Here is a 144179-nt window from a genome sequence, read left to right as displayed (position 1 = left end):
CCTTTTCCCTTATGTGAGTTGATGTTTAGCTCAGAACATCCTATGTTCCTCAATTTTGTTCTGAAGTTTGCCATCTTGTATTTTAAACTTATTTTCCAGCCATAGTAATGGCCCAGAGATCCTTTTTCTTTGAGGCAAGGGAACTTTAGTACCAAAGCAGCAGCTACATCATCGAGATCTGCACTTGAAGGGTATGCCTTGTACTTTATTATTTCTTCAGCTAAAGCATCCAAAATGTCAGACTTCAGCTTGGTATTGGGGTTGAGAACAGTACCATCAGTGTGATAAGTAAGTTGAGCTCTTTGCAGTTGTATATCAGCGTCAAAACTATACTGTGGTATTGGGAAACTGTTATGCCATAGCTATCTTCTAACAGAGGACAGAGATTCTGGAGTCGAAGGTGCAGCTGAATGTGAGGAGGAAGTTATGTCTGTTTCCAAGGATGATATTGAAGATGTCTCAATTACTTCTGGCACAGATAGAGCAGAAGAGCTGCTTATAGATCAAGGCAGTTGAATAACCTTAAGTGTGGCTCTGCCCTGAATGTCTGTTGTTAAGCTGAGGTTAACAAAATCATTGAAATCAGGATCTTTGAACTGAAGTCAAAAATGTTAATTGACCCGAGTTGTGTTTGGATTTCTCTTTTAGAGCCCTTTCACACTGAAGCGTTTAAAAACGCGTTTTTGGGGCGCTAACGCCAATGATGGGGAACAATTTCTCACATCTAAAAATGAAGGAGAAATACAACGCTTCTTCCCGGGAACACAGCGCCAACATGGTGGAGCTACGAGGTCTCGCTCGGCAAGTCTTGCTCACACAAGTGCAGCCAGCATCTCCTACCCCTTCTGTGGCATCTGTTGAATTCTTGGAGACATCAGAGGATCTGCAATCCGGCACTTGTGATACCCCACATTGCCTGGGGATACCTCAAGGGAACGAGGACTTACAGGCACTTTTTCAAGCCCTCCCAACCACATCAGAGATAGAGGCGCTCATTCTCCAGCTGGAGGACACAAACCGTCAGGAGCTCCACACTGTCCAGCCTGAAGTGCAGTCCATCTCTGAACGCCTAACCACAGGGGAATCTTCCTTGTCAATATTGGAGCAGCAAGTGCCCAAACCTCACAAATAATCTGTGTGTATGACATCATCTTAATGGGTGAGTTTGGATGCTCATCAGCCAGTTATATGCCTCCTATACAACAATTGTTTTCTCTATTTCTGACTGATTCAACCTGCATATAAAATAGCTGCTTATTAACACCTGCTTATTATAATTGTTTAATAAAAATGCAGATGTTTTTAAAGTGTTTAATACTTGCCATCTATAGATAGGTGTAAGTTTGTTATAAAGTGCAACGGATATCACAATATTTACTTCTTCAGGAACGGATGAATTCCCTCCTCCCACCCCACATAATCAACAGAACGTAAAGCTGCATCCAGTGGCTTAAAAAAAGTATTCATACCCCTTTAAATTTGAATACAAATGCACGCCACACTTTTCAGATATTTATTTGTAAAAAATCTAGAAAACAATTTATCATTTTCCTTCCACGTCACAATTATGTGCCACTTTGTGTTGGTCTATCACACAATAAAATACATTTAAGTTTTTGTTTGTAACATGACAAAATGTGGAAAATTTCAAGGAGTGTGAATATTTTTTTTTCAAGGCACTGTACATCCTAAAACAATCCTGAAGGCAACAGTAACTGGGGAGCACATGATCAGATGTGCGGTAGCTCTGGGAATCACATCTGTTCCATCTCGGACATGCCCCCTTTAGAAATGTATTTCAACCACAATTAATATTAGTGGGATCCGTCCCATTATCTGTGTCATTAGCAGAGGGCATTTTATGACACAATGGAGCCACAGCACCCACTAAATAAAACAGAGCAGTGGACATTTTGTTTTGCTCCTCCAGCATATTATCAAAAGTTTGCTGTTGTTGCAACAAACCTGTTACAATATTTGCCAATGAGATTTTCAAGGTTGTCGTTGGATCTTGTCATTTGTGTAACAACAGCCTGCAGAAATGCCTCAATTGTTTTGGCGATCATTCACATCGTCACTCATTTTCAATATTCCTTGCTGAATCCAATCTATCTGCCAACATTTCTCTTCTTCTTCTACCTCTTGGAGCACAAATCTGACCAGAAGAAGAATTCTGGATTGGAGCACTTTCCACTATTGTTGGAAGTCTTGCCTCTTCATGATGTGCAAATTAGATTAATACAAAAAATGAATAATCTTAATTCTTAACACGAGTCAAAAAAGATAATTTTTTTTTTTTTGGTATTAGTTTTTACTTGGTGGTGAAAGTCCGTCCACTATTGTTGACTTGTGACATTTTCTGTCTCAACACCTATGAAAAGAAAAAAAAAAAGGTGATTTTTTCATACAATTTGGGTATTTGCTAAAGGAGGAGAGTGCAAAATCTGCCATAGCTCTGCATATACAACATTCTACTTGCGGGTTTTTTATCGAATCTTCTTTGAACAAGTTGAATTTAGAAGCTCATAGGATAACATGCACAGATGCACCAGCAATGTTTAACGCCTAGTACACACTAGCATTATTATTTTTCCATCAATGAAGCAGGCCTAATGTAAAAAAATGAAGATCTAGGAAGGAGATCCTGTACTAAAAATCTCCTCCGCTGAGCTATTGTGTTTTGACAGGGGGACGCCCCCCCGCCACAACACCCCTGTCAGCACTCTTAGCGATTGGCTGGGTGCACTGATCATATGCCAGCCTGATAAACCTTTTTCAGTCATGCCCCTTCAACAGAAACTGGCCGTTCAGCCGACTTCTGTACACAGGGGCCAAATATCGGCTGGTTTCTATTGAACCGGCCGATATAAATTCAGACCGTGTGTACGGGGCAAGAAAGGGGCAATTGGGAAAAAAACTGCTTTATATTTACCAGTACAAGATGGTCCTGGCTGAGGCTCCTCTTTCACTGGAGATTGAACAGTAACTTAAAAGATAAGAAGATATTATACACTTAACATCTTATGATACATGCTCATATTGAAACACATCAATAATTACACATGAAATAATTTTATGTTAATTGAAGCGTGTATTCTCTACTTACTACGTATATTTTCAAAGTCTATATCTATGACAACATTATACTCCAAGACAAATTGACTCTTGTCTAAAAATAAAATAAAATTGTTTTATATTTTTTGCCCATTATACAGAATATAAACTGTTCTGCTGTAATAATTTTGATATAAATTATAATAGTTTTATTTATTGGAAAATAATATTTAATCCACAATGCCACCTCAAGGCACCACTAATAATTGAGGCAAAGTAAATAAATAACAAATATGTCTAGTTTTTTAAAATTGCACACTCACGTGTAATGGCAACATACTACGGTATTTAAAAATCTCCATGGTCAACACTTTCAAAGCATTTACCAGCTAAAAAAAAGGTGAGTCATGTAGGAGGTCTGACAAAAAGATTAATTGCTCTTGTTCTGACTTTCACTTTGCTAATTCACTGAGAAGATCAACAAGTGGGCTTCCAGATTCTAATAAGACTCCCGCCGATAAGACAGTTGTGTGGATGAGGCCCTTGTCCTGCACAACATGGGGACAAGGTGCCCCAAAGCACCCACCCCCCCATGTTGAGGGCATGTGGCCTGGTATGGGTGGTCGCTTGTCCTCCCCGCTTTCCTTCCCAGATAAGGGTCTGTTATGGATTGGGGGGGGCCCGACTCAGTTTTTTAATCATTTTGGCGTTTTTTTCTTTATTTTTTTCAATAACCAGGTGCTGGCAATCGTAACTGCGAGTCATTTTAAATGGGATTTACCTTTTTTCTCTCTTTTTTTTTTTTTTTTTTGGAAATGTCAGTTTTGCTGCAGCATGTTCTATACATCCATATGAGCCACTTTACAGGCAGACTAAGGGGACCCAGGTGTATATAGTGTAGCGCTGATTGGGATAAGGATTTTTCAAATTACAAAAAATCAATATATCAAACCATTATTCCTAACCTATGTATTTCAAAAAACATTGAGAGTGAATTCCAATAGGCACCTATTACATATAAGATCTGAAGACAAGAAAAAAGTCCAACATAGATGGTGGTGCTCTACACCACGTGAAATAACAAACTGAAAAGAAGTGATAAAATAAATGGGTCCTCCGTGTGGAAGCAATACAGGCTTACCGGAACCGTTGGACTCAGAGAGACGTATGTCACCTGAGTCAATAACGCTTGTGTTGCCACCAGGCAATGAAGTGGGGTTTCACAGTGGAACGTTGTGGAATCCAGATGTTTGTTCCAGGACTCTCGACAAGCCTCTTTCGCATGTAACCCGGTCTCGTAGTGGCTATATGGATAATCAGCAAGAGTCCATTAAAGTCCTGTTTGGTACACCAAGGGTTAACTCCTGCGTGTTCCAGTACACTTTCAGCAGCTCCTCACAAAGACTGACGAGACCTCTAGAACGGTCAGATAAGAAACAGCAGAGGGTGAATCCAGCAAGTACACAATCCAGCAGTGGATCTTTTCACACAGTGCTGCTGTGTCTCTCTTTTCTACTCAAACAGGAGGAGCTTTTTGAGTAAGCGCAGTGTTTTTAGGGATTTTTTACTGTAGACTAAGGGGACCCCCAAGGCACTATATTTAAAAGAATTTTTAATTTTTATTGTTGCACGTTAAGCCTATTTAAAATCACTGCAGAAGAAAATAAGATTGTTTTTCAAATTTTTTTGCCCATTGATATATGTCCCCCAGGGCAGTACCCAGACCCCCATACCCCTTTTTATGGCTGTTCGGCTCACATAGACTTCAATGGGGTTTGCCATTCAGGTTAGAACATTTCCCCTGTTCGGGAATTCTGATGCAAACCGAACAGGGTGGTGTTTGGCCCATGTATACTAAATACCTCACACTATCTACTTTACTTTACAATAAGAGGTCATCTCTGGGGTGTATGTACTGTACTGGAATTTTAGGGCCTCAAGAATTGAGATTGGCCGTCAGCACATTCAAGTGATGTCATACTCACATGCTCTGTGCAATTGTTTGGTGCAGAGCAGCCCTAATTCTCCTTTTCTGTGGTCCCCTGCTGGCACTCCAGGCCCCTACTCTTCGGCGAGTGCCCCTTCCCTGAGGCCACCCATGCGGGCTCACTCCCGAGGCACCCAGTCTATTGACACAGACCAGGCGACTCGGCCACGCCCCCCCCAGCTCCCTCATTACAGCATTTGATTGACAGCAGTGGCAGCCAATTTGCACAATGAGGAAGGAGACAGTGGAGAGAGCCGCTGCTCTGGTGCACATCGCTGGATCAGGTCTGGCTCAGGTCAAAATAAAGGGAGATTTATGTGAAAAAACATTACAATAAAAAATTGGATGAATTACATGTGCATGAATGCACAATTGCCAATGAACGACTTCAGCCCCCCTTTTACCCCCCTTCTTGACCAGGCCATTTTATGCGATACGACACTGCGTTACTTTAACTGACAGTTGCACGGTCCTGTGACAATGTACACAAATAAAATTGATGTCTTTTTTTCACACATATATAGCTTACTTTTGGTGGTATTTGATCACCTCTGTGGTTATTATGTTTTGTGCTATAAATTAAAAATAATTTGAAAAAAAAAAAACTCCAATATTTTTTACTTTCTGCTATAATACATACCCACTAAAAACATTTGAAAAAAAATTGAATTTCTTCATCAGTTTCAGCCAATATTTATTCAGCCACATTTTTGTTGGAAAAAAAATCCCAATAAGCGTACATTGATTGGTTAGCCCAAAAGTTATAGCGTCTACTATGGGATAGATTTAGGGACCTTACATTAATATTTTTACTAGTAATGGCGGTGATCAATGAGATTTAGTGGGACTGCGACATTGTGGTGGACAGATCTGACACTAAGGCTGCATTCACACCTGAGCGTAGCGTTTTTGAGCGTTTCTTCCGACGGTTTGTCGCGTTTGTATACAGCGTTTTCCGGTGTTTTTGAGCTTTGGCTTTTTTTTTTTTTTTTAAATATATATTTATCTTTGTTTGCAGTATCCATACAATATCCACTAGGGGTCAGAGTGTGCCTTCATGTATTTGTGACATGCTAACATTATTATTTATTATTATTATTATTATTTCAGGTACTTATATAGCGCCGTCAATTTACGCAGCGCTTTACATATACATTGTACATTCACATCAGTCCCTACCCTCAAGGAGCTTACAATCTAAGGTCCCTAACTCACATTCATACATACTAGGGACAATTCAGACAGAATCCAATTAACCTACCAGCATGTCTTTTGGAGTGTGGGAGGAAACCCACGCAGGCACAGGGAGAACATGCAAACTCCAGGCAGGTAGTGTCGTGGTTGGGATTCGAACCAGCGACCCTTCTTACTGCTAGGCAAGAGTGCTACCCACTACACCACTGTGCCACCCTTATTACTATACTCATACTCCTATGCATTAGGTGCTTATACTTATATAAGAAGGAGGCAATAGACGTGCCATTCCAGTTCATCCTGGCCACATTCCTACACACATGCAATTTGTGTGTACACATATGTGGCCATCGTGAACTGTAATTGCACATCTATTGTCTGTTTTCTCATATGTATGATCTTGTAAGCAATGCATAGGAATATAAGCATAAGCTAGTACTGTTTTTCTGGTGCTAAGATTCTGTTATTTATAATGTACTAAATAACAATCATCCTATTATCTCCCTATGGTTGGTTATGTTTGCAGGGGTTTATCTTACCTTTATCATCCTTCACCCGGGCATTTAGGTCTGCCCAGTTTGTGAAAACTTGGCAGGCAATCTGGTTCCATGCCCTCCTCTTGCTCGCTCGCAGCTTGTAGCATGGATCTCTGGAATCATAGAGACAGGGGTGCTGCTTTACCATTCTGATAAAGCTCTCCTGATCTAAAAGACATACTGTCTCATCCACTTCACTCTATATTGCTGGCTTCCATGTCTTCTAACCAAAAAATGGTGATCTGTGCACTTCCTGTGTGTTTTATGTCATTTCCTTTATGTAAATTTATTTCACTTGAGCAGAATAAAATCACAAAACACCCGTAGAAACGCTCGTTGTCGCGCTAGACGCTTGAATCGAGTGCTTCCATTAGTTTCTATGGGAGTACAAACGCTCCAAAAACGCCCAAATATGCCCAATTCGAGCGACAAAAAAGGGTCCAGAACTTGTTTCAGCTTCAGGCGACTTAGAGTGGAGATGTGAACCATCTCCATAGAGAATAATGTATTTTTTCCCCTCAAGCGTTTTGTAGCTTGAGGCTTCAAGCTACAAAACGCTCAGGTGTGAATGGAGCCTTAGTGACACTTTTTGGGGACCAGTGACACCCATGAGTGCAAAAAAAAATGCAATGTCACTGTATAAATGACACTGGCAAAGCAGGGGTTAACAGGAGGGGCGATCAAATGTTTAAGTGTGTCCCTAGGGGGTGCTTGCTAACTGTGTGGGGGATGGTCTGACTGGAGAAACACAGAGCTCCGTGTTCCTGCTTAGCAGGAACACAAGATCTCCATGTTCTCCCCTGTCAGAACGGTGATCTGCCTTGTTTACATAGGCAGATTGGCGTTCTGCCTCTCTGGGAAACGATTTTGGGTGGCTGGCAGACATTATGTCCGCTGGCCTCGGTGATTGGCTCCTACTCTGTACATTCAGTGCGTGCACGCCCCACAGAGGCTACTGCACGGAGTGCCATACAGGTATGTCGCTTCATGCATCTGGGCCGCCTTGCCACAGTAAATGTGTGGAATGCGGTCCGAAAGAGTAGCACGTCCGTTAAAGTAGCACAGTCTTACATAGCAAAAAAAGGCCTAGTCAATAAGGGGTCAAACCCTTCTGCAGCTTAAGTGGTTAATACCTACCTTCATCGTGAAAGAACATTAGCGTCTCATCTCCCACTTATGGAGCCTCAACGTCGGTATCATGGTCATCTCCATTTGCTGGATCTCGTAACACTGTAAATAGAATTATAAAAGATAAATTCATTATTTTGTAAACTTTAGGAAAATGTAATTATATATATATATATATATATATATATATATATATATATATATATATATTTATATATATATATATATAAAAATTACATTACTATGGGCATCGGAGTCATGTCCTCCAAAGCACCCCTTCAGCTCCTTCTCATATGTTGTAAATATAACATCAGCAGGTGGTCCTCCTCCAGTACCTCTCTGGTATTTTAGTTAAATAGCACTTTTTTTTTTTTATATCTGCCCTTTTATGTCACAGATCCTTCTCTTGCATGTTCCTATGCTTCGGGCAATATCACCGCAAGCTTTCACCTCCTGAACAATACTGCACCATAAGGCATCTTTTCCCAATTGCTTACTACCCGTGAGACTGGTATGCAGTTCTGCGCAAATGTGAATTTTGAAACTCGTTTTTTTCCAACACCCTCCATGCTGCCAACACTCCTATCACAACCCTCAAATGAGTATAATTTTTACAGGAAACTAACTTGGTAAGCACTGTACCATTTTTAGAAGATAAAGGAGGGTTTGTTTGACATATATATATCCATATAGATAGATAGATAGATATTATATCTATCTAATATAGATTTTATATATATATATATATATATATATATATATAGATATAGATATAGATATAGATATATATAGATATTATATCTATCTAATATAGATATTATATCTATATAGATATATATCTTTTTTTTTTTTTTCTTTCAATCGCTGTTATTAAAGATTATATAATTCATGAATGTATTCATGAATTAAAGTAATTTTTTTTTTAATTTATTATTTATTTATTTATTTTTTATTAAACTCTAAAATATGGTTCTACCCATTGACTGTTCTATTACAGTTATACTGGGGTTTCCCAATTATAAAACATTTTATTTTAAGAAATCATTTTTATTATATTTTATTGCGATTCATTTCAGTCTTCCTCGAGGAGTCTTCGGAGTCTGCTCCCCAAAAATAGCAAACCCACAGCTATGCCAATTATAAAAAGAAATGGTTTCTTGACGTTGTTTGTAAATGCTGATGGATATATTTGCATAATGCAAACGCCATAAACGTCTATTGTTAGATAATGTATTCCATTTATCAGAGTGCAAAAAATAGTCAAGACGTAAAAATACAGGATGGTTTGAAACAAAACTATCAGGACCTGCAAACAAATATTTTGAGGTCTGTCCAAATCATGGGTTTGTTTGCTTTGCCTGTGTTTCTTTCTGGATGTTACTCTCGTTCTCTTAACCTTCTTTGTTTCCCCCTTGGAGGTCATGGGTCCCCGGGGTCTCAGACTGCGCTCCTCTTTATTGCTCCCGCTCATGTTCGCTCTCCGCCGACGCTCAACTATAAAACATTTTATTTTAATTTAACCCTTTCATGACTAAGCCTATTTTTGAAATTTGGTGTTTACAAGTTAAAATCCGTATTTTTTGCTAGAAAATTACTTAGAACCCCCAAACATTATATATATTTTTTTAGCAGAGAATCTAGAGAATAAAATGACGATTGTTGCAATATTTTTTATCACACGGTATTTGTGCAGCGGTGTTTTAAACGCAAATTTTTGGAAAAGTGACACTTTCATGAATTTTAAAAAATCCAAACAGTAAAGTTACCCCAATTTTTTTGTATAATGTGAAAGATGATGTTACGCCGAGTAAATAGATACCAAACATGTCACCCTTTATAATTGCACGCACTCGTGGAATGGCGACGAACTACGGTACCTTTGAATTTCCATAGGCGATGCTTTAAAAATTTTTTACGGTTACCAGGTTTGAGCTACAGAGGAGGTCTAGGGCTAGAATTATTGCTCTCGCTCTGACGATCGCGGCGATACCTCACATGTGTGGTTTGAACACCGTTTACATATGCGGGCGCGACTTCCGTATGCGTTTTCTTCGCTGCGCGAGCTCGCGGGGACAGGGGCACTTTAAAAATTTTTTTTTTTTTTATTTTATTTATTTTTGTACTTTATAAATTGTGTTTAAAATTTTTTTTTTTTTTTTTTACTTTTATTGCTGTCACAAGCAATGTAAACATCCCTTGTGACAGTAATATGTGGTGACAGGTACTCTTTATGGAGGGATGGGGGGTCTAAAAGACCCCCCATCCCTCCTTTACACTTCAAAGTATTCAGATCGCCGAAAACGGCGATTCTGAATACTGTGTACTTTTTTAAATTCGGCGCCATTGGCAGCCGAGTAAACGGGAAGTGACGTCATGACGTCGCTTCCGCATTTACAAGAAGAAGGCTGGAACGAAGCCGCTCGCAGCTTCGTTCCAGTCCGCCCCCAGCCGCCGAAGGCAGCGGAACGGACACCGGGCCTCCCGATCGCACGGGAGGCCCGGTAACAGCGGCGGGAGGCAGCGGGAGGGGGGGGGATGTCCCCTCCCGCTCCTCCGGTATAACAGCCGAGCGGCTTTTAGCCGCATCGGTTGTTATACTCGGGTAGCCGATCGCCCGCTGAAAACAACGGTACCGGGATGATGCCTGCAGCTGCGGGCATCATCCCGGTATAACCCCGGAAAGCCGAGGCCGCATATATGCGTTCGGTCGGCGGGAAGGGGTTAATAATTTTTTTTGTATACTTTATTTTATTTTTTTTGAAGGTTTGGATACCTTTTATTTTTTTTTAATAAAATAACATTTTTAATAAACTTTAACAAAAAATATATAAATATCGATAACCAAAAAAAAAAAAATTTAAAGAAAAAGGTTGCGCTCAGTTGGCTGGTCATCAGGTGGTGGCAAGCTCATCAGGTCCTCAAGATAGGTGAGGCATTTATGGAACCACCCCATCACCACCCTGATGTCCTGTCGAGTGGGGTACGTTACCACACCAATGTCCGGAGCTCTCTGTTCAGCCTCTCCCTCTTCCTCGGAACTTGAATAGAGAACTACAGGTGGGCTTCTTCGCCGGCCTTCAGCCTCATCCTCATCTTCCTTCTCCTCCTCCTCCTCCTCCTGGAGTGGCTGGCTCATGACTGGACTTGCAGAAGTTTCCTGTGGGGAGGCCAACTGTGGCTGCAGCTCTGCCCCCTCCATCTCCCCACCAGAAGCATCAGAGTGATTTGGCGAATCTGCCGCCTGCTCCTCGTCATCCTCCTGCTCTCTGTCCTCATTAACTATTTTTATAGGGTCTGCTGAGGGGGTGCCCCAGCAGGTAAACTTTTGAGGCAGGCAGCGGGGAAATGGTCAAAATGACCACCGGCTGTGGCAGCGACCCTCAGACTGACAGTGCGTAAAAAGTCCTCCCTCCACCTTTTCAGATCCGACCAACGCAGCACCGTTGGTCGGTGTTGAAATCTCTGCCCCAGCTGATGGCGGACATAACGGATTATTCCCCGCTTGGCACTGTTGGACCGCCTGCCATCATTTTTTTTTTTTTTTTTTAAGTATTTTACAAATGAGAATCATCTCAGCCTTAGAGAAGAGAGATCTAGGCATGGTGGTGTTAAAAAAAAAAAACATTTTATTTAAATTTTTTTTTTTGTTTACTTTATTTTTTTGAAGGTTTGCATACCTTTTTATTTTTTATTAATAAAATAACATTTTTAATAAACGTTAACAAAAAATATATAAATACCAATAACCAAAAAAAAAATTAAAGAAAAAGGTTGAGCTCCGTTGGCTGGTCATCAGGTGGTGGCAAGCCCATCAGGTCCTCAAGATAGGTTAGGCGTTTATGGAACCACCCCATCACCACCCTGATGTCCTGTTGAGTGCGGTACGTTGCCACACCAATGTCTGGAGCTCTCTGTTCAGCCTCCCCCTCTTCCTCAGGACTTGAATAGAGAACTACAGGTGGGCTTCTTCGTCGGCCCTCAGGTTCATCCTCATCTTCCTCCTCCTCCTGGAGTGGCTGGCTCATGGCTGGACTTGCAGAAGTTTCCTGTGGGGAGGCCAACTGTGGCTGCAGCTCTGCCCCTCCATCTCCCCACCAGAAGCATCAGAGTGATTTGGCGAATCTGCCTCCTGCTGGTCCTGCTCCTCCTGCTCTCTGTCCTCATTAACTATTTGTAGGGGCTGCTGAGGGGGTGCCCCAGCAGGTAAAATTTTGAGGCAGGCAGTCCCCCCTCCCCACGGGGAAATGGTCAAAATGACTACCGGTTGTCCGCAATCGGCTGTGGCAGTGACCCTCAGACTGACAGTGCGTAAAAAGTCCTCCCTCTGCCTTTTCAGATCCGACCAACACCTGCAGCACCATTGGTTCGTGTTGAAATCTCCTCCCCAGCCGGTGGTGGACATACCGGATTATTCCCCGCTCGGCACTGTTGGATCGCCTGCCATCATGTTTTTTTTTTAAAGTATTTTACAAATGAGAATCATCTCGGCCTTAGAGAAGAGAGATCTAGGCATGGTGGTGTTAAAAATTTTCCAGCAGGACTTTTGTATACTTTATTAAAATTATTTTTTACTGATTATAAATGTATTTTTCATTTATATGAATGGTGTATAGCTGCATTACATATGGGGGGATTCAATCATTTATTATACACCAGACACATGTATGATCTTTAAATATTGATAAAGAAGAAGAAGAATTCTTCAAAAAGGAAAAAAAGTTATTAATAAAATATAGCTTTATTTAGAACTTTTCACATAACATTAGCCAGTTAATGGCTAAATTAATACTACTAACCTCCACCACGTACATTTAAAAATAGACAATTGTCTTAGGTGGCCACCACAAACAAACATACAGGCCTCACAGAATTGGAATTGAGTTCAAATAAACAGAGCGCTCAATGGACACAAGTTCCCTCTGGGGATTAACAGCATATGTCTATACCGCTTTTTAAATAGTAACAGCTCAGGACGGGCTAGTGGATTCCTTCCACTGCAGGTAAGTGTAAGATCACTTTACATCACTTTACAGATAGATCAGACATCTCACCGCTTCCGTCATGCTGAGGCCGTCTTGTCCAGATCGTGTGTCCATGATAGATGGTACAGACATCTTGGTGCTACGGTTTGGGCTGCAAGGGATAAGGTAGACACTTCCTGCAATGGTTAGCATGTCCGGAAGATACACAAGTCCCGTACTTGCCATTTTGCTGCCGGGTTAAACTGCGAGATCTCGCAGTATTTGCAGGGTATCCAGCGGGAGACCGAGTGGCGTCTGGAGGCTCGTCTCGTGGGTGGACAGGCCGTGTCCTCACATCACAGAACATGATGGCGTCATGCTGATGCATTTCACTCATCACACGAGTTTCATCAGAGCATGCACGGACGTCTGCCCCACGTCTTTAAATATCATCCGAGTGATCCACTAATTGGAATCACCGGTGGTTTACACAGATGTCCTCCTCTAGTTTAGGCAGCCATACACATAGAAAAACAACAAATACAATGGGCGGGCGACCATGGAGTGCAAGCAAACCACAACAAATACAAAATCCAAAAATGATAGACTTAGAAAAATGGAAAATAAAAATAGAAAACACAGAAAACAATAATACATAACTAAAGAACAACAATAAACACACAGTATCTCCACTGAAGGATTAATCAGACCAAGCAGGATACCTGGGTTTTTATTAACTATTTACTAGGTATGGTCAGCTTATATATTTCCCTCTTAACGTTGGAGGAGCTGTCCCATCCCTAAATAAACATAACAGGACATAGGGAACACTAGTCACATATATCGCCACAAACTGACCAAAGTGGCCATTACATACAACCCAAACAGTACATATGCTGTCTTAGCATCCTTCTGGAGGGGGAGTGCGTCATTCCACCAGAGGAATAGGCATTGGTCACCATAATCCTGCTACTGCAGATATGTCAGTTAGTCCAGACAGCATATGTACGATCTCAGCATCACTCTGAGAGGGGCATGACCTTCCACCATAAATTGGGCATTGTTATTTGTTAGCAGTTCATTAGGGCCAACATATTATCTGTTTCCCTCTTAGTACTGGAGGAACTATCACATACCTGGTTGTATATAGCAGGGCATAGGGAACCTTAGCCACATAGATCATCGCAGGCTGCAGCATGTATACAGCATATGGATAACATGTATAAGTCCTGTCATTACTCTGAGAGGGGCATGGCCCTCCACCATAAGTTAGGAATTGTAATTTGTTAGCAGTTCATTAGGGCCATCAGCTTGTCTATTCCTCTCTTAGTATTGGAGGAATTGTCACATACCTGGTATATAGCAGGACATAGGAGGCCGTAGCCACATGTATTACCACAAGCTGGCCACTGTGGCCACTACATACAACCCTAGCAACATAGATACTGTCTTGTCCTTAGTCTTAACGGGGCATATCATACCAACAAAAATTAGGCATTGCTCACAGCAGGTATACATCAATTAGCCCAAAGGGCATACATACAGTTTTAGCATTAATCCAGGAGAGACACATCATTCCACCTTAGATTAAGCATTTGCTGACCATAGTACTGCTTCCACAGATATACATCAATTAGTCCGTTGCTTAGCTACAATTAGAAAATGAAATAACCCATCAGTGAGGGGAGAACAGACAGAAAACGGTAAAGAGCAAAAGTTATTATATAGTGATAGACAGAAACGACCCCATGAGAAGGGTAGGAGACTGCAGAGGAACTCAGGGTTCAAGGAATACAGATAAGTTACATTCAGTATTGAGCCCCAAGGGCTGCAGACTGTTCAAGTTGTAAATCCACATCTTTTCTTTCTGATAGAGAATTCTATCAAAGTCTCCTCTTCGTGGTGGTAAGTTACGTTTGTAGATTCCTTTGAAGATGAGACCCTTGGGTTCAGCATTGTGAAATTTGATAAAGTGGAGAGCAAGGGGACACTCATCGTTCTTTTTAAGGATACTTTGAATGTGTTCTCCAATTCTGACTTTTATGCCGCGTACACACGGTCGGACTTTTCGGCTACAAAAGTCCGACAGCCCGTCCGACAGACTTTCGACGGACTTTTGGCGGACTTGCGGCGGACTTTCTAACGAGCGGACTTGCCTACATACGATCACACAAAAGTCAGACGAATTGGTACGTGATGACGTACACCGGACTAAAATAAGGAAGTTGATAGCCAGTAGCTGCCCTAGCGTGGGTTTTTGTCCGTCGGACTAGCATACAGACGAGCGGATTTCTGGGTCCGGTGGAGTTACGACGTAAAGATTTGAAGCATGTTCCAAATCTAAAGTCCGTCAGATTTGCGACTGGAAAAGCCCGCTGAAAGTCCGGGGAAGCCTACACACAATCGGATTGTCCGGCGGATTTGGTCCGTCGGCGTCCGTCGGACTTTTGTAGCCGAAAAGTCCGACCGTGTGTACGCCCCATTAGTGTCCTCTTTGTTTTCCTGACATAGGCTTTGCCGCACGGGCAGGTCAACATGTAAACAACCTGCATAGTTGAAGTTGTTGATTTTAAACTTCTTTTTGCCATCAGAGCTGGCGAACACATCAGTCCTGTCCACAAATTTACAAACCTTACATCGACCACACGGGTGCATATCTCTCTACGTGTCTCATGTTCACCTTAGATACTTTCTGTATGTGTTATTCATACTATGGCACCTCGTACGTACGTCTGAAACTGCAATGCCAAAAAACATAGATAATAATTCTTTTTTTTTTTTTTTTTTTAATGGAACTTAGCTATAGGTAATTTCTTTGCAAGCCTGCACTTTGAATTTAAGATGGGGAAATCCACTGTGAGCTCCATTGTACATGAAACATGCAGATACACTTGGGATGTTTTAAAAGATATTGTGATGAAAAAACCCACGCAAGAAGAATGGGCCGATATTGCTAAGGTTTTTTCAGAGCGCTGCAATTTTCCTAATTGTGTCGGTGCAGTGGACGGCAAACATATTCAGATATTGCTGCCAGTTGCACAAAGTATTTCAATTATAAAAAAAAATTTCTCATTTGTCCTGCTGGTAGTGACTGATGCTAATGAATAATTTAGATATATTGACAGCGGCTCATACGGCAGCAGATGCTTCGGAACAACAATCTTGACCTTCCAATTAACCGCCCCCTTCCAGGAACAATTCAGCCACACTCAATGTTTTTACAGCCGCTGTTTTTGGCTTCAGATGTTTTTCTCTGCAACAAGTAAACTCCCTAACATGATATCCTATGTGTCCATGCGCACATAGGCTGTTATCAGCAGTTTTTGGCAGGGACGTTTTCTGGCTGGAAAAAAAACCCCAGAACTAGTGGGTTTTAAGAGGAGTTTTTCAGCTGTAAAAACGCTCTGTGATAAAATCTTAAAAAACGTGGCTATTCTGCGTTTTATCATGGTTTTCGAGCCATAAGCTTTTATGGGAGTATAGTTTTGCTAAAAAATGCTACAGCTAAAAAACACTACTGCAAAAAAAAATGCTGAAAAATACATTCTACAGCTAATGCTACTGGCTTTTTTATAAAGTCAAGTGTGCATGAGGCCTTCCCTATCTCTGAGCACCTATTAAGACCCTATGCCAATCGCAAACTCACCGTGGAAAAAGAGGGTATTTAACTACCGTTTTAGAAGGGCTAGACACGCTGTTGAGTGCGCATTCAGGATTTTTGCCGCACACCCCAATCAGCCTAAGCATGGACAATGCTATTTCTGCAGTAAAAGCCACATGTGTGCTGCATAATTTTGTTTGAGCTAGAGACGGCTACCTCTTTGAGGATTCTTTAATGCATGATTTAGAAGGGGCACAATGGAGCAAACGTTTGTGAAGATTTCACATAATACTTCATGTCAACAGCAGGTTAAGTCTCATGACAGCTCGAGGCAATTGAATAAAAAATATGCTCAACTTTGATAACATTTTTACATGCTCTGTTACTTGCAATACTTAATAGTAAATAAGGTCTAGTTCTCAAAGAACACATGCATTATGTATTTTACTTTCATTTGTCTTCAACATACCAACATCGTACATGACAGAGTATAACCCTAAACCGAACACCTATAAACCATCAGCCTAACCCATAACACTATTGGTATTATGGTTAGGAATTCAAAGTGGTAAGGTTAGTGATTTAAAGGGGGTAAGGGTTAGGGCTAGGAATTAGAAGAGGTAGGGTTCTGGATATACAGGGCTCAGGATTAGAAGACCGATGAGAGCTTTGATGGAAAATGCGACCGTGTGTATGCTCCATCGGACTTTTGCTGGCCGAATTCTAACCAGCAAAATATTGAGAGCATGTTCTTAATTTTTCGGTCAGAAAAAGATTCTATCCGAAAATGTGATCGTCTGTGGCACATCTGTGGCAATTCCAATGTGCAAAATTCCTACGCATGCTCGGAAACAATTCAACGCATGCTCGGTATTGAACTTCATTTTCTGGGATCGTCGTGGTGTTGTACATCACCGCGTTGTTGACGCTCGTAATTTCAGCTAACTTTTGCGTGACCGTGTGTATGCAAGGCAAACTTGAGCGGAATCCCGTCGGAAAAGCCATCATAACTTTTTTCGACGAGAAGTCTGATTGTGTGTACGCGGCATTAGAGTTAGGAATTTAAAGGGGTTAGGAATTAGATGAGGTAACCCTAATGTTTCTAAGCCTTAACCCAAACACCTCTAATCACTTGTGCAGACACCTCTAATCCCTCTATTAGCTAACCCTAACATCTCTAATCCCTTATCCAGACACCTCCAATCCCTCTGATACATAACCCCAACACCTCTAATCCCTCTATTAGTTAACCTTAAAGTGGTTGTAAACCCTTACACACCACTTTGTGCTACAGGTAAGCCTATAATAAGGCTTACCTGTAGCTACCCAGGATATCTCAACCTGCACGGTTTAGCAGATATCCCCTGTATTTGCATGTGCCGACGTCATCGGCACATGCACACTGACACAAACTGAAGCAATGGCACGCATTCCAGGTGGGTAAACTGTCCCAGTCATGAAACATGAGATGGACGATCTTATCCCAGCCTCTTTTTTTTTTTTGTGAACTAGGGCTCAAAGTGACATATGGCCTTCTTTGTATGATGACATAAAATCATCCAGTCTTGCAAATTGTCTTTGCTGAAGCCTGATGTGCTTCAAATCCCATTGACTTTTTTTTCCATGATTCCTTGCGCCCTTTTATCACAAGTAAAATTCTATAAGGTAAAAAAAAAAAAAAAAAAAAAAAAAAGTTAAATTAACATTTTTCTAATACAACAGGTTAAATTAAAAATATTATTATGGAGTGAAAAAATCACCAATCATCTGTCTATTAAGATTGTTATTTCTAATCTTGTACAGCTACAGGAAGTTTGATACACTATAACAAAATTAAAAAAAAAAGTAAATACAAATGTATTCTGTAACCTCCAATTCAAATACTCAAAAGACTTACGTTTTCCCTAACGTATGACAAGACAAATACATTTTAGATTAACTAAAATGTAGGGGTCAACATACAGTCATTGGTAAAAGATCAACCTATATTATACTGGCCATATAACTAGCATCTGCTGCTTCAAGAGCCCTATGTTCAATAATACGTGTCTGCTCAGATGATAATTCCATCCACAGGAATAATTCGACTTCTTTTCAACAACTGCTGGTGAAACAATGCACATGCAGGTAGTACTTATCCAGAAAAAGATTTCTAATGTATCAATAGAATTCACCAATATTTTTAACATCAGTAATATACAAACATTTACATGATAATACAGTTCCAACACTGCAGCCAGAAGTGGTCTTTTTTCTTTAACTGTTATTATATTATCCAGTTCAAAAAATGGGTCCTTCATTCAGACAGTTATGTAATGGTGCACAAATATGCACTCTGGGTATGCAATCATGCATGTGGAAATGTGATATACATAAACAATCTTGCACCACACTATATGGAAACATTTAGGCAAACCAGAAATGATCATACATACTGATGTACAACATGCTGTCAGGGCTATTCTCTATCCCTGCAATAGTCCATGAGTAATAAGGTAGCACCAATAAACACCCATCATCCCTCCCCTGTCCGAAGCATCACATTTGCACACCATCCAGTCACCTGCACATGGCACGTTACCCACAAAACAGCCATTTATACAGCGTGATCCACACAGCCACTCGTTGCTCTTAAAAATCTTCATGTTTATTGAAAGACCACAGTGTACAAATGCAGATAAAACCAGTTGATGCGTTTCAGCCTACATGGCCTTAGTCATAACTACATTAAAACAGAACTTTTGAAAATTAATAGTATCACTAATCACTAAGATTCAGGTATATGTAATTAAGCTTTGCAGAATTGATACAATAATATATAGAGATGTCAGAAACCATGAATCAGACAGAAGTACAGTTAAATCTCACATGTTTAATAATAATAATAAAAAAATAAAATAGAGTTAACGTAGTCAAAACATAGTTCAGGAAAATATAAACAGTTCAGGAAAACATAGTTCAGGAACCGGAATGAATAGTCAGACAAGCCAAAACGTCAGGGAGCCAGAGATGAGCGTAGTAGAACAGCAAGCAGGATCCGGAGCCAGAAAGAATGTCAGCCAAGCAAGTCTTTAACAGGAACACAGGAGAGCGTCTCTAGAGATGTGACCAAGGCGAAGGCAGAGATCTTCTGGGCTGGATGGCTTAAGTAGGCAGGACTGATGAGCAGGATATCATCAACAGGAGTCACTGCGGAGAGATAGGAGCTGACAAGTAGCCGACAGCTGAGCGGCCAGCTCAGAGAAAGAAGGGCTGAGCCCAGCCCTGACAGTACCCCCTCCTCAATGACCCCTCCCCCTCGGAGGACCACCAGGCTTGAGGGGAAAACGTCTATGGAAATCACAGAGGAGGACAGGGGCATGTACGTCTGATGATGACACCCAAGAGCGTTCCCCCGGACCGTACACATTACAATGCACCAGGTACTGTATGCGCCTACGGGAATCAACTGTGGACTGTACTTTATACTCCTCATGGTTCTCAACCTGTACAGGGTGAGGACGAGGCACCGAGGTGGTAAAGCGGTTGCAGACCAAAGGTTTTAATACGGAGACATGAAATACATTTGAGATACGCATATTAGAAGGAAGGTCTAATGCGTAAGCCACTGGGTTAATCCTGCGAAGAATACAGAAAGGCCCAATAAACTGAGGTGCGAACTTCAGAGAGGGAACACGAAGTCGGAGGTTGCGAGATGACAGCCAGACCCTGTCCCCAACCTGGTAGGAAGGCACAGGTAGGCGTCTGCGGTCAGCATGGAATCTGTACCTATCATTAGCATGTCGCAAAGCCTCCTGGACTTGTGCCCAAGTGGAACAGAGACCATGGAGATGCTCCTCTAACGCAGGAATACTCTGCGGAACAAATGAGTCAGGCAACATGGAAGGTTGGAAACCATAGTTCGCCATAAAGGGGAACAATCAGGAAGCAGAATTCAAGGCACTATTGTGAGCAAACTCCGCCCACAGTAAGAGGTCTGACCAGTTGTTATGGTCAAATATAGCAACGTAGGAATTGCTCCAAGGACTGATTGGCTCGTTCTGCTGCCCCATTAGACTGTGGGCGATACGCAGAGGAGAAAGCAAGCTGAATTCCCAACTGTGCACAAAGGCTCGCCAGAACAAGGACACAAACTGACTATCCCTGTCTGAGACAATCACATTGGGTAGCCCATGTAAGCGAAAGATCTCCCAAGCAAAAATGGAAGCCAGTTCCTTAGAAGTGGGCAACTTCTTAAGTGGAATACAATGAGACATTTTCGAGAACCAGTCAACCACCATAAGGATAACTGTGTTGCCCTTGGAGTTGGGTAACTCCACAATGAAATCCATAGAAGGGTGGCTCCATTCCCAAAACAAGACAATGTAATTGAAACTAGACAAGAAAAGAGTCCATCGCGCCCTTGTGGGAGAGAGGCGTCTAGCCTCAGACAAGAATGTGAGATTCTTATGGTCAGTAAGAATGAGAAGCGGCACAGTGGTACCTTCGAGGAGATGTCTCCATTCTTTCAGGGCTAAAATGATCGCTAACAGCTCTCTGTCACCAATCTCGTAATTGCACTCCACAGGTGACAATTTCTTGGAAAAGTAGCCACAAGGATGCATAGCGCTCTCAGAGGTAGGACGTTGAGACAGAAGGTGCCAACTCCAGTCTCAAAGCATCAACCTTAAGGATAAAAGGTAATGTAGGATCAGGATGTGCCAACACAGGAGCAGAAACAAAGGCAGCCTTGAGACTCTCAAAGCCCTTAATGGACTCCGGAGACCAACACTGTGAGTTACTGTCCTTTCTGGTCATATCAGTCAGGGGCTTGACCAGAGACGAGAAGTTACGAATAAACTTCTGATAATAGTTGGCAAAGCCAAGAAAACGCTGCAGAGGACGTAAGCCCACGGATCGGGGTCACTGTAGGACTGCTGAAAGTTTCTCTGGGTCCATCGAAAAACCAGCAGTGGAACTGATATAACCCAGGAATTTAACCTGTTCACGATGGAATTCACACTTCTCCAATTTACAGTAGAGATTGTTCTCTCTTAGTTTCTTAAGCACACAACAGACATCTGTGTGGTGGCTCTCCAGGGACTTGGAAAATACGAGGATATTGTCGAAATAAACCACTACACATAACAAATCTCGGAGGACATCGTTAATAAATTCCTGGAAAACTGCCAGGGCGTTACAAAGGCCAAAAAGCATTACGAGGTACTCATAATGGCCTGTTCTGGTATTAAACGCAGTTTTCCACTCGTCGCCCTCCGTAATCCTCACAAGGCCCCTATAATCAATACAAGGTCTCAGTTCACCACTCTTCTTCACAAAGAAGAAACCAGCACCAGCAGGAGATGAGATTTTGCAGATGAAACCTCGAGAAAGTGTGTCTGCAACATACTCCTGCATGGCCTTATCCTCCAAGACCGACAAAGGGTAAACCCGGCCACGAGGGGGTATGGCACAAGGTTGAAGGTCAATTGCGCAATGATACGAGGCAGACTACCGGCTTGACCTTTGTCAAAGACATCGCTAAAATCGCGGTACTCCTCCAGCAGGGAGGAGAGAGAAGTGGTGCACAGGACCTTGGCTATCTTCTGGAAGCATGTCTTAATGCATTGTGGCGACCAGGAGAGAACCTCAGCACGGAGCCAATCGAAGGAGGGGTTGTGTCTCTGTAACCAAGGATAACCAATAACCAGCGGAAACTTAGGTGAGAAAATAACTTGGAATTGGATTATCTCAAGGTGAAGAGCCCCTACGGCCATGGACAACAGAACAGTCTCATGAGTCACGTGGGCAGGCTGTAGAGGTCTCCTGTCAAGAGCCTCAATCAATGGCAAGGGGAGTGTCACGCAGTTACAGCGGAATCCCTAAAGGCTTTCTCTCCCTGCCCCCTGCCCTGGGTGAACAAGCCAGCCTTTCTATTCCCCTAAACCTGAATAAAGGAAAGATCGCCATGGTGACAATGCCTAAAGTGACGTGTTGCATTAGAAATGTGCCTGACATTAAGATTATTGGTGTCACTATAGTGTTTCCCTATACAGGTTCTTAGGGTGCATGTGGTACAAAGGTAGACTACAAAACTTGTACCACAGTTAATGTATTGTTTCATAGTAAATTCCTCTCCTGTTGCTGTGGAAACAAAAGTCTTACCTAACCTGCTCAAATGGTAGTATTTACAGGTTTTAACATTGCAGGGAAAATTCCCAGGATATGCCAGCCAGGTGGGTTGGCATTTGTTAGTATAGGAAAGGAGACTGGATGACAGAGAATTTCCTGATGTTGGTGCTCGTCTACTGGAGAAACGACAACCTGCTTGAATTATGTTATATAAAGTTTTATCAGTGTAAAGAATAGGAAGATTCTTTTTAATTATTTTAATTATTTAGTGTTTATTATTTTTTATTATTTATTTTGAATATGTCGTTACAAACGTGACAGGTGAACCTGTTCTCATTACCTATAAAATTATACATCTTGTTTTTGTGTTTTGGTGTAACAGATAGTTTGTCTCTATTTCCCTTTGCAGCTCTGTCCCGTCCCTGCTGGATGACAGAAGCGTAATATCCTCTTTTTCTAGTAATCTTTGAGAAATGACCTGACGTTACTGTTCAGTTGATCAATTGCGTCTCGCAGGATAAATTCTCCAGAAGGAATAGCATTGATGGTGTGGAATGGGTGACAACTAGTTGCAAAAAGCATAGTATTACCGAGCATGACTTTATACAGCGTACACCCCCATATTTCACAACAACATTTTCTCCATACCTGCAACATATACTTTCTTTGATCCAAACATTCACTATTTCATAACAAAAAATACAACTTTGAAAAGTCTTCACATCATTAACTTGTAGAGGATGCATAAATGTTTCTTCAACTGTTGAAAGGGCACGATGCTTGTGAGATTGGATGGTGTAGATGTGCCACATGTGATCAATGTGTTTGAAATAGCTTTTCTCATATGTGATGATCTGGATGCTGGTATTGGCAAGGGTGGTGTGACCAATCCTTTTTTTTTTTTTTTTTTAATCTTTGTATGTGTGATGCATGTGACAGATAGGAAACCAGTGCTGGTTAGGTTGATGTATTGCATGTGAAGGATAATGGATTGGTAAAACTATTATAAAATTGCATTGGTTTGCTATGTGTGTGTGTGTTCTGTGCATGACTATGGTATGTAACTTTAGTTGTTATTGTTGTGTGTTGGTGAATAACCCAAGGGTGCTGATGTGTGTGTCAGTGATACTGTGATGTGTGTTCGATAGCAAAATTACAATTAACAGAACAATTTATATATAAAAAACAATATATACACACACACAAACATAATATTTTACCTGTGTCTCCCTTTTAGCTATTGTTTTATACATTTCCCTAAATCAGTAGTATGGCTCTGTCCTGCCATGTCTTCCAATGTCTCCTTTAACAAAAAAAAATACAAATACATTCTGAATCATTTAATATGTTTTATTAAAGAATCAGTAAAAACGTAATAAAAAAATTCCACAATTAGATTATATAAATATATACTCCTTAAAATACAAATAGTGTAAATGTAAAAACCCCTTTTTAGGACCAGCCTTCATTGCAGTTAGCTGTCTGTCATGTGAATGTTACAACAAAGCTACAGTTTAAGTGCCTTTGACACACTATCTGCACCTCTTCCTCCTTATTCTACTCCTCTAACACCAGTTGGACAAATTCAGCAGTGATATCAAGTACAATATCTTTATTATTTTTACATTATAGCTATTTTTGATGGTTTAACATATATCATATAAATGATTAAACCTCAGACATTACCTTTCACAGAATATTAAATTATAATGTATGTTGTGACCCTCATCATAAGGCTTTGTACAATGTCAAAGATGTATAAGTTATTTATGAAAACTATAAATAGCAAAGAGCATTGAGTTTATGCTAAATGTGCAAAGGTAGCTGATGGTCCAATAGACAATAAAATGAGCTAGGCATCTTGGCAAACATCTTAGCAAACATAACTGAAATCAGCATAAATGTGTGATTTCAAGTTCAGCTCCATAACATGTTAATTTCTACCTATCCAGAGTTCCCAAAAGTGATGTCAAAATATAAAAACACTTAAGATGTTTGTTCCTGAATGTGTCATGAGTTGTCACCTTTCCCTTTGTGACATTTCCCTTTCACAAAGCAGCTCTGACAACATGTACCGACAATTACAAATCTGGCCATTTAGACAAGAACCGAAACTCCCACAAAAACTGTCATAAGTAGCTTGTAGGAAGTGGGCATCTTCTCTGAATGGAAAAGATCCGTTCACTCACAGATCTGACAAATAAAGTGATCTACCCATATAATAGGGCTGTTCAGTCAACCAAGCTAGCAAACCACAATTTAGGGTGCATTTTACCACAGTACTGGCCAACTTTGATTTGTTTTGAAGTGGAGAGGCGATAGAATAGCAAAACAACTTGGTTTTTAAACCAGTTAAAGTATTTTTGAGGTGTCGGCATCCTTTAACCACTTGCTTACAGGGCACTTAAACCCCCCCTCCTATCCAGACCAATTTTCAGCTTTCAGCGCTGACGCACTTTGAATGACAATTGCGCGGTCATACAACACTGTACCCAAATGAAATTTTTATCATTTTTTCACCACAAATAGAGCTTTCTTTCGGTGGTATTTGATCACCTCTGCGGTTTTTACTTTTTGTTAAAAAAATGTAAAAAACTGAATTTAAAAAAAAAAAAAGTTTTATTTTTTTATATTTTGTTATAAAAAATTTAAAACGGGTAATTTTTCTCCTTCATTGATGTACGCTGATGAGGCGGCAGTGATGGGCACTGATGAGGCGGCAGTGATGGGCACTGATGAGGCGGCAGTGATGGGCACTGATTGGCACTTCAGGTGGGCACTGTTAGGTGGCACTTGTGGGCACTGTTAGGTGGCACTGATGAGGCAGATGTGCCTCTTCCACTTGGGGACCGATGTCCCTGGCATCCGAGCCGGTGATCGGCTTTTTTTTCTACTCGCGTTGTCAGCGTGAGTAAAAAAAACGATTACCGATCCTTTGTTTACATCATGTGATCAGCTGTCATTGGCTGACAGCTGATCACATGGTAAGGGGCCGGGATCGGCCCCTTACACGGATCGGTGATCAGCTGAGTCTCAGTGACTCGGTGATCACAGCGCGCCCGGCGCGCGCAGGGAGCGTGCACAGGGGAGGCCGTCATATGACGGCCTCCCGGGAATGCAGGTCCGCGCTGTGGTCATCATCCGGCCATAGCGCGGATAGCAGGTGGTTAAAAATATTATACCCAAGTTTTTCTGATATAAAGACAAGAAGAGTGTTTTTACTAACTACCATATTTATCGGCGTATAACACGCACTTTTTTACCCTGAAAATAGAGGGTAAACTTTGCCTGTGTGTTATACGCCGATTTCCGTTGTTTTTTTTTTTTTTTTTTACCAACAGGGGGTGGGGATCGGGCGGGATCTAGCAACATATACTGATTATGAAACTAAAACGGAGTGAAGTTGATTGACAAAATCTTATTGAGATTGGTAAGTGAGTGTTTGAGGAGAGATTCGTCTGCTTTTTAGTAAAGCAATCTCACTGTAATTTATTAAAAATATTGCTGCTCACATACATTTTTAACCTCATACTTATGAGCTTGTAGGCCACACCCATTCCAGGTACAACTAAATAAACATACCCAACCAAAAGTTTGGCAAATAATAGCCGCGGCACTTCATTCCACAGCATCCCACTGGCTAGCTGCTGTTCCTGGATTTAAAGCGGCAGTACTCTTTTAATACAAGGAATACCATTAATATTAACAGTATTTACACTATAATGAATGGGGTGGCCACAATCCCAAGTAAGTGGGCTCATATTGTGCCCCCCTTTTCCATTATGTGTGTATGCCTCCAACCTCCACAATACTTGGAGGAAAGCAAGAACCGAAAAAATAGAAAAATCACCACACCATGTAAAGATAGCAAAAGTGATAACGAAAACAATTTCTGTTACAATAAAAAAAAAATCTGCGTTTTAAAATAGTATACAAATAACAAATATAGAAGTGAGTACAGCTTAAACTATATATATATTTATATATTCATGGAAAACACAGTATTAACATTTTTAAAAGAAAATGTAAAAACTAAATATTACTGTTTTTTGCACTTGGACATTGCATTCTTCAGGTGACTCAGACAACGATGCATTATGGGAATTTTAAAGTCACTTGAGTTGGCCTGTCCAGTAACAATATTAAAATACTTGCTCATTACTGAGTCCAGATTTCCACTGCAAAATGTGTAAGCAAGGGATTGCAGCAAAACAATTGATCCATCGCAGATGATCATTTTTGGTTTTGAAACAATTTTTTCCCCGTACATTCTTACATCTGTTCGAAAGGCATTAAGAAAGTATTGGACAGATACTGTAGTGTGATCACAGGTGACATATGTAGCAACAGGGAGAAATACCTATTTTGGATTTCGTACAAGTTCATAAACATAATATGGAGCCTTCTTTCCACTTCTCCTTTTAATTATTATACCTGTAGCATCAAGATATACAATGTCCTCTTTACATCTGGCATGGAAGATTTGTATGCTACATCTTAACCATAGCAATACACCCATTGTCAGCAGGAGGACTGGACTAAAACATTTGTGTTTTTTAATTTTTTCTTCTGCCATTTTTAACAGACTTAAAATCTCATTTGAATATGCTCTCTGTTCTTTCCTGTGCTCCCAAGAAAGATTCTTTAATATTAAAGGAGATAGAGCTTCATCTCGATTCCCTGATTCATACACATCATTCTCTATTGTCAAAAGATATTGCAGATTTTTTTGTCTCGGTAACTGTGACTGTAATGTTCTAGGAATGACCTGTCTTTGTTCTCCACAAATTGGTCTTGTACGCAGTTCCTGCCGACTGTGTCTTGCAACATAACCACAAAATTCAACTTTGGCTTGCAGTTGTTCCACTGTTGGAATTGTTACCTTAACGTCAATTGAGTAGTCACTAAATGTGCAATGACCTGCACAATTAAATAAAAATCCACGTTTTTGTTGAACCACTTTCCTTAACTTTGTGCCATGAAAATGCTAAATTACAAAAAGGATATAGTCCTTGAATTTCTCTTGATATGACATTTGTTCAATTCATTGTATTAAAATGATGTCCAGTTTGATTAGCCCTCCATTTTTTTCCACTCATGTGGGTCAACCTTAAAATAGTAGGGACTGTTTGTAATGGTGTTGGTGTACAGATTACATTTTTCATCCTTTTTAATTGTTACATGCTTCAAAGAAGGAAACGTGTCAGTTTCATCCATATCTTCTGTCAAATCCTATGAATTACAAAATTAGAGAATCATTTTGTCTGATCAGCAATGTTCATAGCTCAACAAATCCCAGAAAAGTATAGGTCACTCTGCAATTTATTACTTCCGGATCTTATCTTTTCAGCTAGTCTGCATATATCTATATACATACATCTATATACTGTACATACACCAATCTTTATTTTCCATAAAAAATATTGCATGGCTAATGACTGGTCTCCTAGGCTCCTAGTTTTGTCAACTACTGTCCAGTTAAATTCATATACTTTTTAGGGTACTATTTTCATTATCAAGTACACCACTAATTGGCTGAACATGTTTATACATTGAGAAGCTCCTACTAGTAAAAGTAATGTGCCATATTCATAGTGATAAACATTGAAATATTAACCACTTCAGCCCCGGAAGGATTTACCCCCTTAATGACCAAGCCATTTTGTTGTGATACGGCACTGCGTCGCTTTATCTGACAGTTGCATTGTCTTGCGACATTGTACCCAAAAAAAATTGATGTTCTTTTTTTCCCCCCCACAAATAGAGCTTTTGGTGGTATTTGATCACCTCTGCTGTTTTCATTTTCTGCGCTATAAACAAAAAAAGACCGTCAATTTTGAAAAAAAAAAACTTTTATTTTCTGCTATGAAACATACCCAATAAAAAAACGTAAAAAAATCTAATTTCTTCATTAATTTAAGCCAATATGTATTCTGCTACATCTTTTTGGTGAAAAAAAACCCCAGTAAGTGTATATTGATTTGTTTGTGCAAAAGTTATCATTTCTACAAAATAGGGGATAGATTTATGGCATTTTTATTATTATTATTTTTTTTTTACTAGTAATGGGTGGTGATTAGGACAGATCGGATACCTAACTGACATTTTTGACACTTCTTTGGGAACCAGTGACATTATTACAGTGATCAGTGCTAAAAATATGCATTGTACTAATGGCACTGGCAGGGAAGGGGTTAACAGGGGCGATCAAAGGGTTAAATGTGTTCCCTGGGTGTGTTTACCAACAGTATGGGGGATGGGCTGCCTGGGATAACACAGAGATCCGTCTTCCTGCATAGCAGAAATACAAGATCTCAGTGTAATCCGCTGTCAGAATGGAGGTCTGCCTTGTTTAATTTTGCAAATCCCCATGCTGTCTCTGCGGGGAACGATCACGGGCGGCCGGGGGACATAGAGTCCGCTGGACCCGCTGATTGGCTTCCCCCGCTGTTGCCCACAGAAGTTAGTGCATGAACCGCCGTACTGGTACGGCGATTCACGCAGCCGAGCCACCTTGCCAGTTATACTGCGGCTGGTCGGCAAGTGCTTAAAGTATTCAATCTAATGAGAGGGATTGTTAATTTGAATTCTGGCTACTGTTTAAATTACCTTCTTACAGTGCATTCTTATACTAAGATTTAAAAATGTTGACTTTAAATATAATAATAATTTTAAAACTGGATTGGATAGGACACCTTTTACAAAAATATTGAATTTCACTAAAAATTTGATAGAAAACAGTTCAAATCTATATCGACATTAATAGCCACAGGATTGAGTGTATTCATTCTAAAAATCCACTCAATTTCCTTCTTTGAAATCCTCTGAGTCATGTTTCCTCCTCTCCAAGGGGGTTCAATTTTATCTATATCAAAGAAAGTTGCTACACTTGGATCCTTATTGTGGTGCAATCTAAAATGGTTTGAAAGGCTGTGTTTGGGAAACCCTTTTCTGATATTAAGGTGTTCGTTGATTCTAATACTCAAAGACCTCGTGGTTCGCCCAATGTACTCTAAGCTGCATGGACATACCACAACGTATGTAACGAGTGTGGATTTACATGTGATAAACTTTTTTATGCTGAATTTCTCTACAAGGACTCTCGCGCGTTGTCACTGTAACCTGGCGTGGTACAGTGAAGAAATGTATACAATGTTGCACCGCCATACTCATTTCGAAGTAGCGGTCCGGCACGACCTCTTTAAGAGGAGGCACCAAGCTTAAGGCGAATAATGTATGAGGGCAGCGCTGTGCATCAATTTGGTGAGTGATCCCTGACACAATGTGAAGTTGCTTTTATGTATGATCTGGGTCTTCCACCTGTTCTGCTGCTTCGCTACCTGCGCCAAGTAGATCCTTGCCTTTTGCTGGAAGGTGTGGAAACGTCAGTCTCCTGATATTCATACTCAGGCTCATGTGCAGATGATAATTGCTCATTCTTTGTAATCTCCACAGATGATTCCTCTACTCCGTCTTCAACATCAACAAGGAGTAGTATGCACATCCTCCTCTTCCTTCCAACTTGCTATTAAAAAATAAAAAAAAATGTAAGATCCTCTCTCCAGTGCCCCCAGCTCAGTTGTGATTCTCCTCTATCCAGTGCCCCCAGCTCTGTTGTGAACCTCACCCATTCTCTCTCTCTCTCTCTCTCTCTCTCCAACGCAAGCAGCTGGCTAATGCTCCCTCTCTCCTGTGTGTACAGTGGGCTGATCCTCTCCCTCATTCATGTGTGTGCAGTGTGCTGATCCTCCCCCCTCTGCTGCAGTTTAACTCCAGTCCTCAAGGTGCCCCAACAGGCCATGTTTTCAGGATTTCCCTCAGGATGAAATGGCTGTGGTAATTACTGAAACTGATCAAATCACCTGTGCAAAATAATTGGAAAGCCTGAGAACATGACTTGTTGGGATGCCTTGAGGACTGAAGTTGAGAAACACTGCTTACTGTGTGTGCATTATTCTGATCCTCCCCCCCTCTACTGTTTGTGTGCAATGTGCTGATCCTCCCTCCCCCTTACTTCTGTGTGTGCAGTGTACTTGATCCTTTGACTGAACTTGCAATTAGGGCCCCTACCCTCAGCTAAACCTAGATGGGACCTCGATGTCTTCTAGCTGGCTTCTTCCCATCACTGAAATGAAAACAAAAATGTTCCTGTATTGCCACGGAGCTCTACCCTAAACCCTGCCCCCAGCCCCCGGCTGCATTCACACCTGAGCATATCGTTTTCAGGCACAAAGTTGGGCATTTTACATCGGTTTTTGCCGCAATTTTGTACATGTCTAAGGTCACCAATGTAAAAAGCAGAAAAATGCTGTAATTTGCCCAAAAAGAAGCTTGTGTACTTTTTTAAACTTAGGTGTTTTGCTTCAGGTGACAGCTCAGATGTGAACAGGTGCCATTTTAAATGAATTGGATTTTGCTTGTTGGGTGTTCAACTTTTGAGATGAGCGTTTTATGAGCTGAAAACGCTCAGGTGTACCCACTACAAAGCTCATTGCAGTCACTGCTGCGGCGGGGCAATGTCACTCATGTCAGCAGGATTGGTGCCACTACTTCCACATTAGCCCCTTGCCTTTCCCTTTTTGTAAACACAGAAACTGGCACAGGACATTGTCTTCTGCATTTACAAAACATGACGTTAGGGAGCGCAGGACTAGTGCAGGAGGTAGCGGTAAAAAGTTCTGCCACGTACCAGATGAAAAAAAAGTCACTGCGCCAAGAAGATGAGAGCTGCTGGAGATCCCAGCATGCCCCCACATACAGTGACTGCGCTGGGGGCTAATACTGGTCCTGACTAAACTTGCAATTTTAAGGGACAGATTTGTCAGGATATAGCTGTGATTCTGGAAGCCACAACCTAACAGCTGCATGAACTCAACCAATACAAAATAATGACAAGCAGACAGCAGCCTCATGCAGACTGAACATTTGCCCAGCTCCTCTGAATGCCTTTGCTCCAGCCGGAATAAAAAACAAGCCTAAGACCTGGTTCACACCTATGCATTTTTTTTAATGCGTTTTCAGTTTTGCAGAAACACACTACAATCCATTCAACATGGTTTCCTATGGATGTAGTTTACATCTGTGCATTTTATGGAAAGTGTCAGGGATTTTTTTTTCTCGTTTTTGGTTCCATAGACTTCAACGGATCAAAAACGTGTATTGAAAAACGCAAAATGCAACCTGCATAGGTGTGAATCAGGCCTTAAGATGTGTTTAGGTGCATCAAGTGTTTTTGCATTTGTTCATGGCATCCAGAATATACATTTTGGTGCATAAATTATAAATCTAGTGTGAAATTTTTCAGATAAAGAATAAAAATATATATGTGTAAAAAGCTGCCACACCCTATAAAAGTGGGTTGAACGAATGTGTAAATAATATTGGGCCATTATACAGTGTTACAATACCAAAACAAAAATTAGCTAGATTCCAAAATGTGTACACCAAAAAAATCAAAATAACAGTGAAATATAATTATGAACTGTCAATCAATTTCCAGGCTAATAAATCTTGGAACTTACAGAAGGTCTTATGTCCTGTAAAAAATCCTGTTTGGTTAGTTCATAATTGGTCAAGTATATTTTAGGCAACCACCAATCACCTGGAGCTCACTCAAAGAACATGTGCCAAAGCATATTGGAAACATGTAACCAAACAAGCAAGAGCTCATTGAAAAACACAAGTCATGGTTCTATCAGCATTAAAGTGATATATAACCACTTCAGCTCTGGAAGATTTTACCCCCTTCATGACCAGGCCATTTTTTGCTATTCGGCATTGCACTTTCTTAACTGGCAATTGCGCAGTCATGCAATGCCATACAGAGAAGCTGTCATTAATGTGCACAGAAACGGCCAGTTTATGAAGTGCCGATGTCAGCACTTCACTGATCTGTGCTAGAATTCACACTCCCCAATTCACCAGCCCAGAGCAGGTGAATCGGGGAGGGAAGAGAGAATTCACCTGAGAAATCAGGAGGAAATAGCAAGTTTATTGACTTCCTACTTCCACCTTGCTGCCAAGAGAGCTAGGAATTACATCTCAGAGATAAAAGAGAAGAGAATCAGCGCCAACCTAAGTGCAGTATTAAAACACAGCGTGGATCGGCTATTTTGTTTTTCACGGGTTCCAGTGACACTATGGGTGTGCACGCGTTCTTCTTCATCAGGAATTACATCTCCCCTGTGTTTCACCAACCCCCACATAAGCTGTACATTAGGTTAGACACAGTATATATATATATATATATAAATTATATTATATTTGTGTGTGTGTGTGTGTGTGTGTGTGTGTGTATGTATATATATATATATATATATATATATATATATATACACATACACACTATATATATGAAGCGCTGCCCGCAACCTAGATGGGGTAAGTGCAGGGCTGGTGACTGACCGACTGGGGGGGTGTCGCTGTGTGGATTGTTTGCCACCCTCCCAAAAAAAATGCTACCAGCTGCCACTGACAGTGTGTATGTGTGTGTGTATGTGTATATATATATATATATATATATATATATATATATATATATAAAATATATGTGCCCCCTGGGTCTGCTGGGAGCAGAAAGGTACCTCCAGTTACAGAGAGCGGGCTTACATTCACCCCAGGGCTGAGTCCATGGCTATAATGGGAAGTTTGAACAGAATATAGGCGCCAGTCACTTTAGGTACTTTTCAATGCTTTAATTAGAACTAGAGAAGGGTTGTAGGAAAGAGGTTGAGGGGAGGTTTCTGATACCTTTTTTTAGTAGATCACTTACAGACTCCTTGAATCAAAGGACAAAACAGCTTTTCTTCCAGCAGATCTTGAATACCTGGGTAGGTCTCTCACACAGAGCTAGCAACCAGTAAGATGTCTGGATAAGTCTCTCTCACAAACTTAGCAGCCAGGAGCTTGTTACCTTGATTGGATTGTAGAAAAGCTTGACAGTACCAGAACCTTTAAGCCGACCCGGCGGTACTGTAAGGGTAGTTAGATGTAGGTGCATCCTCCAAACGAGTTACCAGGCTCTTCTGAGAGACCAGCCTTCATTCTGGCTCTCTCCAGCAAGGGTCCTCCCCTGGATCTCCTCAGCTTGGCTCAGCTTCTTCCATTCAGGCAAGACAGCCTAAGGACCACCCAGGATCAGTAGGCCCCAGACAGGCTTCTGGGCCTACTTGCAGAGCTTGAAGCAACGTAACCTCAGGCCTGGAGGGCCACGAGGTGAGGACTGACTAAAAGCACATGACACTGCCCAATAAATACCCCTTCCCAGAATGCACAGCGGCCTGGAACCTCCTACTGGGCTGTTTCCGGAAAAAGAATATTCATTACAGTTCAACCTAGTTGTAATTCTCACACTGTCCTGTGGTACCAGTGACATCTACTGGCAACAGGGAAATGCACAACCCAGTCAAGTTTAGAACAAACCCAAATAAACTATGTACAATGTACAATCAATCTGAGCTGTTTACAACTCAGCCAAAAACTAAATTTACACTATAGCCCCAAATTTTAGGAACAGGGGGCGATAGATATATATATATCTATATATATATATATATCCTGTGTCACAGGGAGGTCCCCAGATGGCATTGCATCTGGTCCTTCTGTACCATCCCTGGGCCCCATCCGTTTAAACGGGGAAGCCAGTCACCTGCTTAACAGGAGGGCTCACTGTACTGCCTTATCAGCAGACCTGTGTATATGCACTGTATATCCAGACCTCCCCCTGGCCTGTCAGTTTCTCCAACTTTTTATCCCTCTGGCTGCGCTGCAGGGGGATCAGTTCTATTATCTGCCCCTCACCCCCCTGCTGTCTGGGCCTTCCTGTGTGCCTCTTTCCCCTGCAGCACTGCCGGCTTCCCTCCTCTCCCACCAGCAGCTTTTGAGGGCACACAGATGATTGTTTTTGGATGGATATATATATCACCCAGGCATGGGTGAGTAGCCACAAATGTACAGTGTTTGTGTTTTGGATTCTACACGTTCACCCACACGCCTGTCAAATGAGGACCTGTGGCTGTGTTTGAACAGCTGCTGCGTCCCCATAGTAATAATAATATAGACTGCCAGCACCCAGCTCCAGTCACATAAAGAAATCACTGGTTCACACTGTACAGACCACAGCATCCTTGTAAATGAGCCCCAAGACCTCCACACAGAGTTTTATTAACTTAATACAGTTTTAGATTTTAAAATTGTTTTATTTTGTCCACTAATAATGAGTTTAGTGTATTTAAATAAAATAATTTGATATTTTCATAAGGGGGGGGTGGACCCTGTCAGCTAGGCCTTACAGGACCTCATGATTTTGAACAGCAGCCCTGGTCACAGGAGTATAATTATTTGTGCTTCTGTGACCTGAATCAGCCAAGAGCAGGCTAACGTCTGTTAAGTCTCTGTAAGAATCCTGACACAAATGTCAGGATCCACCCAGATCCCTGCCGGCTCTTTCATGGCACTGCTGAGAGCCAGAGTAGGCAGCTCACTCCCACTCAATATCCCGTTGCTCCAGTGAGCGCTGGAGGGGACAGAGCAAAGTGAAGTGATTGGCAGTCACAGCTTTCTGTTCGGGAAGAGTGTGAACCGAGCGATCAACTGTCATACGATCACAAACTATTATGCATTAGAGCCATTGGGGGATTGATGCAACACCAGATCGATGCTTCAGCTGGAAAGTTGTCTTTTATTTATTTTTTTTTAAACTACAGCTCCTTTCATTTTTTTTTTATTCTATGTTATATTAATTTAACAGTACCAGATGTACTGCTGTACAAGTATAAAAAGATATGCACACACACAAATTATATATATATATATATATATATATATATATATATATATATATATATATATATATATATATGCATGATGTCAAAATGAGCCTATATAATTATTATTCTTAATTTCAGACCGCACTAATGGATATTGAGGAGACCATCCTATTACCAGCTGTGGCAGCAGCGGCTGTTCGCATCGCACAGAATAGGATCACAAATGTTAGGCTCAGACATCCTCATGTGTTCCAGAGACGCACAGTCCTGGATGAGCTGTCTGACAATGATGTCTAGGACATGTTTCGGCTGAACCGTCAGGGGGTCATGGAGGTTTACCACCTCATATCAGAAGAAATTGATCCCCTGACGAGGAGAACCCATACAATCCCTGCCATTGTCAGGTTATTGGCTGTCTTGAACTATTTATCTTCGGGTAACTTTCAGCTGTCATGTGCTCGCATCATTGGAATTAGTCATCCCAGTCATAAGTTATCAAGAGACATATGGATAGGTACATCCATTTCCCTAGAACCAATGAAGAGTGGCAAAAGGTTGGATTTTTCCGACAAGGAGGGATGCCAAATTGCCTGGGAGCCATAGACTGTAGTCCTATTCCGCTGATACCACAACATAATAGGGAGGAGCAATTCCGAAACAGGAAAAGCTACCACTCGTTAAATGTTGTAGTTGTAGACTCCCACCAACGCATGAGTATCAGATCTGGGTTTCCCGGAAGTTGCCATGACAGCCAAATCCTGCGGCAGTCAGCTCTCTTTGAACTATTTGAAAGAAGACAAATGCCAGAGGGCTGGTGGGTAAGCAAATTTACATTCCTTTATTATTTATGTTAATTCATTGTTAAATATTACTAATGATATTTTCGTTTGTTATTCTAGGAGACGCAGGATATGGATGTCAATCTTGGTTGCTGATGCCTCTGTCGAATCCTCAGACTGTGGCCGAGGTTAGATATAATAGTGCACATATCCATATCCGTTCAGTTACCGAGAGGACATTTGGAATGTGGAAATCGAAAACTGGTGGGTTTTTACAGCACTCTCCGGAACTGGTGTAAAATATCATTATTTTATGTGCAATTCTACACAATATTGCTCTTGCAAACAATTTAGACTTGCACATCAATGATGATCTGCCACCAGAAATACCGGCACTCCTGGCTGCCTCTGAAGATTCCTCAGACCTAGGGAATCATGTCCGTCAGAGACTTATTCAGAACCATTTCAGAGTAATTATGTAATAATTTAAATGTATATGTTGTTTTAATGTGCTCTGTTTTTTAATTATAATTTAATGTTATGTTTTCTAGGATCTACAAAGGACGACTAATTAGTTTAAATGTTTGTGATCCTATCCTGTTCAAGTGGACTCCCTGGCATTTTATATGTAAGTCTAATATTTTTCAATTATTTCTCTATTTCATTTTTTACTTGAGGATGTAGCAGGGGCAGGGCTTAGCCGCTCTGTGTGTGTCAATGGACACACAGAGCTGGCTCGGGAGCAAGCAACATGAGTGCCCCCATAGCAAGTGACTTGCTATAGGTGCACTCGGTGGGGGGAGGTGCCAGAAGTGCAAGTGGGGTACCACACAAGAGGAGCATCATGGCTGCTCTGTGCAAAATCACACAGAGCAGGTAAGTTTTACAGTATAGTAGTGCACTTTGCTCTGCACTCCTGTGACCCGCATTCACCTGACAACGGGCTATAGTCTGCTCTCGGTGAACATCACTGGCCGTTCCATACTTTGACAATATCCCGACTTCTATGTCAGAATCCACCAAGATATAGTAGCAACAGCTGGCCTATTCTCAGTAAGAGACTGAACCAGCTGCTCACGACCCATTCACTGCTTGGTGCTCTAGTGAGAGCTGGAGGGGCAGAGCAAAGAGCTGGTAACTGACAGTCACCACTCTCTGCTCACAGAAAGTGGTGGAAACTGTAAGATCAACAGTCTTCGATCACTCAGTTCTCAGTCTTAGAAGCAGGGGATAGATGCCTCATCGGACCGATGCTTCATCCACCAAGGTGATTATGATTCACTTTCTTTTTTTTTAATTGTAATGTTTTTTTAAATGTAGTCATGTACTGTTAAAAATGTAACAATTACATAATAGAATTTATGTTTGGGTTACAGAAAACCAGAAAAAAAATTAATCATTGAAAGAAAGTATGACCAAACCTTTTTGGTCATACTTCTTTTTTGGCTCACCTGAGCGCTATAATTTTGCTCTGATGTGTGATCCTGAATCACTTGCAAACAGGCTACATATTGATGTCAGGTCACGTCATAGACACTCTATAGCAGGTATGCCCAAAGTCCAACCCGCCAGCCAATTGCGGCCCCACATTCCGGTTTAATCGCCCCCCCCCCCCCTCCCCGGTAGTTTGGATATATATCTTTTGTGGCCCCAAGGGCCACAAAAGATATATACCGTATTTATCAGTGTTTATTCACATTACATACAGGAGAATTTCCTGTTTACTCCGTGGCATCTGTATTAGGAAGTCCCGTCTTCAGGGCTGCCATTGGATGACTGTTCTGTCTATCATAGGAGGCGGGACTTTGTATTAAAGAGGCCACTGAGTAAACAGGAGATTCTCCTGTATGTAATGTGTCAGCGCTCATCCCGCCCCCTCCCTGTCCCCTCTGAGGCTGCAGATGGACATCGATCAGGCTGCACTGATGGCACATGTAAGGCTGCATTCATGGCAATGGTGAAGCTGCATTGATGAGCACTGACCCTTATATTGCTTCACAGTTCTTTATTTAAAATGTAAGGTGTTATACGCCGATAAATAAGGTATATCCATACAACACGCCAAAGCTCATCCTTAGTGGTGCTCTGGGATTCGTTGGGGGCCACAAAAGATATATATATCCAAATAACACACCCAAGCTCATCTCTTCACTACACACAGCCACAAAGGCAAGAGAATTCTTGTTGGGCAATGTATAAGTGCTCATACAAACACACTTAGACCGAATTTAAATGGTTCAAAGAATGTCAGGCAAAATGGTTGGCCCTCACTCATGTTCACTTCATCAAATCTGGCCCTCTTTGAAAAAAAATTTGGACACCCCTGCTCTATAGCCTCTGTATGGATCCCAATAAAAATGTTTTGCGTCCATCCAGAGGCTAGATCAGCAGCTGGATTAGCCTCTTCACTTGACAATTAATAAGCAATGAATTGTCATGTCAACATTGATTTTTGGACCGTGGAGCTGGTGGGGAACAGATGATATATTTAACTGACGTTTCAATATGCAGAAGAGTATAAATGTCATATTTAAAATAAAATATTTTCCCTTATTGTTAATATGCACTATATTATGTTACATTTACAGATACAGAACAGGAAGATGGCAACATCAGAACCCAGGCACATCAGCCACAGCGAAAAGGAGGGCCCTTTACTGCCTGCACCTACTGGGCTTTGCTGCAGAGCGGGCGCACGAGTTCCACCTAAGCCCGGACCCACTGGAGCACCCCCCGGACCCTCATCCTCCGCTTGCTTAACCTTTGAGAATCATCAGAGCCTTCAGGTTGATTAGCGACCTACGCTTCCAGAACAACAGGCTGTTGATCTTATCGGACTACTCGGTGGAGATGCAGAAGCTCCAGAAGTCATTCGACCAAATGAAGGCGGCCATGAGGGCTCGCAACATCGGAAATAGCGTTTTGTTCCCGGCACGCTTTAGAGTCCAATTCTTCACATCTCCAAGGGAAGCCTCATGATGGCTTGATTCCCTGCCACCACACCGTACTGAGAGTTGCTTACACAGTGTACTGTTTTTGCACCATAATTGTTAGCACTAGCTGCTTAAAACTATGTTTCTGTGCCCCCTGTCACAACCTACCCAGTACCCTGTTACTCAGAATAAATTAGATGCACCGATCACAGTGTAGGAAATATTTAAGGCGGTAAAGACACTTCAGCCTGGCAAGACCCCTGGGCCCGATGGCATCCCGGTAGAATTATACAAAATGTAAACTGATGTCTTAAAAATAAAAATAATTTGTGATGTCTTCAAAATAAAAATAATTGTGATTTTGATGAGAAAAAAACAAAACAAAAATGATTCCCTTCAAATAATTTTATTTGGGAATAAAATAAAACAATTTTTTTAAATAGTGCAAATGTGTAAACATGGAAAACATTAAAGTAATTTTTAGGTATTTTGTGATTGATCAGTAGGGACCAGCTGCTGTGAAATTGACCCCACTACATAAAAAAGGGCAGATCTCATTTTTTTTATGCTCCTCAACCATTTCTTTTAAGATAGCTTGCTGGGATTCCACGAGATCATTGCGCCGTCCTAATTCCGATAGAAGATAATTACGATGGCTTCGCTGCTCTTCGATCGCCTGGTCTTGCTGGTGCTTTCTCTCCTTTAAATTTCCAATCATAGAATTTAGAGTTTCAGCTAAAAGCAAGGAAGCATTATTGGCTTGCTCCTGTCTTTGGGCCAAGAGCTCTCTTCTCCCTATTGGGACCCGTATGGGACCTGGTGCTGGAATGGGATTATCTGATGTCTGGTGCCTATCCTCCTCATTATCTGCAACATAATATAAATACAATTATGAAACGTATTATTCTACAATAAAAAAATCATATTTGATATCAGTATTATAAGGGTTTTTAGGTTTACTAGTTGGCAATTCCTCTGTATCTATGGCATCTCGGATGTGCTTCACAATTAACCGGAGGTTCTAAAAAAAAAAAAAGGAATATGTTTTTTTTTAAAAAGCATCATCGGAAAATTATACATTTATAATGCTTGCAATTAATCTAATATATAGTTACCCATATTTGACAGTCCAGCTTGAGTTTCATCTGTAAGATGATTTTCAACAGGAACTACAAGAAGAAGAAAATATAATCAACTAAAATAGATTGTAAAGGTGACATTTTGTTTTTAAATAACAAGCATGTTTGTACTTACCTGCTCTGTACAATCGAACTTCACAGAGCGCCCGTGAACCTTTCATTCTTAGTCCCACCCCCCCTCCCCCCCACCGGTGCTCCTGGCCCTTCCTGTCTGTCCAGTGCCCCCACGGAAATCCGCTTCCAATGGGATCACTTGTGAGTGCTTGCTCCCAAGCCCAGCTGCTACATCCATTACACAGACAGCAGATTTTGCCATGCCCCCGCTTCATTGTCACAGGCTTTGATTGACAGCAGTGGGAGCCAATGGCTCTTGGTGCCCCAGCGTAGCCAGTGAGTCCCAGAAGTGAGGGGAGACAAGACCTGCAGACAATATATGGACACTTACCTGTCTATGGAGCCTGCGATGTTGGCACCCCAGCCGAACTTTGGATCTTCTGTTGGGTGCAGCTGCCACCATTCCTGTTAAGGGAACCGCCGGTCCCCTACTGCACATGGGTGCTGTGCTTTCAGACTGGTCCGGCGGCGAAGGCAGGAGGAGGGGGTCAAACTTCCGGGAGACCAGGCCGCGGCCCCCGGTCTCCCAAAAGTGGGGAAAGGTACCTGTTCCCCCTCCCCCCTGAAAGGTGCCAAATGTGGCAACGGGGGGGGGGGGTGTGTGTTTAGACGGATAAGCGTAAGTTCCACTTATGAGTGGAACTCCGCTTTAAGGTAAAAAATATCTATTCTTTAAAACCACTTAAACATCTTCATATTGTAGCACGGCTTCGGTTATTTTTGACATATATTATCATTCATCTACGGTGGGGATCGAAAGTTTGGGCACCCCAGGTAAAAATGTGCATTAATGTGCATAACGAAGCAAAGGAAAGATGGAAAAATCTCCAAATGGCATCAAATTACAGATTAGACATTCTTATAATATGTCAAAAAAAGTTAGATTTTATTTCCATCATTTACACTTTCAAAATTACAGAAAACAAAAAAAAGTTTGGGCACCCTGCAGAGTTAATATCTTGTACTGCCCCCTTTGGCAAGTATCACAGCTTGTAAACGCTTTTTGTAGCCAGCCAAGAGTCTTTCAATTCTTGTTTGAGGTATCTTTGCCCATTCTTCCTTACAAAAGTCTTCCAGTTCTTAGAGATTTCTGGGCTGTCTGTCACGCACTGCTCTTTTAGCCCGGGTTCACACCTATGCGAATTAGATGTGCATTTCCGCACATCTAATTCGCATAGCAGGAGAATGTGACTGGCTCCCTATGGAGCCGGTTCACATATCTCCGGGGCGGCTGCGGTGCGCACTGCACAAAAACGCTGTGCGTCTTTGGCTGCGTTTCAGGGCCGAATTCAGGCATAGAATCGGCCCTGATTCGTCCCTGAAACGGTGAACAGGGACGCACAGCGCTCCTGTGCGGTCCGCAGCGAATTATGGTGTGAACCCGGGCTTAAGGTCTATCCATAGATTTTCAATAATGTTGAGGTCAGGAGATTGTGAAGGCCATGGCAGAACCTTCAGTTTACGCCTCTTGATGTAATCCCCTGTGGATTTTGAGGTGTGTTTAGGATCATTATCCATTTGTAGAAGCCATCCTCTCTTTAACTTCAGCTTTTTCACAGATGGCATCAAGTTACCATCCAAAATTTGCAGAAATTTTTTTATTTTTTTTAACAATCAGGAGTGCTTTATTGAAAAGTATAAAATGCAGTACAGAAAAAAAAAAGTAGGTACATACAGCGGGACATGTGTAGGCAGGTACATGAAAAAAACGGATCATATAATCGACTATAGGTAAACTCTTACTCGCATAATATTTAACGTACTGTATCCAATGCCGCTATATAAATACATTTTGTATTGGATTGTTGATCATGCTTGGTATGCCTATCAGGCTTGTCATTACATCAATAGATAAGGAGTCACGAGAGGCGTTTGCTAGACCAGAGAAGGAGGCGTGTAATAGTTTAGTTACATCCTTATATCAGCGTAACCGCAGGGTCATCCATCCCCTCCCGCCCATAACCCAGTTACCCAACACCCAACTGAGAGAAACCAAGGACAGTATTATCCACCAATCCATGGCAGCCAGACCTTATCGAACTTCCAAGAGCATCCCCGACTAATATAAGTCAGTCTGTAGAGGGGCAGAGCAGAGTTTACTCTCTTTTCCCAGGAGGAGAGGGTCGGAGGGTTAGCCGAGGTCCAGCCAGCGAGGATCTCCTTTTTAGCATAATAGAAGAGGAGTGAGATTAGAATTTTACTATGATGTGTCCTGTGTTCATCCTCGTGTATTCCCAAAAGGGCTATCTCAGGTGCTTTTGGAACAGATAGGTCCATTCTAACATTTAGATGATCATACACTCCCATCCAAAACTTTGACAATGCAGGACAGTCCCAGAACATGTGTATAAACGTGCCTATCTGAGTTCGACATCTAGGGCAATGTGAGTCCCTATCAGGGTATATTTTGGATAATCTCGCGGGCGTAAAGTAAATCCTGTGTAAAAATGTTATTTGTGTCAGTTTAGCTCCAGCTGATATTACCAGTTTGGGGCCTTGTTCCAGACAGGTTTCCCAGTCCTCCCTTTCCAAAGTGGGAATATCTGATTTCCAGGCATTCCATAGCCTGTCCATTTTGGGTATCTCCCTAGGGAGCAGCGTGGTATATATAGCTGACAGGGGCTTTGTTAGGTCACTGCTAGAGAGCAGGTCTTCCAACGGGTCTAATTGTAGGAGAGGAGGGGTAGGAAATTGTGCCCTAGTCGCGTGGCGTAACTGTGCGTATCGGAAGAACATCCATCCCGGGAATCCGTACGTCCGTGACATAAGCGCAAAGGACATCAGTTCCCCATTGGGCATAATGTCTCTGAGGGTTTTGATTCCGAATTCCGCCCAGAGCTGAGGATCAGGTATTGTACGGAAATGGGACAACTGAGGGTTTCCCCAGAGAGGCTGGACAGGCGCCCATCGCCCCACTAGGGAGAACCTCCTTCTAGCCATCCTCCACACTTGCAGTGTTGCCCTGGACGGAGCAGGAAGCTCCTCGTATGCCTTTGCCCCCCTATAAACCAGATTTTGCAGATTCTGTATAGATCCTAAATATGCCGCCTCCACACAGACCGCGGCGTTGGAGCGTTTCCCCTCAAACCACCAGTACGCCGTCACCAGCATCGCCGCCCAATAATACAGTTTGAAATTAGGGAGGGCGAGCCCCCCCAACTGGGTCGGTAGTTGTAGGGTGGGTTTGGCTAATCTTGGAATGGCTCCATTCCAAATAAAGGAGATAATTTGTTTGTCAATTTCCCGAAAAAAGGATGCTGGTAGCCAAATCGGGCTATTTCTAAAAAGATAGGTAAACTTGGGTAGCAGCATCATTTTTAGGATATTTATACGTCCTAGTAAATTAAGTGGCAGTTCAGACCATGCGCGACATCTTTCTTTAAGGAGACGGAGCAGAGGAATCATATTCAATTGATAATATTGGGCAGTGTCCCTGGATACCCGGACCCCAAGGTATTTGAACTCTGAGACCCACTGTAGGGGCGTACCGCCCGCCCCAGCAGGGATCCCGCCATCCAGAGGGAACAGGACTGACTTAGACCAATTTATTCGAATCCCTGATGCAGCACCAAATCTGTCGAAGATGTTCAGGGCAGCCAGCAGAGATGGTTCCGCATCATTCAGATAGAGTAATGCGTCGTCCGCATATAGGGAGATTTTCTCTTCCAGTCTACCAACCCGCAGCCCCCTGACCTCCGAAGATTCTCTGACTAAGATCGCTAACGGCTCTAAGGCGAGAGCGAATAAACTAGGCGACAGCGGGCACCCCTGGCGAGTGCCTCTGTGGAGTGGGAAGGGATCAGAAACTCTATTGTTGGTGCGCACCCTAGCTCTTGGTGCTCGGTAAAGCAACCGTATCCAACGGAGAAAACCAGGGCCAAAACCAAATCGCCCTAGCACTTCCCAAAGATATTCCCACTCCACAGAGTCAAACGCCTTTTCAGCATCCAAGGAGGTGATCACTCTATCTCCACAATTTTTATGAGTAATGGACAAATTTAGGAAGAGGCGTCTAATATTAATATCTGTCCCTTTACCCGGCATGAAGCCGGTCTGATCAACATGAACTAATGACGATATAACTGATGACAGGCGGGTTGCAAGGATCTTGGCCAAGACTTTCATATCCACATTAAGTAGCGAAATGGGCCTGTATGACGCGCATTCTTGGGGGTCCTTACCCTGTTCATGGATCAATACAATGACCGCCTCCTCCATGGACTCCGGCAGAGCACCCCCACCGACCAGCCCAGCAAAGAGGGATGTAAGTTTGGGTGCAAGGAGCTCCACATTTTGAGAGTAGAACTCCGTAGGGAGTCCATCCGCCCCAGGGGTCTTTCCTATCTGCAGACCCCCGATAGCAGTCTGGACCTCCTCCAAGGAGATATCCTTATCCAACATTGCCCTATGTTCGTCAGACAGTGTAGGAAATGGGACACTGTTTAAGTATTCCTGCATCGACAAAGGGTTATCACTAGCTCTAGAAGCGTATAGATCCCTGAAGTAACAGGAAAATCTATTATTAATGTCCTCCGGTAGGGTCAGCAATTCCCCACTATCACTCCGTACCCCTGCTATATGTGTAGTGCCCATTTGTCCACGTGCAAGCCAAGCTAATAATCTTCCATTTTTATTGCCGTATTCAATTATCTTCTGTGTGGAGTGTAGCATAGATTTCTTAGTTTGTTCTACATTAAATAAGGAAAGTTCCCTCAAAGCCCCCTGCCATGTGTAGTAGTTTGGTTCAGTAGGGGACCTTACATAAGCTGCCTCACTCTCCCCCGCCACCTCCTCCAGCCGCTCCAGGGACCGAGCCGCCTCTCTCTGCATTGCAGATATACGGGATATATATTCCCCCCCCTAACCCAGGCCTTGAATGTATCCCAAAGGGTCTGTGGGTCCGCCGACTCCCTGTTTCTCAACCAAAAATTACAGATAGCTTCCGGCATTGCCTCCTGAATCTTTTTATCTAGCGCCCAAAATCTGGATAGACGCCATAGCCTTGGGCCCGCTGATCCACCCAGGGAGATGACTAGATTAAGGGGAGCATGATCTGATATACCCCGTGGCAAGTGTTTGACCTCTCTTGCCCAGCAGAGTGCACCTCGAGACACATATGCCAGATCTATTCGGGATAGAGCTCTGTGTGAGGCTGAATGGCAAGTAAATTCACGATCCCTGGGGTGAAAATGTCGCCACGCATCCGTCAGAGTAAAAGTAGTCGCCCAGCTCTGCAGCTCCGACGCGGTGCGGGCCCCAGGGTTGAGTCTATCCGCCTCCTGGGAGGGTACTAAGTTAAAATCTCCAAAAATAAAAACTTCTTGAGTATGATATCCCATTACCTTCTGCATAATATCGTATAAAAGTTGGACCCTCGCAGGAGGGGGGAGATACAGACCCACCAATACCATCTGTTTGGAGTGAACAGACATATGTATAATCACATATCTACCCTCAGTGTCCGTTTTAACATCAAGGATCTGAGATGGGAGGGATCTGCGGATCAACACGCTCACTCCCCTGGCATAGCCGGAGTAAGTAGAGTGGTAATGCGTCCCCACCCAGGCCTTTTTTAACCCAAGAATTTTGGAGCCCACCAGATGCGTCTCTTGTAAAATACATATGTGAGGTGCGTGCTTTTGTATATATTTAAAGACAAGAGATCTCTTTATGGCTGAATTTAATCCCCGGACATTCCACGAAATAATAGAGATGTCATCTAACCAATCCCAAAAGTATAGCGTGTCGGATCCACAAGTCCCACCCATCCCCCGGTCTGCTTAAACATCAATACCTCTGCTCCGTCTAGCTTCTTGAAATCATGAACTCCGCACAGTAGTAAATCCAACAGCATTTCAGCAATCATCAGGTAAAGTGGTGTAGGGCATAAAAACCCACTTATATCAAAAGCAACTCCTTTTTCTGTTAAACTAGCACATCTGGTTCCCCTGTGTCTGCAACGGCAGAAAACTCCCTTCCCTCCCCCACACCCCCTTAAAACTGGTGATGTGTATATCCCCATAAATCCCAACTATTACAACCGTAAAAGGGGCGTGAACTTAGCTAAGATGAAGTTGTCTAGCCAGACAACAGAGATGCTGGAAGTCAATTTGATATATAGAATACAATTCTCCTGGACTATTTGCAGGGGCACATAGCTTAGTTACAGTATGAAGGTACTGGGCTCCCTCACTCCTGCCCAGTTACCAGCAAAAAATATCTCCTGAGTTTATAAAAATCATTTCTCCTGAACTGTTGCAGGGGCACATTTCTTAGTTACAAAACTGGGGTTCTAGTCTTACTTGCCATTAACCCAGACTCTAGCAAGAATAATATAGGTTATAAACATCGCTTCTCCTGTACAGCTACAGGGGCTCCTTTCCAGTTAAACAACTGGGGCTCTAGGTTAGTTAAGCTCTAGTTAAAAAGGTTATAGTAATCATTTCTCCTGAACTGCTGCAGGGGCACTTTTCTTAGTTACAAACTGAGGCTCTGGACTCACTTACTTTAAACCCAAACATTAGTAAAAATAATAATATAAGTTATAAGAATCTCTTCTCCTGGAGTGTTGCAGGGGCACATAGCATGGTTACAGTACTTAGACACTAGGCTCATTCACTCATATCTCATTATCCAGCCTAGAGAAGTAAGTTAAAGCAATCATTTCTCCTGGAACATCACAGGGGTACATAACATAGTTACGGCTCTGACGAGCTCTGTTCTCTAAGCCTTGACTCGGTGATTGGCATTAAAGGATATTCGTTCAATGGGGATCCTTATCAAGTGTAGCTAGCAGTACAGCAGCAGGTGTGGATTAATAACACGTAGAGAGTCTTCTGCGATTTGGAAGAGCCAACAGGTTAATCCTCTGCTGTACCGAGTGTACAGCAAAAGACCAGATCCACCAGAGCCTCCAGTAGATTATAGATATGGATCAACAGGAGCTTGCACCAGAGTCTCTATTATATTGCTGCAAGAAAGAGGTGGTACCCTTAGCAAATAAAAAACTTGTAGACAGTCAGGCAGTCACCAAGCTGATCCAGAGATAAATACAAAAATCTAAAGGTTTAAGGAAGCTGTGGCAAGGTTTCCAGCCAGGTGGCAGCCTCACGGGGGGATGTAAAGAACTTCACTGTCTCCTCATCTTGTACCCGCAATCTGGCCGGGAAAAGTATACTGTACTTAATGTTCCGCGCCCGCAGTGACGATTTAACTTGGTCGAATGACCTGCGTAGTTTCTGTGTCTCCACAGAATAATCCGGAAAAAAGAGTAGGTTAGCATTTTGAAATTTTACTTCACCTGCCCTGCATGCTTCCCTCAGAACAGCATCCCGGTCCCTGAAGTTAAGCATTCGGAAGATTAAGGTGCGGGGGTGAGAGCCAGGTGGACCGGGAACAGGAGGAATCCGATGGGCTCGTTCCACAGTGTAGAAGGGGGAGAACTGTGCTGCGGGGAGCAAGGTTTTCAGCAGCTCCTCCACAAAAACCGTAGGATTCTTTCCCTCAGCTCCCTCTGGCAGGCCTACGATCCGAAGATTGTTTCTTCTGTTCCGGTTCTCGGAGTCATCCACCTTATATTCCAAGGCGCGGACTTTAGTCTGCAATGTGCGGATAGATGCAGCATGGTCTGCAACCGCATCCTCCGCGAGGCCCACTCGCTCCTCCACTTCAGTCACCCTCGATCGGAGCTTGTCCTGGTCCTGCCGAATCAGGCTCACATCGAGCTGCACACACTCGATCTTGCTGGTCAGGGCAGCCTGACAGGAGGCGATCGCCGCCATTACCTCCGGAAATCCAATCTGTGGTGTCTCGGCCGGGTCCACGGCCTCAGTCTGCGACGCCATATTGGATAGCCGCCGGGAAGGATCCGCCACGCGGTGGCTCACAATCGGGGCTGTAACGTCCAGGTTCTGCGGGAAACGTATCTTTTTGGCCCGCTGCCGTGTTCTGTATGGCATTCAGGCTATTTGAGATAAATCTCTTCCCCGAACAAGAGCCAGGAGACAGGATCTTAGGCAGTCTTTCAGCAGAGCTCTGGGACACACGTCCTCCTAAGTTGCCATCTTGGCCACGCCCCCCTTGCAGAAATTTGAATCCATTTTTCCTTCTACTCGTGAAATGTTCCCTGTGCCACTGGCTGCAATACAACCCCAAAGCATGATTGATCCACCCCCATACTTAACAGTTGGACAGAGGTTCTTTTCATTAAATTCTGTGCCCTTTCTTCTCCAAACGTACCTTTGCTCATTCCGGCCAAAAAGTTCTATTTTAACCTCATCGGTCCACAGAACTTGTTTCCAAAATGCCTCAGGCTTGTCTATACAGTAGGTGACCGCGATATTGTGTCAATCTCGCCGCACTTCTCGGCGAGATTTGACACCTACGAGCCCCGTCGCAGGAGCCAGCGCCGAGATGGCTCACTCATCGGGAAAGGAAAACGTTGTTTTCCTCCCGCGATGAGTGACAGGCAGCGCTGACAGCTGTCTAGTATGAATCCTGAGGCGGGAACACCGCGCCAAATTTTAAATGAAAAAACCGGCGTGGGTTCCCCCCTCGGGGGCATACCAGGCCCTTAGGTCTGGCGTGGATTGTAAGGGGAACCCCCTATGCCGAAAAATCGGCGTGGGGGTCCCCCCCAAATCCATACCAGACCCTTATCCGAGCACGCAGCCCGGCCGGCCAGGAAGGGGGGTGGGGACGAGCGAGCGCCCCCCCCCCCTCCTGAGCCGTACCAGGCCGCACGCCCTCAACATGGGGGGGTGGGTGCCTTGGGGGAGGGGGGCGCCCTGCGGCCCCCCCACCCCAAAGCACCTTGTCCCCATGTTGATGAGGACAAGGGCCTCTTCCCGACAACCCTGGCCGTTGGTTGTCGGGGTCTGCGGGCGGGGGGCTTATCGGAATCCGGGAGCCCCCCTTAATAAGGGGGCCCCCAGATCCCGGCCCCCCACCCTGTGTGAATGAGTTTGGGGTACATGGTACCCCTACCCATTCACCTAGGCAAAAGTGTCAATATAAAAAAAACACACTACACAGGTTTTAAGAATAATTTATTAGTCAGCTCCGGGGTCTTCTTCCGACTTCGGGGGGTCTCCTTCCGACTTCTCCCGGTGTTCGGCCTCTTCTCCCGGGCCCCGCCGATATCTTCTTCCAGCTCTATTGCCAGCGAGGGGCCCGGTCTGCTGCCGCTGTCTTGTCGCCGCTGTCTCTCCGCTTCTTCTCTTCTTTTCTTCTTCCTCGATGTTGACACGACGCTCTCTCCGGCTCGAATGCTGTGTGCGAGCTGCGGAGCCATTTATATAGGCGGTAACCCCGCCCCCTTACGACGTCATGGTCCCAGCATGCGCAGGGACTCTGGCGTCATAAGGGGGCGTGGCCCCAGAGTCCCTGCGCATGCTGGGACCATGACATCGTAAGGGGGCGGGGTTACCGCCTATATAAATGGCTCCGCAGCTCGCACACAGCATTCGAGCCGGAGAGAGCGTCGTGTCAACATCGGGGAAGAAGAAAAGAAGAGAAGAAGCGGAGAGACAGCGGCGGCGGCGAGACAGCGGCGGCAAGACAGCGGCGACAAGACAGCGGCAGCAGACCGGGCCCCTCGCTGGCAATAGAGCTGGAAGAAGATAGCGGCGGGGCCCGGGAGAAGAGACCGAACACCGGGAGAAGTCGGAAGGAGACCCCCCGAAGTCGGAAGAAGACCCCGGAGCTGACTAATAAATTATTCTTAAAACCTGTGTAGTGTGTTTTTTTTATATTGACACTTTTGCCTAGGTGAATGGGTAGGGGTACCATGTACCCCAAACTCATTCACACAGGGTGGGGGGCCGGGATCTGGGGGCCCCATTATTAAGGGGGGCTCCCGGATTCCGATAAGCCCCCCGCCCGCAGACCCCGACAACCAACGGCCAGGGTTGTTGGGAAGAGGCCCTTGTCCTCATCAACATGGGGACAAGGTGCTTTGGGGTGGGGGGGCCGCAGGGCGCCCCCCTCCCCCAAGGCACCCACCCCCCCATGTTGAGGGCGTGCGGCCTGGTACGGCTCAGGAGGGGGGGGGGCGCTCGCTCGTCCCCACCCCCCTTCCTGGCCGGCCGGGCTGCGTGCTCGGATAAGGGTCTGGTATGGATTTGGGGGGGACCCCCACGCCGATTTTTCGGCATAGGGGGTTCCCCTTACAATCCACGCCAGACCTAAGGGCCTGGTATGCCCCCGAGGGGGGAACCCACGCCGGTTTTTTCATTTAAAATTTGGCGCGGTGTTCCCGCCTCAGGATTCATACTAGACAGCTGTCAGCGCTGCCTGTCACTCATCGCGGGAGGAAAACAACGTTTTCCTTTCCCGATGAGCGAGCCAGCGCGACATTCACAGTACCCTGTCGCGGAGAACCAGCGCGATGGTATCGCGCTGGAAACACAATCTCGCGGTCAGGTACTGTATGTTCATTTGCAAAATTCAAACGCTGATTTTTGTGGTGAGGATGTAGAAGAGGTTTTCTTCTGATGACTCTTCCATGAAGACCATATTTGTACAAGTATCTCTTTATAGTGGAATAGTGTACCACAACTCCATTGTCTGCCAGATCTTTCTGGAGGGATCGTGCAGTCAAACATGGGTTTTGAATTGCTTTCCTCACAATCCTACGAGCTGTTCTGTCTGATATTTTTCTTGGTCTTCCAGATCTTGCTTTAACTTCCACTGTTCCTGATGACTGCCATTTCTTAATTACATTCCGAACAGAGGATATTGACATCTGAAAACGCTTTGCTATCTTCTTATAGCCTTCTCCAGCTTTGTGAGCGTCAACTATTTTCAGTTTCAGTTTTCTAGACAACTGCTTAGAAGAACCCATGGTGCTGATTGTTGGGGCAAGGTCAGATGAGTCTGGCCATTTAAAACCTTTGAGATTGACATCACCTCGTCTTCCCAGACGATGATTGAGAACAATCCATGACACTGGCAGGTCTCAGCTTTGCAAAGGGGGCAGTACATGCTATAAATTCTGCAGGGTGCCCAAACTTTTGCAGACGCCATTTTTTTTGTTTTCTGTAATTTTGAAAGTGTAAACGATGGAAATAAAATCTAACGTTTTTTTACATATTATAGGAATGTCTAATCTGTAATTTGAAGCCATTTGGAGATTTTTCCATCTTTCCTTGGCTTCATTATGCACATTAATACACATTTTTACCTGCGGTGCCCAAACTTTCGATCCCCACTGTACATGACAGCATTTTTCACTTACCATTGATGCTATCACGATCGTCTTCATTTTCAAATGCAAAAGTGATTTGAGTGTTATCTGTAAAACACAACACAACAATCATATAAAATTTAATTTGGTTAACATTAATCAGAATATAAACTAGTCCGTTATAATATTTATGATGACTAATGCCCCGTACACACCATAGGATTTTCCGCCGGAAAATGTTCTATGGGAGCTTGTGACCGTGTATTGGCTCCATCGGATATTTTCCATTGGAATTTCCGTCACACAAAATTTGAGAGCTGGTTCTCAAATTTTCCGGACACAATATCCGTTGTCGTATATTCCGATTGTGTGTACACAATTCCGACACACAAAGTTCCATGCATGCTCAGAATCAAGCAGAAGAGCCGCACTAGCTATTGCTCTTGACGTTCGGAATTTCCGACAAGATTTGTGTGACCATGTGTATGCAAGACAAGTTTGAGCCAACATCCGTCGGAAAAAAAAACATGGAGTTTGTTGTCGGAAAATCCTATCGTGTGTACAGGGCATTAAAGATGTGGACAATAACTCCCTATGTAATTGGACCATCTGTGAGACAAATATACAAAATATAGACAATATAGATTTATGCCATGTAACACTACCCCGATGATACTCTGAGTGGAATTATAGATTTTATCCAGAATTACTTGTCTAAGGGATATGTTTGTTAGGATAGTATTGTTTATATTCATACCATCAAGAGATAATTTCAACTAGAATAGTATATATGTTATCAAGTATAAATACACATATATTAATTCACTGGTTCAATGTCTGAAGTATATGAAGCGGATTGATTTTATTTATGGGTTCTAGAAATAATAAATTGTATTAATAATAAACCTATGAATCTTTATAGAAACTATAACTTTGTTCATAGATATATAATATTGTTATGGAAAATTCACATCTGGAGTAAAAAAACAACATTCCAGACATGGTATACAACAACTGAGTATTCTATTTATAGCATAGGAACTAGAATGGGAGTAAACCATCCCTTCTCCTATGAAAGATGGTATGGTATATTATATTAAATAGTTGGAGTCTAGAACAACTGGAACACTAAATAACCAAATTTCATTACGGTAAATTAAACAAGGATTTAAATCTTTTAGTGCATATTTGAAATACTAAATAAAGAAAAAATACCGCGCTAGATGTTAAATATAAAGCAGCAACTAAAAACCAAGTAACATCTCTCTGGTATGGATACAATCAAAAATACATAAAGTTGCGCTAGAAATTGGTGGTGAAAATACAAATACATATATAATTAAATATATTCTATAAATATATAGTGACAGTGTGGCTGTATAAATGTTCGCTGTCTCCAACGTCCGGATCCCTCAGATAAAAGTAGATATCAAACAGGGGACGGAAAAATACCCGATATCCCGCTTCTCTGGCTCTGAAAAAGGACCCACTCGGGCTCCGGGTCCCAAGTGGATAAACAGGAGAGAGAGGGGGATGCCAATCGTGTAGTAGAAAAGAGTATTTATTAGGTAAAACGTGCGGATGCCCGCAAATGACAGTACAGGACAAATAGTAAAAAGCCGGCTAAACAGATAAAAACAAAACACCTCAGCGGTGTGCTGAGCCATCACTGAAATAACATTCAGACGTAACCGCGCCTTGTTCTGAGTCAGGCGCCATCTTGGACATGGAAGAGAGTGGAGCGCAAAAGGAAGCATGGCCTCGTTCTGAGTCAGGCACCGTATTGGCCGCACAGAGCAAAATAGGAAGCAAAGAGGAACCTGACCTCGACCCGGCCTCGCCCCGACTCAATAATCACATTGGTCACAGGCTGTAAATAGGTGGAACGCGGAAGGAGAAAAAACAGACCTCAATCTAATGCTAGCATTTTTTGCATGGAATACAACTTAGTAACCATGGTTACTAGACCGAAAAAAATCATTTTAAACAAAATAATCAAAACGGCTAGCAATAGAAAAAAACGTGTTAAGCTCAATAATTGTATAAAATATTATGATGGCAATTGAATGAAAATGAAAAAAAAAAAGAAAAAATATATGAAAAAATCCGTTTTGAAAAAAATCCAATATGGAGGATTATCTTGAAAAGATTATGATAAAAAATGAAAAATATAAAGGAAATAAAAAAATAAAAATAAATAAAATATTTTTATTTTTATATAAAAATGAGGAAGAGGAACCAAAATAATTTATTCGTTCAAAACCAGGATGTGATCTAGGTGAGGATCCCCTCAATACATGAATATACACAGCATAAATTTCGAAAGATGTAATATCGACAGCATAAATTTCAAAAAAATATATTTTAAAGAAATAATGAAAATGTGTAAACTAGAATCCGGGCAGGATCAAGAGTTGTCAATAAAAGCGTTAATTTCTATATCAACAAAAAATTCAAAGTGTGGCGCTATTTGCTCTGTGCTTAAATCACAAAAATCCTAAACGGTAAGTGACAAAAAAAACATTACAGTGTGAACAAGGAAGATGCCACGTGTGACAGTGACTGGTGAACAAAATTGTGATACATATGTGTGTTCAATTTTAAATAAACATCAAAGACAATATCAAATAAAAGTCCATATCCCAATGGATGAAAATATGAAAAAAAATTTTTTTAAAAAGTCTATAATAGCAGTGCATAGGCAATGATGAACAGGTGTTTCCTTGTACGTGCAGAGAGGTTATTTAGACCTGGCAGCCTGGTGGATAAATGGACCATGGAAAACCAGAGGTGCACAGAAGGTTGAAAACAGTGCCAGGACCATCACCAGAAATTATGGAGGCTTACCAGAAGTAATGGCCTGAAATAGCATATGCCATACAGGTCAAAAAAGCTTGATGACCAACAGGTCTAGATGTGTTATCTGGTCAGATGTCATCATCACACAAAACGAAGGGGGGGAGAAATGGTCAGCACGGCTTCCTCATTAGTAGATGTACCACCATAAACCAAGCGAAAGATTCGTGTAGCATGTGAGGGATGAAAACACTCACATAGTGTAATAACGTTTAAACTTGGATTTATTTAAAAAATTAGCAATAAAAACAAACTCACATATTTTGAAGATAAGAATAGCATGTAAATCATATAGCAGCAGTCGTGAGGGGTCCACCCGACATGTTTCAACTACAAAAGTCGTCTTCTGGGGTGTGGAACCCTCTCACCCCACCGCTCTATTTATAGACAGATAATGACCCCCACTGGAAGTGTCCGAAACCGGAAGTGATTCAGATGACCTTATTTCCGGTTAGAGGGGCATATATTACAAGCTTAGTATTTTAAAGCCATTTGTTTTATAAAAACTAGACACTCAGGTCTTGTGTTCTAATGTGAGACCTAAATAATAAAGTGATGAGGCAGATATAAGTTGGCAATGGTCCGGATGGTTTAATCCGTGACCAAGCCTCACTATCAGTGTCTCCATCCAATGAGTGAGAGCGCAACGACACCGCTGCGCTCCACACTCTGTAACAAGCCTTGTTTGAGCGCGGTGACGTCACGCATGTGGCTGGGTAATGTCGGCGGTGCGCTCCAAGGCATCACCCAAGCCTCGCTATCGTATAACGAGATGACGTCACGCGTATAGCTGAGTAACGACGGCGGTGCGCTCAGAGGCGTCAACCAAGCCTCGTTATCAGTTAGTAATCCATTGCAACACAGGAAGTGGGGCCCGGCCTTCTAAAAAGGGGCGGAAAAGACATCAAGGTGTCATCAAGGGTGGAAAACGTAGTATTAAGATGTGTGAGAACTTAAATGTATTATAAGTACCTATAAAGTTCCAAAAAAATCAAGGTAATATGATACATGAGAATTTGAATATACTATAAGTACCTACAAAAATCTAAAAATTGGAACAAATTATAAAAATGTTGATTAGTATATAAGTGTGTGCTAAAAAAACGGGAACATTACTCCATAGTCTACAGTGTATAGGTTCGGACACCGGGCCTGCCAGACACTGCCAATAGGGGGCATAGGAGCAATCTAATGTACAACTATAGTGTCTAAATCAAATATACAGTATATACAGAAGGTAAAAAACATACAGTCCCATAACAATGTATAAATATAAAAAATATGATAAAAAGACCATCGCTATCGGGCTAGCATGAATAGTAAATAGTGAAAAAAAGGAAGAGATCAAAATTAAATTTACGCCTGGTTAATAAAAGAATTGATGTCCCAATCGAGATTAATACCTTGCGGAAAATGGGACCCCAATTCGTATATCCAGTATGTCTCCAGACGGGAGACACCCCTAAGAGTCGACCCCCCCCCGCCATGGGGCCATATATTTATCTATGATGAGAAACTGTGTGCCAGCAGGGTTTCTATCATGACATTCCCTATAGTGCCTAGAGACGGTATGTTTAGTACTACCTGCCTTAATAAGGTTAATATGCTCTGAAACACGTACAGTAAAGGATCTAATAGTACGGCCCACATATTGTTTGCCACAAGGGCACGTCAACAGGTATACAATCCTGGTAGTGGCACACGTGCAAAATTGCTTGATTGCATATGTGCGGCCAGTCACGGTAGAAGCAAACTCGTGACTCGCCCTTCTGCCGCAGGTATTATACTGGCAAACCAAACATTTTTTGCAAGGAAAAAAGCCAGTCCAATTATGAAAAAAGGAAGGTTTCTTTGGTGGATCAATAACGTAGGGTGCCAACTTGTATCTGAGAGATGGAACGCCTCTAAAGACCACCTTAGGGGTGTCAGGTAGCAGTGGTCCCAATATTTTGTCTGTTTTTAAAACATCCCAATGATGTTCAAAGATCTTCTTGATATGTTTATGTTGCATAGAGAAGGACGTCAGAAATGACCATTTGAATTTATCATTGGACTGTTTGGGTCTGTCCTGCAATAATATCTGGCGGTCTACACTGCAGGCATTCTCAATCTCTCTATCCAGGTCGAACGGGTTATAACCTTTTTCAACAAACCTGTCTTTAAGCATCCCAGCCTGAACCATATAAGTGTCTTGATCAGTACAATTTCTACGTAGCCGTAAAAATTGGCTCCTAGGGACTGATTTGATCCAAGAGCTGTGGTGACAACTATCGGTTGGTATGTAACCGTTTCTGTCGGTGGACTTAAAGTAAGTACTAAAACTAAATCCACCTTCCTTTCTATCAATGACCAAATCCAAAAAATGAACTGAAGTGGTGCTAGCCTCAAATGTCAGGGCGATACCCCTATCATTAGCATTCAAGGTGGCCATGAAATCAATCAAGTCATCATGGCCACCAGTCCACAGGAGGAGGACGTCGTCTATGTACCGGGCCCACAGCAGAAGATGTGGGTTATCCATGGCATAGACGACGTCCTCCTCCCACTTGGCCATGAACAAGTTAGCCAAGCTGGGAGCAAACTTGGCTCCCATTGCCACCCCCACTAATTCGGGGTACTTTGTCGCAGTAAGTGGGCTTAGCACTATATGACCATATAGTGTGACCAAACCCCCGTATTTTTTGAATATGTTCAGGTGTTCAGGTGTTTTTAACTAGCCCTGCAGGAAATGTCATTCTTGTATGTGTGCGCTGTAAAATATTTTGTACTGTTTATAGGTCTTACAGCAGCACCATTTTGAATTTAAATGCATTGTATGGTGTGCCCCCCAAATATGTTCTTGTATGTTGTAATACACCCCCTTATGTTGGCGGTAGTAATTGCCATTGAACCAGAAATAATTGCGTTGAGTTGCAAACTCAATCAACTCCATAATGAAATTAATCTGAGGTGAAGCAAGGGAGACATCCCTATTAAGAAAACATTTTACCGCATCCACACCCTCACGGTGCGGAATGCAGGTGTATAGGGACGCCACGTCCGCAGTGGCCATAATGAGGTCACCAGAATAGGGAACATTTGATAATAATCTGATCATGTCCTTGGTATCCTTTAGATAGGACGGCATCTTACGTACAGATGGCTGAAGAAAAAAATCTATGTACTTCCCGATTCTAGAAGTGATCGAGTCGATGCCACTAATTATGGGTCGGCCTGGGGGGGTGAAGGGGGTCTTTGTGAACTTTGGGTAAATAGTACATAACTGGAATACGTGGGGCAAGGGGAACTAAAAATGATCTCTCCTTTTTATTTAAAATATAGGAATCGTAGCCTTTGGCTACTAACTTCTTCAATTCCTTTTTATACTCATGTGTTGGATTATTTGGTAGCTCGGTATAAGTCTCTCGATCTCCTCCTAAAATGCGATGCATTTCCTCTAGATAGTCTGTTTTGTTTAATAAAACTATGCCTCCGCCTTTATCGGCGGGGCGAATGACCAAGTTTTTATTTTCACATAGGGTTTTTAGGCCCACTGTAGGTAAAGGATTGTAAAATTTACGTTTAAGTGGAATCTTCGCTAAATCTCGTATCACTAATTCTTTAAACAGATTGATGGTGGGTGGAAGTTGTGTTGGGGGGCTGAAGAGGGAGGGATTGGATAAACCTGAATGTACCGTGCCGGACGTTGCCGCCCTGGCTATATTTCTGGTAGGGTTCGAGATAATGTATCTTTGGACATTGATTTTTCTGATGAACTTATGAATGTCAATGAACGTATTAAACTTGTTAAGTTTGTGTGGGGGGGCAAACATAAGCCCCTTGTTAAGGACACTCTTCTGTTCCTGCGTGAGAACAGTGTCGCTCAAGTTGAATACCCCCTGACACATCAAGTTCTTTTTCGTTTTTCGTCTCTGGATACTCCCGCCTCCTCCTGTGGACTGGTGGCCATGATGACTTGATTGATTTCATGGCCACCTTGAATGCTAATGATAGGGGTATCGCCCTGACATTTGAGGCTAGCACCACTTCAGTTCATTTTTTGGATTTGGTCATTGATAGAAAGGAAGGTGGATTTAGTTTTAGTACTTACTTTAAGTCCACCGACAGAAACGGTTACATACCAACCGATAGTTGTCACCACAGCTCTTGGATCAAATCAGTCCCTAGGAGCCAATTTTTACGGCTACGTAGAAATTGTACTGATCAAGACACTTATATGGTTCAGGCTGGGATGCTTAAAGACAGGTTTGTTGAAAAAGGTTATAACCCGTTTGACCTGGATAGAGAGATTGAGAATGCCTGCAGTGTAGACCGCCAGATATTATTGCAGGACAGACCCAAACAGTCCAATGATGAATTCAAATGGTCATTTCTGACGTCCTTCTCTATGCAACATAAACATATCAAGAAGATCTTTGAACATCATTGGGATGTTTTAAAAACAGACAAAATATTGGGACCACTGCTACCTGACACCCCTAAGGTGGTCTTTAGAGGCGTTCCATCTCTCAGGAACAAGTTGGCACCCAACGTTATTGATCCACCAAAGAAACCATCCTTTTTTCATAATTGGACTGGCTTTTTTCCTTGCAAAAAATGTTTGGTTTGCCAGTATAATACCTGCGGCAGAAGGGCGAGTCACGAGTTTGCTTCTACCGTGACTGGCCGCACATATGCAATCAAGCAATTTTGCAGGTATGCCACTACCGGGATTGTATACCTGTTGACGTGCCCTTGTGGCAAACAATATGTGGGCCGTACTATTAGATCCTTTACTGTACGTGTTTCAGAGCATATTAACCTTATTAAGGCAGGTAGTACTAAACATACCGTCCCTAGGCACTATAGGGAATGTCATGATAGAAACCCTGCTGGCACACAGTTTCTCATCATAGATAAATATATGGCCCCATGGCGGGGGGGTCGACTCTTAGGGGTGTCTCCCGTCTGGAGACATACTGGATATACGAATTGGGGTCCCATTTTCCGCAAGGTATTAATGTCGATTGGGACATCAATTCTTTTATTAACCAGGCGTAAATTTAATTTTGATCTCTTCCTTTTTTTCACTATTTACTATTCATGCTAGCCCGATAGCGATGGTCTTTTTATCATATTTTTTATATTTATACATTGTTATGGGACTGTATGTTTTTTACCTTCTGTATATACTGTATATTTGATTTAGACACTATAGTTGTACATTAGATTGCTCCTATGCCCCCTATTGGCAGTGTCTGGCAGGCCCGGTGTCCGAACCTATACACTGTAGACTATGGAGTAATGTTCCCGTTTTTTTTAGCACACACTTATATACTAATCAACATTTTTATAATTTGTTCCAATTTTTAGATTTTTGTAGGTACTTATAGTATATTCAAATTCTCATGTATCATATTACCTTGACTTTTTGGACCTTTATAGGTACTTATAATACATTTAAGTTCTCACACATCTTAATACTACGTTTTCCATCCTTGATGACACCTTGATGTCTTTTCCGCCCCTTTTTAGAAGGCCGGGCCCCACTTCCTGTGTTGCGATGGATTACTAACTGATAACGAGGCTTGGTTGACGCCTCTGAGCGCACCACCGTCGTTACTCAGCTATACGCGTGACGTCATCGCGTTATACGATAGCGAGGCTTGGGTGACGCCTTGGAGCGCACCGCCGCCGTTACCCAGCCACACGCGTGACGTCATCGCGCTCAAACGAGGCTTGTTACAGAGTGTGGAGCGCAGCGGTGTCGTTGCGCTCTCACTCATTGGATGGAGACACTGATAGTGAGGCTTGGTCACGGATTAAACCATCCGGACCATTGCCAACTTATATCTGCCTCATCACTTTATTATTTAGGTCTCACATTAGAACACAAGATCTGAGTGTCTAGTTTTTATAAAACAAATGGCTTTAAAATACTAAGCTTGTAATATATACCCCTCTAACCGGAAATAAGGTCATCTGAATCACTTCCGGTTTCGGACACTTCCAGTGGGGGTCATTATCTATCTGTCTATAAATAGAGCGGTGGGGTGAGAGGGTTTCACACCCCAGAAGATGACTTTTGTAGTTGAAACATGTCGGGTGGACCCCTCACGACTGCCGCTAAATGATTTACATGCTATTCTTATCTTCAAAAAATGTGAGTTTGTTTTTATTGCTAATTTTTTAAATAAATCCAAGTTTAAACGTTATTACACTATGTGAGTGTTTTCATCCCTCACATGCTACACAAATCTTTCGCTTGGTTTATGGTGGTACATCTACTAATGAGGAAGCCGTGCTGACCATTTCTCCCCCCCTTCGTTTTGTGTGATGATGACATCTGACCAGATAACACATCTAGACCTGTTGGTCATCAAGCTTTTTTGACCTGTATGGTATATGCTATTTCAGGCCATTACTTCTGGTAAGCCTCCATAATTTCTGGTGATGGTCCTGGCACTGTTTTCAACCTTCTGTGCACCTCTGGTTTTCCATGGTCCATTTATCCACCAGGCTGCTGGGTCTAAATAACCTCTCTGCACGTACAAGGAAACACCTGTTCATCATTGCCTATGCACTGCTATTATAGACTTTTTAAATTTTTTTTTTTTCTTCATATTTTCATCCATTGGGATATGGACTTTTATTTGATATTGTCTTTGATGTTTATTTGAAATTGAACACACATATGTATCACAATTTTGTTCACCAGTCACTGTCACACGTGGCATCTTCCTTGTTCACACTGTAATGTTTTTTTTTGTCACTTACCGTTTAGGATTCTTGTGATTTAAGCACAGAGCAAATAGCGCCACACTTTGAATTTTTTGTTGTTATTTTTGATCCTGAGTCTACGGGTGTGTTGGCTGCTAATTTAGTTTACTTCTAGCGCAGCACTGTACGTAATCTTTGTTAATTTCTATATCGACATTCAATCCCAGGGGTCTGAGACATTTAATTTTATAAATCCAATTCATTTCTAATTTGGAAATGGCCCTTCATTTGGAGCCCCCTCTCCAAGGTAATTTTAGTCTATCTATGCCAACCATAGATGTACCCTGAGGGTTTTGTTAAAGGACATCTAGGTAATGTTTGGAGAGTGGGTGGCACTTAAACCCTCTTCTGATATTACCCAGATGTTCGTTCAATCTGACCTGCAGAGGGCGTACCGTGCGGCCCACATAATGAAGGCCACATGGGCAGGTCAGAAGGTATACTACACACGAGGTAGAACATGTTATAAACGACTTAATTGGAAACGTGTGATTAGTGGTTCCTGAGGTAAATTCAGTAGTCTTTCTAGTTTTAATCGAATTGATAGAGCAAACTGCACAGTTGTTACACCTGAAAAACCAACCAAATTCTGAAAAAATATGGGCTTATGTGTAGGTGGGTTACAAACATTGGGGGCCACTAATAATTTAATAGGAGGGGCTCCTCTAAATACCACCCGGGGTTTATCAGGGAGTGCATCACCAAGTACAGAATCATTTTTTATTATGTGCCAATGTTTTTGTATAAGTTTCCTCACAGAAAAATGTTGTTGAGAATACCGTGTGATGAAAGGACAAGCCAAATTATCTGAATCACGTCCAGCCAGTGTGGGTTTGTCAGCCAGGAGCGATTCTCGATCTAAATTGCGAACTTCTTCAATTTTCTCATTCAGAATATTAGGATCGTAACCCCTTTTACTCAATCTATCTTTTAATATGTTGGCTTGTACATCAAAGTCATTCTAGTGCAATTCCTTCTCATGCGGATGAATTGACTCTTAGGGACCGAATCTAACCATGGTCGATAATGGCAACTGTCTCTGGGTATAAAGGAATTGCGGTCCGTGGCTTTGAAATAAGTAGAGGTGATTAAAGTGTCCCCTCAATCCGAATATTCAAATCTAGAAAGTTGATAGTATGCTGGCTGGCTTCATATTTAAATTCTATGCCTCGATCGTTATTTAAACAGAGCATAAAGGACTGAAGGGACTCATGGGTGCCATCCCATAGGAGGAGGACATCATCTATATACCTGGCCCACAGGACCAACTCGGGTTTCCTGTTGGCATAGATGGCTTCCTCCTCCACTTGCCCATAAATAAGTTTGCCAGGCTGGGGGCAAACTTAGCCCCCATAGCCACACCCTTTTTCTGAAGAAAAAAATGGTTCTCATGCCAGAAAAAATTATGCGTGGTAGCATACTCCAAGAGCTCCATAACAAACTCTCTTTGCTTGGTGGGCAAGGTGGTATCCTTTCGCAGAAAATAATTTACTGATCTCAGGCCCCAATCGTGTGGGATTATGGTATACAGGGATGTCACATCCTCTGTAACCAACCAAAGACCTTCTTTGTATCCACAACCTTTTAGAATGTTAATGGTGTGCTTCATATCCTTAATATACGCTGGAAGCGATCTCGCTAGCGGTTGAAGAAATCCATCTATGTAATGGCCTCCCCGAGCAGTAAGGGAATCAATCCCACTGATGATGGGTCTGCCGGGAGGGTGTACGGGGTCCTTATGGACCTTGGGCAAATAGTATATCACGAGAATTCTAGAAGCAATGGGTACAAGAAAGGATTTCTCCTTTTTATTTAAAATACCCGATCGAAACCATATTTGACAATAGTCTCAAGTTCCTTTTTGTATTTAAAACGTGGATCAGAGGGGAGTGGAATATAGGTTTCCCTATCGTCAACAATTCAATTCAATTCTGCTTTTATTTAGGACAACTATTCCACCCCCTTTATCAGTGGGCCTAATAACCACCTCTTTTTGTTTACATAATTGATCCAATCCTACCTGTAGCTGTCGGGACATCCTAGCTTGTTTAACCTGAAGGAGATCCAAGTCTCTCAGAACTACATCCCTGAAAACTTTAATGGATGAGGAGAGGCCACATGGCGGATTAAAGAGGGAAGCGTTGGCAAGGCCAGAATATCTAATGTTGGTAGGGTTAGACTTCCTAGTACTGATAGGGTTGGATAACATATATCTCTTAATGTTGAGCTTCCTGGTATATTTGTGAATATCCATGTATGTCTCACATTTGTTTAGAGCCCTATGGGGCGCAAATTTAAGGCCTTTATCTAGGAGGGAAATTTCTTCTTCGGTGAGGGTGAATTACTCAGATTAAAAATTCCTTGTCCTTTCACTCCCTCTTCCTTTTTGCGTTTTGACCTCCGCCCCCCTCGGACTCCTCTTCGCGTTCTATAGGTGTTTTTTGTTCTACCCTGGGAAAACCCCAAGGTTGTGGTGGGTGGTACTCATCCCGTTGCGGATAGTGAGAAGGGCCCTGATTATGGTCCCTATTTCGTGAGCGTGGTGGCTGATACCAAGAAGGTTGGTCAGATCTTCTGCTCCTCACTGGGGTATTGGGCCTTCTACCTCGGTTTGGTGTATAGTGGTCTCCATATTGGGTTGCCCTATGTGGGTAATGTCTGCTATCATAATAGCGGTCATTATCCCTAAACGGTTGAAATCTATTATACGTGGGGACAGTATACTGATCTTCCAAATATGGTAATCTTGATGGGTTATGGCCATATTGTTCTTCCTCGTAGAAACCTTCATTATATTCTTTATCTTGTTTATACTGAGAGGGTTTCTTACTACTTTTGGTTTTTCGATTGGAAGTTTTCCTCTGAGGGTTATTCATATTGCGTCTTGGTGTCTTGGGCCGTGAGGGGAAGGACTCTTGTTGTCTAGCTGGTGATCTATACGACACTCTTCTAGTGTTTGTAGGATGGAGTTGGGTGAGACTGGGCCTATAAGGGCTATGATTCCTATCCTCTGCTTGGCCCACAGATGCTTGGCCGCTAAGCGGGGGGGGGGGGGCTCATTTGGAACAATTGCACCATCCCCTTCTCCTCCTGAAAATTTACTCTGCCAACCGAAGACTGCACCCCTCTTATAGTCACCAATATTTCTATTATACTTTTTCCTTTTCTTATTCTTTTGTTCAATTTCTTCTTTTTCTAATAGTTTTTTTAAAACACTAGACCGTTCGCTGTTAATATGGGGTACAAGTTTTTCTTTAATCAACTTGATTTCCCCATCTAAGCGTATAAATTTATTATTCTTCCTTTGAATCAGGAATCCCAAAAATTTGACACCTGTAGAGTTAAAATATTTAAACCACTCTTCCAGATCTACCTCTCCCTTTTGGGGACTTACATCCCACCTGAGACTACGGGGAACCATAGATTCAGTGACATATTGTTCCAAAAACACAACGAAATACAATAATGTATAATAATAATAAATAATAAATAAATAATAATAAAAGATAGAGAGATATGAACTCAAATAATAAAAATAACAATAATAAGTAGATCTGGGTATATCCACACTCCATATGCAGACTAAACATAATCAAATATGGATTATATCCAGATCCACTTGCTTAAGGAGTATGTGTTTTAGAATAGTATTTTCATATTCATACTATTTAAGAAAAAAAAAATTAAATAATAAAAAAAAAAAATTAAAAAAAATAATAAAAAAAAAAATAATAATAATAATTGTACCTAGTGCAACATATATATTTATAGGTACAAACACATATATTGTGTTTTAGAATAGTATTTTCCATATTCATACTTATTTAAGAAAAAAACTTTACCCAGTGTAATATATATATATTTATAGGTATAAACATATATATTAATTTATCAATTCATTAGTTCATTGGTTCAGTGTCTGGGGTAGGTGATGCAAAACGGCTTCTCTTATGAGCACTTGAAGAAGCAGGTTGCTCTGGAGTGTCCTTTTGTGGTGTTGGGGAACCAGAATTTGCCCGTCGCTTGGATCCTTCTGTAGTTGCCTCAGGGGTTGACAGGCGAAGATCTAGGATTGTAGAAAGTAATTCATCAGCAGTTTTATAAGTGTAGGTAGTTCCTTTGTATGTAAAACGAATTGCAAAAGGAAAAGTCCAGCGGTATGTGATATGGTGATATTGGAGGACCTGTAAATGAGGTTTCATTCCTTTTCTCTTCAAAAGTGTCTGTTGAGAGAGGTCTTGATAAATTTGTTACCGATGACCCTGAAATATTAAGGATTCTTTGTTGCGGGCTGCATCAAGTAATTGTTCCTTTGTGCGGAAGTAATGGAATTTAATAATTATATCCCTGGGGGGACCATTATCTTTCCTTGGTGTTAGGGACCTGTGTATTCTGTCTATTTCAAGTCTTTCTATTGGTACAGATGGTGCCAGTTCCTGAAATAGTGCGGTGGCTGTGGATTGTAAATCTTCAATATTTTCAGGGATTCCTCTAATACGGAGATTGGATCTCCTATTTCTATTTTCAAAATCCTCAAGGCGGGTTTGGAGGGAAGAATATTCGTCCCTGAGGCATTCCAATTCTTCAGCCTGATTAGATATCGTGGCATCCATTTCATCATTTCTCTGTTCCAGAATAGAAGTGCGCCTTTCCACCTCACGGATTTCTCTAGTTAATTTTTCTGTAATAGCGTCTGATGTATTTTGTAAGGCTTTATTTAGAATCCTCTCAAATTGGTTAATTCAGAATTAGGTGAAGCCAGTTGCAGGGAATTAGACATAATCTCAATGTCATATTTTGACTCAGAGCGCTGTATGGAAACAGGCAGCCGCAGCTGTTTCTGTGAGTGAGTCTGTGAGGAGAGCGGTGCAGCCGTTTTTGAGGTAAATTTAGTCAGAGAATCTTGAGCTTTCCCTGTTTTTAGTTTAGCTTTCCTTCCGCTGTACATCTCAAAAGATGCCCAGGGGTATTAGCAAAGTACTTGTTATAAATTTAGGCAGGTTTTCAGTCAAGACCCGGGTTATTAGCCGTTTGTGTCCCGGTCGGTGCGCAGCGCTCAGGCAGACATGTCTACCTCAGGCGACCTCGCGCATGCACCTCTCTCTCTCTCTCTATCTATATAACATAGATTTTTAAAATCTATATATTTTTCAAAAAACATTTTTTATCAGATTTTATATATATATTATTTATTTATTATATATATTAGAGATGGTTTGAACCCATGGACAGTTCAATTTTATTATAGAGGGGAATCTCATTTCTGTTTTTAATTTATTTTTTCTCAATATTTTTATTTATATCCTTTTATTTTAATTGTTTATATTAAAATTTTCATCAACGGTGTACAGCTGGTTGACAAATGCAGGATCAACCATTTCATATATACACCGTTCGTGAGAAGAAAAGCACATGTGTAATTATTGTGTAAAATGTGAACATTAGTCACGTTTTACAATACAGGGGTGTGTATATTTGTGATTGGTGGACCTTATAGTTTATTTTTTTAAAATTTATAAATGAAGTGTGCTGCTTGATGTTTTACTTTCACTTTGTTTAAGCACTACTGTAGTCTCTGGATTTCTCCCGAGACTACAGCCTCGCATTCAAAGCGAGCGTTCTGAACGTTTGTAGATCGCTTCTCTTCTCCTGAAGAGAAGCAATCTACACAGGATCATAAACTGGCACACTCATGTGAAGAATTTACGCAGATAATGCCGGCGATCTCTGCAGCGATTCATCACTGTTTCATAAACGGACACCAGATTTTTGCGATATAAATGAAAAAAGACCAACAATTTTGAAAAAAAACACTATTTTTTCCATTCTGCTATAAAACATTGGCAATAATTTTTTTTCAAAAAATCTAATTTCTTCATGAATTTTGAACAAAATCTATTCTGCTACATGTTTTTGATAAAAAAAAAAAATCCCAAAAAGTGTATATGTGTGTATATATACTGGAACGTTCATTTCTTTTATACCACTAATGGTGGCGATCAACGACTTACAACGATACTGTGATATTGCCACAGACAATAATGACACTGGCTGGGAAGGGGTTAACATCTAGGGAGATCAAGGGGGTAAATATGTGCCTAACTATGTGTAATGTTCATGCCCACCTGGCTTTATAACGGATAGTGATGTTATGATGCAAGACAAATATGATATGTGGTAATTTATTCTTAATAGCAACAACGGAGGCTTAAAGTGTTACTAAACCCAGTATATATGAAAATAGCCCCCCCCCCCAGTGCCCACAGCTTATAAATTGTTTTACATTAAAATACTGCCACTATATCCTTTTTTTGGCTGATCTGTATACCACGTTCACATAATAAACTTTAGGGTCTGACTGAGTGCTATGTGTTCAGGTAGGAGGAAATTTCCACTACAGCCTGTGTCCTCATGCTGTTTTGGGAGGTGGCTCATCCATGAATAAAGATGTGACATCCCACCCACTGTGTTCTCTTTTAGTTACTGGGCATAGAAGATGGACAGGGCTGTCTTTTAGAATCTGTATTTACACCCAAATGTGTGATGTCAATATCATGTGACCTGAAAAGCTCAGCTCAAACAGGAAATATTCTCTCCACCAATAGAGAATAAACTGAGCATGTGCAGCTGTACTACCCTCACTGTGTCTTATCTGGCCTTGCCAAGAGAGACCCTACAGGAGGGGGAGGATCTGTCCATACAGGATCAAAGAGCCTTTTTACACAATACAGAGGATGAATCCCTTAAGTTCCACAGTGTGTATAACAAGCATGCTATTCTACATATACAGACAGATTTTACTGTTGTGGGTTTAGTAACACTTTAACAAAAAAAAAACCCCTACAGTTTAAACAAATGAAAGCAATGTATGTACACTATACACTTAAAGAATATGTGATAAATAAGGCAAAGAAATATCTGTTTAACTGCTTGCCGACCGCTGCATGTACATATACGTCGGCAGAATGGCACGGCTGGGCAAATGGGCTTACCTGCACGTCCCTTTAAATTTGCCGCCGCGTGGTCGCTTGCGCGACCCTGCCACGAGCTCCGTGAGTAGGATCGTGGGTCCCGTGGACTCCATGTCCGCAGGGGTACCCGCGATCGTCTCACGGAGAGGAAGAACGGGGGAGATGCTAGTGACATTGATCAAAGCTCCCTGTGATCGGGAGCTATGATCAGTGATGTGTCACACAGCCCCTCCCCCCACAGTTAGAATCACTCCTTAGGACACACTTAACCCCTCCCTAGCCCCCTAGTGGTTAACCCCTTCACTGCCAGTGTCATTTTTATAGTAATCGATGCAATTAAATCAATTAGCATTGGTCGCTGTAAAAATGACAGTGGTCCCAAAAATGTGTCAAAATTGTCCGATGTGTCCACCATAATGTCGCAGTCGTGATAAAAATCGCAGATCGCCGCCATTACTAGTAAAAAAAAAAAATTATTAATAAAAATGCCATAAAATTATCCCCTATTTTGTAAACGCTATAACTTTTGCGCAAACCAATCAATAAACGCTTATTGCGATTTTTTTTTTTTTTTTTTTACCAAAAATATGTAGAAGAATATGTATCAGCCTAAACAACTGAGGGAAAATTTTATTTTATACATATTTTGGGGATATTTATTATAGCATAAAGAAAAAATAATGTGTTTTTTTTTTTTCAAAATTGTCGCTCTATTTTTGTTTATAGCGCAAAAAATAAAAAACGCAGAGGTGATCAAATACCACCAAAAGAAAGCTCTATTTGAATCATATGCTGCAGCCGCGTTTGCCATCTTCCTGGCCTGCTTCCTGGCGCTCTTAGTTGAGTGAGGAGTTGGCGGAGGCGGAGCCTGCCTCTGGACCTCGTGTGGAGCGGGTCTGGCACTGGCTCCTCTGCGTCTGATGCCATTCCAGAAAACCCCCATTCCAGAAAAGCGTGAAGGAAAGCTCTTAAAAATGGCTAACTGTGCAGGAGAGATGTGGAGCTCCAGGGAAACACGTCCTGCCTTTCTCACATCCGGTCGCGCCCCCATCTGTATATCTGTATAAAACTTTTAAACTAAATATTTGTTCAAACAGTTAGCAAAGACCTCATCAAGGAAGAACTTTGACAAATTTCTAATACATCAGGAAACTGGACCAGTTCCAGAAGATCTCTCTCCACTGACATGAGCATTAGGGCATCAAGCAGTTCTTGTCCCGTTGTGGCTCAAAGTTGGTTCTTGATGATTTTCAACTTGCTGAATGCTCTCTCACATGATATTTGTGTAAAAGAAAGGGTCAACAGGTACTCACAGGTGATTAAAAGATTTTCATAAGCTGCAGAATAAAGGTTGTATTTTAGCAACAACCTGTAACAGCAAAAAAAGCACTGCCTGCAAGAACCAAACTTTTGATTCCTTTTGTACCCCAACTAGTTTGTCGGTAGGGGAAATCCTGTCATCGTCATCCTCCTCCTCCTCGTCATCATCGAGAATTATTTCCAAAACTTGGCAAAACTTATTAATTTAGTTTTGAGAGAACATTCATTTACTCTGGCTAACTTAGAAATTCTCTCTAGTGCCCCTCCATCTAGCACTTTGGGATCTGTCCTAATTTTCAGAAAAGTGAGAGGATCCAAGCAGTGGGAATCCATGACCAATTGCTTATTTTCTGAAAATCTCTGTTAAGCTTTGTATGATTTGGTCCAGTATTGGTCTGAACACACTAGCTCGAAAGTATTGCATTTCATCTTCAGGTCGTTCCTCATGTGAAGTGTTTCTTTTGTGACACTCTTCGAACTGGAAGCATAGTCCCAACTTCCAAGGAGCTGAAAATGTCACTTTCATCCATCAACTCATTTGTTTTTATTGCAAAGTGTTCAGCCTTTTGTTTTAGATAGCTGAAATCTTTGTTTTTCATTTGCTCAACTGCACTTTCGTTCATTTGCCATGGTACCATGAAATCAAGGCCACTGGTTTGTAGATATTTTGACACTGGACCTATAACATCAAAACCTGCAAAAATATGTTTGCTGTTAAGATAGTAATAAAATGACAAAGACTGTGAAAAAGGGATGAGGCCTCAGAAGTGTTTTTTGATTCAAACAAGTTGCTCTGGGAAATTACATAAACGTCAAGGGTGTCTAAATAAAGATTGTTTCTCACCAAAAATTCAGTTAAGGGCTTTTTCTTTTGCCCACCATCTTGTTTATCCAAGTTTTTGTAACTTTAAAAGTTTTTCCTGTCCATGTCTTTTATCCAGTTGATCTTTCCAGATATTTATTCTCTTGTGGGAGTCTCCAATACAGGTTGCCAAGCGATTTAGGAGACCAAAAATTTTTTTGCTTCCAATACTTGACAGCAATCTGAGACACACAGGTTAAGGATATGACAATAGCACCAAATATAGACCACATCCTTTGCGATCTGTGCACGTAGTCCCACATACTCACTCCTCATATTTGCTGCACCATTAAATGTCACCAGTAATTTTTTGTAAATCAAATCCAAGTACATCAAAACAGGACATTAGAAGTACATGAAATCCTTTTCCAGTAGCATCTTTAACAGGGAGAATCGCCACAAGCCGTTCTTTCATTTCTTCACCTTTTACGTATCTCACAACCACTTTTGCTTGATCTATGATTCTAACATCCTGTGTGGCGTCAACCTGTATGCTGAAATGTTTCTCTCCAATTTCAGACACAATTAAGGTTTTCATGCATCAAACTATTGCTGAAAATACTTTTACTGTCTTACTGGACAAAAATGTTACAAGAGATCCACGTCCAGATGTCTGTTTTTCTGATGTTTTTCTGTCTTTCAATCGTTGTTTTCTTTGTTCACTGTCCTGAATGCATTTATCAAGGTGATTATTTAGAGGAACATCATACTGCGATAGAAGTAGGACATATTCCAGAAAGTTCCCATGGTTTATTTCACTGTTATTTAAATTGTACAGTGATTCATTAGTGCCATGGGCACGAAATGGCAAACCCTGTTTTCCAAGCAGTTTTACTATATCAAATATACGGTTTAATACCTCAATATTTTGAAGTAGCTCCTTCTTTCTTCTGGAGGTATGAGCCTGATTTATTAAGGTGTTGATGTTTCTATTCTTTTTCACGATGAAACAAGCACTAACAGAATCAGAATTGCTTTCAGAAGATTCATGCTTATTTGCTGCCTGATAACCATGCCGAACTTTAGTACAACCACTAATGAACGAGGAAGAGGAATCAGAAGACAATGCATATGCTGCATAAAATGCTTCTAATTTCTTTAGATTCTTCATCTTACAACTTAACTTTGAATGCTTAATATGACCCCCATTAGGCTTTTTTTTGCGGTAATAAAAGTCCACTTCTTGAAAAGGAAGATCTTCGCATTCAGTCCTGGTTGGCTGAAAAGGGTGTTTTTTAACAAAATTATTTTTTTCTCCTATGGAACATGCAGGAGGAAGATTAAAAAGGTATTTCTGACAGATCACACTCTCTGATATGTCTTCTTCTGGTGTGCTAGATACATTCTAATTCAGGAAGGTCTTCAAAAACATCTGGGTCATTCATAAGTGCTTGCTCTCTGCACTCTGACACCAGCTCCTCATCCACCTGTATTTCTGCTTGTGCGCTCACATTATCTACAACTGGCATGCTTGAAGAAGTATTTGTTTCAGCAGAAACCTCATCAACAGGAGTTCTTTCATGTACAGTATACCACCAGTCTAAAATGACATTTTTTATCAACCTACTTTAAACTTCATGCAAACAAATTATATAATTGATACTTACCTTATATATAAGATTTTATGAGATTTAAAATAATTAAACATTTTTATTAAAAAATTTAAACTGTGATCATCATGGAAAGTCAAGTGTGCACACTCCTTGATCATCCTTTTAATTTTAAAGGATTACTAAACCCCAGAACTTGCATTTACTATATCTGGTCTCCCACAGTACATGGAAATGCAATTATTTTAGTAAATATAAACTGCTAAATACCTTTTCTCATCAGCAGTATATAACAGTCCTGTGACTTCTACCAGTGTCTGGTTAAAGCTTATGGGAGGAGTTTGCATTCTACATTGATCCTCTGTCTGGACAGTGATGATTGGCCCTGTGCCAATCCCATGCACCCTCCCAAGGAAAAAAAAAACTCTCCAGCAATGCACACCAAACTGAGCATGTGCAGAGTGCCCCCAAGGTTCAGTTCTATCAGGAGAGGGAATGGAGACCGTAAAAGAAGGGGAGGATCAGAGAAGACAGGATCAAGCAGCCTTTTTCCATAATGCGCAATATTAACCCCCTTAGGGTTCCACATTGAGTGTAACAAGCATGCTTTACTGCATAAAAAAGACTGATTTTACTGTTGTGGGTTTAGCAACACTTTAAATGTAATATGTCATCATGCACATTAGAGCACAATTCTGGCCAACATGAGAATCAAACATTACTGTTTAGTTTTTTTTTTTTTTTTTAGTGTATTTTTTCCAAAAAAATTGCATTTGAAAGTCAGCTGCGCAAATACAGTATAACATAAAATATTCTAAGTCATTTTCTAGAAAAAAATACTGATTTTAACTAGCAAGTATCAGGAAAAAGGTTTAGTCTTTAAGTGGTTAAACTTCCCTGATTTACAGATCGAAGTTCATTCCTCAGAAGTACCAAATGTTACAATGTTTCTCTATCTCCTAAGTGATGTTTGAAAAATTGAAACTTGGCAGGCAGCCTGTTTTTTTTTTTTTTTTTTTTTTTTTGTCAGCTGTGAGCAGAGAACTCTCTGCACTGAATCAGGAAAATAAGATAACGAGGGGGTAGAGCTGCACTATACTGGCTAAAATGAGAATCACAATTTTTTTGCTTAGAATAAAGATCACAATTCTCTCATGATTCTTGTGGCGTAACATCATCTTTCACTTTATATAAAAAAAATTGGGCTAACTTGATGTTTTTTTTTTTTTTTAATTCATTAAAGTGTATTTTTTCTAAAATATTTGCCTTTGAAAGACCGCGGAGCAAATACAGTGTGACATAAAATATTGCAACAACCACCATTTTATTTTTTATGGCCTCTGCTAACATAAAATATATATATTTTTCTAGCAAAATATACTGATTTCAACTTGTAAGCAACAAGTGTCAGAAAAGGTTTAGTCTTTAAGTGGTTAAACTGACCTCATTTACAGACCAAAGTTCATTCTTTGGATCTAAAGAACTACATGTTACAATGTTTCTTTTTATCTCCCATGTTGTTATAAACTTGCCAGGCTGCCTAGATTTTTATTTTGTCAGCTGTCAGAGGTGAGCAGAGGACTCTCTGCACTTGTTACATAGAATCGGGAAATGCTGTTTTAAGATTGTGAGGAGAGTTGAATTGCGATTTTTGATTCTTTAACGATTAATCATACATCTCTAATGCACATGCAAATTGACTAGGGATATTCACTCTTGTTCTCAAAGAGTGAATATACATTTCTGTAACCTAAAATGTAAGACCCAGCCTTAACTTTTGAACTTTTCACATACTGCCGAAAAAGAAAGTTCCATTTGTTTAGGATCCCTTCCTGCTAACTCAAGTTCTTTGGACCATTTTTCTCGTACTTTCTGAGCACCAACCTTTTTAATTAGATTTTGTTGTTTTACTCTCCATATTTATCAATATGAAACCAACTGTAAAATGTATTAAATACCAAGATATGAGAATGTGTTACATAAATCCAGCAAACATTTACTAATTCTGCATCTCACAAACAGGCACATACATGAAATCCAATACATCACAAAAAATAAACTAGTCCAACAGAAAAAAAAAATATATTTCTAATAAGAAAAAAAAAAGCAAAACACATATCTAATGTAGGACACTTCTGCTCACTTTAGGAGCAAACGTATGTGTAGTATGCAGAATCTGCCTGAAACAATGGGCCACAAAATAACAGTAACAGACACATGGCGTGTCAGCAGATAAGAACCATTCGGCCCATCTAGACTGTCCAATTTCTGCCTCAAAATAATTGAATACTTCCATTAGCCCCTGGCCTCATCATATCTAGAATAGCCTTATGCCTCTAAATGGAGCAGAAACGCAAATCTCTGCACACATATATATATATATATATATATATATATATATATGACACTTTATTGTTTATGAGATCACAAGAAAGACACCCAAACACTGCACCAGCAAAGTAAAAGAATATGTGTTGGGCATGTCTGGTATATATCACATATCTGTGTAATAAATTAATATGGCAGTGTGTTAAGAAGATAAATCGTTGATATTTGTGCAGTGATTCGATTTGTGCGAGCAATTCCCAATTCCATCTCCAAGGGATTATACAGTGACCACAATAGACACCAAAACACAGTAGATGAGAGTAATCGACCGTCTATGAATAACATGAAAGCAATGTCTATGATTGAAATATATATAATTCAAAGATCACAATAGTATACTGAGTTTCACATAAGATGAAAAGAAAAAAAGGGGGGGGGGGCATGGTATAGGTGTCATATGTACCATATACAGAACAGGGTATAACAAAGACGAGAAAATGCAAAAAGAATTTTAAATTGAAAAAAAGAATCATCAATTATAAAACATATTTGTTCATATATCTTTTTCACAAAACCCTGATGCAAAACCATCCAAAAAAGGTCTGTAACTGAGTTGGCTATTTAAACCTGGTGTATTGGTGGCCCCTAGCTCCATAATCCAGCGAGTTTCTCGCTGCAGAAGGAGTTTGTTCCAGTCTCCACCTCTTATGTTCGGATGAATCCGATCCAGAATTAAAAAGCAAATTCTAGGATTTTTTCCTTTATGATAGTCTCTAACGTGTCTCCCAAGAGAGAGCTCCGGATTGGCCATTGACATACTTGTAATATGTCTTCCTGCTCTTTTATGGAAATTCTAACTTTGTTTTTCCAACATAAAAACTCTGACTGACATATTAACATGTATACTACACCTGCAGTCTTAAATTCGCAAAGTGTTGAGGCTTAAATACTTTTCCGTTTGGCAATATAATATTAGGTTTAGTGTTCATGTATTGGCAGATGGTACAACCACCGCATGTAAACGTACCTAAGCCTTTACAGGGATTTTTTCTATAAAGTCCTACAAATTCGCTATGGGCTAATTTATCTTTTATAGATGTAGCCTTCCGAAAAGTAATAACAGGATGTACTGGTATATGGGGATGTAGTATTGGATCAATTTCCAAAATCCTCCAATGTTTTTCTAAAATCCTACGAACATGTTTATGTTGGTTATTAAACTTCAAAATTAATCTAATGTGTTGTTTGACAATTGTGTCAGTGTTATTCAGGAAAAGCAGTTCATATCTCGACTTATGTCTCTCCTGAAATCCCTTTTGAGACAAGAGTGGGAGTATCCCCAACTTTGTAGTCTCTGCCTAAGGAGATGGAAGCATTCATCCATTGAGCAGTTCTTTCTCAGTCTTAGGTACTGGCTGTATGGGATGGATTGGTTCTGAACTAGGGGTTCAGGGTGAGCAATGGATGCGTGCAGAATAGTGTTCCCCGCAGTGGGCTAATGATAAAGCATGGAAAATTGAAGACCATCATCTCACTATTGTGTACACGCTGCATCACTTAAAAAATGTGCATACAGATGCAGCATCCCTTCAATTACAGACTCACCAAGTATGATGCTGTCTCCCCCCCGAAAAGAAGTCACGGGTGGACCAAGCTGTTTTATGAAGGGGAATAAAATTGTATTTTTTATTGCACAGAAAAAAATAGTACAAAATTGCAAAAAGCTGGGTACCCACCACCACCTAGACCAATAATAAAATGAGACAACGTTGTCTGTGTAAAAGCAGCTGCGTCACGCATGTGACTCATTAGTGATGACAATTCTTTTTCATCCAATAAGGACTGCTCCTACTCCCCCAGGTAAAGGTTGGCATAAGAGGGGGCACAACAGGTCCCCATTGCCACTCCCTGTATCTGGAGGTAGTGGGATCCATCGAAAGTGAACGTATTGTGTGACAGTATAAATTCCAGTGCCGTTGTACTAAATTGATGGATCTTCTTATCATCCCTGTGTGATTGAGAAAGGATATGTTTAATTGCAGCAATGCCTAGATGTTGAGGAATGGAGCTATAAATTGCTTCCACATCAATTGTCACCAAAAGGCTGTCAGGGTTTAGGAAAACAGCTTCAAGCTTTTGTAATAAGTGTATTGTATTTTTTATGTATGACGGGAGATTAGTCACATGAAGTCTTAGGCATCTAATCAGATTTTCTGTAATACTGCCTCTACCCAAAATAATGGGTCTCCCAGGTGGAAAATGAGTTTCCTTATGAATTTTTGGCAAACAATATAGGGTGGGAATTTTGGGGTGTTTGGTACGAACAATTTATTGATAGCGCCATTGAGGAAAGCGTCATCAATAAGTAAGTAGAATTTGTCATAGAATTTTGACAGTGTTTTTTTGTAATCTGTTTGCACCATGATTCATTTTGGAGGATTTTTGTACACATTGATTGATATTGTGTATTTGTCATAATGACTATGTTCCCCCCCTTGTCCGCAGGTTTAACGGTAAGAGAATGTTGAGCACCAAGGGACTGCAAAGCAACCATTTCTTCCTTTGTTAAATTCTTTTTACGCTTATGTTTGTGTATTTTTTTTTAATATCAGTGGCTACAAAGTTTGCGAATGCAGCCAAATTAGGATTGTCAGACAAGGGGGGAAATTTGTCAGATTTTTTTCTTGAAGTTGATTGTATTGGTTTATGGTTCTGTTTTAGTGTCAATATGTTGTTGCAGAAGAGTCTCAATGTCCACCGTATCAATCAGATCGGTGGGAACAGACTCCTCTAGCAAGCTAAGTAAATCATCCAGTGCTTCATCGGTCTGTGAGGGGTCTGTGGGTTTAGTGTATTTGGAATATAGACTTTTAAAAAGAAATCTTCTAGCGAATAAGTGGACATCTTTTATGCCTTCAAATGTGTCAATGTCTGAACTTGGGCAGAAATTGAGACTTTTGCTCAAAAGTGATTTTTCAACTGCGGAAAGTGCATAATCCTGAAAGGTTGACGATGCTCAGGGTATCAGCATCATCATAGTCTTCCTGACCATGAGTTGATTTGACTAAGTGTCGTGTCTCTGGATATGGAAAGAAAGGGCTGTAGGCATCAAGCCTTGGGACTTTAAAGGTGTCAAAAATTATTAACACTGGTTCAAACCGTATTGGAATAAAAGAGAATTTTTTATTATTACAATTGATTTTTAAAAAAGCCTATCAACGGGCCATACATAGTACAACAATTTCCAAAAAATTCATAAAGTGCAACAACAATTTATGATACAGATACCACTTTTTTTCTCAACATGTTTCGCTCTGTGGAGCTTCTTCAGGAGTCATGTGGTACCAATTGTAAGACTGAAATTTACATAAAGAAGGAAAAACCATCAGTACAAAATAAAATTAAATTTAAACAAATTTCATAATAGAGATAACTCTAATGCTCCGTACACACGGTTGGATTTTCCGATGGAAAATGTCCGATCGGAGCATGTTGTCGGAAATTCCGACTGTGTGTGGGCTCCATCGGACATTTTCCATCGGATTTTCCGACACACAAAGTTGGAGAGCAGGAGATAAAATTTTCCGACAACAAAATCCGTTGTCGGAAATTCCGATCGTGTGTACACAAATCCGACGGACAAAGTGCCAGGCATGCTCAGAATAAATAAAGAGATGAAAGCTATTGGCCACTGCCCCGTTTTATAGTCCCGACGTACGTGTTTTACGTCACCGCGTTCAGAACGATCGGATTTTCCGACAACTTTGTGTGACCGTGTGTATGCAAGACAAGTTTGAGCCAACATCCGTCGGAAAAAATCCTAGGATTTTGTTGTCGGAATGTCCGAACAAAGTCCGACCGTGTGTACTGGGCATTACAGATCAAAATATCAAATTTATAGAGTATTGCATGAAATTTATATAAATCATTGTTAATTTGGGTTATTTATATTAAATTAATATTTAATTGATGAATTAAACTAAACAAAAAATGAAATAAAATAAAATAAAAATAAAATGAAATGAAAAGAAATTATACCCTTACCTAGAAAAAATATTTATAAAATGAGGCTGAAGTTTTGCCAGATAATGAAAAGGTTAACCCCCACTCATTGAAATTCCTGGGTCCCCGATTTGCTTGCAGAGGTAATACTTGTATAATCAAAAGTTTTTAGTGTCCTAACTGGAAAAGACAGGACGCATATGAGTGGAAAAGTATATTTGAATGTTTAAATGTTTGAGAAGAAAACTGATTGTATTCAATCAAAAATCATTATGTTGAAAATATCCAATAGTATTTCTTTAATAGATTTTACCTGGATATACTTTAGATGATAGAATCAATTTTGATAACATAAGACATCCTGGGTGTTTAGTGGGACAGGAGCACCAGCCATAGGATGTAATAGGAAAAAAACTTCAATGTGGAGAGGAAGTAGGGACAGTCTGGAAAGGGAGGGATCAAAAACAGCCTTCACTTAGATCAAACACATCAACCATATAAATAGCCAAATAAAATGAGATTTACTTTAAATTTAGTTAGGTTAAGCCAGTTGTAAGCAAAGGAATAGTGGATAAAGAGATCCCAAGGTTAACATTGAATGAGGCTGCCTACCTTGCAGAGATGTTTCGGGAGTTCAATGGAATAAGGAGGAGAGATCCTTCCCTCCTTCCTCTGTGGTGTCCAGCAGAGCAATGACAGGGAGTAAAGGAAATCTCCCTGTTTTAAATATTACACTCCGGAGCGGCCGGCGTCTGATGTCACCGCCGCTCCGCGGACGTACATCAGGTATCCCTGCGCATGCGCACACATCAATACCAGCGGCGTCAGAGGCTGTTAGAACATACAGCTATCGATCGCCATCTTAGAAGTAGTTTTGCCCTCACTTGATGGGAGGGAGGCTGGCACGACTCAGAAAGGAGTATAAGAACACTGATGAGACAAACATCAGTCATTACATGAGCGGGCCACATGGAAAAATAAATAGATAGAGATATATTGGGGATGTGATACATAGCGCAGGGAGCCAAAAGAGACATTTGGAGATGAGGTCATTGATTAGAAACCAACATTCAGCAAATGTTGTGTCTCTGGTCGTGATGGGGAAAATCCCCCGTCCTGACTTTTAGTAGTGATTGAAGAATCATGTATAGGGGATACGATACACCAGTTCATAGGGAAAGCATTTGAACCATCACCCAAAGGCCCAGAAGGGTGAGTGTTAGATCCACCACGTGTGTTACCTTTACCCGGGTAGGGAACAGATCCAAAGGTTGAGGGTATATAGTGCTGTTGTGTCGGTGTTGATTCAATTACACGTTTCTTTTATGTTGGATCAGCTTGTGATCAAGACCGTTTCGTCTTTTGAGATCTCCTATCATCGTAATGTGATTTCTGTGAGGAGGAAGCAGTAGAAGTTAAAGGTAGAATAGGTTCCTTGAACATTCTGATTGAAATTCTTCTGTCTATTACCCATATTGCCTGATCTATTGCCCTGATGCCACTTATAGCCTTTTCCCTCTTGTAAGGCCCTCTTGTCCCTCCAAAATGTATTTTCTGTTGTAGCCAGAGTGTCACGAGTGAAAGAATCCAAATGATTTTTGATTATTTTTCTCCTTAAAATTAACTGCACTTTTTAAATGTTGTAGTTTAGAATATAGTTGATCAATATCTTTGTCAATATTGATCATACGTTTACGATATTCCTCATTCAGAAGTTTCATCATAGATACGGTACATTACTGCAAATAATTTTCCCATTTCTTTTTGAAGGTCGTGTCAACCTCCTCTAGAATGGGAAAGATTTGTATCCTTAGGCCAAAGGGGTTGATGCCCTCTCTTACATACCTCTCTGTGTGCCAAAATAGAGCTGCTTTTTTCTTCACCATTTTCCCCAGCTGGGAAAATGGTGAGGAAACTTTGGATTGAAATGATTCCTGTGTATCATGCTTTTTGTAGTAACTGGCCATAAGGGCCTCCTATTCCTGACCATGGAACATAACTCACAGTGTGTGTGTATATGTATGTATGTATATGTATGTATGTATATGTGTGTGTATATGTATATATATATATATCTATATATATATATATATATATATAGATATATATATATATATAGATAGATAGATTTATTAAAAAAGAAAAACTGAAATATCACATGGTCCTAAGTATTCAGACCCAGTATTTAGTAGAAGCACCCTTTTGATCTAATACAGCCATGAGTCTTTTTCGGAATGATGCAACAAGTTTTTCACATCTGGATTTGGGGATCCTCTGCCATTCCTCCTTGCAGATCCTCTCCAGTTCTGTCAGGTTGGATGGTAAATATTGGTGGACAGCCATTTTTAGGTCTCTCCAGAGATGCTCAGTTGTGTTTAAGTCAGGGCTCTGGCTGGGCCATTCAAGAACAGTCACAGAGTTGTTGTGAAGCCACTCCATTATTTTAGCTGTGTGCTTAGGGTCATTGTCTTGTTGGAAGGTAAACCTTCGGCACAGTCTGAGGTCCTGAGCACTCTGGAGAAGGTTTTCGTCCAGGATATCCCTGTACTTGGCCGCATTCATCTTTCCCTCGATTGCAACCAGTCGTCTTGTCCCTGCAGCTGAAAAACACCCCCACAGCATGACACTGCCACCACAATGCTTCACTGTTGGGACTGTATTGGACAGGTGATGAGCAGTGCCTGATTTTCTCCACACATACCGCTTAGAATTAAGGCAAAAAAGTTCTCATCAGACCAGAGAATCTTATTTCTCACCATCTTGGAGTCCTTCAGGTGTTTTTTTTTTTTTTTAGCAAACTCCATGCGGGCTTTCATGTGTCTTGCACTGAGAAGAGGCTTCCATCGGGCCACTTTACCATAAAGCCCCGACTGGTGGAAGGCTGCAGTGATGGTTGACGTTCTCCAACTTTCTCCCATCTCCCGACTGCATCTCTGGAGCTCATCCACAGTGATCTTTGGGTTCTTCTTTACCTCTCTCACCAAGGCTCTTCTCCGATAGCTCAGTTTGTCCAGAAGGCCAGCTCTAGGAAGGGTTCTGGTCATCCCAACATCTTCCATTTAAGGATTATGGAGGCCACTGTGCTCTTAAGAACCTTAAGTGCAGCAGACATTTTTTTGTAAATTTGGCCAGATCTGTGCCTTGCCACAATTCTGTCTCTGAGCTCTTCAGGCAGTTCGTTTGACCTCATGATTCTCATTTGCTCTGACATGCACTGTGAGCTGTAAGGTCTTATATAGACAGGTGTGTGGCTTTCCTAATCAAGTCCAGTATAATCAAACACAGCTGGACTCAAATGAATGTGTAGAACCATCTCAAGGATGATCAGAAGAAATGGACAGCACCAAGTTAAATATATGAGTGTCACAGCAAAGGGTCTGAATACTAAGGACCATGTGATATTTCAGTTTTTCTTTTTTAATAAATCTGCACAAATGTCAACAATTATGTGTTTTTCTGTCAATATGGGGTGTTGTGTGTACATTAATAAGGAAAATAAATGAACTTAAATGATTTTAGCAAATGACTGCAATATAACAAAGAGTGAAAAATTTAAGGGGGTCTGAACACTTTCCGTCCCCACTGTATATCTATCTATATAGATATATATCTTGTAATTCTAAAGATTACCCATTGTTCATCTGCTTTGTTTTCTTGATGAGAATTTTCCTGTGTGCAGGTTCTGCACAAACTGTCTAGATTTTCTGTTTAAAAATATAAAAAAGCTATTTTTATAACATTTACTTTTATTGGAATGTAAAAGACTTAACCACTTAAAGAACGCCTACTGTCCATATACTGTGGCAAGGTGGCTCTATTGCGCAAAATCACATACCTGTACGCGATTTTGTTTAATAGCCACTGGGGGGCACACGTGCGCCGCCAGAGCCGTGATCACACGCTGATTGGTCACAGGGGAAGCCAATCAGCAGGCCCAGCGGCCATGATGTCTGCACCCATGATCGCTCCCCGCAGAGAGAGAACGGGTGGTCTGCCAATGTAAACAAGCAGACAGTCGTGCTGTCAGGCATGGACACGGTGATCTAGTGTCCCTGCTAATCAGTGAGCCCATCCCCCACACAGTAAGAGAGCACACCCAGGAACTACACTTAACCCTTTGATCGTCCCTGATGTTAACCCATTCCCTGCCAGTGTCATTTATACAGTGTCAGTGCATATTTTAGCACTGATCATTGTAATGTCACTGGTTCCCAAAAAATTGTCAGCTAGATGTCCGTTCTGTCTCCCACAATGTGGCAGTACCACTAAAAATCGCCGCCATTACAAGTAAAAAATAAATAAATGCCATAAATATATCCCTTATTTTGAAGACAATATAACTTTTGTGCAATGCAGTCAATATACAATTATTGTGATTTTTTTTTTTTTAACAAAAATATGTAGCAGAATATATTAGCCTAAATTGATTAAGAAATTATATTTTTTACATTTTTTTTTATTCTGAATGTTTTATAGCAGAAAGTAAAAAAAAAAGTTATTTTTTTAAAATTGTTAATTTTTTATTTATAGCACAAAAATAAAAACCGCAGAGGTGATCAAATACCACCAAAATAAAGCTCTATTTGTGGGGAAAAAAAGGACCTAAAATTTTATTTTGGTACAGCATTGAATGCCCACGCAATTGCCAGTTAAAATAACGCAGTGCTGTATCGCAAAAAATGGCAGGGTCATTACGGGAATAAAACCTTCCGGGACTGAAGTGGTGAAAGAGGAAGTAAACTCTACACCATAAGTTATGCCCATATAAATCATCACTACAAACAGTTAAAATTGCTCTATGCCCATGTCATCTTACTTGCTCTGTTTTTCTTGTAATCTGTACTGTTGTATTTGCTGATGTCACCGGCGCATGCACATCTTTAAACTGGTTCATGGCATGCTCTTTGTGCCATCAGTCCATAAAGGTGTGTGCTGCGTCTGTCATATCAGCTCTGTGCAGCACAGCACCGAGATCCTGCAGTATTAGTCTCCTGATACACCTCATGTGACCTTACACATAACGGAGGGGGTGTAAACATCGGCACATTGCGGCTAACTGCAGCAGGGATGAGCCATGGGTAACAGTTACCATAGTGATCCCAGAAGTAGAACGAGGCTTGCTACGAACCCAAACCAGAAGTCAATAGTTAAAATGGCGCTGGCTTACCTCCTGAAGGAGGATTTTTAAAACTGCTGCAAAACAGTAAGGCCCCTTTCACACTGAGGCATTGCAAAACTGTGCTAAAAAACTATGAGCGTTATTAACACGGTTTTAATGCCTATTTGCCGTGTTAGCGTTAAAAATAGTGCTAACGCCCATGCATTTTAATCATGTTTTTATAGCGTTTTTTAAGCGTTAGCATCAGCAAACAACCCTACCCCCTTACATCACATCCTGTGCACTTTCTGTTTTTTCGTCAGAGAAGGAATAGAACAGGGAGAAGATGGAGTTTCATGAGCTGCTGTTGTTGTTTGTGCTACATGTTTGGGAACATATTCTCCAACAACAGAGACCGCAACGTCACTTTTGGGTTAATCCCATCCAACAAATGCACTCAGAGAGAGGACAATTTGTGCTGCTCTATCATGACCTGAGAGAGCACTCTGATGAGCATTGCAACATAAGTATATCCTAGTTCTCTAAACCCACTCCCGGTAGTCCAAAACCCCTAATGCCAGTCCTGGCAGTCCCGAATCCCCTCTCTTCCATGTCCCAAACTCCCAAACCTAACCCTAATCCCACTCCTCCATGTCCCAAACTCCTAACCCTAATCCCACCTCTCCTAGTCCCAAACTCTTAACCCTAGTCCCACTCCTCCATGTCCCAAACTCTGACACCATACTAAATTCAGGGATGCAATATCACCATGCGAACGCCTACTTATAACGCTGAGATAAGCTATTTTATGATTACATGCATTTATATTTACATTCATAAACCATAAACATACTACAATTTTTTTTTTTTTTAAATTAACATTTTTTTCAAATTGCACAACATATGCGTAAAATGTAATACTGTAATTTTTTTTAGAATAATAGAAATCTATATAATAATTTATTATCATCCTTACTATATGAACCTTTATTTCCAAAAAAAGCTCATGGAAAATGTTTTTTCTAATAACGAAAAAATATATAAGAAGATTTAAAATACAAGTAATATATCCAAATAACTCAATTATTAAAACTTTGATTCAAAATAATCATGTCACTTAATAACACTTGTAATTCAAATGTAATCAGCAAACTCAAAATATATAACTAATTCCTAATTACAGAACTTGATAAAATGAGGATTTCCATGGATTCCCATAACGATCATGATGTTGTGGGTTTGGGTTTTCTGAGGGTTGGGCGCGTACACTTGGATGATTTGATTTCTGTTGGTAAGATTTAATCACTTTTATAATGTCATTTCGAAGATCACATTGGAATTCTTGGTTCACCTGCACAATCTGAGGAATCAAACTTTTAGTAAATGATGATATCTCGTTGTTTTCATTTCTTTGGCTATCAATCAGGTTTCTGACAACGTCAATGAATTCCTGCGTTTGCTGTTTTTTTTTTTTAGGTTTGGCTCTGGAATTTTACTTTCATGGTGGCTCCGACAGCTTGTGGTTCATTAGTAGTGTTTTCTTGAGTAAGCTCCTCTGCCTCACTCTCACTACTGAAATTGCTTTCTGTTCTGAATAAAATATAAATGATTAGACAGTGCTACATGATTATTGCTATTATTTCTATACATTTCTTTTAAACAAACATTTTTTTAAACAATGTATAACATTTTACTACTTACTGTCTGTCCTGCATCACTGGTTTTAAAAGTTCCAACTCATAGTAGTGACAATAAATTCTCCCTTTTTTCCCCGCTGGATCCACTTCTAATTTGTTGTTGTCTCACTAACTCTCGTTTGAAGTTATCTCTTAATGTTTTCCATCGCTGCTTGATCAGTTTTACTGAAAGATCAAATTAATTTTTTCTTTTACAGATATCTTGCAACGGGAAATACTTACTCATCACTGCAATATGAATTTCAAATTTGGATATCAACCATAAGCAAACGTGATGCAATCTGGAATCTGAGAAGTACATTCATGCCAATTCCAAATAAGGATAAATGGGAAGATGTTGCCCAGCGATTTTTGAACAAGACCAATTTTCCGAACTGTTTAGGAGCTATTGATGGAAAACATATTAGGCTAATAAGACCAGTACTACAATTATAAAAAGAATGTTTCTGTTTTAATGGCTGTGGTCGATGCAGACTACAAATTCATTTATGTATATATTGGATTGTTTGGGAGCAGTGCAGACTTTAGGAAATTAGGAAAATATCTTGCCTATAATGAATTAGATTTACCAGATAACCGACCACTGCCCTTAACAGAGGGACATGATATGCCATTTGAGTTTGCTATTCACGAACATCTCATGAAACCGTATTCGCTGAGAAATCTAGATACACGAAAGAGGATCTTCAATTACAGGCTGTGTCGGGCACATAGACTGGTAGAATGCGCTTTTGGTGTACTGGCGAACAAGTGGCAAATTTTTCTAAAACCAATAAACCTTAGATTGAAAACGCATGTAAGGTAATTAAGGCCGCGTGTATTTTACATAATTTGATGAGAGAGAGAGAGAAATGGAGTAAATTTTGAGGATACACTGTAACACAATATTGAACCTGCCGATGTTCTTCATGTACGTGGACCTATAGTAGGATTTACAATTAGAGTTGCTTTTGCGGACTACTTTATGAGTCCGGCAGGTGCACTGAGTTGGCAAGAAAACATGATATAAACCTTCAATTTACAGCCTTTATTGTATTTCAGACTAAATATTTCCTTTGAGTAGTTTGATGTATGTTAATTAATGCCATGTATTAATTCACTACTGTTACATGTTATAATAAATTCACTTGTTAATTTTTTTGTGAGTCAATTATATTAAATTACTACATTACATCGAAAATGGATACCGCCACTGCCTGTCCCTGCCCGACCAAAAGACCCAACCCTACAAGCTCACAATGCCCACTTTGGAACAAGGGAAGGGCGAAGAAAAGCAAGGACGATGGACCCTCCTGAATAATGACTCCTACACCATTCTTGTTACTTGTTTCTTAAAAGGATATAGAGACCGCTCACAGACCTTTCTGTGACACTTCTTAGGGGCTTTTACCCTCATTTGCTATTCTAGTCCCATTGCCGGTTTTATAGTTATTCACAATGCTACAGACTTTTTTTTCCTTTTTGTCTATAGGTTCCATCTATACGCTTATAGGCTTTAACAGCATATATCAGTCATTGATGTCTAGGTCTTCATGAAAAATCTTAATTTTTAGAGGACTGTGACAATGCATAATTGTATAAGTCAATCTTATAGTGCTATTTTTATTAATAATTTTTTCCTGCTGCGGGCGCCCTGTATGGGGCTGGTCCACATGCGCTTTCACCTATTCCTTAGAAACCAGTAGGTCTCTGGGGACTAGGTTGGGTCAGACCTCTATTGTTTTTTCTTCCAGGCTTCGGGGGGGGGGGGGGGCTCCTCTCCCGAACCTTGATTCTGTATGATAGGAGGCTTTCCTTTCTCTTTTTTTCCTTTTTCTTCTTTTTTCTCCCTATTCTCTTCCCCCTTTAATTGATACGTGTCTAACCTGTCTTTAAGTTACAGAAATCCACATTCTCAGATTAACAACGCATATAATCCTCCATTCTTATCCAGTAAATGAGGTCATTATCATGCTTTTGGTCAGCAGACTTCCTAGGGTGAGTGAGGATTTAATTCAAGAGTACATTCTAATTGACTTTCATGGCTGACAACAAACAGACCTTCCTTAAAATAGCTACTCACAATCTTCAAGGCCTTAACTCCCCAATTAAAAGATGAAAAATTCTGGATTACCATAAATCCCTTAACATAGATATTCTCCTACTTCAAGAGACGCATTTTCCTATACGGTATAGTCCCAAATTTATACGCCCACACTTCTCCCAATTTCACCTATTTAGCGCTGAAAATAAAACTAAAGGGATAGCTATCATTTTTTCAAAATCGTGTAAATTTGAAAAGAATATAGAGTATACTGATCTTGTAGAGAGAATCCTTTTGGTACAGGGTACAATAGAAGGACACCTATACACTATAGTATCTTATTATGCTCCCAATAGAGGACAGGCTGTCTTTTTTTAGACTATGATGGACACATTAAACCCTATGCTTGCGGGCACAGTCATTTTTTTGGGGGAGATTCGAATGTAGCATTCGACCAGACTTTGGATAAATTTAAACCCTTAAAGGTTCGAACAATCTCGTCCAACCAAAGAAAGTCATAAAATTGCAAGAATAATTTCTACTCATGGATTAGCTGATGCCTGGAGGGAACTAAACGTGATTTTACACATTATTCACACCCTCACAATGTTTATGCTAGAATAGACCATATTTTGACCCCCACATACCTAATACCATCAATTCGCAGCGCCCACATTAAAGACACAGCCCTATATGACCATTCAGTGGTTGTCATAACTATATGTTCTAGTATGCTAAGTAGAAAGCGAGGTCATTGGAAATTAAACTAGTCAATTCTATCTAACCCACATAATGTAGAGATAATTGATCAAGCACTTAAAGATTATTTCTCTTTTAATGACACTGGGGACATTTTATCTGAAACTCTTTGGGCTGCCCATAAGGCCTTTATTCGGGGTAAAATTATTCAAATCTTTACCCAAACCAAAAGAGAACAAAGAGCCGAAACAGAGCATCTAGAAACTGAATTTACTACCCTCAGAGCTCGCCACAAATGAGATCCATCCTTGGTCTCTATCTCCCTATTAGATAAAGCTAGACTGGATCTCAACCTAGCCCTACGCAAGCAGAAAAAGCGATAAGATGGAGTAGTAATAAATGTTATTTACATACAAACAACATAGGGTCATTACTAGCAACAAAACTCTCCCCCCGAATCAAAATTCATACAACACCCAAGATTAGAATAGCAGGTCAACCCCCCACAGCTAATCCAGTCAAAATCTTGGACGCATTCCAAAATTTCTACTACAACCTTTACAGCTCATCTCCTCATTCAGACAAAGATTCAATTTTTAAATAGCCAGATGAACTCCCTATCCCAACTCTAACTCCCTCACATAAAAATTTACTAGAAGCTCCCTTCACGGCAGATGAAGTTCAGGAGGTCATTAAAGACCTCAAAAGAGGACCAGGACATGATGGTTTATCCATTCCCTATTACAAAGCCTTCTCAAGAACTTTAGCTCCGCATCTGACCAACTTCTTTAATTCTAAAACACAGGGTGTTCCCTTAGATACTCACCTCAATCTCTGCATACATCACAATCATCCCCAAACCTGATAAAAACCCTGAAGAAGTCAACAATTATCGCCCAATCTCTCTCAATAATATCAAGATAATGACTTTATTAATTCCTATATACATAAAGACCAAGTGGGCTTTATTCCGGGCAGACAAGGCCGGGACCAAATAAGACGAGCAATTAATTTGATCTCCATTCTACAATCTGGCTGGGGGGAGGAGTGAGACAGGAGGGGCTCCTTTTATCACTTAACCTCCAAAAGGCCTTTGATACAATTTCTTGGCCATACATTTTCTCCCTTTTAGAGCGTTGGGGTTTTGGTAGGTGCTTCATAGGCCTGCTTCAATCCCTATACTCGCAACCTAAGGCGCTAATTCGTCTACAGTGACATTATTCGAAACCAATAACTATAGCCAGGGGAATGAGACAGGGATGTCCGCTTTCCCCTATAATATTCGTTATTGCTATAGAGACTTTGGCAATAGATATTCGCCACAATCCAAACATTAAAAGGGGTTTCATGCGGAGATCAAACCTACAAATGTGGGCTCTTTGCGGATGATCTTCTCTTATTCGTGACCTCTCCATTGACCTCTCTTCCAAACATATGTCAGACCCTTAATACATTTTCTAAAATAACAGGCCTGAAGGTCAACTATGCAAAATCCCAAGCCCTTAATGTTTCGCTCCCCCCCACCAACTGTATCTCAGTTAAAACAGTCATTCAAATTCGATTGGAATGACAGCGCCATCAAATACCTGGGTATTACTCTTACTGCCCGCTTCGAAAATCTCTACACAAACAACTATCCCCCTTTATATAAGAAATTAGAAAATTACCTTAAAACCTGGTCCAAACATGAACTCTCCTGGTTAGGTAGGATCAATTCGATTAAACTGACCTTACTCCCAAGAATTTTATATTTTTTCAGATCTCTTCCCATTCCAGTTAATAAATCTCATCTAAAAAAACTCCAGAGCAAGATTCTCAAATTCACATGGGGTGCCTGTGGCTATCGAATACCCCAACACACCTTATTTCACCATAAAAGTAAGGGAGGACTAGGTCTTCCTGATCTTCACAAATATTATATAGCCGCTATACTGCCTCAACTATCCATAATTTACTCAAAACCTGAAAAACCAGACTTGATCACTATAGAGCAACAGGCAGTACCCCACTTGTCCCTAAGTCCACCTAAAAAAAGACCTCCCATAATGGCCCCAACTATGTCCCAATCTTGCGCTCTTTGGGACAGCCTCAGAACTCGCCCGTCTCTCATTTCCATGGGACGTCCCCTATCACACTTATTCAATAATCCGGACTTCCCTCCAGGCTTAGATAGAAAAACATTCCAATGGTGGGTGGACAAGAGACTATATCGTACAGGATATTTCTTTAGATCTGGAAGGCCCATAACCCTTTCCTATTGTGTCAATACGCTGAAACTTCCAGATTCTGAAAGAATCCGTTTCAATCTTATTTCTAAATTCTTACACCAAATTTGGAAGAATAAACCCCTTCCACTCCAATTCACAAAATTTGAGATCTGGTGTGAACAAGCTATGGAACAAAAAGGAGGAATTTCTGTGATTTACTCGTGCCTCACTCACCCTACAGCTAAATCCTCCTATATGGAGGCCTGGGAAAATGATCTTCAATTCAGTTGGAACTTAGAAACCTGGCATTCCGTCTACTCAAAATCTTTCAGGGGAATTCTTAATGTTTGCCTTAATGGAAGCTAACATTAAGGTTATAACCAGGTGGTATTTCACCCCCACCAAGCTTGCAACCATATATCCAACCGCAGGCCCAACTTGTTTTAGAGGTTGTCAACTATTGGGAACGATGGTTCATACTTGGTGGGGATGTCCTAGGATCCGACCATTTTGGAACAAGGTTTTTAATATGATATTTAAGGTGACTGGTCAGCAGATTCCTAGGTCCATTGTTGTAGCTATTCTTAATGCCCACATACCTCTCATTCCCAAGCACACACACAAATTAATTCACTTCATACTCACAGGAACCAATATTATAATAGCGAAAGCTTGGAAGAAACCTAGGCCCTTCTTGTCAGAGGTCAGAAGAAAATTTTCCTGGATAATGACCCAAGAAAAGTTAGCCAGCATTTTAGCCGACAAGATCCCACAGTTTGAAAAAAATCTGGGATCCTTGGATTAAATATATAGGGACTTATATTTAGCATGGTGTTATATCGGCTCTCTCTACTCCCAAGCATTAGGATAGACCCGTATCCCCTCTCTTTTTCTCCTTTTCCTTTCCTTCTCCTTTTCCTTTCCTTTTTTTTTATTTATATGTTTTGAGGACTCCTGGAAATGACATTTGAGGATTCTCACCTCCAATTTTAATTTATTATATCAACATTTATAGATAAGTTTATTTTCTTTTTGTTGGACTGGATATTCCTGTCAAAACATTTCTTGACCGGGGGGGTGAGGTCGTTGGGGGGGGGGGGGGGGGGGGTGGAGGGTTCGCTCATTCGGCACAGTATGATCCCGTTAGGGGTGCCGGGGGTTGGGAATACCTCTATTTCCTTAGTGCTCTCCACCAGACCGAGTTACCTAATAAGTTGACCCCACAGGATTAGAATATCCACTTTTATTTATTTATATACAATTTTATTTTTTCCCCCCATTTATCAAAAGCATACGTTTGTGAAATCGTCATTTTCCAGGTTTTAATGTTATGCAATGTTAATGAACATTTAAAACAATTATTAAATGAATTGTATTGTATTCTATGTTATTTAAAAAATAAAATATTTTGAAAGTAAATTACTACATTACATTATAAAGTTACGAACAATATTTCATAATTAGATTAAAGTCACATTTACAATGATGGGATTAAGTAGGTGTTTGGGACTAGAAGGGGTGGGGTTAGGGTTAGACTAGGAGGGGTGAGATTAAAGTTAGGGTTGGGGGTTTGGGACTATGAGGGGTGGGATTAGGGTTAGGAGTTTGGAACTAACGGGACAAGGAATAGGGTAAAGAATACCAGAATTGGGAATAGTAACTAGATTGGGATTTGAACTTACTTTTCTCAGCTTTTTGTTTTTTTGATAGGGAATTCCAGTTTTCTATATGAAGGTCGGCCACAGCATTCCATCCAGCCCTTTTCTTCAAGCGGTTGGAGTACCAGTTATGTTTCTTGTCCCAAAGTTCTGGGTGCCTCCGCATTGTGTCAATGAATTCCTCTGGATCTCCACTGCCAGGGGTCTTTCTGCTCCAACTTCTGCAGCTGTAGGCTGCATCTCTACAAATTCCTCCTCCATGATGATACTCTGTCTGGTCTCCTTTCCCCTTCTCAACAGGATTTCCTGGTATCCTAGCATCCTCCACTGTACTGCGAACCTTCCCACAGCTTCTGGGCGGTTTTAAAGCGGTATTACCGAGGTTCCCATTCATTTCAATGGGGATAGTCGTTTTCACAGCGCTATTTTATGCGCCCAAAATAAGCTCCAAAAAAACTGTTTGCAGGATTTTTTTCAACGCACAGCCAGCGCAATGCCTCAGTGTGAAAGGTTACACAGATACATGGGAGGTGTTTTTCAGGCGGTATTTAGGCAGTAATTTTAGCGCTAAAATGCCTGAAAAATGCCTCAGTGGGAAAGGGGCCTAAGAAACAAATGATCGGGGATTTTTTTTAATGTGTAATGTGTTTAATACATTGCCATTCTGGCTTATTTACAACACAGCTTCATGGGGGAGAGTTTACTTCCTCTTTAATATAATATCATATTAAATGATATTTAATATCACCATCATATTAAATAATCCCTATAATTGAAAGATGATTTGCTTTAAATCATCCATGTTCATATTTTTAGTTGTAGGCAGAAGATCAAATAAATATTGAAAAGAAAAACATTTTTCACTACTGATACAATTTTCTCTGTCAGTGGTATGTTGTGTTATTATAGTAAACTATTTTTGCCCCACACAGCTTTATTGGGTCACATAAGCTTAATATACAATTGTTGTTGAATGTGAAATTATTCTTTCATGCAGGAGTAACAATGAATGAATTAGAACAGTAAATGGGTTTCAGGAATTATAACGCTTCCCTTAACCTAGTTACGAACTTTCTTTTCAATTGTTTTTATTGAATTTTCAGCAGTAAAACAAATATTTACACAATATAGACGTAATAGACATCTGAATAGTCATTAGAAGATACATTAATACAGGTATGTAGGTAAATAACAAAGAAATCCTGCATTCTTTAAGTCAAGTGACTACTTGAGCCTTATGCTCCTTTTCAGTGTTGGTGCCGCTGACGCACTCTCGTCACCACTTAAAGGGAGCTGACTGTGCCTTGGAGTACAGGGCCGCACCCTTTATAGTGTTTTACCCTTGACTATATGATTATTTTAAACTGTAATCAATTTTTCCTGAATGACAACTCAGAGATCAGAACATAAATCAAACAAACCAAAGAAAATCAAGAAGAAATAATAGTAAATAATATGTAACATACAAATGTATATGAAAATTAGAATATGCCACTAGACGTCAGTTGCGTAGCTCGCAATCCAAGTGTCCCAGTGGTATTTAAATTTGGGTAGGTTTTGAGTCCTTATAGCAAAGTATCTTTCATATGAATATTGCAATTTAACTCTATAAATGACTTCAGATAAATTAGGAGCTTCTAAAGACTTCCATTTAGAGGTAATAGTTAGCTTTGCCACTATTAGAACATGCGTAACTATAGGTCTGAATTGCATGGTATTGTGTGTATCCCTATGTTAAGTATAGCCATTTGAGGTGACGGTGAAATAATTAGGCCTGTGTTAGCAATTAGGGAAAATACTGATTTCCAAAAGCTTTTCACTCCTCTGCATTTCCATAGAATGTGCAAAATGCCACCTCTTTCTCCACATTCCCTCCAACAATTGGGAGATGAGCCTGGATGAATTTGCGCCAGCTTGACTGGTGTTAAATATGTCCTGTATAACATCTCCACCATCGGTTCCCAGTGGTTCACTAGTTACCAACTTTCAACTGTTTTGAACTGGAAAACCTGACTCATTTAAAACGGTTTCTGCTATTTCCATGCGGTAATTATTTATAGCTTCCGTGCTATTATGAAAATTTATTGTCTCCTCTGCCAAAATATATTCTGAAAACTTACAAGTTAGAAACATTTTGAATTTTGTGGTTGAAAGTACATGCTGTTCTTTGTAATACATAAAGTGTTCAATAGACAAAGTGTTACAAAAGATAAAGATTTTCGAAAGTGTAATTCTGTTTACACTTGTCTTTTTACCTTGCAAACAAACACTCCGCAGGACACTGCATCTTTTTGATTGGGGTGACTTAATGTTTTACATTCCATCCTGCACACATTCTCACCTTTCCTCCTAAGGACCAGTCTATAAAAAATACAATTCATAATAATGATTTCACTAAATAAGTTAAAGTAGAAAAACAAACACAATTGATGACTTTTCTGACTTTCATTTACAAGCGGTGTAATACACTCCAAAATAAAATTAGTTTTTTTTATTATTACTGTTTTTTTTATCTCTTTTTACTGACCTTAAAGCGGAGTTCCACCTAAAAGTGGAACTCCCGCTTGAAGGCCTCCTCGCCCCCTTACCCCCTTACATGCCACATTTGGCATGTCATTTTTTAGGGGCGGGGGGGGGGGGGGGTACCTGGTCCCACTTCCTCTTTCCATCTTCTGGCCACCTAGGCAACTACTCTTCTCCCCCTAGGCAACTCCTCACTCCCTGCAATACTTTGGGAAATGTCACAGGTCCCAGAAGATTGTCTGGTCACTAGGAAAGCGCAGCGCAACTAGCACATGCGCAGTGCACGCAGGCTGTGAGACTGCAAGCTGTCACGGCCACGTTCCACAGTTGCTATGACGGCGCTACGGAAAGGAAGGGAAGAGAAGTGAGGCTTTGGGCGGCTGCATCGCTGAACCGTGGGACAGATGAGTGTCTGTTTATAAAAAGTCAGCAGTTACTATTTTTGTAGCTGCTGACTTTTAATGAACTGAAAAACAAGTGGAACTCTGCTTTAAGGCTTAGCAAAGTCTTCTCACAATGCAGATATTGGGGTTCTATGGAGCATGTAACTGACAGTTTTATATTGCTATTTTTAAAAATACCAATGTATCTCGAGCGTATCTCATATAAAATAAGATGTGAATTACAGACCAATCATCCTAATTAATGCATCCCATTAAAATTAAAATCAAGGCCTCAATTTAATTAATTTGAATTTCATTTTCAAAAGCTCACAATCGGTTTGCAAATTATGTATTTAAAAAAATTCCCTTATACTTTAACAATGCTATCTATAAAGCATCATAAATATAAAAGATTTTAGGACAGTTAGTAAGCGGTTCCCGCCTGGCTTACGCACATATACTGCGGCACAATGGCTCTCCTGGGCGAAACCCCGTATGGGTACGGCTTTCCCTTTTAGAAGCCGTGCCCGCTGCATGTAGCCGCCGGGTGCAATCGCGTGCATGAGAGCCAGCATGCAAATTTGTGTGTGTAAACAGTAGTAAGTAGGAACAACGATATGTCTCCTCCCCCAGTCAGTCCTATCCCCAGGCGATCAGATCCTTCTCCTGGCTTAGTATGGAGACAAGTGAGGGGAAGATGGCCCCCACCCGTCTCCATATCATTGTAGGGCGGAAGCGGCATCAAAACACCACTTCTGCCCACAGCTCCTAAAGGGCCATTTTGTTTTTCAAATGACAATTTTTTTTTTTTTTTTTATTGCATATTAGTGTAAATATGAGATCTGAGGTATTTTTGACCTCACATTTAAGAGGTCCTGTCATGCTTTTTTTTCTATTACAAGGGATGTTTACATTCCTTGTAATAGGAATATAAGTGACACCATTTTTTTAAAAGGACAGGGTAAAAATAAATAAAATTGTCGCCATTCCATGAGCGTGCGCAATTTTGAAGTGTGACATGTTGGGTATCAATTTACTCAGCTTAACATTATCTTTCACAATATAAAAAAAATATTGGGCTAACTTTACTGCTGTCGTATTTTTTTAATTCAAAACATTTTTTTTAACAAAAAAAGTGCGCTTGTAAGACTGCTGCGCAAATACGGTGTGACAGAAAGTATTTCAAAGACCACCATTTTATTCTCTAGGGTGTTAGAGTAATTTTGTAGAAAAAAAAAACAATTTTTAACTCGTAAACAACAAATCTCAGAACAAAGAAAAAAATCAGACCGCTCCCAGGATAACCACCATTCAGCCGTGAAAAGAATACTCCCCCAGCCACACAGGTGCTGGCTCTGCACGATGAGTAGAAAACAAATTAGGAAATCTGAATGGCCGCTCTTCCATGAAAAAAGCACTCTAAGCATTCTAAGCTAAGAATTGTCCTATGTATCCACCTTGATGTGACCTGTAAACTTTTTTCTACAATAAAGGTGCTTTTTTCACGGAAGTGCGGCCATCCAGATTTCCTAATTTGTTTTCTACACAACAAATCTCAGAAAGAGGCTCGGTCCTTAAGTGGTTAAACAGATTTTGAACATTTGAAAATCTGGTTAAAATGAATTAGATCGAGGCCCAATTAAGAAATCCAAAAGGTTTTAAGTCTATTTTGAGTTTTTCTTAAATCTACATTGCATAATTATTTGAAATTAGTCCACATACACTATGAAAATGTGAAATACATTAATAGACCATATATTACTGAGGTCCGTTTTACCCTGTGCCAAAAAATATGTGGGTTCATAGCTTAGACCCCAATGTGGTTTTAAAAATATATCTTCCAGCAAACTCATTAATTATGAATGCAATATATGCAACCTACTTTTCAGGGTTTTAGCACATTGAAAAGTTAGTTGTAAAAAATGATGGATGGCATAACAAATTACATCCATTCAATAACTTATAATTAAATTTTATTACAGTGCTTTAGGTAATTCAAAATATAAAAAAGGCTTCTTTAAATCAATAAAGTAATCTTACCTAGTTACATTTTGGCATTTTATAATGTCTTGTGTTTGTTCACCCAATGAATTCAAGTATTTAGCTGTTTTAGGAAATGGGTAAATAGCCTATTAAAAAAAAAAAAAAAAAAAAAATTATTAAAAATCATAATGTAGATTTTTATAAAATTATTGGCATACTTTCCAATACCTTGGGCTTTATTGTATTTAACAATATGATAATTACAGCAAGAACAAAGAGAAAAGGATAGGATATGCAATAAACATTTAACTTAGAGCCCTTTCACACTGAGTCCTTTTAACCCCCGTTAGCGGCTGAAGAAAGTGTTAAATGTGCCAGAAAAGCACCGCTGCCGAACTGCTTTGTAGGCGCTTCAGCAACGCTGCACATTCATTTCAATGGGCAGGGTGGTTTAGGAGCGCTGCATACACCGCTCCTCCACTGCCCCAAAGACACTGCTTGCAGGACTTTTTCTAACGTCCTGCTGGCACATAGCCCCAGTGTGAAAGCACTTGGGCTCCCACACTGGGGCTGCAGGGGAGGCGTTTTTCAGACGCGTTACAGGCGCTATTTGTAGCCAAAAAGCGCCTGAAAAACACCCCAGTGTGAAAGGAGTCTAAATGTATTAGTATTGCAATATGTAATGTTTTAGATCATTGTGAGAAATGGCAATAGTAAATAAATACATGTATCATGCCTCCATGTATATACGAAACCTCCCAGTCTATATTTCTCTTCTATTGCATATGATATCACAGTAGTAGAGTGTGGGAGATATGTTGGAGGTGTGATGTATTTAAAAACAATTTTAAAGAAAATAGAAAAAATATTTAATTGTTTCCAACAAACAAGCAGAAGATTGGAAAAATGTCAAGTCTTGGTTGTTGCATATATAATACCTTTTTTAAAAATCCACTGAAATTTTCTTACCAATAATGTCCAATAATGCGACTCATGGACAGCCCCAATCAACACATCAAAATTTGAAATGATTATCTGCAAAGTTAATACATATACAAAATAAGTTAGCATACAATATTAGTTACATTTAATGGAGAAAAATATACATTTTTAAATGACCTTTCTTAACCTCCCTGGCGGTATGATTATGTCGGATTTTAGGTGCTGAAAGCGGTACAATTATTTCGTATGGAAATTTGGCGTTTTATATTGTAGGCCTGTAATTCTTAGGAATAACTCACTTAAATCTGTCCAAACCAGAGTCTAGTAGACATCCCGGGTATGATAAAGTTTGAAACACAAAATCATAAATTATAATTTAATAAATAACTATAAAAAATAACAAATATAATAACACTTTTTTTCAATAAATTTTAGTCAATAATATAATCAAAAACACTAAAATTTTTTTGGCCCAAACAAGGGTGCGATATTACTAGTCATATTGCTTCAGTAAACATCCCAGGTATGGTACATTTTGAAACATGGGACTGCACAAAGTCCAACGTCACAATCAGGACAATAGAACTGGTTTTCTTTCAGATTTTCCTTCCGCTGTGATCACGCTTTGAGCAACAAACTACACACCCTTGTGGGTGCTGCCTTCTTTTTCAGTTGGTAGGATGTGGTCCATGAAGCAACGACCCATCATGTGTTCCGGGTTGACAACACCAGCAGCACGACGTCCAGCTCTGTTTACAGCCGTTGGTGTTTGGTGGTTCAGAAAGATACATTCTGCAACTTTCCAAATAAAGTCAGCATGAACCACAAGCTTGTCACGTTTTTTTTAGTAGAATGAAGGCATTCCATAAGCATTGCTCAAGAAGATGCCTGAAAATCTTCTTATAATACTTTTTTTGTTGTTTTCTCATGACTGGATAAAATGTCATTGCCTGGTCGGCTCTGTCAACACCTCCCATGGTGGTGTTGTAGTCTATAACCACTTTCATGTGGTTTCATGATGTCTTTCCCACCTTTTGTGTGTACCACGACAGCGGAGGTTAGGCACACACCTTTTTTGTCACTCCATCGCAGTGCCATCATTTTCCTTTCTGCCAGGCAACCATTTCTCCTGTCTTGAGCTTCTTATTGCAAAAGGTTGGGGGCATATCACGCCGGTTAGCCCTAATGGTTCCATAGGCATCCGTTTTGTTCTGTAGAAGGAACTTATAGAGTTCAGGAGATGTGTAAAAATTGTCTGTAGTTACACAATAGCCCTGATTTAGCAATGGCTCAATCAATGAAAGAACTGAAGAGGTTGCCATTCCATAATGACTGTATTTTTGGTTGAATTTGGTTCCTTTCCCAGTATATAGGACAGAATTCCAAATGTAACCAGTGCTCGATTCACATAGCATGAAGGATTTTACGCCAAATCGTGCCCTCTTTGTTATATATTGTATCCAGCTGAGCCTTCCCTTGTAGGCCATTAGACTTTCATCTATGCTGATGTCTCTATCTGGCACATAGCGCTGTTGGAAATTTTTCATAATCATCTGATATACCTCCCAAATCTTCTTGAGTTTGGGTGCTGGATGAGTAGTTTCGTCAAATGCTTCATTATTTTCCAAGTGCAAATACTTCATTATCAGGGAAAATTTGTACTCTGACATGATCGTGCCAAAGAATGGAGTGGCTAGTAATTTATTGGTTGTCCAATACCACTTCTGCAGTGGTTTCCCCACCACTCCCTGAAGAATTATTAGGCCCAGAAATTTCCAAAGGTCTTCTTTGGTCACTGGTTCCCACTTTCTGCTCCTTGAAAACCTACGATGTGTAGCAGCTTGTTGCTCCTGGTACTGGTTTGTCTCCGTAACTATTTTTTCAATAACCTCATCGGTCAAAAATAGTTGGAGATATGCCAAGGGGTTGTCTTCTTCAACATCCACTTTGATACCAGGTGCTCCAGTAAATGGGAATCTTGGTGCTACATGATCCGTACCGCAGTCAATAGAGCACCAAGTCCCCACATCACTGAGGTCAGTCACCGAATCGTCGCAGAAATCACTTTCTGTGTCTGATGATGAACTTCCCCACGAATCGCTATCACTCAATTCTGCAAGTGATTCTGTATCGCTATTTTCCAGCACGTCATAAACCGCTTTTGAGGTAGAGGTGTGCTTTTTTGATGCAATGATCGTTTTCCAGTTTCCAGGCAGAAAATACAGTAAAACTGCAGGCAAGGGCACTGGATAAAGCATTGGGGGGCAAACTGAGATAAAATTATTGTATACAGTAATGTAATCAAATAAGATTACAATGTATGGTGTTTGTGTTTTTACACTTTTTGAATCTGCCGCCGGTTCCACTCCCTGCGTTGCGACGCTCGCAGGGAAGGGAAGCCGGAACACACAGAGGATCAGCCGGAGGACCCGGCCGCTGTACACAGCGTGAGTACATCGCGAGATCCCAGGGACAAGGTAATCACCTCTTCCAGGATCCAGCGAAGCAATCCCGAGTGTGGCTCGGGGGTTACCGCTAATGATACTGAAATCTCACCCCGAGCCACACTCGGGAATACCACCAAGGAGGTTAATGCTGGGGGTTTTCCTTGCCAAATGTTGCTCATTTCATAGGTGTCAATCTGCAATGCTTTTTTGATGACTTTTTGTTAAAGTGTGCCACCAATATATATATGTAGGCATTTATGATCTGCAAAAACAAATTTATGAGACTAGACCCATAATCCAAAAATGTTCAAAAAGCATGTGCTTAAAACATGCTAGTGAATTATCAATTAACTAAAATTTTTGAACTAACTCACTTGGCTTTCCAGCTCATTTCCTGGTTTAAGACCAAGGATATCATTGTCGAAAATGAATGAATAAATGAATGAATGATTTGTATAGCGCTGCAGTTGCGAACTGAATCGCCTCAAGGCGCTGGATCCGTGTGTTGTCAAGCTTCTTAGAAGAGGTAGGTCTTGAGTTTCTTTCTGAAGGCCTGATGGTTTTCTTCCATGCGAATGTGAGTAGGTAGAGCGTTCCATAGCCGTGGTCCTTGGACTGAGAATCTTCGTTCTCCCTTTGTTTTGTAGCGGGTTTTTGGAATAAGGAGGAGGTTATGGTTAGAAGATCGAAGACTGCGATTGGGGGTGTTCCATATCCCAAAATGGGATATGGACCAATTTTGGACATAAGTATCTGTCATGTTATATGTCTCCATATCTCCAGTGTAACTATGAAAGGAAGTAAATTATTAATTTTTATTAAAGAACATATCAACGCATTAATATTGTAATTTTTTTTGTTAAGCATACCTTGAGCACGTGGACTCTGTGATTTTTCTTTTTTACAATCCTCATTTGGAATGATGTTATCTGCTGACACTTCCTTTATGGTAGAATCACTGAGTTGATCATATTTTTCTTGACATATAGGTTCTGACAATTGTGCTGAAGTTTTTAAAATTTTCTGTTTTTGGTTTGTTTTGTGAGGGACTCATCCTGTATAAATTCTAAATGATTTTAAATGATCAATATTTACCATTTCGGTGTTATCTTTGTCATTTCTGATTTGGGCCACTTTGCCTTCCAAACCAACAATTGTGAAGGGTCCCAAAAATTTTGATTCTATCTTTCCCCCTTTTCTTTGGAGGGATTTGACATTTTTTTTTAACAACTGTGTCTCCTACTCGGTAAATATTGCTTTTTATACATTCATTTCTTTTTTTTTTATATATTTTTGTTTACTTCTATAATGTTCTTTTGAACAATTTGAGTTATTTGTTTTCTTAAACTCAATCCCTCCGCAATGTCTTCTGTGGCCACAGCTCATTCAACCATTTCATGTGTTACTTAGAAGTTTCCAATAAACAATAGATAATCAAGAATGATTAAAGGCTATAGCCTTTAACCACTTGCTTACCGGGCACTTAAACCCCCCTCCTATCCAGACCAATTTTCAGCTTTCGGCGCTGACGCACTTTGAATGACAATTGCGTGGTCATACAACACTGTACCCAAATGAAATTTTTATCATTTTTTCACCACAAATAGAGCTTTCTTTTGGTGGTATTTGATCACCTCTGCGGTTTTTACTTTTTATTAAAAAAATGTAAAAAACTGAATTTTTTTTAAAAAAAAAGTTTTTATTTTTGTTTTAAAAAATTTTAAACGGGTAATTTTTCTCCTTCATTGATGTACGCTGATGAGGCGGCAGTGATGGGCACTGATAGGCGGCAGTGATGGGCACTGATGGGTGGCAGTGATGGGCACTGATGGGTGGCAGTGATGGGCAGCACTGGCAGGTGGCACTGATTGGCACTACAGGTGGGCATTGATAGGTGGTACTTGTGGGCACTGATAGGTGGTACTTGTGGGCACTGTTAGGTGGCACTGTGGGCACTATTAGGTGGCACTTTTATTGGGCACTGATGAGGCAGATGTGCCTCTTCCACTTGGGGACCGATGTCCCTCACATCCGATCCGGTGATAGGCTTTTTTTTCTACTCGCGCTGTCAGCGTGAGTAAAAAAAAAACGATTACCGATCTTTTGTTTACATCATGTGATCAGCTGTCATTGGCTGACAGCTGATCACATGGTAAGGGGCCGGGACCGGCCCCTTACACAGATCGGTGATCAGCCGAGTCTCAGTGACTCGGTGATCACAACGCGCCCGGCGCGCACCCTGCAGGGCGCGCGCAGGGAGCGTGCACAGGGGAGGACGTCATATGACGTCCTCCCGGGAATGTAGGTCCGCGCTGTAGCCGTCATTCGGCTATAGCGCGGATGCCAAGCGGTTAATAAGGGGATTTCTATTTAACAGAAAAACATTGCTAGAAATAATTTAAACAAAGGAAAGTAAATGTATTAATTTTTATTAAAGAACATATCGCATTAATATTGTAATTATTGTAATTTTTTGTTAAGCATACCTTGAGCATGTGATTTTTCTTTTTTACAATCCTCATTTGGAATGACGCTGTTTGCTGACACTTCCTTTATGGTCGAATCACTGATTTTATTTTTCTTGACATATAGGTTCTGACAATTGTGCCGAAGTTTTAAAAATTTTCTGTTTTTGGTTTGTTTTGTGAGGGACTCGTCCTGTATAAATTCTAAATGATGTTAAATTATCAATATTTACCATTTCTGATTTGGGCCACTTTGCCTTCCAAACCAACAATTGTGAAGGGTCCCAAAAATGTTGATTCTATCTTTCCCCCTTTTCTTTGGAGGGATTACAAAGGTAAGTCGGTTATAATTGGGCATATAGTTGTGCCACATCCAGCGTTTACAGAAAATGAAACAAAATCCCCTGGTGGTGGACTTTTAAGGCACAAAGGTAATAAATAATATTCTAATATGAAAAAATATTTATTAAAGTATGAAAAATACAAAACATTTAATAAAAGCACATTTAAGGTGTTGTCATTCAAAACGGAATACACATAACGGGCCAATATTATTTACCCAACGCGTTTCGGAGTGAGAATGTAGTTCTTCAGGGGTATAGTTTAAACAAGAGAATCAGTATTCTACATTAGAATAGAAAAAATGGTAACATAAATATGCAAATATATACCTTTGTACATCCAAATATAGGATAACAGGCAGAGATGGTAGGAAAATGATGAAGGGAAAAGCACTTACATAAACTGGAATGACAATTGTTGCCGATTAAAAACATGGAGGTGCCCAGAAAAGTTGTTTCCAAATTGCTTGAGCCAGGGAGTTCAACATAAAGGCATACCTCAGGAACAGGGAAATGCCTAGCCCATAAATGCTGGTCCAGCTCCCTCACACAACACCAACCTGAAAGGGAGAAGCCAGAGGACCCACTGGGGCCGGAAAGCAGGAAAAGACCCTGAAAGCATGAAATAAATCAATGAGTATAAGGCATTAATTAATATTTGAATTTTTAAAGAATTTTGTAAACAGCAAAAAAATCTTATTATTTTATTTGACTCTCCCAGAAAGTAAAAAGCCTTCATGGGTAAGTACGTCATAACTTATGATAGTTACTTAATACCCCATTATTGGAGAGTATCTCAATTCTAAAAGACTGTGTATGTATATGTATATATATATTTCATTTTATTTTTACCAAAAAAGTACCTGCAAAATGGTGCGTGGAGGTTGCTCGGCTATACAAGGAGGAGTGTTGTTATTGTATAGTAAAAAAGGGGGGCCGCAGACGCCACAGCTGAGAAAAAAAAGATAATGGTATATAAAAATAAAGAAGAAAAAAATTGTGAAGAAAAAAAATAATTTCAAATTTTTAAATATATTTATATTGTTTTATTTGTTATTTTTTTTTACTTTTTTTTAAAAAAAAGGAAAATGTTTTTAGTGACTTGACCATATAGTTGCCAAATGACAAAATGTCAAATGGCCAGATACAAAAAAATTGTGAATATCCAGTGTGGAGCAAATAACCAAAATATATAGTAGCAAAAAGTCAAAGATCAAAGGAACAAAGGCTACCAAGCAAAATGCAGGGAAATGTAGGAAAAACAAGGCAGAGCCAAGAATGTACCTGATGAGATTCTGTGACCGCTCGCTCCAGCATCCAGCCCAGGACTGAACTGGATGCCAGCGAGAGCAGCCATATAATGCAAAAAACTCCCCCCCACAATCAGCTGTATGTAGCGCAGCTGATCTGGCCATAGAGGAGGCAGGGAGAGGGCAGGGTCCAATCCGAGAGCGGCCCCCTGAGCCGTGCGCGCGCACCCCCGTCCGCGGTGCATGCTCGGGAATGGCGTGCGCCGGAACGAGGCCACGCCCACACCGCCCACCAACATGCAATGCTTCAACAGCGGACTGGGCATGTCCGCTGGAGGAGCAAGATGGAGGTCAGGACGCTAAAGAGTTAGAAAGGGGTATGCATTGCAATAAAGCATAAACAAATGTGTATGAATGGTGAGGCAAAAAAAGGGGGCTATAATATATTATGCAGGAGTATATAGGGGCCAAGGTATAGAACCATAAGTACATGGAAGGCAAGCATCCAAGGGGATAAGAGGTGGAAGAGCAATTATAGCTCCATTCCTCCTGAGGAGAACTCCTCAAGGAACGGTTTGAAACAAATGGCTTTGTTCAAGCATAGAAATTGTGTCGCTTTCAGTTTGTATATCCATCGCAGCTGCAGCTATAGGAGAATTATTCCAGTCTCCTCCCCTGGAGCTGGGGTGTACACGGTCAAGAATGAGGAACTTGATCTTAGGAAAAATACCTTGGTGTACAAATTTAGTATGACGCCCAAGCGGGAGGTCTGGATTGCACACCTGCATGCTACGTACATGTCGGTAGGCTCACCTCCAGAACTCGAGCTTGGTTTTTCCAATATAAAAGCAATTGCAATCACAGATCAGCATATACACCACCCCAAATGTCCTAAAGTTTGCAAAATGTTTTGGGTGGAAAACCTGAACGTTCGGCAGGACAGGATTTTTTTGAGTGAGCATGAACCTGCAATAATTGCAGGTCCCGCATATAAAGGTCCCCTTGTATTTACAATGGTCCTTCCGATTAACTCCTTTAAATTCAGTCTCTCACTGAAGTAGCTCGCCTAAATGTAAACAGGGGCTTATTGGGAACAAGTGGGCCTGAAAATGGATCGAGTGAAAGCATATGCCAGTATTCCTCCACAATACTCTTTACCTTGTGTTGTTGATTTGTAAATCTTGTGATAATTCTAAGGGAGTTGGTGTTGCTTTTAGGTATTTTAGAGTATAGCAAATTGTGTCTTGATTGTTTAGATGCCTTTTGATAGGCTCTTTTTAGAGAGGCGTGGGAATAGCCTCTCAAAAGTAAGCGATCACGCAAATTGTTAGCTTCCATTTGGAACATGGCATAATCAGTACAGTTACGTCGGATCCTAAGATATTGTCTGTAAGGTATAGAATCGATGAGAGCTTCCCGGCCGTTGGTTTCCTATATAGTTTGCTAAGAAGGGTCCCCCCTTCGCCTCTATAGACTTCCATGTCCAGAAACGCAACCTGCTGTTTATGATGAGACATATTGAAACAAAGGTTGAAATCATTTTTGTTCATCCTGGGGAGACAGTTCAAAAGCATATCATGCGAACCATCCCAGATCATAAAGATATCTTCAGTGTATCGGTACCACCCCAAAATGTGGTCCGTATACATTAACATCTCCTCATCTGCAAGGAACATGTTTTCTCACTCCCCCTGGTACAGGTTGGCATACGATGGGGCACAGTATGTCCCCATCGCAACCCCCTGCACCTGGAAGTAATGGGAGCCATTAAACATAAACACGTTGTGTTCAAGAATGAATTCAAGTAGTGAAATTATAAATTTACTATATACTGGATCTGTGTCGCTATCCTTTGCAAAACATGCCTGATGACTGCCATACCTTTACTGTGTGAAATAGAGCTATAAAGCGCTTTGACGTCCACTGTAACCAAAGTGCAATTGTCAGAGACAATCAGATTGTCCAAGATCTGTAAAAGATGTGAGGTATCCCTCACAAAAGAGGGTAACGCTGTCACAAATGGTTTTAAACAATCGTCGATCAGCCTACTGGGATTCTCACTTATTAACCCTACCCCAGAAATGATGGGTCTGCCTGGAGGATTCTTTTCGTTCTTGTGAACTTAACATTTTGGTGTTATCTTTGTCATTTCTGATTTGGGCCACTTTGCCCTCCAAACCAACAATTGTGAAGGGTCCCAAAAATTTTGATTCTATCTTTCCCCCTTTTCTTTGGAGGGATTTGACATTTTTTTTTAACAATTGTGTCTCCTACACGGTAAATATTGCTTTTTATACAGTCATTTTTTTTATATTTTTGTTTACTTCTATAATGTTCTTTTGAACAATTTTGAGATATTTGTTTTCTTAAACTCAATCCCTCCGCAATGTCTTCTGTGGCCACAGCTCGTTCCACCATTTCATGTGTTACCTAGAAGTTTCCAATAAACAATAGATAATCAAGAATTATTTCATGCTATAGCTTTCAATAAGGGGAATTCTATTAAACAGAAAAACATTGCCAGAAATAATTTAAACAAAATGAAAAATAGAAAAATATCAATCAGTTATTTCAGTTTATATTTTAAATGTTCAGAACTTTGTATTTTTTTTGGGTATAATATATATATATATATATATATGTGTGTTTTAAAGCATTTAGCGATGTTTCCTCAGAATGTCCCTGTCATGAAAATAGTTAATATACTTAACCACTTGGCGTTAGAAAGTTCCATGCTTGATTTCAGTGATCTCAGCTTCTAACGGCTGCCTGAGAGTGATAGGAGGGTGATTGCTGTCAGCAATCACCCTCCTATCACTCTCAGGCAGCTGGTAGAAGCTGAGATCAGTAAGATCCTACCATGTACAGAGCTGTCACTAAATGCCTCTGCTTAGAGTCATTTAGTGACCGTTCTAATTAGCTGCCCAGGACACAGCCTTCAAAAGTCCTGAGTGACAGCTGATCCCAGTGCATGCTGGATTATTACTAACAGTCCCTAATTTGGGACAGCCAGTAATAATAAAATATCAGACAGTAAGAGTGACTGCATGTTAATATTTGCTGCCTGTAATGAATGGCAAGCCACTGGCTTGCCATATACTATACTCTACTTCTCAGCACAAACTGACAAAGAATTGCAAAAAAAAATAATGAAATTACAATTATTTGAAATTTTTTTTTACTATTATCACTGAATATTTACGTTCATTATCTGAGCAGAGTTTTAAATTAGTTTTGTACCCTAGGGGGTTATTTTTTTGTTTAACCCCCTCCTGGCGGTGATGTACAAAGTATGCAGCTGTCACTAACGGGTCTATTCACTAAAGATCGAAGAGCTAGCCGAACATTGCTTCTGATCATTCGGGTAGCTCCGGCTGTTGTGAAGTATCATTTTTACCATTTAAAAATGATGCCCCGCACAGCCAGAGCTAGCCAAGCAAATGGAACCAATTGTTCGGCTAGCTCTTTAAACTTTAGTGACTAGACCGGTAAGTGTCTCAGTGACAGCAGGCACACATTGTATGACATTTTATCTTTTCTGGTGACTACCATTAGCTTTTTGCCTAAAAATACAAAATTTGTTAAACTTTTAGCTTGCTGAAAATTACCAAAAAACAAAACAAAAATTAGAAATCTTATCCATGTGTGGTGTTCCTAAAATCAGGACAAATAATTTTATATATTTCCTCTAGTTATTTAAAACAAAATTCTAAGGAAAACTGAACAAGTTATGTTTGGTGTTTTTTTTTAACACCATTTTTTAACACCATTTTTAATATTTTATCTATACTAATATGTGATATATATTTTATATATATAGATAGATATATATATATATATCTATCTATATCTATAGATATAGATAGATATATATCTATCTATATCTATAGATATAGATAGATAGATATATATAGATAGATATAGATATATATATTCCCATCTGTCATCTAAAAAAAAACAATATAATATGTGTGGGTGCACTTAATGTGAAAATGGTTTCTTTACACTTGCAGTATAAGGCCCAGAATTATCAAAAAGTTATTGAAATCCTAGGCATATCAGGTATTTTCAATATTAGGACAAACTAATTAATTTTGACAATTTTTTTTTTCTTTAGCCACCCTAGTTTTTCCAAAATAAAATTAGAAGCAAAACGGAGTCTTTTTTTTTCATTTTTTGCACTTTTACGTATTTTATTTATACTAAGCGATGCTCTTATACCACATATGTGTGCTGAACATATAGTCCTATCTGTCCTCTAAAAAACAATATATAATAAGTGTACTTATAGGTGCACTTTATGTGAAAGAGAAAATTTTATGTTTGAACAAACATGGAGCTGAAAACCTTAGACTTACTGGTAACGGTATTTCTACGAGTCTTTCAGGACAGCACCTGGAGAGAGCGCAGCTCCACCCACTTCCCAGGGAACACTGCAGTTATTCCTTTAAAGCCTGGTGACTTCCACCGTGGCCTCAGTTGTTACCGAGTACCTCCGGCCATGCTGAAATTTTATATAAGCAGAACATAGCAACCACAACACATTAACATTTATAAACATTTTTAACCCAAGGGAGGGTCATTGTCGCTGTCCTGAAAGACTCGTAGAAATACCATTACCGGTAAGTCTAACTAAGGTTTTCTCACCTCACATTTCAGGACAGCATCTGGAGATGAGAAACGAGTACTTTTAGGGTGGGACTACCGCTTGCAGAACCTTCCTGCCAAACGACTGCTCTGCTGCCGAGAGTAGGTCCATCCTATAATGACGAGTAAAGGTGGAATAACTCGTCCATGTGGCCGCCTTACAAATTCGACCTGGTGAAGCTCCAGCTCGTTCTGCCCAGGACGTAGCTACAGCCCAAGTTGAATGGGCCACCACCCCTGCGGGAGGTTCTATTTCCGCAGCCCTATAAGCTTTGTGGATAGCCATCCGAAGCCACCTACCAATCATGCTTTTAGAAGCTCCGTAACCCTTACGAGACCCAAAAAATAAAACAAAGCGAATTGGATCTTCTAAACTCCATTGTTACCTCTAGATAGCGTAAAATGCATCTCTTTACGTCCAGACTATGAAATTCTCTTTCTCTAGGGCCTTTTGGGTTTGGACAAAACGTTGGTAAGATTATATCTTGAGCTCTGTGAAAGACTGAAGCAACCTTCGGTAAAAACCCCGGGTCTGTTCTCAGCACTACCCGATCTGGGAAAATTGTCAAGAAAGGCTCAATGATGGATAATGCCTGAAGCTCACTGACCCTTCTAGCTGAAGTGACTTCTATCAGCAGTGCTAGTTTTAAAGACCACATTTTAATCGTGGCCTCTTCTGGTGGTTCAAAGGGCCTTCTAGTCAGACCCTGTAACACAACTGAAAGATCCCATTTGGGAAAACACTTAAAATGCACTGGCCTAGCTCTAAGCTAGTGCCTTAAAAAACATGATGATCCAAGGGTCTAGAGATAGCCTTCTCTCTAGAAAAACTGATAATGCAGTCAAACCCTTTTCTATTCCGTCTTGTAAAAATTCCACAACAGAAAAGTTCTCCTTTTGGGGAGTAATTTTTCAAATCACACCAGAAATTAAAGCATTTCCAGGTCTTAAAATAAATGGCCCTTGTGACCTTCTTCCTGCTATTTAGCAAGGTACAAGTTAAATTATTGGACAAACCCTTACTCCTCAGGATTTTCTCCTCAGTAACCAAGCTGGCAAGTTGATTTGACCTGCGTTGGGATGCAGAAGGGGACCCTGAGACAGCAAGTCCCTTTGGACCGGGAATAACCGCCAATTTTAGTAGGCCTGAAAACCAAAGCCTCTTGGGCCAATACGGGACCACTAAAATTAGAGTTGTCCTTTCTCCCTGTAGCTTCCTGAGCACTAACGGGATCATTTGTTTAGGGGGAAAAGCGTAACACAAACACAATGCGTCCAGACCCTCTGCTTGGTCCTGCCTGTTCAGGGAATAGTAGACCGGAAACTTGGCATTTATCTCTGATGCAAAAAGGTCTACCTGGGGAATTCCCCATCTGTCTACTATCCGCTGAAAGACCATTTGACTCAGACTCCATTCGGACTCTAGCACTCTTTTTCTGCTTAAAAAGTCCACTATTTGGTTTAGGCTGCCTTTCAGATGTATTGCTGTTAATGAAGCCACATTGTCCTCTGCCCAGGTCAGAGTCTGAAGGGCTAGGTTTAGAAGACACCTGCTCCTTGTGCCCCCCTGCCTTAAAATATAAGCCACTCCTGGATTCCTCCACTGACCAGGACCCCTAAACCAACTGGTTGTCTAGATGTGCACCCCACCCCCAGGAGCTCGCATCTGTTGTGAGAATTTTTTGCTGTGGGAAAAATCCAGAGCAAACCCTTGCTCAAATTCGCCTGATCCCTCCACCATCACAGCTTTCTCTTTACTGGTGTTGGGATCTTTATCTGTTTTTCCAGAAACTCTCCATAGGCCCAACTCTGTAGGATTGCCTGTTGGAGGTCTCTCGCATGGAGGCGGGCACACTGAACAGCTGGGATAGAGGCTGTAAGAAGCCCCAGTGTGGACATGGCTGCTTGAACTGACACAGCCAGATTTGTCTGCACTCTCTTTACTGCCGCCTGTACTCTTACTATCTTTTCCTCCAGGAGAAAAATCTTTTCCTGCACAGAGTCGATCACATAGCCCAGGAAAATGATAACTTGAGAGGGAATTAGGCTTGATTTTTCTTTGTTCAAAATCCAGCCCAGACTCTCTAAATGGCTCTGTGCCCTTTTCAGGTCCCTGCGTAAAAGATTCTCTGAGCTGACGAACAAGAGAAGGTCGTCCAGATATGGTACTACAGATACCCCTTCCAACCTGAGTGGTGCCAATGCCTCTGCCATGATCTTCGTAATCCTTGGAGAAGCAGAGAGACCAAACGGGAGAGCCCTGAACTGAAAGTGTGACACCACTCCCCCTGCTCTGATTGCCAGACGCAGATATTTCTGTGACTCCGGTGTTATGGGAACATGCAGGTATGCGTCCCTTAAATCTCTGGAGGCTAGAAAGCACTCTGCTGGCAGGAGCTTCCTCACGGAATAAATCGTGTCCATCCGAAATTTTTTGAACCGGATAGACCTGTTTAGGATCTTCAAATTCAGAGTTAACCTGAATTTTCCAGACGGCTTTTTTACTAGAAAAACATGAGAATAGCACCCTAGTTCTTCCTTCCGCTGGGGTACTGGGATGATTACTTTTTGTTGCAGGAACTCCTGCAAGAGCGATGTCATTGCCACTGACTTCTCCTGATCTCTGGGGAGCTGTGTCACTTTAAAATAGGAAAAATTCTTTTTAGGCTGTGGTGCCACCTTCTTTTTGGACAGGAATGCTTTTTTCTTGTCCACTGTTCTATCTAGAACAGCGTCAAGACCCGGGCCAAATACTAGGTCCCCCTCGAAGGGTAGGCCACACAACTTTGCTTTGGAGGCCAAATCCCCTGACCAGGTCTTGACCCACAAAGCTCTTCTAGCTGAAGATCTTGCAGAGATTTTAACCGACTTAGCCGAAGTATCCGCCATATAACCTACTGCCTTTTGTAGGACTGGCAAAGTCTCTTAACAAATCCTTTCGAGAGGTACCTTCCTCAATATGGCCCTTCAGTTGTTCCAGCCAATATTCTAAATTCCTGGCCACTACTGCAGATGCCATAGCTGGTTTGAGATTAGTTAGTGTGGAATCCCAAGCCTTTTTCAATAAAGAATCAGCTTTTTTGTCCATAGTGTCCTTTAAGACCCCCATGTCCTCGAATGCTAAATTAGTGTTTCGCGACACCTGCGAAAAAGCCGCATCAAGTTTAGGTCTCTTGTTCCACACTTGTGCGTTATCATCATCAAAGGGAAATCTCCTTTTGATAGACCTGGAAAAGAAAGGGGTCCTCTCTGGATCCTTCCATTCCCTCTTTATAGACTCTGTCAGCACTTTATGCATCAGGAACACGCGATGCTTGACCTCATCCATGCTCTGATACATCTTGTCATGTAGTGACAATTGAGCCTTATCCTCCTTTAATATTCAGGGTTGTGTGTGTGGTTTTCAGAAGGTCCTCTACCCCTTCCAAAGATAACCTATAACGAGAGGAGGAAATCTCCTTTTCCTCCTCTGATCCTGAAGACTCATCCTTCTGCTCCTCCTCAGACTCACTAACCACTCTCCTGGCTGTAGAGGAGGTGTGAGCGCTGGGCAGGGAACTCTCTGCTGACTGTGCTACCGGACATTTGTCCAGATAGGAAAAGAAGTGAGCATCTCACCAGGCTGGACAGAGGGTTCTTTAGTGGAAGTTTCCTCTCTGACCAGATCTATTATGCAAGTCTTGCACAGCGGTTTAGTCCATGCCTCCCTAAGGGCTGCTTTACATGAAGCACACCGTTTTTTATGGGGAGGGGAAACATGCTTGGACTTTTCTTTAGATTTTGTCTGAAAAACACCAAACCAACAAAACACTTAATAAATAAGCTGTGCATATAGATCTTCTCACTAGCAGATCTTTAACATAAACAGACAGTGGTACAAAACATACCCCACAAAACACCACCTCTGTAACAAACACAAGCTGCACAGAAAAAAAACACCTGTGCAGTGTGCAGAACGCTCCCTCCCACTTAACCCCCCCCCCCCCCCCCCACAGAGGAGGAAGAGAGGGAAACAAACATAGCCCTGGTAATTATAGAGACCCCTGCCTCTCTTACCTGGGTCTGGCCTGTGCATGTGGCTCTTGCTCTCACTACTGCTGGTTGTGCTGGCTCGATTCTCCAGTAAACTGCAGCCGTCTTGTAGCCAATTTTCCTGGTCCATCGCCGCTGCGAGGACCGGAAATTGCACGGCCGAGGCCGCCTCCCATTTCTGCGTTCCAGTGGCCGGAAGCCGCCGCACACGGAACGGCCGAGTGCAGACCTCACAACTCCGCAATGGAGAGAGTCTGCACCCGCGTCTGTCGGAGCGGGACCCCCAGCAGCCTCTGCGCTCGCCGGGCTCTAAAAACGGGAGACACCGCAATATCCCCCACCCGTCGGGGGGTATTGGGCTGGGCCTGAAGTCAGAAAAAAAACAAAAAAACAATAAACGCAGATATGCCCTTAACTCACCTCCACCTGGAGAGAGCACAGCACACCCCTGGTTCCCTGCAGCGCTTCCACCATGGCCGGAGGAAACACTGCAACTGAGGCCATGGTGGAAGTGTCCAGGCTTTAAAGGAATAACTGCAGTGTTTCCTGGGAAGTGGGTAGAGCTGCGCTCTCTCCAGGTGCTGTCCTGAAAGACGAGGAGGGAAGTGCTAGGTTTTGTTTACCTTCAGAACGTGGATTTGCCTGCTTCCTTAAAGGTTAAACATCACTGCTAATGACATTCACTCCTGTAGACATAATTTTATGTCTGCCTATGTGTCTTTGTCTTTCTGCTGCTTATCTAACTGATCAGTGGCGTTACTGGGGCAGGTGTGACACTAGTTACACAACCAAAATGTGCATGGCCATCACTTCACTGCTGGCGGCCATCTTCATTGTGGTTCCAAGCTTGCCGTCATCCAAGGGAGATTTACCTTATCCCCTTTTGACAACACTCTCATGAATCTCTTGTACCAGTGTAGCCTCTTTTCCTTTTCAAATCCCACAATTTAAAGGTACACTAGAGCACTCTGTAGTGTTAATGGTTTGAGGAGAACACTGGTTCTGTTCATCTCAAAGCTGTGAAAATCATTTTATCATTTTTTGGTATATATCTGGCTCTGTCAGGTGCCTGCAATCCTTTCACTCATTTCTGAAATAGAAAAGTAAACTTAATACATCCACATTGGTAGCAAGACACACATTTATTACCTGACTATTATCAGTCAATTACATGAAAACATGCATCAAATTAACTTGGCTAAGGCACTTTTGCCACATAATGAAGACTAGATGTAGAGGCTGGTGTAACTTTGTTCGTTGACAAATTATTTTAAAAGATGTTTTACCAATTACTAAGGAAATGTACAATAGAATGAGTGGCAGTGGTTATAGTGTTTAGCTTATTAATTAGTTATGTTTTATTATTGAGTTTTTATAGCTAATAACACAGGGATACCATGCCTCTCTTCCAAACAACATAAAGAATGGACTATATTTTGTTGTTGTTTGTTTCTTAGTATTTAGCCCAAATACAACTGCATCCAAATACGTGTCCCACGTATCTGTTTTTTCATCAACAAGTTTTCTTACAGATCTAAAGATAAAATGTAAAGGAATGAATACAATTTTAATTGCAAGATGTCAAAAAAATACAGCAATTAAAAATGAAAAAATAAAATATATTAACTCAAAATGATATTTTTAAACAAATATCAAACACTAATCATTGATAAAAAAAAAAAAAAAAAAAAAAAAATTACAATTACACAGCTATTTTTTTTCAACATTGATACTTAACTAGGTGTATGCAGCATGAGTATAATGCTGCATGTGGCCCCTCTACACTGAGAGAACCGAGCGATCGAACACAGCCGATCAGTCGGTTCTGACAGCTGCCCGAGCAGAGAGCTGCTGACTGCTAGTCGGCAACTCTCTGCTCTACCTCCTCCTCGCTCACTGGAGCGCTGAGCTGTGGAGGGGTGGGGAGCAGCTGGCTCAGGCTCTCGCTGAGCCGGGTGTCAGTCCAGGCACCTGTTGGATATGGACTTCCATTCTCGGGATGATGCTGTGCCTGGACAGACTTCTGTGATGTCAGCAGAGGGCGGACTTCATCCCACTCTCTGCTGAAAACGGGTCACAGGAGTGCAAAACGATCTGCACTCCTGTGATCCATAGTAGAAGTACAGCCAAACCAGCTTTGTCTTTAATTCTCCTTTAACCACTTCACAAACAGCTGCCGTCATTATACTGCGGCAAGGTGGCTCGATCCCGCAAATCGGCGTAGGTGTACCTCGGCTCATACACAGCGATTTTTGGCTGCACGATACTATTGGCCAGTGGGGGGAGACAGTCGGCGGGTCCTGCACACTTGATGTCTGCCAGCCACCTGCTATCGTTCCCCACAGTGACACAATGGGGATCTACCTGTGTAAACAAGACAAATCTCCATTCTGACAGGGGAGATCACTCAGATCCTGTCTTTCTGCTATGCAGGAAGACAGATCTGTGTGTTTCCCCAGTCACATAGTCCCCCATACAGTTAGAACACACAGTGAGGGATCACATTTAATCTCTTGATTGGCCCTGATGTTAACCCCTTCCCTGCCAGTATCATTAGTACAATAACAGTGCATTTTTTTAGCACTGAAAACTGTAATAATGTCACTGGTTCCCCAAAAAAGTGTAAAAAATGTTCGTTAGGTGTCCGATCTGTCCAACGCAATGTCGCAGTCCAGCTAAAAATCATCGATCGCCGCCATTATTAGTAAAAAATAAATAAATAAGAAAAATGCCAGAAATCTTACCCCTATTTTGTAGACGTGATAACTTTTGCACAAACCAATCAAAATACACTTATTGTGTTTTTTTTTGCCAAAAATATGTTTCAGAATACACATTGGCCTAAACTAATATTTTTTTTTAATGTTTTATAGCAGAAAGTAAAAGTTTTTTTTTTTTCTTTCAAAGATTTTTATTAGTTTTGTACAAGGAAAAAAAAAACCCAAAATGTACAGACTTTCTGCACTCGGAATGTAAGCAAAATTAACTACTTCCCACCCGGTCAATGTACATAAACGGCCGGGTGGGCGCTCTCCCCTTCTGAGTGGATGTTCAGGAACGTCCCTCAGAAGGAGCGGGATCGCACGCGTGTGTCACCCGGACACAGCGCATCTCCGATCGGCAGGAGGGCTCTGTGATTGGCCCTCCTGATCACATGACGGCCATGTCCAATCACAGCAGTCATGTGATGTAAACACAGCCGGTTGCTAGGCGATCAGCTCTCCTCACACAGAAGTTGTCGCTGAGGAGAGTGGATCGCTGCAGCTGGCTGATGATCAGTGAGTATGAGCTGTTTTTTTACAGCTTTTTACTCACTGATCACCAACCTAGTGTCAACATACATGTCCCCACATAATGTAAAACACACACGTCCCCACACAATGTCCCCAAAACACGTCCCCAAATAATAAAAAAAGCTGTCCCCCACATATGTCCCAATGATTGTCTGCACACATATGTCCGTGATCACCTGCGCACATCTGTACATATTCATTTGCATACATATGTCCGTGATTACACGAACCAATTATTATACACTTAACGGGATTTTTTTAATCAAAAACATGTAGCAGAATACATTTTGGCTTAAATGCATGACAAAATTCGATTTTATTGGATTTCTTTTAAAACAGAAAGAAGAAAATATTGTTTTTTTTCTAAATTTCCGCTCTTTTTGCGCTTATATCGCAAAAAAAAAAAAAAAATGGAGTCGTGAATAAATACCACCAAAAGAAAGCTCTATTTGTGCGAACAAAATGATAAAAAATTCATTTGGGTACAGCGTAGCATGACTGAGTAATTGTCATTAAAAGTGCGAGAGCGCTGAAAGCTGAAAATTGGTCTGGGAAGGAAGGGGCCGAAAGTTCCCAGTATTGAGGTGGTTAAGAAACAAGCAATCATAACTATCGTGGAGTATAACATACAGCCTGTGACTGGCATTAGAAATCAGGAGACTCCATCTCACAACCAGAACTTTGCATTCGGGTCAAGGGGAATAGGACCTCTGGCACCCCCTATGGGATCACACTATGCCTGGAGGGGTCACCCCTTGGTCCAGGAGGCAGACAATCGCCCAGTGGGCGGAGACATAGTGCCAGCCAGCTCAGGGGTGGAAATAGCATGACATACTAAAATCTGATCTTGAGAAACTTTTAAGAAAAAAAAAAATCGGAAAGCATTAAAGAAGAGAGGAGAGAGAAAGGGGAAGTCACAGAGAGCATAAGGAGAGGAGAAAAGGAGCCAATCTACCGGAGAGGAGCCGAAGATCCATCGCCAGCCTCGTCTGGAAGGACCTGGAGTCCAGGACATAGGGGGATGCCCACGTGCAGGGACCAAGGTTCCCAGACAGCCTCGAACGTCGGGACCGTGTCTGCAAGTATGCTAGCAAGTTTCTCTTGTGACATGATCCATGAGATTTTGCGTTTGGCTGCTAAGAGGGAGACCATGGGCTGCTTCCAAGCTTTGGCTATGGTCATTTTGGCCCCCAGGAACATAGTGTATTAATCTGCGATTGGCCTTAGGTATTTTAGGGATGTTGGAGTTCAGGAGGGCTATTGCAGGAGTTCTAGGTAACCGATGGGTAGTCATGGTCTGGATCAGGGTAAAAATCCTGCTCCAAAACAATTTAATTCTGGGGCACCCCCACCATGTATGGGCCATGGAGCCAATAAGTTGGCAGCCTCTAAAGCAGAGTTGGGAAAAAGGAGTCCAGTTTCAAGGGGGTGAGTGAGGTACCATCTGGACATGACTTTGATGCTTGATTTAACTAAGGAGATGTTTTTTACCCCCCTGAAAGACCTGGAAAAAGATGACTGCCATCTCTCCAGGTCCCAGTCAATTTGAAGGTCCTGTTCCCAGGCTAACATGTAGGATGATTTAGAGGACGGAAGAGCAAGCGACTGGTAAATGATAGAGATCCCACCTCCCTGATCCATGGCCTGTACACACCAAATTTTATATGGTGTAAATCTGGGAGGGATGGGTTTCCCTTTCCATTTCTTGTGGAGGAAGTGCTGTATCTGCTGGAATCTGTAGTGCTCTGAGGCCAGCATTTCTAGTTTCTGAACTCAGAAATTCTGGGAAACCGGGCCTGAGGGGGTGAAATAGTGCCCGATGCGATACAACCCTTTGTCCAGCCACCACTGGATGGACTTGATGTCTTGACTGGGTGGAAAGTCCAGGTTGGGGAATATATGACTGAGGGGTCTACATTCTGATGTCAAGGAGGGTACCCATCTCATTGTGTCCCACAGGGCCATGGTTTGTGATAGGATGGGTGATAAAATTGGGGGGCGATCCTTGGAGGGGGCCCAGAGGAGAAAGTCTATAGTATGGTTTGGGACAGCCTGTCTCTTTATGCGGACCCAATCCAGTTTTTCAAGTGTGGAATAGACGGTGGATAATTGAGCTATTCTCGCTGCTTGGTAGTACCATAGTAGGCAAGGGAATCCCAGCCCACCACGAGACCTAGTGAGGAATAGGGTTTTTTAGGGAAGCCCGATCCCCCCCAGATAAATTGTGTAACCTTTACTTTGAAAGGATTTTTGGTGATCCTTTCTGTTGATTGGGATGGATCTGAACAAATAGAGCAGTCGGGGGAGGAGAGTCATTTTGACCGAATGTATCCTCCCCAACCAGGACAAACCCCCCAGATGCTAGCTTCCTGTACATAGGTGGGAAGTTGAATACAAGTTCTCGATTTTGGCTGTGAGAGTGATTCCCAAATATCTAATAGAAGAGGTACTCCACTCAAATTTGAATGCATTTTGCAATGTTGCGACTATGTCCGGTTTGAGGAATACATTCAGTGCTTGAGATCTGGAGTAATTCACTTGTAGGCCTGAGATGATGGAGAAGTCGTTTTGAAGTTTGCAAAGATTGGGGAGAGTCGTGATCAGTCGCGAACAAACCACACTTATGAGTCTGAGGGCCGCAGGACATTCCTTGGATGTTTGAATTGGAGCGTATTGCAATCGCCAAGGATTTGATAGCAATAGCAAAGATTCAAGGGGAGAGCAGGCAGCCCTGTCTGGTTCCCCTAGCTATATTTAGGGGTTTTGAGTGGAGTCCCTGCAGGCGTATTATGGCCTTTGGGGAGGAGTAGAGGGCATGTATCGCCTCCATGAAGCGCTGGCCGAAACCCCAACACTCCATGAGGGCGAAGATGTAAGGCCAGGTCACCGAGTTGAATGCTTTGTGCAAGTCCAGGGAGAGCAACATTCCTTCCTGTTTGGGACCCTGGTCCCAGCCTGATTGTAGTAGAGAGATGATGTTGATTTGTGCTTCTGACTTGATCTGGGCCCTTTCTACCCGGGATGAACCCCACTTGGTCCTTGTGGATGTACTGGCTGATGAAGGATGCTAGGCGATTGACTAAAATCTTCATCAGAATCTTAAGGTCGTTGTTTAGTAGGGAGATGGGTCTATAATTCCCCACCTCCTCTAGGTTTTTGTCTGGTTTGGGTATCACAGTTATGTATTCTGTGTTGAGATGAGAGTCTAAGGGGGAGCCCTGAGTCTTTGCATTGAAAAAACGCACCATGTAGGGGGCTAGGGTGTCAGCAAATGCCTTATAGTACTGAACCGAAAGGCCATCAGGTCCAGGAGCTGATCCTTTTTGAGGCCTTTTACCTCCACGATCTCTTCTGTTGAGAAGGGGGCCTCTAACGAATCTCTATGTTCAGTGGATAGGGACGGTATAGGAAGGTCCCTCAGAAAAGGAGAATTTTCAGCCCCCCGTCAGTTGGGGGAGAGCTATAGAGCTGAGAGTCCTGGAATGCTTTGAGAATACTGTTGGGGTTAGCTGTAGGTGGCTGCCCTGCTATTCCAATTTGGGGGTAAGTTTAGAGGCTAGCATGGAGCCCATGTTATCTCTCTGTATATAGAATTTGGCCCCACTCCAGCGGATGTGTTTTTCCGCTTTCACTGTGAGGGCCAAGTTTAGCTCCAATCTTGCAGCATCTAAATGTTCTGTAGAAGTCTTTGAGGGGCATTGCTTGTGTGTGGTCTTTAGAGATAGAAAAGTCTTTTCCAGTCTCTCTATGTCAATCTTACTTTCCCTCTTGACCCGGGTGGACATACTAATCAATTTGCCTCTAATGGACGCTTTGTGGGCAGCCAATAGGGTCTCCGGTGAGACATCCTCAACATCATTTAGGGTGAAGTATTCTTTTAAAGAGTCTGCAGTATAATGGGGGATTGGGACTTTAAATGAGGCACATCAAAAAGATGTGCCTCCATCCCGGGTTCAATAGGGCAAAAATAAAGGAAGTTTGGGACTTTAAAGGAGGTGGTTGACACGTGTAGATAAAAATATAACAAATTTATTGTTGGAATACAGAATAAATAGTTAATTTGATGACAGTGGTGTAATACATAATAAATCATTGAATAATTAATGACATATTAATACAAATAGTACCGTCGTGTTCGCAGTTCTGTATAGTCAGCACGTCATAACAATAGATTGATAAAATTTGTATACAACAGTAGGTATGCATGACAGCAGTTCCGAGAAGTAAAAAAATATAGCATATAACATATCCATGAGTAGGTGAGTATCTTAGTAGGGCACATAGCTAGGTCTTGGGAGCCTAGTGGGGCACAGAGCTTTGTCCCTAGAGCCCGACGCGTTTCTGTGTATATAACACTTCTTCAGGGGCGGATAATGTATAAGATCTGTAAAAAACATACACATGACGTGGAGGTTAGTCCCGCAGTTAGAATAGGTACAACAGGACAAACCAGGGCTGTAAGCCCTATGAACTTACATGCCAGCAAATAAAGACAGCGAGCATCATGAACAGAAACGGACTGCAGAGATGGTCAACAATAAATTTGTTATATTTTTATCTACATGTGTCAACCACCTCATTTAAAGTCCCAAACTTCCTTTATTTTTGCCCTATTGAACCCGGGATGGAGGCACATCTTTTTGATGTGCCTCATTTAAAGTCCCAATCCCCCATTATACTGCATATGCATTAGGGATGGAGGTGGTTGACTTTGATTGGTAGTGTTCCCCTGCCATCTTGTGTAGCCTCTTATCAGTGGAGAGACAGTATGCATTTATGCTGATGCACCTGATACTAGCCATTTACTTCAGCCAGCATTTTTGACAGCTATGCCATCATGTCGGCTCTGGGTCTGTGTCTTTGTCTGATCCCGGGAGCCTGAGTCTGAGCCTGTCTGCTTGCACCAGAGTGAGGACAGACCTGCTGCTAGAACTTGTCATGTGTGAACCAGAGGTGAGAGACCAAAGTGCTGTTTGTAATAATTAAAGCTCCATGGGGCTGTGATTGCTGATCTTTTTTCTTAAAATGCTTGCTGACTGGCTGTTATTTTGATACCCATATATTCAGTACCATGGATCACTGAGCAGGGACAAGTATACAGTTCAGAAAGTCTAATAAGAATGCAGAAGTACGTATTTAGCAGTAGGGAACCAGGAAGTGAAGCCGCAAGACTTCACTTCCTGATGCCTTTACTGAAGATGGCAGTGGCATCACCCAAGAGCCGAGGGAGAGATCAGCTTCGGGTGCTGACATCGCGGGCGCCCTGGACAGGTAAGTGTCCTTATTTAAAACATCGGCAGCAGCTGCAGTATTTGTAGCTGCTGACTTAAAAAAAAAAAAAAATTGGCGGAACTCTGCTTTAAATCAATAAAGTAATCTTACCTAGTTACATTTTGGCATTTTATAATATCTTGTGTTCACCCAATGGATTCAAGTATATCGCTGTTTTATCAAATGGGTAAATAGCCTATTAAAAAAAAAAAAAATGAAACATTAAAAATCACATGTAGATTTTTACAAAATTATTGGCATACTTTCCAATACCTTGGGCTTTATTGTGTTTAACAATATGATAATTACAGCAAGAACAGAGCGAAAAGGATAGGATATACAATAAATTTAACATTTAACTTAGAGCCCTTTCACACCGAGTCCCGTCGGATGTTAGCGGTAAAGCGCCGCTAGTTTTAGCGGTGCTTTACCGTCATTTTAGCTGCGCTTACCGTCTGCTAGCAGGGCGCTTTTAACCCCCGCTAGCGGCCGAAGAAAGTGTTAAATGTGCCAGAAAAGCACCGCTGCCGAACTGCTTTGCAGGCACTTCAGCAACGCTGCATATGCATTTCAATGTTCAGGGCGGTTTAGTAGCGCTGTATACACCACTCCTCCACTGCCCCAAAGACACTGCTTGCAGGACTTTTTCTAACGCCCTGCCAGCCCACCGCCCCAGTGTGAAAGCACTCGGCTCTCACACTGGGGCTGCAGGGGAGGCGTTTTTCAGAAGCTTTACAGGCGTTATTTTTAGCCAAAAAGCGCCTGAAAAATGCCCCAGTGTGAAAGGAGTCTAAATGTATTAGTATTGCAATATGTAATGTTTTGGATCATTGTGAGAAATGGCAACAGTAAATAAATACATGAATCATGCCTCCATGTATATACAAAACCTCTCAGTCTATATTTCTCTTCTATTGCATATGATATCAAAGTAGTAGAACGTGGGAGATATGTTGGAGGTGTGATGTATATGTATTTAAAAACAATTTTAAACAAAATAATAGAAAAAAATATTTAATTGTTTCCAACAAACAAGCAGACGATTAGAAAAATGTCAAGTCTTGGTTGTTGCATATATAATACCTTTATTTAAAAATACACTGAAATTTTCTTACCAATAATGTCCAATGATGCGACTCATGGACAGCCGCAATCAACACATCAAAATTTTTAAATGATTATCTGCAAAGTTAATACATATACAAAGTAAGTTAGCATACAATATTAGTTAAATCTAATGGAGAAAAATATAAATTTTTAAATTACCTTTCTTAATGCTGGGGGTTTTCCTTGCCAAATGTTGCTCATTTCATAGGTGTCAATCTGCAATGCTTTTTTTGATGACTTTTTGTTAAAGTTTGCCAACGATATATATTTGTAGGCATTTATGATCTGCAAAAACAATTTTATGAGACTAGACCCATAATCCAAAATTGTTCAAAAACATATGCCTAAAACACGCTAGTGTTAGTGAATTATCAATTAACTAAAAATTTTGAACTAACTCACTTGGCTTTCCAGCTCATTTCCTTTTTTAAGACCAAGGATATCATTGTCGAAAATGGGATATGGACCAATTTTGGACATAAGTATCTGTCCCGTTATATGTCTCCATATCTCCAGTGTAACTATGAAGGAAAGTAAATTATTAATTTTTATTAAAGAACATATCAACGCATTAATATTGTAATTTTTTTTGTTAAGCATACCTTGAGCATGTGGACTCTGTGATTTTTCTCTTTTACAATCCTCATTTGGAATGACGTTATCTGCTGACACTTCCTTTATGGTAGAATCACTGAGTTGATCATATTTTTCTTGACATATAGGTTCTGACAATTGTGCTGAAGTTTTTAAAATTTTCTGTTTTTAGTTTTTTTTGTGTATAAATTCTAAATGATTTTAAATGATCAATATTTACCATTTCGGTGTTATCTTTGTCATTTCTGATTTGGGCCACTTTGCCTTCCAAACCAACAATTGTGAAGGGTCCCAAAAATTTTGATTCTATCTTTCCCCCTTTTCTTTGGAGGGATTTGACATTTTTTTTAACAACTGTGTCTCCTACTCGGTAAATATTACTTTTTATACATTCATTTCTCTTTTTTTTTAATATTTTTGTTAACTTCTATAATGTTCTTTTGAACAATTTGAGCTATTTGTTTTCTTAAACTCAATCCCTCCGCAATGTCTTCTGTGGCCACAGCTCATTCCACCATTTCATGTGTTACCTAGAAGTTTCCAATAAACAATAGATAATTAAGAATGATTACAGGCTATAGCCTTCAATAGGGGGATTTCGATTTAACAGAAAAACATTGCCAGAAATAATTTAAACAAAATGATAAATAGAAAAATATAAATCAATTATTTGAGTTTATATTTTAAATGTTCAGAACTTTGTATTTTTTGGGTAGAAAATATATATTTCTTTATCGTACATCACGGGACACAGAGCACCATAATAATGACTATGTGGGTTATAGGCTTACCTTTAGGTGATTGGACACTGGCAACCAATAGTAAGACGGTTCCTCCCATATAACCCCTCCTATACCGGAAGCACCTCAGTTTTTTCGCCAGTGTCTTGAAGGTGATGGTCATGGCTATTGAAGCTCTTCAATTTTCTTCAAAGATGTCCCACTGAGGACCTCATAATTGGATCCATTCGGATGACATAACAAAAGCTAAAGTGAATGGTACCCAAACCTCGGTTCAAGAACGAGGTATTGCTTGTAATGTGTCCTATATAGGCGCTGGACCCTTGTTAAGTTGGTACTCCTGGTCAGTCTTGCCCAAGGTAAAACCAGAAAGGGTGCTTTACAGGTCCAGGGGTGTGGACCCCAAAATATGGGGGACCCGGTCCCTGAAGGTCCTTAGAGGCGCTACCCGCCGTGATGGGGGAAGATTGGGCCTGGTAAAACAGGCCCTGCTGCTTGGGATGGTGAGTACTCCCTTTGGGAATTTATTATATATATGTATGTATTCCCTCTGAAACCTGCTGGTAAACCTTGAAACCTGTGTCTTACAGATGCCTGGTATTGTGCGCGTTTTGATCAAGCGTGCGCGAATGTACGTGCCACCGGCGTGTGTGTGCGCCTGCGGTGTGCACGTGTGCCGCTGCTGTGCGCGTCACGGATGCGCCGCGTGCGTCAGGACGGCGCCTCCGGCGGGCATGCCGCTGATCACGCTGATGCGCGCTCACTCTCAAGCTAAGGCTTTATAGGGATGGAGCTCCTGGCGTGCGGGTGGACAGCACAGAGCGATATTTGGGCACGTGAGTCTGGAGGATTTGGACACAGTGGTGACAGGTTGAAGGCTGGTTGTAGTTTGTGGGGAGTACTCCTTTTCTTCCTCGTGTGTAAGCAATGTCTTCCAGAAAACGATGTATAGGGAACAAGGCTAGCACAGGGGTAAGAGTACCTCCTTTAAAAACAGGAGACCAACCCCATGCTGATGCAGCCTCAGTTTCTCCTGAAAGACCTGCGGCATCTGGTCTGGCTGAGCCATTGCATTTGTCAGGCATAGTGGCCACTACCAATATACCTGCCTCGGCTTATGTTACAAAGGATGATTTGGCATCTGCCTTAGCGGGCCTTGAGGGCAAAATAGCTGGCATGATTGCCTCTGTAACACGGGGGGGAGGAAGCGTAATAGATCTCCCTCCCCTGAGCCTGGGCCAAGTGGAGAGTCACTAGAGCACCAGGACTCTTATAGCCAGATGGGTCCAGGTGATCTGGAACCAGAATGGGCAGAGGATTTGGAAGAGGTGGTCATAAAAGACCGAGAGGAAGGAGAGGCTGAAGGATCCTCGGCTGAGGATTTCAGCCTCCTATTCCCAAATATTGTTTATCCAATCTCTAATTGAGATGGTACGAATTGGGTTTAAGTTACCCCCGGTTCAGGAGTCTGCACTCTCCTGTTCTACTTTGGGATCTTTGCGACCTCAGCAAATTTCCCAAGCGTTCCCTTTGCATCCGTTACTGGAGCAGGTGGTTTATGCGGACTGGGAGCACCCTGTCAGGATATACTTACCTCCAAAAAGGTTTTCTGTCTTATATCCTATGGAGGAGAAGTTCAGGAAGAAATGGGGCACACCTTTGGTGGACGCTGCCATATCTTCTGTAAATAAAAGTTTAACCAGTCCAGTGGATAATGCCCAGGTATTCAAGGATCCGGCTGATAAAAAGCTAGAGTTCTTATTAAAGGCCTCCTTTTCGTTGGCTGGTGCAGCAGTTCAGCCAGCAGTTGCAGCTATTGGGATTTGCCAATCCCTAAAGGATCGCTTTAAAAGGTTGGTAAAGAACATACCTTCCCAGGAGGAATCTGCCTTATCGGAGATTCCTCATGCCTTATGTTTTACAATAGACGCATTGAAGGACTCAATCCAACAGATGTCTCGTTTTGCAATACTGTCAATCCATATGCGCAGAGTCTTGTGGCTAAAGAACTGGTCTGCTGAGACGCCATGTAAAAGGCTACTCGCAGCTTTTCCATTCCATGGAGAGCGCTTGTTTGGCGAGGATCTTGATAAATATATCCAAAAGATCTCTGGAGGAAAGAGTGCCCTACTCCCTATTAAAAAGAAAGGGAAGCAACCCTCTTTATAAAATTCCCAATGCTCCAGGACCTAGTGCTTCTTCCCCTAAGCGTTATCGACGGCCTCAGCCGTCTGAGTTTAAAAGACCCCAGGGTCAGAAGAAACCCTGGACCCAAAAGACACCCAAGCCCAACTCCAAGTCTACCTTGTGAAGGGGCGCCCCCACTCTCACAGGGGTGGGGGCAGGCTTCAGCTGTTCGGGGATGCCTGGGAAGAACTAGTTCGAGACAGATGGGTCATTTCCACTGTAAAATACGGTTACAGAATAGAGTTTCGGGAATTTCCCCCAAATCGGTTTCTGTACTCAAGGGTTCCGTCGGATCCAAAGAAAAGAAGATGCCGATTCCTAGCTTTACAGCATCTGCTGATGCAGGGGGTAAATGTAAAGGTTCCGCACGAGGAAAGGTTCAAAGGGTTTTCCTCAAACCTATTCACTGTGCTGAAGCCAAATGGGGAAGTAAGGCCCATTTTGGACCTCAAAGCTCTCAACGTCTTTATAGACGTTCAATCTTTCCGCATGGAGTCGGTTCATTCGATAATAAAATCCCTGAGAAAGGGAGACTATTTAGCGTCCATAGATATCAAGGACGCGTACCTTCATGAGCCAATCTTCGGTCCACATCAGAGGTTCCTACGCTTTGCTGTAGAAGGCAGTCATTTTCAATTCGTGGTACTACCATTCGGTCTGGCCATAGCCCCCAGGGTTTTCACAAAGTTTCTGGCCCCGGTGTTGGCTTCCCTAAGGGCTCAGAAGGTCTCCATAGTAGGATACCTGGACGATCTTCTAAGGGATTGCTTTTGCCCCATGCTGATTCAAAACGTGTCAAGAACAGTATGGGTTTTGCAACGCCTAGGTTGGATTCTAAATTTGGACAAGTCAGCTCTTTGTCCGACCCAAGCCTTGGTGTATCTGGGTCTGGTCTTGGACACCGCCCAAGAAAAGGTGTTTCTGCCCCCCTTAAAGGTCGCCTCCATAGTGGAACTTGTCCAGAAGGTGAGAAAAGAACTAACACCTTCTATTCGGCTGTGCATGAGGTTACTGGGCAAGATGGTGTCTTCCTTCAGCGTAGTGCCATATGCACAGTTCCACTCCAGAGTGTTCCAGAACAGTATTCTAAAGGCCTGGGACAAGTCGGCTCGAACCTTGGATCAGCCGATGGTTCTATCTCCACAGGTACTATGGAACCTCTCTTGGTGGTTAAGAACCAGCAATTTGAAAAGAGGGAAATCTTTCCCACCAGTATTTACTCCATGGTGGTTGCATATATCAACCACGAGGGAGGTACCAGGAGTCGGGCAGCCCAGAGGGGTAAACCATATATTGACTTGGGCAGAAAAACATGTGCCGTTCCTTTCGGCAGTATTTATCCCGGGGGTGGACAATCGGCAGGCAGATTTCCTAAGTCGACAGAAATTGTTGCCAGGGGAATGGTCCCTGCACCCCGAGGTTTTTCTACAGATCTGCCAATACTGGGGGACCCCAGATGTGGATCTGCTGGCATCCAGATTCAATGCCAAGCTGGACAGGTTTGCCTCCAGGACCAAGGATCCGCTTGCTGTCGGAATAGACGCATTAGTAGTTCCTTGGGATCAGTATTCTCTGATATATGCCTTTCCCTTGATCCAAATTCTGCCGCACTTATTACGCAAAATACAGGAGGAGCAAAAACCAGTGATCCTAGTGGCTTCAACGTGGCCCCGGAGATCCTGGTACTCGGAGATTGTGAAGTTGGCAGTAGGGGACCCATTGGTCCTTCCATGCTGTCCAGACCTGTTGTCTCAAGGACCCATATTCCATCCTTCTTTACGGTTGCTGAATTTGATGGCTTGGCTATTGAGACCAGACTGTTGAAAGACCGTGGTATTATGGGTTCAGTTTTGTCTACCTTGATAAACGCTAGAAAGTCGGTTTCTAGAGCTATCTATTATAGAGTCTGGAAGTCGTACATTTCTTGGTGTGAGGAGAGGAAATGGAACCCTCGTAGGTATACGATAGGAAGAGTTCTTGCCTTTCTTCAAGCAGGAGTAGACTTGCAGCTCGCTTTAGGGACAATTAAAGGACAAATTTCGGCCTTATCGTTTTTTTTTCCAAAGACCAATTGCATCCCATTCTTTGGTGCAAACCTTTGTCAAGGGAGTAACACACCTGAGGCCGCCGGTTAAACCACCTTTATGTCCCTGGGACTTAAATTTGGTACTGTCAGGTGCTTCCGGTATAGGAGGGGTTATATGGGAGGAACCGTCTTACTATTGGTTGCCAGTGTCCAATCACCTAAAGGTAAGCATATAACCCACATAGTCATCATTATGGTGCTCTGTGTCCCATGATGTACTTCAAGAAAAGGATTTTACAGGTAAGCTGTTTTAAAAATCCATTTGTGTGTCTGTGTTAAAGCATTTAGCAATACTCCCTCAGAATGTCCCTGTCATGAAAATAATTATTTTACTTAACCACGTGACATTAGAAACAAAAAAAGTAACCCCCTCAGTTGGGACTTTAAACAGACCACCCACTCAAAAAAAAATATAAAAAATATTCTTTAATGATATAGAATAAAAAACGTATAAAATCCACATATGACAAAGATGCACAACATGTATTGCATGGAAAATCAACCAATTACTGTACATATAATTAGCATACAATGTAAATGCCCGATGCGTTTCCGGTATGAGGTGTTCCAATACCTTCCTCAGGGGCCGAGGGTTCAAAAAGTTTTTTAACATTCAAATAAATTCTAGAATTACAAAAAGATATGTCAGGTAACACATACAGTCAGAACGTAAATATGTCAGATAATGCATACAACCAGAACAAAGAGGGTCATAAGAAAGAAGGACTGTAGTTGGATGGAAGATATGCAAACACAAGAAAATCAGCAGGGAAATAAGCAAGAGTACAAAGGCAAACTGCGAACATACCCAGTGTGATGATTCCATGTCTAAATAGGCACTGAGGACAAATGGGTCCATATTGGCATTACACAACTCGCCACCTCTAAGTATTGTGAGTATTGGGCACATTATCAAGGTGCATAGTACCTGAAATGTCTGCATAATGGAAAGAAAAAAATTATCATAAGTTCCTTGGAGGAAACTATAAATAGTATGTGGTTAAATAAATATCTAAGGTCTGGGCGGGTGAATTGATAATGATAACCAGACCATAAAAAGCCCGGCATCAGGCAGAGTAGGTAAGAATAAAATTGAATGAAACTGAATAAAATGGATAGATAAAATATGACAGGGGTCACCAAAGAACCATAAATAAGGAGCAGGGGAAAGAAAAACCATGTGATAGAGAAGGAGGGGATCCTACGAAAAGATAAAGAACCCCTGCCAGGAAAATGAACCTGAGATGAGCCCACAGGTAAAAAGTGATCCACATCAATCCCTAATGGGGGGAAGGAATGCCTACCTATGAAAAGATATATGCCCCTGTGGTTCACTTCCAGGTAGGTGGGACAAACAGCTAACTGAAAACAATTCTGTTGGCTATATAGCCAAGGAATAAATGTCCAAATGTTCCACCACTGAAGAAACCTAAATATATGAATGTAAAAAATACACATTCAGTCTCATAGGGAATAAGAGGGTGGTAGGATACAGAGAGACATAGATATAGATACTCCAGGTGTGCAGAACCTACCTACAGGTATAGCGATCTGGCGTGTGGCGTTGGTAGCTGGATGAATGCCTAGAGATAAATGGCTCACTCCCTGTTTATATATGCCGGTATCAGACGCCGGCGCATGCGTACAACTGCACACAGCGGTGATAGATGTAAGAAAGAAATCACTGCTGGTGCGTGCCTACGTCATTCATCATCGTGTGAAAAGGGAGGATGCCGGCAGTGCGTACCTGCTGTCGCTCCCCTTGGCGCTGTCGGAAGAGAGCCACAGCGTCAATGGGGTGTGTGGGGTCATCCGAAGTGAAAGGAGAAAAGAGAGGGACGGAGGCCGTGCTGGGACACACAGTGTGTAGGGTAAACACAGAGCAGCAAGATGAAAATCGAAAAGTCCAAACTATACAGCTGCTTAAGGAAAGAAAAGAAAAAGGAAACCTTTAAAAACACATTACTTGCGCTAGATAAATAGAAAAGAACGTATGTGGCTTAAATTTGAAAAAATGCAGATGCAAATAAAATTATGCAACAAGGGAATGTGCATATGGTTAGATGCCATCTAGTGGAAATTAGTGGGTACCTACACCTAGACTCATTTATCTGGAATCATCCATAAGCTGGATATGTTCCTTGAGATGTAGATCCGGTGACGCTATATAGTAGACAAAAGTGAGTAGTGGATGTCAGTATATATTTTTTGCTAATGGTGTCCTGTATATAGTTCGTATATACTCAATTAGCAATGACACCAAAGAAAGTGTAGCTACTAAACCCTGCACGTATACAGCTACAGATGTGTATGGGCACTAGCATGTGTGTGTTCGTTAGACTCTGAATTACCGCTTGTTCCTTACTCACCTCTACATTGTCCCTCCCCCATATTGAATGATGGTATGGTTTATAAGTTGAATACCTACAAGGAAACAAACCTGGGAGTCTGAGAGATGGCAAAAGAAAGGGAGGGAAGGGGAGGGGAGGGGAGGTGGGTAATAAATTATCCCTGACCCTCCCATACTCCCGATGTAAATCCCTCCAGGAACGGTCGACAGCTAATTCACTCGTTCAAGCCCGGTGGTGATGTGGCTTGTAAGGCCACTATCCACCTGGTCTCCTTTTGTAGTAGGATCTTGTCCCAGTCACCCCCTCTACTGTTGGGGTGTACCCGGTCCAGTACCAAAAATTTAATTTTTGGAAATTTTTCCTTGATGTACATCTCGGGCATGTCGACCCAGGGGTAGATCGGGGTTACAAGTGCGCATGCTCGTTATCTGCACGTGGAGTTCAAGTTTTGTTTTACCGACATAGAAGCACCCACATGGGCATGTTAGCAAATAGACAACCCCAAAAGTGCAACAATTTGCAAAATGGGATGGTTTATATTTCTGTCCATTCCGTAGAATGACATTTTTGTCCGTATTCATAAATTGACATCTAGGACAACCTCCACATGTGAAAGTTCCCAGACGTTTGCATGGATCCCCTCTAAATTCACCCGTATATTTGCTGGTAACCAGTCTATCCCTGAGGGATCTTGTGCGTCTAAACGTAACAAGGGGATCCTCAGGAACAAACTGAGTATAGGATCAATCCGAAGAATGTGCCAGTGTTTGCGCAAAATTTTTTCAAAGCTTCATGTTGTTTATTAAACGTAGTAATGATCCTAATAGGTGCGCCTTGAAGAGTATTGAGTGCTTTTTTTTTGGGTTATCCAAAAGTAAATTTTGTCTGTTTTTTTCTCTCGCTCGTCTAAAGGCTTTCTTTAGACAAAGTGGGAGAGTATCCACGTTGGAGCAATCTCCCCTGGAGTTTTTTGCTTCCATGAGGAACATGTTTTCATCGGAGCAATTTCTCCGAATGTGGAGATATTGCGTGTAGGGGATAGAGTTAATCAATGGTGCCGGATGAAAGCTGGTTGCGTGCAAGATGGTATTGCCAGCTGTTTCTTTACGATATAGTGTACTAGCTAATTGGCCATCTGGGCCCTTATAGATGGTGACATCGAGAAATGTAATTCTTTGGGGGTCACTTGTCATGGTGAATTTTAAATTGAAATCATTCTTTCCCATGATCAGCATACAATCATTGAGATCGTCTAGTGACCCATATAAAGAAGATGTCATCTATAAACCTATACCATACTAGTATCTGATCTGTGTATGGGGCCTCTGGGGATAGGAAGGTGTTCTCCCATTCCCCCAGATACAGGTCGGCGTAAGATGGGGCACAGCATGTCCGCATCGCCACCCCCTGTATCTGGAGGAAATGGGAGCCAATAAATGCAAAAGCGTTATGCAACAGGATGAAATGTAGTGCTCGCAAGATGAACACATGTAGAGGTTTATCGTCTTTATCTGATTGTGAAATAAAACGTCCCACAGTTTCAACTCCCTTTTGGTGTGGGATAGAGCAGTATAGTGCCTCCACATCCACTGTGACCAAGATCGAATTGGGTGGGATCCATACATTTTCTAAATTTTTTAACAACTGAGAGGTGTCCCTGATGTAGCAGGGCAGACTAGTGACTAATGGGCGTAATTGTTCGTCAATATATTTACTGAGATTTTCCGTAATGCTCCCCCTGCCAGAGACAATGGGTCTCCCAGGGGGATTATTAAGGTCTTTGTGGCTCTTCGGGAGGCTGTAGAAAGTCGGAATTTTAGAATGGCTGGAGCGAATGAACTCCCACGTTTGTTGAGCAATGGTACCATCCAAATATGCCTGATTCACCAATGTGAAAAATTCCTTGTCAAACTTTTCAATTGTTAGTCTAGAGATTGGTTGGTACCATTCTTTATTGGATAGTATCTTATTGCACATTTGTACATATTGGGAATTATTCATGATCACAATATTCCCCCCTTTATCAGAGGGTTTGATTGTTAACTGATGTTGATTGCTTAATGATATGAGTGCCTCTCTTTCCCTGCCGGACAAGTTGTCTGGTGATTGATCCTTAGTTTTTAAGTGTTTTATCTCCCTAGATGTCATTGCTATAAATGCTTTTAAATTCAAGTTCGAATTTAAAGATGGAATTTAGTTGGATTTTTTCTTCAATACAGATTGAATACCCCCTGTGGTTGGGGTGGTATGCATAGCTAGCAATGATTCAATATCTATACTGTTGATAAGATCTTTTTGTTCCTGGTCTTCCAATAGGGAGACCAAGTCCTTCAGTGCTTGGTTTTCTTTGTTAGAAGGTTCGTGGACTTGTTTTGGTTTAGCATAGAGGCTCTTGAGTAATAATTTCCGTGCGAATAGATGTAAATCTTTGATAATTTCAAAGGTATCCATGTTGGAAGATGGACAAAAAGTAAGTCCCTTGCTTGATAGGGTCATTTCGTCACCAGACAACTTGTAATCTGATAAATTAATAATGTTTAAAGCTGCACCTCCCATAGACTCCAATGCTGGCTGTCAATATCCATCTGGGGGTCCATCCCTGGTAGAAGCCAGGGAAGAATCAGCAGGTGGGCAACCCTGCCCAAGGGGGCCACCACGTGCATTACCTGTCCTACTCACGTGCTCAGTACCCATCACCATAGAGGGAAGTTGTGTTGGTAGCGTGTCCTCAGTTATGTGTCTCTTGTTATTCGATCCTGTTTGTGGTGAGCGCCATTTCTGTTTCCTAGAAGCCTTTCCAGAAGTCTGTGAACATGTAGAGGAGAGAGAATTAAGATATGAATTTGAACCCCTAATATTGTTGTGACTTTTTATACAGGGTTTAGAGTTGTTTTTCCGCTGTTGGCGCCCTTGTGGATTCCGTTGTTGCCAACGGTATGCCTTTCCTTCATTGAATGCTATTTTGTCCCTCCAAAATTTTTGTTCTTTAGTGGTGATTAATTCCTTAACCATTGTGTCAATATGACTTTTGATATGTTCTTCCTGTTCTCCATATGTGAAGACATCTTTAAATGATTCTAGTATATATTCCTTCAATCTCCTTTTCGAGAACAGTGATTCTTTTTCGGTATTCCTCAGTTAGCAAGCACATCATTGTTTTTGTGCATTGTTGGAGATTGTTCTCCCATCGTTTTTTAAACGTAGTATCCAAATTATCTAATGTAGGAAACATTTGAACCCTTAATCCAAGTGATTAATATCCTCCTGGATATAGTGCTCAAACTTTTCGACTTGCCAAAAGAGGGAGACCTTACTTTCCACTAGACTTTTAAGTTGAAGGACGAGGGAGTTCATTTCTGACCCCCTTGCTTCCCTTTGTCAATGTTCTCTATATTGTCCCATCAATGTGTCAAATTCTTTTCCCTTGAACATGTTTGTGGGATAGAAGATTGAGGAATATAATATATGTCCATTTAACTCTACTGTAGTTCACTGACAATCTCCTCTCCACGTGACATTAGGACGTTCGTGATCTCAGCTTCTAACGGCTGCCTGAGAGTGATAGGAGGGTGATTACTGTCAGCAATCACCCTCTTATCTCTCTCAGGCAGCTGGTAGAAGAAGAAAAACAATATATAATATGTTTGGGTGCACTTAATTTGAAAATGGTAAATTATTTTCAATATTAGGACAAATAAATGAATTAATTTTGACTAATTTTTCTTTAGCCACTAGTATTTCCAAAATACAATTAGAAGCAAAATGGAGTGTCTTTTTTTTTTTTTCATTTTTTGCACTTTTTACGTATTTTATTTATACTAAATGCTGCGCTTATATCACATATGTATGCTGAACATATAGTCCTTTCTGTTCTCTAAAAAACAATATATAATAAGTGTGGGTGCACTTTATGTGAAAGAGGAAATTTATGTTTGAACAAACATGGAGGTTTTGTTTACCTTCAGAACGTGGGCATTTGCCTGCTACCTTAAAGGTTAAACATCACTGCTACTGACATTCACTCCTGTAGACATATAATTTCATGTCTGCCTATGTGTCTTTGTCTTTCTGCTGCTTATCTAACTGATCAGTGGCGTTACTGGGGCAGGTGTGACACTAGTTACACAACCAAAATGTGCATGGCCATCTTCATTGTGGTTCCAAGCTTGCTGTCATCCAAGGGAGATTTGCCTTATCCCCTTTGGACAACACTCTCATGAATCTCTTGTCCCAGTGTAGCCTCTTTTCCTTTTAAATTTCCACAATTTAAAGGTACACTAGAGCACTCTGTAGTGTTAATGGTTTGAGGAGAACACTGGTTCTGTTCATCTCAAAGCTGTGAAAATCATTTCATCATTTTTTTTTCTTATATATCTGGCTCTGTCAGGTGCCTGCAGTCCTTTCACTCATTTCTGAAATAGAAAAGTAAACTTAAGGCAAAGGATCTTATTATCGAAGTGAATATATGCTAATCTGATAAGTTACAGCTAGATCTAAAATGTATAAATGCACTTAAATGGTATAAAGTAAATAATGATCAGCGCAGCTTGATGATATATATATATATAAAATATTAACAATAAATGATGCGCAAAATCGCTAATTGCGATTATGCAAATTGCTAATGATACTGTGCAAAATAACTGAAGCAACAGTAGCCCTATGCTCAGTGTAAATGAATACTAAGGTGCCTATGTTGTAACTGTACAAAACCGCATAATGATGCTGTGTAAAAATTGCTAAAAAACAACAATAAACAGTGCTGAACAAACCAATCTGAGTATGTGCACGTAGTGTCGTGCAAATGCAATAGTGATTCTGGGTATTCATATACTAATGTAAACGCATAGTATATATTAAAGTGCCAATAGCCCTATGTTCAGAGTACATAAACATTGAATGTCTATGTTGCAACTGTGCAAAAACGCATGATGCTGCTATGTAAAATCGTATATTGAGTATATGCTAATCAGATAAGTTGCAGCTAGATCCAAAGTGTGTAAATGCACTTAAATGGTATAAAGTAAATGATGATCAGCGCAGTTTGATGATATACACTACCGTTCAAAAGTTTGGGGTCACCCAAACAATTTTGTGTTTTCCATGAAAAGTCACACTTATTCACCACCATACGTTGTGAAATGAATAGAAAATAGAGTCAAGACATTGACAAGGTTAGAAATAATGATTTGTATTTGAAATAACATTGTTTTTACATCAAACTTTGCTTTCATCAAAGAATCCTCCTTTTGCAGCAATTACAGCATTGCACACCTTTGGCATCCGTCCACAACACTTTTTTCCAGTCTTCCTCTGTCCAATGTCTGTGTTCTTTTGCCCATCTTAATCTTTTTCTTTTATTGGCCAGTCTCAGATATGGCTTTTTCTTTGCCACTCTGCCCTGAAGCCCAAAATCCCGCAGCTGCCTCTTCACTGTAGATGTTGACACTGGTGTTTTGCGGGTACTATTTAATGAAGATGCCAGTTGGGGACCTGTGAGGCGTCTGTTTCTCAAACTAGAGACTCTAATGTGCTTATCTTCTTGCTTAGTTGTGCAACGCGGCCTCCCACTTCTTTTTCTACTCTGGTTAGAGCCTGTTTGTGCTGTCCTCTGAAGGGAGTAGTACACACCGTTGTAGGAAATCTTCAATTTCTTTGCAATTTCTCGCATGGAATAGCCTTCATTTCTAAGAACAAGAATAGACTGTCGAGTTTCAGATGAAAGTTTTCTTTTTCTGGCCATTTTGAGCGTTTAATTGACCCCACAAATGTGATGCTCCAGAAACTCAATCTGCTCACAGGAAGGTCAGTTTTGTAGCTTCTGGAAGGAGCTAGACTGTTTTTAGATGTGTGAACATGATTGCACAAGGGTTTGCTAATCATCAATTAGCCTTCTGAGCCAATGAGCAAACACATTGTACCATTAGAACACTGGAGTGATAGTTGCTGGAAATGGGCCTCTATACACCTATGTAGATATTGCACCAAAAACTAGACATTTGCAGTTAGAATAGTCATTTACCACATTAGCAATGTATAGAGTATATTTGTTTAAAGTTAGGACTAGTTTAAAGTTAGCTTCATTTAAAAGTACAGTGCTTTTCCTTCAAAAATAAGAACATTTCAATGTGACCCCAAACTTTTGAACGGTAGTGTATATGAAATATTTAACAATAAGCGATAAATGATGTACAAAATTGCTAATTGCTATTATCGCTATTTGCGATTATGTAAAAAAAATAAATAATGATGCTGTGCAAAATAACTGAAGCAACAGTAGCCTTATGTTTAGTGTAGATGAATACTAAAGTGCTTATGTTGTAACTGTGCAAAAACGCATAATGGTGCTGTGTAAAAGTACCAATAAACAGTGCCGAACAAACCAATCTGGGTATGTGCACGTATAATAGTAATTCTGATTATTATTATACTAATGTGAATGCATAGTATATATTTATGTACAAAATAGCTAAAGTGCCAATAGCCCTATGTTTAGTGTACATAGACATTAAATGACTATGTTGCAACTGTGCAAAAACGCATTATGCTGCTGTGTAAAATCGCTGAAAGCAACAATAAGCAGTGCTAAAAAAAAACAGAGTGCGTGCGCTAAGCGCTGTGCACATGCAATAATGATCCTAGATATTAATGCCCTCATTCCAGTGTAACCACAAAATATGTAAAATAAATAAATAATGATGTATAATACCAATAAAACAATGCTTGTGCTAAAAATTGTGACTGTGGTGACAATACCACACAGTTACTGCAATACAGATGCGAAAGTTCACTTATTGAAAATGATAAAGTCTATGATAAATGAAAGTGCAAATAGTGCTCCAATGTGCTCTTCAATACAGCCGCCGGTGTATCACTCTTCATGTGTAACACTCAGTGTGTACTGGCCTCTTACCTCCATGGAAATGGTAAACAGCAATGGAGATGGTTGTGGATGGAGATCTTTGCAGGGTGTTGTAATGGATACCGTGGTATGGTGGATGGTGCCTTAGGATGTGTTCATTTCCAGCAGAAATATGCAAAGGATAAAGAATAATCTCCCATAGTGTAATACTGAATAAGCTAATAAATGTATCTAAGGCCAAGTGGGTACTTACAACAGTGTAAAATAAAAACAACAAGTCTGTAAATTATGCGGCTTTACAGGTGCCTCTGTGCGTCACTTCCGGTTCTCGTGAGGTGCGGTTACTCCCTATGCATTGCGTCACCTCACATAACTTCTTCAGGGGATCCGGATTGGTTGAAATGGCTAACATTTTATATGAAAGGACAGGAAGTGTTTTGTCGGCCATTTTATTGGAAACCTGTCTCCAATATGGGGGCGGCCATTTTTAGTTAGTCCAGTGTTAAACATAATCCTATGTGTTATAAAGGCAGCGGCCATTACATTGGTGGGTAAACACACCACTGGATATATAGTATCACCTACATTCCGGGAACTTATGTGTCAACACCTACACACAAGTTACCGAGTATTAAAGAAAGAGGGAAATATATAGTACTTAAGTTAGTTCACTCATGTGGTAGCTGTACCACATAATGAATAATTGGAGATAAGATACTATAAAAAGAGTACTATTAATGGCTGAATTACAACGAAAACCGGAAATGGTGTATAGAGGTAAAAACATGTTAAAATACATAAATATCTTTATTAAGTATAAAATAAAGTTAATTAAAATAAATGGGGAGATAAAGAAAAAAAAATAAGAAGAATAATGAAATAAAAAAAATAATAAAATAAAAATGAAAATAAAAATAAAGATTAAAAAATAGCAATTGGCATAGAAATGTCCCACCTATTAAAAATTACTTAAAAAGCAGTTAAGGTCAAACTCTATGTTGAGTCCATTTGGTACTAAAGTTTGGAGAGAATGTATCCATTTGGATTCCTTTTGGCTAATTGACCTAACTTTATGAGCTCCTCTCCGTGTTTTTTTATACTTATCAATACCCCAGAAAATTAATTGTGAGGGATCTTTATTATGTACATGTAAAAAGTGCTTACTGAGGTTGTGTTTAGGGAACCCCTTGTATATGTTTTAAATGTGCTCCCTCATTCTGACCATTAAAGGTCTTTTAGTCCTTCCAACATATTGTAAATTGCAACTAAATTGTATCACATATACAACTCCCTCAGTGCGGCAACTAATAACGTCTTTAATATGGTAATTTTATCCTGTATGTGTGGATGTGAATTGGTTTCTTTTAATTTTGTGTTTTTTTGGAGTGTCGGCATGCGTAACATTGCTTACAAGGGAAAAACCCTTTTCCTGTAAAGAAAGTGTATCCACAATGTTCTTTACAATAATGTCTCTTAATGTGGGAGCCCTTTTATATACCACATTAGGGGCCTCTGGTAGTATCTGTCTAAGGAGCCTGTCGCTTTTTAGTATATGCCAGTGTTTCTTAATCAATTTCTCCACTTTTTTGTGTTGGATATTAAAAACTAGAACCGGGGCGTCCATATTACGTTGGCTTGGATTTTTTCCTTGTAGCATTTTTGTTCTGTCCATAGATTTGACAATGTCTATTTGTTAATGATTTTTTCTGAATATCCCTTATCCTTAAAACTAGCTCCTAGAAAGGAGGCCTGTGATATGAAGTCTTCTTCCTTTGTACAGTTTCTCCTTAATACATCCACATTGGTATAGCAAGTCATTCTGAGTTAACACATTTATTACCTGACTACTATCAATCAATTACATGAAAACATGCATCAAATTAATTTGGCTAAGGCACTTTTGCCACATAATGAAGACTAGATGTAGAGGCTGGTGTAACTTTGTTCGTTGACAAATTATTTTAAAAGATGTTTTACCAATTACTAAGGAAATGTACAATAGAATGAGTGGCAGTGGTTATAGTGTTTAGCTTATTAATTAGTTATGATTTATTATTGAGTTTTTATAGCTAATAAAAAATCGGCAAATCCTCATGAATTTCACAGGGATACCGTGGCTCTCTTCCAAACATAAAGAATGGACTATATTTTGTTGTTTGTTTTTTTTCTTAGTATTTAGTCCAAATACAACCACATCCAAATACTTGTCCCACGTATCTGGTTTTTCATCAACAAGTTTTCTTAAAGATCTAAAGATAAAATGTAAAGGATTAAATACAATTTTAATTGCAAGATGTCAAAAGAATACAGCAATTAAAAATGAAAAAATAAAATATATTAACTCAAATTGATATTTTTACACAAGTATCAAACACTAATCATTGATAAAAAAAATTACAATTACACTGCTGACTATTTTTCTTATTTTTCTTTCATTGATACTTACCTAGGTGAATGCAGCATGAGTATAATGCTGCATGTGGCTCCTCTACACTGAGAGAACCTGAGCGATCGAACACCGCCGATCAGTCGGTTCTGACAGCTGCCCGAGCAGAGAGCTCTCCGCTCTGCCTCCTCCTCACTCACTGGAGCACTGAACTGTGGAGGGGTAGAGAGCAGCCGGCTCAGGCTCTCGCTGAGCGGCTGAGCCAGGTGTCAGTCCAGGCACCTGTTGGTTACGGACTTCCATTTTCGGGATGACGCTGTGCCTGGACAGACTTCTGTGATGTCAGCAGAGAGCAGACTTCATCCCACTCTCTGCTGATAACAGGTCACAGGAGTGCAAAACGATCTGCACTCCTGTGATCCATAGTAGAAGTACAGCCAAACCAGCTTTGGCTTTAATTCTCCTTTTAACCACTTCCCAACCAGCCGCCGTCATTATTATACTCCGGCAAGGTGGCTCGATTCTGCAAATCGGCGTAGGTGTACGTTGGCTCATACACAACGATTTTTGGGCGCACGCTCCTATTGTCCAGTGGGGGGAGCCAGTCAGCGGGTCCTGCACACTCGATGTCTGCCGGCCAAATTTTGTCGGCATTCCACGAGTGTGCGCAATTTTGAAGTGTGACATGTTGGGTATCAATTTACTCAGCGTAACATTATCTTTCACAATATAAAAAAGTACTAGGCTAACTTTACTGTTGCCTTATTTTTTTATTAAAATTTTTTTTTAAGAAAAAAAGTGCGTTTGTAAGACCGCTGTGTAAATACGGTGTGACAGAAAGTATTGCAAAGACCACCATTTTATTCTCTAGGGTGTTAGAACCCCCAAAAATAATAAACAACAAATCTCAGAAAGAGGCTCGGTCCTTAAGTGGTTAAACAGATTTTGAACACTTGAAAATCTGGTTAAAATGAATTAGATCGAGTCCCAATTAAGAAATCCGAAATGTCTATTTTGAGTTTGTCTTAAAACATTGCATAATTATTTGAAATTAGTCCACATACACTATGGAAATGTGAAATACATTAATGGACCATATATTACTGAGGTCCCTTTTACCTAGTGCAAAAAAACACAAATATGTGGGTTCATAGCTTATGTGTAGATCCCAATGTACCTTTAATGAGTTTGCTGGAAGATATATTTTTAATTATAAATGCAATATATGCAACCTACTTTTCAGATTTTTAATACATTGAAAAGTTAGTTGTAAAAAATGGATTGCATAACAAAAATACATCCATTCAATAATAACATAATACAATTTTATTACAGTGCTTTAAGTAATCCAAAATATAAAGAAGGCATCTTTAAAGCGGAGTTCCAACCAAAAACGGAACTTCCGCTTTTCGGAATCCCCCCCCCCCCCTCCGGTGTCACATTTGGCATCTTTCAGGGGGGAGGGGGGAGCAGATACCTGTTTAATCCAGTTATTTTGTTCCCACTTCCGGGCATAAATACCCGAGCCACCCGCGGGTATCTACGCCACTTCCGGCGCCTTCTCAGTCCCCCCCGCTGTCTTCTGGGAGACACACAGGTCCCAGAAGACAGCAGGGACCAGTGGGATCGCAGAGCGCGAGTCGCGCATGCGCAGTAGGGAACCAGGAAGTAAGGCTGCAAGGCTTCACTTCCTGATGCCCTTACAGAAGATGGCGGTAGCAGCACCCAAGAGCCGAGGCAGAGATCAGCTTCGGGTGCTGACATCGCGGGCGCTCTGGACAGGTAAGTGTCCTTATTTAAAAAATCGGCAGCAGCTGCAGTATTTGTAGCTGCTGACTTTAAAAAAAAATTATAAATTGGCGGAACTCCGCTTTAAATCAATAAAGTAATCTTACCTAGTTACATTTTGGCATTTTATAATATCTTGTGTTTGTTCACCCAATAAATTCAAGTATATCGCTGTTTTATCAAATGGGTAAATAGCCTATTAATAAAAAAATGAAACATTAAAAATCACATAATGTAGATTTTTACAAAATTATTGGCATACTTTCCAATACCTTGGGCTTTATTGTATTTAACAATATGATAATTACAGCAAGAACAAAGCGAAAAGGATAGGATATACAATAAACATTTAACTTAGAGCCCTTTCACACCGAGTCCCGCAGGACGTTAGCGGTAAAGCACCGCTAGTTTTAGCGGTGCTTTACCATCATTTTAGCGGTGCTTTTCATCTGCTAGCAGGGCGCTTTTAACCCCCGCTAGCGGCCGAAGAAAGTGTTAAATGTGCCAGAAAAGTGCCACTGCTGAACTGCTTTGCAGGCGCTTCGGCAACGCTGCATATGCATTTCAATGTTCAGGGCGGTTTAGGAGCGCTGCATACGCCGCTCCTCCACTGCCCCAAAGACACTGCTTGCAGGACTTATTCTAACATCCTGCCAGCCCACCGCCCCAGTGTGAAAGCACTCGGCTCTCACACTGGGGCTGCAGGGGAGGCGTTTTTTTATAGAAGCTTTACAGGCGCTATTTTTAGCCAAAAAGCGCCTGAAAAATGCCCCAGTGTGAAAGGAGTCTAAATGTATTAGTATTGCAATATGTAATGTTTTGGATCATTGTGAGAAATGGCAACAGTAAATAAATACATGAATCATGCCTCCATGTATATACAAAACCTCTCAGTCTATATTTCTCTTCTATTGCATATGATATCACAGTAGTAGAATGTGGGAGATATGTTGGAGGTGTGATGTATTTAAAAACAATTTTAAACAAAATAATAGAAAAAATATTTAATTGTTTCCAACAAACAAGCAGAAGATTAGAAAAATGTCAAGTCTTGGTTGTTGCATATATAATACCTTTATTTAAAAATACACTGAAATTTTCTTACCAATAATGTCCAATGATGCGACTCATGGACAGCCCCAATCAACACATCAAATTTTGAAATGATTATCTGCAAAGTTATTACATATACAAAATAAGTTAGCATACAATATTAGTTAAATCTAATGGAGAAAAATATAAATTTTTAAATTACCTTTCTTAATGCTGGGGGTTTTCCTTGCCAAATGTTGCTCATTTCATAGGTGTCAATCTGCAATGCTTTTTTTGATGACTTTTTGTTAAAGTTTGCCAACGATATATATATATATATATATATATATATTTGTAGGCATTTATGATCTGCAAAAACAATTTTATGAGACTAGACCCATAATCCAAAAATGTTCAAAAAGCATGTGCTTAAAACACGCTAGTGTTAGTGAATTGTCAATTAAGTAAAAATTTTGAACTAACTCACTTGGCTTTCCAGCTCATTTCCTGGTTTAAGACCAAGGATATCATTGTCGAAAATGGGATATGGACCAATTTTGGACATAAGCATCTGTCCCGTTATATGTCTCCATATCTCCAGTGTAACTATGAAGGAAAGTAAATTATTCATCTTTATTAAAGAACATATCAACGCATTAATATTGTAATTTTTGTTAAGCATACCTTGAGCATGTGGACTCTGTGATTTTTCTTTTTTACAATCCTCATTTGGAATGACGTTATCTGCTGACACTTCCTTTATGGTAGAATCACTGAGTTGATCATATTTTTCTTGACATATAGGTTCTGACAATTGTGCTGAAGTTTTTAAAATTTTCTGTCTTTGGTTTGTTTTGTGAGGGACTCATCCTGTATAAATTCGAAATGATTTTAAATGATCAATATTTACCATTTCGGTGTTATCTTTATCATTTCTGATTTGGGCCACTTTGCCTTCCAAACCAACAATTGTGAAGGGTCCCAAAAATTTTGATTCTATCTTTCCCCCTTTTCTTTGGAGGGATTTGACATTTTTTTTTAGCAACTGTGTCTCCTACTCGGTAAATATTGCTTTTTATACATTAATTTCTTTTTTTATATTTTCGTTTACTTCTATAATGTTCTTTTGAACAATTTGAGATATTTGTTTTCTTAAACTCAATCCCTCCGCAATGTCTTCTGTGGCCACAGCACGTTCCACCATTTCATGTGTTACCTAGAAGTATCCGATAAACAATAGACAATCAAGAATTATTACAGGCTATAGCCTTCAACAAGGGGAATTCTATTTAACAGAAAAACATTTCCAGAAATAATTTAACCACTTCCAGCCCACGGACGTCATATGACGTCCTGGGCTTTGGGCGGGTATATCTGAATGATGCCTGTAGTTACAGACATCATTCAGATATTGCCGGTTTCAGCCGGCGAATCTCTACACCATAGGAACGATCATAGCGGCCGTTCCGCCGCTTGATCGTTCCTATGGGAGGCGAGAGGGGACGTCCCCCCACTCCCGCCGCCCTCCGGTGCTTGCTCCGACTCACCGTTACGATCGATGAGGCGGAGAGTGGATCCGCCGGCGCCGGATGTAGATCATAGAGATTTCCGGCGGACCAGATGGTCCCCGGAGTCTCTATGTTCGTCGGAGGCCGGGCGTGATGTTATGACGTCACGCCCGGCCTCTCCATTCAAAAAAACGACGCCGCTTCGGCTGGGAAGCGGCGAACGTTTTTTTTTTTATTTTATTTCAGGCTTCCCAGCCTAGTGGTGAGATATGGGGTCTTATTGACCCCATATCTCACTATTAAGAGCACCTGACATGTCATATTGCTATTACAAGGGATGTTTACATTCCTTGTAATAGGAATAAAAGTGATCAATTTTTTTTTTTTTCAAAAAAGTGTCAAAATAAAAAAAATTAAATATAATTAATAATAAAAAAAAAAA

The sequence above is a fragment of the Aquarana catesbeiana genome, linkage group LG02, assembly GCF_042186555.1.
Source record: "Aquarana catesbeiana isolate 2022-GZ linkage group LG02, ASM4218655v1, whole genome shotgun sequence".
In the NCBI taxonomy this organism is placed as follows: Eukaryota; Metazoa; Chordata; class Amphibia; order Anura; family Ranidae; genus Aquarana; species Aquarana catesbeiana.
The sequence above is the reverse complement of the archived record's forward strand: the minus strand, read 5'-3'. Positions refer to the sequence as shown.